This window comes from Anabrus simplex, chromosome 10, assembly GCF_040414725.1.
Source record: "Anabrus simplex isolate iqAnaSimp1 chromosome 10, ASM4041472v1, whole genome shotgun sequence".
In the NCBI taxonomy this organism is placed as follows: domain Eukaryota; kingdom Metazoa; phylum Arthropoda; class Insecta; order Orthoptera; family Tettigoniidae; genus Anabrus; species Anabrus simplex.
In genome coordinates this window covers 125,090,714-125,234,892 of record NC_090274.1, presented here as the reverse complement: position 1 = coordinate 125,234,892, position 144,179 = coordinate 125,090,714, and the positions used below count along the sequence as shown (strand labels likewise).

General features: G+C 40.1%; 1 protein-coding gene across 1 annotated transcript; it reads left to right on the top strand.

The window, feature by feature from the left end:
* Positions 1-45,167: 45,167 nt before the first annotated feature.
* LOC137502367 (zinc finger protein OZF-like) lies at positions 45,168-140,664 on the top strand. Its single transcript, XM_068229391.1, has 5 exons — positions 45,168-45,370; positions 67,817-67,906; positions 89,053-89,163; positions 115,773-115,831; positions 138,011-140,664. Exons 1-5 carry the CDS (start codon positions 45,365-45,367, stop codon positions 138,879-138,881), a joined length of 1,137 nt encoding a protein of 378 aa, XP_068085492.1. The 5' UTR covers positions 45,168-45,364; the 3' UTR covers positions 138,882-140,664.
* The last annotated feature ends 3,515 nt before the right edge of the window (positions 140,665-144,179 follow it).

The window sequence follows — 144,179 nt, the reverse complement described above, 5'->3', positions numbered from 1 at the left end:
AGCCAGAGGCCTCCCAGAGGTCTCCTCCACCACCCGCGGGAAATTTGAATTTGTAAACAAATCCACGTGCTTTTTGACAGCTGTCATCGACAACAACGCATCGCTAACCTCAGTACTGCCATCTTGACGGGCCTAAACCTCAGTAGTACCAACTTAACCTAACTAGCGCGAGGTAAACAAAGCCACGTGTTTTTTGACAGCCACGTGCTTTTTGACAGACAACAACGCATCGCTAACCTCACTGCTGCCATCTTGACGGGCCTAAACCTCAGTAGTACCAACTTAACCTAACTAGCGCGAGATAAACAAATCCACGTGCTTTTTGCAAGCTGTCATCCGCCATCTTTAAACCACAGAGCACTGTGCTGCCCTCTTTATCGTAGTAGATGTAAATTCGTCACCTGTCATCGGCAGTGCCGCTATCTTGGCGGGCCTAAACCTTAGTGCTACCAACTTAACCTCACTAGCGTGAGATAAACAAATCCACGTGCACCTGCCATCCGCCATCTTTAATCTATAGAGCACAGTGCTGCCCTCTTTAGCTACTTACCTTTGAAATGTGGTGGCGGATAATTTGAAAAATGCTTTTTGACAGCAGACATCTTGCATCGCAAACCTCAGTGCAGCCCTCTTTAGCTAGATACCTGTGGTGGCAGACAATTCCGCGTGACAGCAGTCATCTTTGAGCACAGTGCTGCCCTCTTTGTGGTGGCGGCAAATTCCACGTACTCTACAAACTCACGTGCTTTTTTCTGACAGCTGTCATCCGCCATCTTGCATCACAAACCTCAGTGCTGCACTCTTTAGATAGATACCTTTGAAATGTGGTGGCGGCAAATTCCACGTGCTCTTGTTTGGAAACAAACCTATGCGCAGTCATCCACCATCTTTAAACCACAGAACACCGTGCTGCCCTCTTGCGTCAGCATCATTAAACTACAGAGCACCGTACCGCACTCTTGCGGGCAATTTCGTCAGCTGTCATCCGCCATCTTTAATCCACAGAACACCGTGCTGCCCTCTTTAGCTAGATACCTTTGAAATGTGGTGGTAGACAATTCCACGTGACAGCAGCCATCTTTGAGCACAGTGCTGCCCTCTTTGTGGTGGCGGTAAATTCTACGTACTCTACAAACTCACGCGCTTTTTTCTGACAGCTATCATCCGCCATCTTGCATCACAAACCTCAGTGCTGCACTCTTTAGCTAGATACCTTTGAAATGTGGCGGCGGCAATTTGAAAAATTCTACATTCTCTTGTTTGGAAACAAACCTATGCGCTGTCATCCACCATCTTTAAAGCACAGAACACCGTGCTGCCCTCTTGCGTCAGCTGTCATCCGCCATCTTTAAACTACAGAGCACCGTGCCGCACTCTTGCGTCAGCTGTCATCCGCCATCATTAAACTACAGAGCACCGTACCGCACTCTTGCGGGCAATTCCGTCAGCGGTCATCCGCCATCTTTAATCAAGAGAGCGCAGGGCCGCACTCTATGTGGTAGTAACAAATTCCACATTCGCCATCTTTAATCTACAGAGCGCCGCGCTGCACTCTGTGGTGGCGGACAATTTGAAAAGCTGCCAAGAGAGCATCGTGCTGGTATCTTTATTCTTTGACATGTGGTGGCGGATAATTTGAAAAATGCTTTTTGACAGCAGCCATCTTGCATCGCAAACCACAGTGCTGCCTTCTTTAGCTAGATACCTGTGGTGGCATACAATTCCACGTGACAGCAGTCATCTTTGAGCACAGTGCTGCGCTCTTTGTGGTGGCGGCAAATTCCACGTACTCTACAAACTCACGTGCTTTTTTCTGACAGCTGTCATCCGCCATCTTGCATCACAAACCTCAGTGCTGCACTCTTTAGCTAGATACCTTTGAAATGTGGTGGCGGCAAATTCCACGTGCTCCTGTTTGGAAACAAACCTATGCGCAGTCATCCACCATCTTTAAACCAAAGAACACCGTGCTGCCCTCTTGCGTCAGCTGTCATCCGCCATCTTTAAACTACAGAGCACCGTGCCGCACTCTTGCGTCAGCTGTCATCCGCCCAGCAATTCTCTTTCTACATAATAATTTCGTGTGGCTATTTCTAGTCAAGTGCAGTCTCAAAATATTTCCTAGAGTTGTTGTATCAGGAAGGGTAACTGGCTAAATCCCGGTCTTTCAGCGTTAGGAAGGGCAACCGGTCGTAAAACAGATTCTTGCGATTGAAACTCTTACGTCAGGAGGGAGAGGGCACTCGGCTGTAAAACATATTTTTAATCCCAAGAGAATCGAACCCGAGGCTGCCGGGTGAGAGGCAAGCACACTAAACCAAACTGTAGGAGCCGGTAATTCTCTTTCTATATAATAATTCCGTGTGGCTATTTCTAGCCAAGTGCAGTCTAAAAAAATAAATCCTAGTCTTGTTGTATCAGGAAGGGTAACTGGCTAAATCCTGGTCTTTCAGCGTCAGGAAGGGCAACCGGCCATACCGTGAAACAATAGTGTATGATGTAAGAGGCTAGATACTGCTTTTTAAAATCTAAGAAGAGCATCTAGCTGTAAAACCCCGATTCTCGTGTTAGAAAGGGCAACTAGTTGTAAAACAGATTCTTAATCCCAGTTCTTTGACGTCAGGAAGGGCAACCGGTCGAAACAATAGTGTATGATGTAAGAAGCTAGATACTGCTATTTAAAATCCTAGAAGGGCATCCTGTTGTAAAACAGATTCTTGTGATTTAAAATCTCGCGTCAGGAAGGGCAACCGGCCGTAAAACAGATACTTGCGATTTAAAATCTCATGTTATGGAAGGGGGTACTCGGCTGTAAAACATATTTTTAATCCCGGTCCTGTTACGTTAGGAACTACATCTAGCTGTAAAACAGGAGCTCCAAACATTTACAGTGTTAAGCTTTAGTAGCATGCTATGGGTTACATTTTTTGTTCTACTGCATAGAACACTATCTTTGAAGTTGTATCGGCGCAGTCATTCAGAGCGAGGTGTGGAATGCATGTGTTGACTGAAATTGTACACGCATCTTCCGGCTGCACTAACCTTTAACGGGACACTGCGTGCTGATAAGCTACTTGTAACTCACGGAACGTCTTCTTAGCTGTGTGTAGCATTTAGCTGGTGTAAGTTCCTAACATAAAATATTATGATTGTACGGAGAGGTTAAAACACAGTACCAGCATATAGCCTACCCCTATCGAAAGAGCCTGCACGGCACCGGCATGTAGGCTTCTTCTGTTGAAGGAGCCTGTACAACGTTTAACACCCGCCATCAACAGCCCTTACTTAATACTGGCTTTTTTTTGCACACCCTCGAAACTGCCTAAGAATGTAATATACTACCGTAGGGAGAGGGTAAAACCCAGTGCCGGCACATAGCCTACTCCTACTGAAGAAGCCTGCACAAGGCTTAACGCCTCCATCCGACAGATGAATCACCCTCAACATCTTGTACTCACAATCAGTTTCGGGGAAGCCTGCACAAGGTTTAACGCCCCCCCCCGCATCAACAGCCCTTACTTAATGCTGGCTTTTTGCACACCCCGCCTCTTAGATCATACACCATAGTTTAACGACCGGTTACCCTTCCTGACTAGGATTTTAAATCGCAGTATACGCGATAAATTTGTTATAGCGGGTTTTATAACTAGATATCCCGGTACCGGCACATAGCCTACTCCTACCGAAGAAGCCTACACAAGGCTTATTGCCTCCATCCGACAGATGAATCACCATCAACGTCTTGTACTCACAATCATTTTCGAAGGAGTCTGCACAAGGTTTAACGCCCCCTATCAACAGCCCTTACTTAATGCTGGCTTTTTGCACACCCCGCCTCGTAGATCATACACCATAGTTTTACGACCGGTTACCCTTCCTGACTAGGATTTTAAATCGCAGTATACGCGATAAATTTGTTATAGCGGGTTTTATAACTAGATATCCCGGTACCGGCACATAGCCTACTCCTACCGAAGAAGCCTACACAAGGCTTATTGCCTCCATCCGACAGATGAATCACCATCAACGTCTTGTACTCACAATCATTTTCGAAGGAGTCTGCACAAGGTTTAACGCCCCCTATCAACAGCCCTTACTTAATGCTGGCTTTTTTGCACACCCCGCCTCCTAGATCATACACCATAGTTTTACGACCGGTTACCCTTCCTGACTAGGATTTTAAATCGCAGTATACGCGATAAATTTGTTATAGCGGGTTTTATAACTAGATGTCCCGGTACCAGCACATAGCCTACTCCTACCGAAGAAGCCTGCACAAGGCTTATCACCTCCATCCGACAAATGAATCACCCTCAACACTCTTGTACCCGCAATCATTCTCGCTACTTCGGAAGATAGCGGGTTCGAACTCCTACTGTTGGAAGCCGTAAAAAATAGCAAATGCTAGGCGAGGGGGCCTGCGCGATCGTCATAACGAGTAATTTTATGATCTAGCTAAATGTAGTTTTAGCTCAATACCTTTAAGTGTCTACAGGTAAGGAATACGGTAGATGTAGCTTAGTACCCTCCCGTGTAAGTCCAGAGGTCGAGAATCGCGCGCTAACTTGCCAAGGCTCGAGCCGCTGCAGAACTCTTAAATTCTGACACCTCGGCATCAACAGCAGGTTCGATTCCGGCTTAAATACGTCAGCCTGCAGAACTCGGCGTAAGACCCTCAGGAGAGCTCTTGTTGCATAAACATTTAGTTCCAACTGTACTGCAGTTGTCAGCGACTTTCACATCCGCTTGGTAACAAGCAGCATATTTACTCGCTGCAGTCTGCGTGAAGCGCTCACAGTTCTGTGTATGCGTTTATTACGTACACATCTCCCGTCTAAGTACTGTCTGCTGTGAATATTATTCTTCAGCCTTTATCTTAAGGTAAGTCAGAACTGTTAGTTACTGTTTGCAAAGCAACTTCTACGCTAGGTAATAGACATCTACATTCATATATGTTTTTTCTTTTTTTTAGGTACAACTAGAATATTATCGTTCGAGTTACAGGCTTGAAGGTACGCATTTTATTCATCCGAGTAACAGTCTGCAGCACGTGCATTTTTAAGGTATGTTTACGAACTTTGAGTTGTAAAGATAGCTAGGCTAGCTGATGTACCCTACACTACATTCATATATGTTTGTTCTTTTCTTTTTAGGTACGACCAGAATATTATCATTCGAGTTTCTGGCTTGAACGCAGGCATTTTATTCATCCGAGTAACAGTTTGCAGCGCGAAGATTTTAAGGTATGTCTGACCTCTATTCGTTGAAACTTGGTTTCTTCCGAACATCGTAACTTTAAGCTAATCATAAATAGTTATTCTCTTCAATCCTCATGCTATAGACGAGGTTAATCTTATAATTTCAAACACACACATAGCTATGTTTGACCTCAACAGGCTCAAACTTGGTTTCTTCTAAAACACCGTAACTTTAGTCTATTGATAAATAGTCGTTCTCTTCAATCCTCATGCTATAGACGAGGTTAATTTTATAATTTCAAACACACATAGCTATGTCTAACCTCAACAGGCTGAAACTTGGTTTCTTCCGAACATCTTAACTTTAAGCTAATCATAAATAGTTGTTCTCTTCAATCCTCATGCTATAGACGAGGTTAATTTTATAATTTCAAGCACACACACATAGCTATGTCTGACCTCAACAGGCTGAAACTTGGTTTCTTCTAAAACATCGTAACTTTAAGCTAATCATAAATAGTTGTTCTCTTCAATCCTCATGCTACAGACGAGGTTAATTTTATAATTTCAAACACACACATATTTATGTCTGTCCTCAACAGTCTGAAACTTGGTTTCTTCTAAAACATCGTAACTTTAGTCTATTGATAAATAGTCGTTCTCTTCAATCCTCATGCTATAGACGAGGTTAATTTTATAATTTCAAACACACACATAGCTATGTCTGTCCTCAACAGGCTGAAACTTGGTTTCTTCTAAAACATCGTAACTTTAGTCTATTGATAAATAGTCGTTCTCTTCAATCCTCATGCTATAGACGAGGTTAATTTTATAATTTCAAACACACACATAGCTATGTCTGTCCTCAACAGGCTGAAACTTGGTTTCTTCTAAAACATCGTAACTTTAGTCTATTGATAAATAGTCGTTCTCTTCAATACTCATGCTATAGACGAGGTTAATTTTATAACTTCAAACACACACATAGCTATGTCTGACCTCAACAGGCTGAAACTTGGTTTCTTCTAAAACATCGTAACTTTAGTCTATTGATAAATAGTTATTTTCTTAAATTGCATATCATAGAAGAGGTTAATCTTATAATTTTAAACTCACAGCAATGTCCGACCTCTATACGTTGAAACTTGGTTTCTTCCGAACATCTTAACTTTAAGCTAATCATAAATAGTTGTTCTCTCCAATCCTTATGCTATAGACGATGTTAATCTTATAATTTCAAACACACAGCAATGTTCGACCTCTATACGTTAAACTTGGTTTCCTCCGAACATCGTAACTTTAGTCTATTGATAAATAGTTATTTTCTTTAATCCGCATGCCATAGAAGAGGTTAATCGTATAATTTCAAACTCACAGCCATGTCCGACCTCTATACGTTGAAACTTGGTTTCTTCCGAACATCGTAACTTTCACCTAATCTCTATTGGTCGTTCTCTTTTTAGATGTTCCCCTGCTGTGAGGAATGCAATGTAACGTTTAAAAGACGAGATGCTCTTACACGACATTTAAAAATGAAACATGGAGAAGCGTCTACTACGTTCACCTGCGAGCAGTGTGAGACGACGTTTGCGAGGGTAGATGCCCTTACGCGGCATAAAAAGTAAAACACCCTAGCATAACATCCGCTTTATGTGTTGTTTGCGGGCTGTACTTCGCTAATGTAGAGCAATATCAGGCTCACTTAGCAGAGGTACATCAACTATCTACTTGCCCTCAGGTAGTAGTAGGGAAAAAGCGTGCAGCTACTGATGTAGCTGTGGAAAGTACTAGTAGTAAAAACCTAGGAAAAATGAACTTCAAACTATTTACTGCGAACACTGTAATACTGATGTAACATCTAACATCTTCACATTTTCAGGTACACATACGGAGTAATGCGCATAAAAATAATGCGTGTAGAAGTGGTAGCAACGCAAACATCGAGGAAATTAATACAGCATTTAAAAGTAGGATTTCTAGTTACAGAATTCGCACTAGTCAAAAGTTTCAGAGCACTTCAAACTTTTTAAATTGTGTTCAACCGGATGTACAACAGCTTCTTGCTAAATCTTTGTCCAATCATAATTTATTTAAAGTTAATTTTGAACTTTTCGCCTTGTACATTAAAAGCACGGATGAATCCGAAATAACGGACATTAAATCATTTAATACGAAGAATTTTGTCATAAGTGAGTCGACTAATTTTGGTGATCTACTTAGGGATGTCTCTAACGTTATTTCATTTAAGAGCGAGGAATTTCAGGAAAAGGAATCAGGGTGGGCTTTAGTTGAAATAATGTATCTAGAAGTTAACATCAATAAGTACAATCCTATGCGAGGATATTCGCACATCGAGCTGCCGACATGGATTCAGCGAAAAGAAGCTGTTGTAAACATCCAAAACAATGACGAAGCATGTTTTGCATGGGCGGTGATGTCGGCTTTAAATCCTGCTAAATCAGACGTAGCTAAGAGAACATCATCGTATCCACACTATTCAACGCAGCAAAATTTTGATAGTATAGAATTTCCTGTGCAGATAAAGGATATTAAGCGCTTTGAGGAACTAAATAACATTAGCATTAATGTGTATGGTGTAGAGAAAAAGTCTGTAGTAGGTCCTCTGTATTATACATGTCATAAGAAGAGTACTCATGTTAATTTACTCTATATTGAAAACAGTGAAAATAGCCACTTTTGCTGGATTAAAAATCTGAGTAGACTTGTTGGTAGTCAGTTGTCAAAACATGATGGTAAAAAGTGGTTATGTGGTGGATGCTTGCAGTATTTTAGAACTGAAGATCAGTTAACGAAGCATTCCAAGAATGACTGCAATCATGTACGTGCAGAGATACGTACTACGGGCAATAATGTTTTAAAATTTACAAATGTTAACAAGCAGATGTGGGTACCGTTCGTGATTTATGCAGACTTTGAAGCCATTCTCACGCCATGCAACACATGCTCACCTAATCCTGACAACTCTTTCACTAATACTACGCACATGCATGTCCCGTATAGCTTCGCATATTACATCAAGTGTAGTTATGATAGTACGCTTAACAAGTTAGAGCTGTATCGAGGACATGATGCTGCTAAAGTATTTTTAGAAAGACTTGAAAGTGATGCAGTTCGTCTTGGTCGTATTCTAAATAGTAATATTCCTATGAAGCCACTCACCGAAATTCAGTTAAATGATCATGAACGTGCTACAAAGTGTAGCATTTGTGATCGGGAATTTTCCGAAAATGACCCTAAAGTTTTTGATCATGATCATTTAACTGGTTTCTACAGATGTGCCGCTCATTATAGCTGTAATCTTAAGTATAGAGTTCCTAAATTTATCCCTGTAATTTTTCATAACTTATCTGGTTACGACTCTCATTTCATCATTTCACAATTTGGAGCTTCAGATGAAAAATTAGATATAATCCCTCAGAATAAAGAGCGGTACATTGCGTTTGCAAAGTCTGTAAGTAGATGCTGAGCATTCTATAAAACTGAGATTTCTTGACTCTTTTCGCTTTATGGCGAGTAGCCTCGATAAACTTTCTAGTCATTTACAGCCTGAACAATTTACGGAAATTCGACGCGTTTTGCCCGAAGAAGCGCAGTTTAATTTACTTCGGCGTAAGGGTGTTTTTTGTTATGAATATCTTGACTGCTTAGAACGCCTCGAAGAACGTGCCTTACCATCGAAACAATCCTTTTACAGCTCGCTGAATTCAGCGGATATTAGTGATGATGACTATTTACATGCACAACATATCTGGGAGCAGTTCCACATTCAAACGCTAGGTGAATACTCCGATTTATATTTAAAGACAGATGTACTTTTGTTAGCTGATGTTTTTGAAATTTTTCGTTGTGTTTGTAAGAAAACCTACGGCCTTGACCCATGTCAGTATTTTACTGCGCCTGGGTTAAGTTGGGACGCGATATTAAAATACACGCAGGTGAATTTGGAACTGCTAACCGATATTGATATGGTGCACTTTATAAAAGCATCTATTCGAGGCGGTCTAAGTCAGTGCAGCGGGCGGTATTCCAAGGCAAATAATAAGTACATGCCGAGTTTCGATTCTAGTCAGAAATCTCAGTATATCGTTTATCTCGATGCTAATAATCAGTATGGTTGTGCGATGAGTCAGCATCTACCGGTGAGTGGTTTCCGCTGGCTAACGCAGTGCGAAATTGATGCTTTACAGCTGCACGCCCTAGGCGATGAAGCTTATAAAGGCTATTTCATCGAAGTTGACTTACAGTATCCTAAAGAGTTACACACTTCTCATAATGACTTACCGTTCTGCCCTGAAAATATGAAGTCCCCGTACATCGCATCAACGACGAAAATGCTCATTGCTAATTTGTGTGATAAATCTAAGTATATCATTCATTACCGAAATTTAAAACAGTGTTTGCAGCATGGTTCGAAGTTATCCAAAATTCATCGCGTACTAGAATTTAATCAGTCACCGTGGCTAAAGCCATATATCGATCTGAACAATGATTTAAGAACGAATGCGGTTAACGAGTTTGAAAAAGATTTCTACAAGCTCATGAATAACAGTGTGTTTGGTAAGACTATGGAAAATGTTGACAAACGCGTTGATGTAAAATTGATTACAAACTGGGAGAATATTAAGAAAAGGTATGGTGCTAACTATTTAATAAGTAAACCAAATTTCCACAGGTGCACCATCATACATGAGAATTTAGTTATTATACAGATGAATCGTGATAAGGTTAAGTATGACAAACCTACCTACGTCGGCTTTGCAGTACTTGAATTGGCTAAAACACTCATGTATGAATTCCATTACGATTATATGATGAAGAAGTACGCGCATAATGCGCAATTGCTCTACACAGATACCGATTCGTTTATTTATCAAATCAAAACTGATGACTATTACAATGATATAAAGCCAGACTTGGGTAGGTTTGATACAAGTAACTATCCTGCAAATAATCAATATCATCTACCGCTAGTGAACAAAAAGGTTCTAGGTAAAATGAAAGATGAATGTGCTGGGAATATTATCGATTCATTTGTAGGTACTAAATCCAAGTCATATTGCATAAAACTCTTAAATGAATTACAAATAAAGAGATTGAAGGGGGTTAAAAAGGAATGTCGTTCAGAATCAGCTTTGAAAACTATAACAATTGCATTAAAAGTAATCCACCTGTTTTGCATAAGCAAATGTCTGTCATTAGAAGCAAGAAGCACCAGTTGTACACTCATTTAATTAGTAAGGTAGCCCTTAATAGCGATGATTGCAAACGGTTTGTCATTCCAAATTCTACCAACACTCTAGCCTGGGGGCATTGTAGTATTGATCAGTACTACTTTACATTAAGCAGATGTGTGTGTAAACATTACGCTAGAGATGTGTACTTACGTTACGCTGTCTTACATCACAATTCACTGCACATATTGTAGGGAGAGGTACGCTGAGAGCGTAGTACGGCAAGTTTAAACTTGTACATACAAGAATTGCGTCGAGAAGTACGCAAACATCATTAGGGTAAAATGATTCGAGATAAAACTTGTACATACAAGATGTAAATAAATAATGTAGAATTGGCATATTCTTTTATTTTAGGTTAGGTATTACCTTCCTCCCGCTCCTTATTTGCAAGATAGAGTTTTTGTTTATTACTCATAGAAGGAAAGCAAGAAAGAAGGTGATGAGCAGATTCGTAAGTATAGTATCGTCTAGTTCGGTAAGTATGTCGAGAACAGAATTTTTTACCTCAAAAGTGTTTGATTCTAGACTTGCAATGCAGTGTTCTACAATATCGAACTGTGAACAGCTGTATGTGTTCAAGTATAAACATGTAGGTACGCGATATGTGCAAGATTGCGTTGTATGTTCGATAAAGCTATGCCTTAGCAAAGTAAAGGAAGTTATAAGAGTTGCTATCTTACGCAAGCTGTTGAAAATTTTAGTCTTACTTTTTCTCTTAGAACAAAGGTATACACCTGATATGTTGTAAACACATCAACCGATGTTCTAATCATATGTTGTATCGAGTACCGTGTTCGATTATATTCTTAATCACTTCTCTTGTAATATCTTCTTAGAACAAAGGTATTCCTTGACATGTTCTTTTAAATTGTCTACCGCTACCACAAAGAGTGCACAACACGGTGCTCTGTTGATTGAAGATGGCTGCTGTCAAAAAGCATTTTTCAAATTATCCGCCACCACATGTCGAAGAATAAAGATGCTAACACGATGCTCTCTTGGCAGCTTTTCAAATTGTCCGCCACCACAGAGTGCAGCGCGGCGCTCTGTAGATTAAAGATGGCGAATGTGGAATTTGTCACCACCACATAGAGTGCGGCACTGCGCTCTCTTGATTAAAGATGGCGAATGACAGCTGACGAAATTACCCCGCAAGAGTGCGGTACGGTGCTCTGTAGTTTAATGATGGCGGATGACAGCTGACGCAAGAGTGCGGCACGGTGCTCTGTAGTTTAAAGATGGCGGATGACAGCTGACGCAAGAGGGCAGCACGGTGTTCTGTGGTTTAAAGATGGTGGATGACAGCGCATAGGTTTGTTTCCAAACAAGATCTCTTGATTAAAGATGGCGGATGACAGCTGACGGAATTGCCCGCAAGAGTGCGGTACGGTGCTCTGTAGTTTAATGATGGCGGATGACAGCTGACGCAAGAGTGCGGCACGGTGCTCTGTAGTTTAAAGATGGTGGATGACAGCTGACGCAAGAGGGCAGCACGGTGTTCTGTGGTTTAAAGATGGTGGATGACTGCGCATAGGTTTGTTTCCAAACAAGAGCACGTGGAATTTGCCGCCACCACATTTCAAAGGTATCTAGCTAAAGAGTGCAGCACTGAGGTTTGTGATGCAAGATGGCGGATGACAGCTGTCAGAAAAAAGCATGTGAATTTGTAGAGTACGTGGAATTTGCCGCCACCACAAAGAGGGCAGCACTGTGCTCAAAGATGACTGCTGTCACGTGGAATTGTCTGCCACCACACGTATCTAGCTAAAGAGGGCAGAACTGGGGTTTGCGATGCAAGATGGCTGCTGTCAAAAAGCATTTTTCAAATTATCCGCCACCACATTTCAAAGGTAAGTAGCTAAAGAGGGCAGCACTGTGCTCTATAGATTAAAGATGGCGGATGTCAGCTGCACGTGGATTTGTTTATCTCACGCTAGTGATGTTAAGTTGGTAGCACTAAGGTTTAGGCCCGCCAAGATAGCAGCACTGCCGATGACAGGTGACGAATTTACATCTACTACGATAAAGAGGGCAGCACAGTGCACTGTGGTTTAAAGATGGCGGATGACAGCTGTCAAAAAAGCACGTGGATTTGTTTATCTCGCGCTAGTTAGGTTAAGTTGGTACTACTGAGGTTTAGGCCCGTCAAGATGGCAGCAGTGAGGTTAGCGATGCGTTGTTGTCTGCCAAAAAGCACGTGGCTCTCAAAAAACACGTGGCTTTGTTTACCTCGCGCTAGTTAGGTTAAGATGGTACTACTAAGGTTTAGGCCCGTCAAGATGGCAGTACTGAGGTTAGTGATGCGTTGTTGTCGATGACAGCTGTCAAAAATCACGTGGCTTTGTTTACAAATTCAAATTTCCCGCGGGTGGTGGAGGAGACCTCTGGGAGGCCTCTGGCTGTGGTGGTGGTGGAGGAGGCATCTGGGAGGCCTCTGGCTGTGGTGGTGGTGGAGGTGGCCTCTGGGAGCCGGTGGGGGTGGTGGCCGCCGAACTGTCCAATTATACTACTTAAATGTAGTCATGGATGTCGTCTACAGAACAACTGTCTGATGGTAGCGTTAGCACATACTCATCGTATCGCGTACTTTCAAGGAGGTATAGCACGATAGTATTTGCACGACCATGGGGTAGTATAAACAAGAAAATTCCCAATAGAAAGTCGTAGCAACACGTGGAAAATACTAGGGCCCACCAAGGTCAGTGGATAAAGAATAAATAAATTACTACCAAGTAAATAAGTTAATACTGACTAAAATAAAAACAACAGACTTAAGTTAAACAGGAACTTTAATAATAGGAAAGTGTGACACAAATCAAATAATAAGTCCTGCATATAAGATACAGGGAAGATTAAATTAAATTAGGAAGCCTAGGACATCAAGTTAGATTCAAATTCAAATTAAAAGAAACTGCTTTCACTATTCAAATCGTAGGATAGATCCGGAATATGTTTCAGAATGAATTAGGAAACGTAGTACTTAATAAAAGTTCCAACTCTAAGATCTTGGTTCGATTACACTATGGTAGTAGAGTAGAAAAATGATTTTCTATGACTACTTCAGAAGTCATTCAATATAAATCAGAAAAGCCAGTTACAGATCCCCAAAATGCACAAGAGCAGATCGGGGGCGCGTAATTAAAATAAAACATAGAGGAGAAATTAGTAATAAAAGCCACCAAGTAAAATAATTATTTAGATTTAAAATGTTAATACATTAGAACACGAAGAACCGCAGAAATACGAAGCACGAACTCAGACTCGCATACTACAACCAGAACAAAAACACAATCAACCGACGTCATATGTCCACCAGCAACAGTCGTATCAGACGTCAAATGTCAAAATATAATAATTACATTCACCTACCATGGGTTGTGAATGTAACAGGTCACATTACCAAGAAAATGGCTACCCTTACAAGATAATCAACCAAAGCTAGAACCAGTCATTTAAAAACAATTTTTCTACTCGTACATTCCCCCATTTTCTCACAATGCTTCGTATAGTAAGATATTAAAGATTTTCCAGACAGGATTAATGTATAATACCCCTTTTTAAATTAAGACGTACTCTCGAAGGTATAGTAGAAGTATGGAGACGAACTTGTCATAAAATCATTGAATACATTAATTTTCGTTTTAAAAGAACATCTCTAGAGTGATTAACAACCCAAAATCATTCTATGAATAATTACATTAAATCCCCACGAAATGTTTACAAACTATTCACAATAAAAATAACCAGAAATTCAGTCTCTTTGGTTAATCGAAAATTTCACTAACAGTGATAATTGAATTTTACTCAGTACAATTTAGGTGTAGACATACCCGACGACACAGAACAGTTCGCTGATAATTACTGTTATCACATCCATATACTTCCAGGATCAAGACGAAGAGTGTAGCTACGTACAGTTTCCCAAGTTGATAAATAAAATACATCAAAACTGACTGTGACTATCACCACACGGCGATAGATTTACCCCGGATCAAAAGGGTAGCTTTTTCTCCTTTTTTCTCTGCCAATACGTAATAATTTAAAGATCCAACAGCAAGAGCAAGATTTTTCTTCTTCTATCCTCCATTCAGGAAAAAAACAGATGACGATCGAAAATATTGTCGTTGCGTACAGAAACAATGCAGCACAAGTTGAGTTGGGTACATACTACAAGAGGGCAGCACAATACATGTCTTCAAGTTCACTGGAGGCTACCGCCTGCGGGAGGCACCAGTACTACTAGCATTTTGCAGGATGATAATGTGGCTTATTTTAAATACCCTTAAACTGTCCAATTTCCGTAGCTTTCAAACGCCACAATTCCAAAACTATGTGGCTGATGAACGAGTTCGATCGGTAGATTAAAGTAGACGGTTGTTTCAGGTCCTTCTCCGCGTACAGCGAACGTCCCGTCACCGTGAGTCATCACGTGTACACTGTTGCTCTTTGTCTAGTGTCTGGGTTTGACTAAGAACATAAGACATAATCTCCTGCACATGCGGGTATTGAATTTTTGCGCACAGTTTTTATTGTAAACAATGTCTGCACTGCTTCCGAAATAACGCATGAGCTCATATGGAGGAGGTAAGTCTCCATAGCTATCAAAATACCTTACTTTAGATTTATGTTTTACGTAGGCAACGTAATGAGATCCAGGTTCGCGGCTGTTATCTAAATTAATTACAGCACACTCAGGTTCACGTGGGCATGCTAGTAGTTGATCGCGCATATACACACCGCGAAAATAATGAATTCCTAGTTATTTAGCAAACGTAAAGCCTTCTTCGTGGGTTAGAGCCGGATGTGGCAGTGCATTTAGTAGACGTTTTTTGCAGATATAAAGATGCCAAACCCTTTTTTGTATGGCGCACGCTTTATGTGTACGCCCTTGCCTCGTAATGCAATTGCCTCCATCATCTTGTTATGACGTTCACTCTCTTTCAACTGTTGTTTCGCTTCTTCTACTGCCTTAACAGTTCTCACTACAGCACTAGCACCACCCGGCAATGACCCTAAAGCTGCCAGGCCAGCAAACAGCGCAGGAAGAAATCCTCCTCGTTTTGGTTCACGTTTACAAAACACTGCTCTGCACTTTGGAGGAATTCTCGCTTTTGCTGCACCAAGTGCCTTAGTAAGAGCTACACGCGGATTGTACTCGCCTCGGGTAGCTTTTCGTGCAGCCTTTACAACTTCCTTCCATCCAACTGTTTCAGTTTTCTCCTTCATAACGTTTTTGATATCGTTGTTTCACCATTCTATACACGACTTTATTCGCGAAGAGCGAATTATAAACTGTTACCTGTTATTTCGTTTGATATATATATATATATCATAATCACCTATTTTATTATCCAGTTACCATGAAAATTATAAAGCAACAAGACACACTACCTGTTAGTGACATAGTGCCACATCTCTTACCTAGTTCTGGTACAGGGCCGATGACCTTCGATGTTAGGCCCCCTTTAAACAACAAGCATCATCATCATCAGTTCTGGTACAAGTACAGAAAGACGTCATGGGACGTTGTTACCTTTTACTATTCGATGTACTATATCTGGCCGATCGGGATGTGGGAAGACAAATCTTTACTCACACCAAATACAGTAGAGACAATACGCGACACTCAGAGAGATATATAGGGACAGCTATTAGAGCTCTCTCTAGCGGATTGACCTGAGAACTACTGATTCTGTCATAAGAGCACGTGAATTTGTGTGAGTTTTGGTGCCATTTATGCGTTTTCAGGTGAGTTGACATAATTAAATAGTAGCGTGTGTCATTCCTTGATATCTACTCTCAACATGAGGGGAAAGGTATGCACTGTGTTTGGCTACAGTAACTATGAAGTAGAGAAGAATGCGCGGTCTTTCTTCCGTTTTCCTCGTGAAAAGAAAATTAAAGTACTATTGTGTTTGCATATATATTCTTCCAGTGACAAAGAGAATTTTGTAGTACTTCATAATCTTCTGACCTGCACGACTCATATTTTAACTGGCTTAAAATGTAATACGCATATTTTATTGTATAGTGCAGCAGTTAACCTTCAATACCGATGTGTTGTTGTAGGTGTGATCTGTGGGTTTGATTTAATTCAGGAAAATACATATGCATATGAGAGTGGCTGGTTGTGTTCCAAGTTACCCCATTTGGAATGGCGTGATGCCTTGTCAAGCACTGAAGGCAATATGAGTGATTTAAGAAATGTACATGTTTTGTTGAAACAATATGATGATGCAAATTTGCTTTGCCCTAATATAATGGCATTATGGCAAGTATTGCTTATAGGGAAAGTTTGAATATTTTTGAGGCTAAATGTATAGATTTTCTTTCTGTTAGTAGGCTTCAAGTCGAAAGGAAAATTGTCCAGCTCTTAAATATAAATTCACTGAATCATGTGTGTAAGAAATGTGCCGATATTTCTGTTTGACAAGTGTTTTTATATGATGATACAATGCTTTTAAATGAGAAATACGAAAAAACTATCCGTGAACGTTTAGGCAGGAATTCTAAAGCTAAAAATGTAATGTATAAATAAAAGATCAAGCCCTTTCACAGGAGTCCATTTCACATCTTGATTATATGTCTAATTTCAGTCTTTAAATAATAACCTGTTAAATAATTCTTCATTCATTTATCCAGAATTGCTTTAGCAACTTTCACGTTAATATCTTAGTAACACTTTCTTTCTAGACGTAATTATTTATCCATTTCCTTATATGCATTTCCATGGATATTTGAATTTAGCGCGAATTTCCAGGTCAAGCCACTAGGAGCGCCACTTGCGACTTGTCTCCCATTTTAACAAGGCTAAATTCGGAAATGTCGGGTGTTGTCTCTACTGTATTTACTCACACTCATTACCTCTTTAAATGGCATACGCTTCGAGAATATTTACTTTTTCGCTAAGTCACTCTATCAACAGCTATATACTATCGTACAAATTGTAATGCATGAGCTGTTGAAAGATGGATTGAAATATTTTCTGTTTAATGCACATGAGCAAGTACCATCACCGGAAGAAGTGCTTCCCTATTCTCGTATTATCTTTGACGATCAAAACAGCAAAACGTTACTCGTGCATACTTTAGTATGGGGCTACATAAATATGTAGATTGTATACATTTATGTGAAACCTATTCTCGTGTGGCTAAGCAGTTGATACGCGACAACGATAATATCATTTTGCTTTATCGTCAAGATGAACGCAACAGCGGCCTATTTATGATAATCATGTTAACATTGATATGACATGTCTGCTACATGCTGGTCATCACATCATTACGGCATTTTTGTTATTGATAAATAAAGTGATGTTCATTATGGACGATATCATGTGCATCAACACAGAAATTACAGTCACCACTTGATCGAAAACCACCATCATGTCAACAACCATCAAAGAGATTACATAACATATAATCCGTGCTCGAAACAATATTCGACGAAAATTTAAAGAGCTTAGACGTATGAAAGCAGACACTGATTTATTTTTGAAAACGCAACCAGGTACACGATTGAAATAAATTTTCATTCTACGTCATTGCCGCAGTCTACTACAAGTGTGCATTGTATGGGCTATATGTTGTTGTTGTTTGAGTCATCAGTCCATAGACTGGTTTGATGCAGTTCTCCATGCCACCCTATTCTGTTCTAACCTTTTCAGTAGTATAATACAGGGATTCGGCGGCCACCTCCACCTCAGGCTCCCAGAGGCCACCTCCACCTCCACCTCAGCCAGAGGCCTCCCAGATGCCTCCTCCACCTCCACCTCAGCCAGAGGCCTCCCAGAGGTCTCCTCCACCTCCCGCGGGAAATTTGAATTTGTAAACAAAGCCACGTGCTTTTTGACAGCTGTCATCGACAACAACGCATCGCTAACCTCAGTACTGCCATCTTGACGGGCCTAAACCTCAGTAGTGCCAACTTAACCTAACTAGCGCGTAGTAAACAAAGCCACGTGCTTTTTGACAGCTGTCATCGACAACAACGCATCGCTAACCTCAGTACTGCCATCTTGACGGGCCTAAACCCCAGTAGTGCCAACTTAACCTAACTAGCATGAGGTAAACAAAGCCACGTGTTTTTGACAGCCACGTGCTTTTTGACAGATTTGTAAACAAAGCCACGTGCTTTTTGACAGACAACAACGCATCGCTAACCTCAGTACTGCCATCTTGACGGGAATAAACCTCGGTGGTACCAACTTAACCTAACTAGCTCGAGATAAACAAAGCCACGTGCTTTTTGACAGCCACGTGCTTTTTGATAGCTGTCATCCGCCATCTTTAAACTACAGAGCGCTGTGCTGCCCTCTTTCGTCACCTGTCATCGGCAGTGCTGCCATCTTGGCGGGCCTAAACCTTAGTGCTACCAACTTAACCTCACTAGCTCGAGATAAACAAATCCACGTGCTTTTTGACAGCCACGTGCTTTTTTGACAGCTGTCATCCGCCATCTTTAATCCATAGAGCACAGTGCTGCCCTCTTTAGCTACTTACCTTTGAAATGTGGTGGCGGATAATTTGAAAAAATGCTTTTTTGACAGCAGCCATCTTTGAGCGCCGTGCTACACTCTTTAGCTAGTTACCTTTGAAATGTGGTGGCAGGCAATTCCACATGACAGCAGTCATCTTTAATCAAGAGAGCACCGTGCTGCCCTCTATGTGGTGGCGGCAAATTGAAAAATTCTACATGCTCTTGTTTGGAAACAAACTCACGCGCTTTTTTGACAGCCGTCATCCGCCATCTTTAATCAACAGAGCACAGTGCTGTACTCTTTAGCTAGATACCTTTGAAATGTGGTGGCGGCAATTTGAAAAATTCTATGTGCTCTTGTTGGGAAACAAAGCCACGTGCTTTTTTGACAGCTGTCATCCGCCATCTTTAATCAATAGAGCACTGTGCTGCTATCATGCGGGCAATTTCGTTAGCTGTCATACGCCATCTTTAATCCAGAGAGAACAGTGCTGCACTCTATGTGGTGGCGGTAAATTCCATGTGCTTTACAAACCTATGTGCTTTTCTGACAGCTGTCATCCGCCATCTTTAATCTAGAGAGAACAGTGCTGCACTCTATGTGGTGGCGGCAAATTCCACGTGCTTTACAAACCTATGCGCTTTTCTGTCATCCACCATCTTTAATCTAGAGAGAACAGTGCTGCACTCTATGCTGTGGCGGCAAATTCTACGTGCTTTACAAACCTATGCGCTTTTCTGTCATCCACCATCTTTAATCTAGAGAGAACAGTGCTGCACTCTATGCGGTGGCGGCAAATTCCACGTGCTTTACAAACCTATGCGCTTTTCTGTCATCCACCATCTTTAATCTAGAGAGAACAGTGCTGCACTCTATGTGGTGGCGGCAAATTCTACGTGCTCTTATTTGGAAACAAATTCTACTCGCTCTTCAGCTGTCATCCACCATCTTTAATCAAGGGAGCACCGTGCTGCCCTCTTTGTGGTGGCGGATAATTTGAAAAAATTCTTTTCGACAAGCAGCCATCTTTAATCCAGAGAGAACAGTGCTGCCCTCTTTAGCTACTTACCTTTGAGGCGGTTAATTTGAAAAATTCTTTTCGACAAGCTGCCATCTTTAATCCAGAGAGAACAGTGCTGCCCTCTTTAGCTACTTACCTTTGAGGCGGTTAATTTGAAAAATTCTAGCTGCCATCTTTAATGAAAAGGGCATCGTGGTGCTATCTTGCGGGTAATATTTTACGTCACAGCTGTCATCCACCATCTTGCATTGCTAACCTTAGTGCTGCCCTCTTTAGCTACTTACCTTTGACAAGCTGTCAGCCGCCATATTGCATCGCAAACCTCAGTGCTGCACTCTATGTGGTGGCGGATAACTTGAAAAAATCTTTTTTGACAAGCAGCCATCTTTAATCAACAGAGCACCGTGCTGACATCTTTAGCTACCGCCATCTTACATCGCTTACCTCGCTGCTGCACTCTATGTGGTGGCGGTAAATTCGAACAAGTTTAATCACGCATCGGGAAAGCTAGAGTAAGCACGTGCTGCAGTGATGACGTTGTCATGCATGTTTAAACCCGTTCGTTGACTAAAAGCTTTAGTCTTCGGGAAACAGTGATAGAGTGTGGAGTGCAAACATGACGAAAACATTAATAGTTGATGTGCAAGGCTTTAAAGTAAACGGAAACAAGTTTGTGTTTAAAGAGGTGGCTGTGTTAGATTGCTGTGTGTTGTGGGCACCAAAACTTGTTAGTTTAGTATTTAGTCCACCGTTCCCTTACTGTTTGCAAACAGATGAAGATAAAAAGCAGACTCAGTGGATTGAAAACAATTTAGGTTTGAAGTGGGAAGAAAAAGGAATACCTTATCGTTTTCTACCTTGAATGATGAATGCACATTTGTCAAGAGCAGATCTTGTTCTTTTAAAGGGTTGTGAAAAGAAAGAATGGTTGCGTGATTTTCTACCATCATCATGTGAAGTTATCGACATGCATGAATTGGGGTGCCCATCATATAAACTCTTCCGAAAGAGCATAGTAGAGAAACAACTAAACAGTCTTTACAACATGTATGCATGCTCTTTGATTGGTTGTGTCGCAGTGCATGCCGGGAAGTGAACAACATATGTAAACTGCAGTGTCGAAATAACCTTAGTGTAAAAGAAACATTTGTAGAGTAAAGACATCATGTCATTTCTAACAGATACTAAGTGTAACGCAGTTGAAAAGGCGATCGTAAAGTTTTATGCATGCAAAAAGAAACTAAACACTTTTACTGAAGAAGAGTTAAATGCATTACCAAAGGCATTTTTGGTCAATGTAGCTGCGAATGCTGTAAAGAAGATTTGGGATAAGGTGCCTCGTGAGTGGACTCAAGATCCTGTTTTGTCAGAGCTTCAAACGTGTAGTTTACATCATGAACACGTGAGTTTAGCTAGAAGACCTTCTGTCAGACAGTGCCGCACATGTCAACTAATTAAACTGTATCACGGACCTAAAACTAACGAGTTGTCTTCGCTTATAAACACTTATCATGGCTGTGGAGAGAGTAAACAAGGAAAAGGTGAAGAAACGTGCTGGGAGAAAGATGAGGAAGCATGTTGGGCGTGGACTCATCAATAGAGTGATTGATCTTCTTTTCTTCGTGCTTCATCTCCCCTGCGGCCCTAGAACACGTTCGCCTGACATGTAGTTACATGCTGCCTGCATAGAGTGTAGCTGTTAAAATCTGCTTCGTAAAGTTATGCTGTGTGTGTGTGTGTGTGTTATTACCTAGTGCTTTAGCTGCTCAGAAGAATATAGCAGCACTTGTCGTTCTTGGTGCAATAAAACGAAAAACTGAGTGACAAAGACCGTAAAATAAACAAAGGATAAAAATGTATGTATATAGTCTAAAATAAATATGAATTGTCAAAACATATTACAGGTGTTGTTTAATCCTACAGCATGTCCTAGTGACTTAGAAGAAAGGAAACGTAGAGGATTAAAAGAAAACACACATAAGATTTAAAGTACATCCTCTTTATTAATCCATGAATTAAAGCTGTTATTAAAACCAAGCCATTTAACATACAGTTTATTACCACGACGTCGAATAACACGTTCAACTAAATAGTGATCAGGATATTTTGTTTTCTGCAGTTCTTCGATGTAGAATCCTCCTTCAATAGGCTGTCCTCTGAGATCGCGAAGTAAATACGTAACTGGATTAGTAAGCTTAACACTTCTGATTTGAAAAATTTCAGTGCTCCAGTTAGGTGTGTATCCTTTTGCAAAGATAGACTTGTGTTTGCTGATGCGAACGAAATCACCTTCTTTAAAGCGATAGCGACGTGGATCAGCTGTTTTGATTACAAGATGAATAGCATCTAGACGAGGTGTATTCTTTGTAACAAGACGTGGCTTTGTTCCGATAGTGCGATGAGGTGTATCGTTGTAGGTAGATAAAAGTCTAGGTAGCAGATCAATCCAACGATATGAACCTTGCGCTGTAAATTCTCGCCACATCATTGTTTTGAGTGTACGATTAAAGCGTTCTACAACACTTGCCTTGAGATTGCTGAACGTAGAGTAGTGTTGAATGCCAAGTAACTTGAGGTAAGAAGAAAAATCCTTGTTGTAAAACTCTTTACCTTGATCAGTTTGAAGAAGCCTTGGACAGCGTTTCGATTCTTCAACAATATGTTTAAATGCTTCTTTAACTTGAGCTGCTGTTTTAGAACGCACGGGTTGTGCAAAAGCAAACTTTGAGTACACATCGATAACAGTAAGTAGATACTTATAGCCCTTATTACTAGAAGCATATGGAATCATTTCTACTAAGTCTGCTTGCCAGAGATCATCTTTTCCTCGTGTAATAACGCGTCTGCGACAGTAGGTGCGACGTGCTGGTTTATGTAACTCATGTGCGATGTTTACCTTTACAGGTGAGATCTTCTCTTGACGAGCCATTACAAAATAATACCGGCATAACGTAGTTCTCTTTCTATTTCTAGAATTTCTGATCCGTGACCAGTGTGACCAGCCTCTTGCGATGCTCTTAAAAGTTGTAATCGTTCAACGAGTAAGTTTGGGTCATTCCAGTATCTTACATCCACATACGGCAACAAAGGCTTGTAGATAACTTCTAGACTACGTGCAGTCGGAAACAGCTTAGAAATAAACTCACGATACTTGTAACTCTTATTCGCATTTACAGGTTCTGTTCTCTTGTAATTACGTCGTGTTGCATCAGTAGCAAAAAGTATTGCTTTATACTTTTTAAGATCATCTTGTAAAATTATATCCTTGTCAGGTATTCGTGAGAAAAGAAGTTCTAAGAGTCCTTTCGTAGGTTTATAGGTAACACCTTTTACAATGAGTTTGTTGCTATTAATCTTAACATTTGAATTTCCTATCCGGAAACAGTCATCTTCGTAGCGAATACCATAGGTAGTGTCAGTTTGTCCTGTAAAAAGTTTTTCTATATAAGGTGCAAAGAGAGATCCATAGGTATCTTGAATAAAAGTTCTAAACTGATTGCGATACTCTGGTGTAATCATCACCTCAGACAAAGATGGTAGATTTTGCGTCGATGTAGTAGGTGTTTCTGCAATAACATCTGTAGTTAAAAACTCAACACGCTTAGATGGTGATGCATCATTAAGTTCTTCTTCTTCTTCTTCCTTATCTTCCTCTTCTTGATCTACATCCTGCTTCTTCTCTTCCGTATCTTCTTCATGCTTTTCTTCTTCATGCTTCTCTTTATGATATGATGTTTGCATAGAAGCAAAACTTGAAGTAGACTGCGGTAATGAAGTAGAATTAAAAATTTCTTTGAGTGGTGTACTTAGTTGTGTTTTTAAAAATAAATCCGTGTCTGCTTGAATACGTTTAAGCTCTTTAAATTTCCGTCGAATATTGTTTCGAGCTTGGATGATATGTTTTGTGATCTCCTTGCTAGATGTTAACATGATGGTGGTTTTTAATCAAGTAGTTACTGTAATTCTGTGTTAATGCATATAAAATGATCGAAACCCATGCGATATCGTCCATGCTGTACATCACTTTCTTTATCAATAACTAAAAAGCTGTAACGGTGTAATGCCCAACATTTAGCACACATACGTTTAAAGTCATCGAATGTCATATCAGTGTTAACATGATCGTTATACACATGTCGCATGTTGCGCTCATCTTGACGAAAAAGCACAATAACATTTGCGTTGTCGCGTATCAACTGCTTGGGCACACGAGAATAGGTTTGGCACAAATAGATGCAATCAACATATTTATGTCGACCCATACTAAAGAATGCACGAATAACGTTTTGCTGTTCTGTTGCGACATCATCAAAGATCATTAGAGAATTAGGAAGCACATCGTCTGGTGATGGTACTTGCTCATGTGAATTAAATTTAAAATATCTTATTCCATCTTTAACTAGATCGTGCATTACAGTTTGTAGAATAGTATATAGCGGCTGATAGAGTGACTTTGCGAAAACGTAAATATTCTCGAAGCGTACACCATTTACAGAAGTAATAAGTGTGAGTAAAAGATTTGTTTTACCGCATCCCGACGGACCTGATATAATACATCGAACAGTAAAAGGAAACAACGTTCCATGACGTTTTCTTGTAGTTGTACTAGAACTAGGTAAGAGATGTGGTACAATGTCGGTAACAGGTAGCGTGTCTTGCTGCTTTATAATCTTCATGATAACTGAATCATAAAGTACGTAATAGTAATATATATATATTAAACGAAACAAGAGGCAACGGTTAGTTTATGATTTGCTCTTGACTAGTAAAGTCGTGTCCAGCATGGTGAAACAACGATATCCAAACGACATGAAGAAGAAGAAGAAGAAAGTAAAAACTGTTGGATGGAAAGATGTTATAAAGGCTGCGCAAAAAGCTATTCGAGGGGAATACAATCCTCGTGTAGCTATTACTAAGGCGTTACGCGCAGCAAGAGCGAGAATTTCTCCAAAGTGCAGAGCAATATTTAGTAAACGTGCGCGAATTATTCCTGTACCAAAACGAGGAGGATTTCTTCCTGCGCTGTTTGCTGGCTTAGCAGCTTTAGGGTCATTGCTAGGTGGTGCTAGTGCTGTAGCGAGAACTGTCAAAGCTGTAGAAGAAGCGAAACAACAGTTGAAAGAGAGTGAACGTCATAACAAGACGATGGAGGCAATTGCGTTACGAGGCAAAGGTGTGAACATGAAGCTAGCGCCATACAAGAAAGGGCTTGGTATCTACATTTCTCCAAAAAACGTCTACTGAATGCACTGCCATATCGAGCTCTAACGCATGATGAAGTTTTTACGTTTGCTAAACAACTAGGAATTCATTATTTTTCGAGGAGTGTATATGCGCGATCAACTACCAGCACGTCCACGTGAACGTGAAAGTGCCGTAATTAACTTGGACGACAGTCGTGGACCTGGAACTCATTACGTTGCTTATGTAAAACGTAAATCTAAAGTATGGTATTTTGATAGCTATGGAGATTTACCTCCTCCTTTTGAGCTCATACGTTATTTCGGAAGCAGTGCAGACATTGTTTACAATAAAAACCGTGTGCAAAACTTTAATACACGCATGTGCGGACGATTATGTCTTATGTTCTTATATCAAACCCAGACAGTAGAGAAAGTGTATTAGTGTCTACGTGATGACGAACAGTGAAAGAACGTTTGCTGTACGTGGAGAAGGACCTGAAACAACCATCTATTTTAATCCGCCAATCGAACTTGGTTATCAGCCGCATAGTCTTGGACTAGTATCGTTTGAAAGCTACAATAAAATCTATAATGTGCGTGATGGTTTAAACAAGTTCTATTACGATGAGTATGTGCTAACACTACCCTCAGGTAGTTATACAGTAGATGATATTCATGACTATATTGAAAGTACGTTAATTGATCAGTTTGGGGAAGATAGTTTTAGTAATCATAATTACAAGTTCTCAATCACTATAAGCAACATTACGCATAAATGTGTTATTGAATCATCATTTAAGATTGACTTCAAATCACAACCTGATTCGATTGGACCACTGCTTGGATTTTCATCGAGGGAACTCCTACCGAACGTACGTTACGAGTCTGATCAACCTATAAAACTCTTCGATGATTATAATGTGAACATTACTTGTAATATTATTACAGACTTGAATAGTAATCTACAACCTTCGCACGTCCTGCACGACTTTATTGTTACAGAGGAACGTGGATATACTATTTGTGAGAAACCAGCAGTAGTTCTTTATCATCCTGTGTCTGTAAAACACATTAGCAACATTACTCTTAGACTTGTAAATAAACATAATCAGCTTATTCATTTAGATCAGCACGCGTACGTAGCTTACAAACTACATCTTAAACCAGTATGAAAACCATCTATAAAACACGGTGTACATTCCGAAGACATACTACATGTGTGCAGAGACTCATCGAGTTAACAGATACCCATAAGCAGATACTCCAAGATTTAGGATATACACTACTACAACAGAATGGAAGAAATGCTAGACATTACGAATACAGCAGAAAGTCGTGAAGGTGTAGTACGAAGTGAGCTTCATTCCTATCAACCTTTTACGTTTGGATTAAATAACAATGATGAAATTCATTTTATTATTAATCAACAAGATGTTTACACCTTACCGCACGAAAGCTACCTCTATATTGAAGGACGATTAGAAAAGTCTGATGGAAGTGGACCAAGCACTTCACAACTAAACAACCATGCTCTAGCTTTTCTCTTTTCTGAAGCGCGATATGAAGTAAATAATGTTGAAATAGATCGAACGAAGAATGTTGGTATTACAAGCGCAATGAATCTCTACCCTTCTTTCTGTGATGAAGAAAGTAATCTTTTGCGGATGGCTGGATGGTGTCCAAAATCTACTAACAACTGGATGATTAATGAGGATGGAACTTTTACGGGTATGTTATCACTGAAACATATTTTTGGATTCGCAGAAGACTTTACACGTATTATAATCAACGTAAAACAAGAGCTTATTCTAATCCGTGATCGAAGTGATTACAATTCTCTTAAAGCAGTAGAAACACCTGTAGAATCGAAAATAACACTGCATCGTATACTGTGGCGGATCCCACATGTAACCTTATCTGATCGTGAAAAACTTCGATTGCTCAAGATTGTAGAAAATGATACACCATTACCTATACGTTTTAGAAGTTGGGAGCTGCATGAATATCCTGTGTTACCACCTACAAACAAGCATAGCTGGGCTGTTAAAACATCACGTTTTACTGAGAAGCCCTTGTACATTATTTTTGGATTTCAAACTAATCGTAAATTCAATCACGAAAAAGATAGCTCACTGTTTGATCACTGCAAATTAAGACACGTTAGACTATATCTCAATGGAATTACGTATCCCTACGAAAACATCGACATTAACTTTGAGAAAAATAAGTTTGGGATGCTCTATGACATGTTTTGTAAATTTCAATCATCGTATTATCAGAAAGAAGATCGTCCGCTATTTACACCTCAAGAATTTAAAAATAAAGCACCGATTGTAGTTATAGACTGCTCTTATCATGAAGAATCTATAAAAGAATCTCCAGTTGATATTCGTTTAGAATTTGAAACATCTGAAAACATTCCTGCTAACACAGCAGCCTATTGTCTTATTATTCATATGAGTGATGTTACTTACCATCCGCTAACGAATATTGTTACGAGACTACAAATAAGAATAGATCTTTATCATTTTCATTAGTGTGTGCTTCGACATCGTACGCTATGGAACAAAACTGTAAATGTGCATGCTGTTTGCATGCTCATACGCAACATCTTATTTATGTTTCACGAGTGAGTGAGGCTATTAAGATGTTCTATAAACGTAGATCGTCGATGCCGAAACATCTTATTCAATACTTACCACCAGGATTTTTATATACGTACGCTGCCTGTTACGTACATAATTTTTGGGACATCCTTCCTCTACACAGTAAGATGTCAATCGAAGTAGCTTTATGCAGAACTTGTGAACGACATTACAAGCATCGAGGAGAAAATGGTGATGATGATTGGGATGGACCAAATCCGAGGATTGAACACTGTACACAGTGTATGAATGAACTTTCTCTAGTACTTCATGATGATGATGATGATTCCGAAAAGGAATAACAGCAAGGTAAGAAGTATATGATCTGCTCTGTAAAGCATAACATACTTAGTATAATATATTTCTAAATGCTTTGTTTAATTTGAATGTTGCAGGAGGCATTTCAGAAGCATACGTTGTTAAGAAGCACACCAACCTTGTCAGCAGCAAAAAACGAACACTGTTATAGTAGATTTGTAAATAAATATTTGATCGCATTCAAAAATGTTGTACTTATTGCATTGCTTTACTCCGACTTACTCTTAAGAAAAACGATCAGGTCTAAACATGCACAATGACGTCATCACAACAGCACGTGCTTACTCTAGCTTTCCCGATGCATGTTTAAACTTGTTCGAATTTACCGCTACCACATTCCTTTACATCGACTTACTCTTAAGAAAACGGACAAGTCTAAGCATGCATGATGATGTCATCACAACAGCACGTGCTTACTCTAGCTTGCCCGATGCGTGATTAAACTTGTTCGAATTAACCGCCACCACATAGAGTACAGCAGCGAGGTAAGCGATGTAAGATGGCAGTAGCTAAAGATGGCAGCACTGTTCTCTCTGGATTAAAGATGGCTGCCTGTCAAAAAGATTTTTTCAAATTATCTGCCACCACATAGAGTGCAGCACTGAGGTTTGCGATGCAAGATGGCGGGTGACAGCTTGTCAAATAGATTTTTTGTTTCAAAGGTAAGTAGCTAAAGAGGGCAGCACTAAGGTTAGCAATGTAAGATGGTGGATGACAGCTGTGACGTAAAATATTACCCGCAAGATAGCACCACGATGCCCTTTTCATTAAAGATGGCAGCTTGTTAAATAGAATTTTTCAAATTAACCGCCTCAAAGGTAAGTAGCTAAAGAGGGCAGCACTGTTCTCTCTGGATTAAAGATGGCAGCTTGTTAAATAGAATTTTTCAAATTAACCGCCTCAAAGGTAAGTAGCTAAAGAGGGCAGCACTGTTCTCTCTGGATTAAAGATGGCTGCTTGTCGAAAAGAATTTTTTCAAATTATCCGCCACCACAAAGAGGGCAGCACGGTGCTCTCTTGATTAAAGATGGTGGATGACAGCTGAAGAGCGAGTAGAATTTGTTTCCAAATAAGAGCACGTAGAATTTGCCGCCACCACATAGAGTGCAGCACTGTTCTCTCTAGATTAAAGATGGCGGATGACAGAAAAGCGCATAGGTTTGTAAAGCACGTAGAATTTGCCGCTACTACATAGAGTGCAGCACTGTTCTCTCTGGATTAAAGATGGCGGATGACAGCTGTCAGAAAAGCACATGGGTTTGTAAAGCACGTGGAATTTACCGCCACCACATAGAGTGCAGCACTGTTCTCTCTGGATTAAAGATGGCGGATGACAGCTGTCAGAAAAGCACATAGGTTTGTAAAGCACATGGAATTTACCGCCACCACATAGAGTGCAGCACTGTTCTCTCTGGATTAAAGATGGCGGATGACAGCTAACGAAATTGCCCGCATGATAGCAGCACAGTGCTCTATTGATTAAAGATGGCGGATGACAGCTGTCAAAAAAGCACGTGGCTTTGTTTCCCAACAAGAGCACATAGAATTTTTCAAATTGCCGCCACCACATTTCAAAGGTATCTAGCTAAAGAGTACAGCACTGTGCTCTGTTGATTAAAGATGGTGGATGGTAGCTGTCAAAAAAGCACGTGAGTTTGTTTCCAAACAAGAGCACGTGGAATTTTTCAATTTGCCGCCACCACATAGAGGGCAGCACGGTGCTCTCTTGATTAAAGATGACTGCTGTCATGTGGAATTGCCTGCCACCACATTTCAAAGGTAACTAGCTAAAGTGTGTAGCACGGCGCTCAAAGATGGCTGCTGTCAAAAAAGCATTTTTTCAAATTATCCGCCACCACATTTCAAAGGTAAGTAGCTAAAGAGGGCAGCACTGTGCTCTATGGATTAAAGATGGCGGATGACAGCTGTCAAAAAAGCACGTGGCTGTCAAAAAGCACGTGGATTTGTTTATCTCGGGCTAGTGAGGTTAAGTTGGTAGCACTAAGGTTTAGGCCCGCCAAGATGGCAGCACTGCCGATGACAGGTGACGAAAGAGGGCAGCACAGCGCTCTGTAGTTTAAAGATGGCGGATGACAGCTGTCAAAAAGCACGTGGCTGTCAAAAAGCACGTGGCTTTGTTTATCTCGAGCTAGTTAGGTTAAGTTGGTACCACCGAGGTTTATTCCCGTCAAGATGGCAGTACTGAGGTTAGCGATGCGTTGTTGTCTGTCAAAAAGCACGTGGCTTTGTTTACAAATCTGTCAAAAAGCACGTGGCTGTCAAAAACACGTGGCTTTGTTTACCTCATGCTAGTTAGGTTAAGTTGGCACTACTGGGGTTTAGGCCCGTCAAGATGGTAGTACTGAGGTTTGCGATGCGTTGTTGTCGATGACAGCTGTCAAAAAGCACGTGGCTTTGTTTACAAATCTGTCAAAGAGCACGTGGTTGTCAAAAAGCACGTGGCTTTGTTTACCTCGCGCTAGTTAGGTTAAGTTGGCACTACTGAGGTTTAGGCCCGTCAAGATGGCAGTACTGAGGTTAGCGATGCGTTGTTGTCTGTCAAAAAGCACGTGGCTTTGTTTACAAATTCAAATTTCCCGCGGGAGGTGGAGGAGACCTCTGGGAGGCCTCTGGCTGAGGTGGAGGTGGAGGAGGCATCTGGGAGGCCTCTGGCTGAGGTGGAGGTGGAGGTGGCCTCTGGGAACCTGAGGTGGAGGTGGCGGCCGAACCATCCAATTATACTACTCTTTTCATTTCTGCACAACTACTGCATCCTACATCTGCTCTAATCTGCTTGTCATATTCATACTTTGGTCTACCCCTACCGTTCTTACCAACTGCACTTCCTTCAAAAACCAAATGAATAAGTCCTGGGTGTCTTAAGATGTGTCCTATCATTCTATCTCTTCTCGTCAAATTTAGCCAAATCGATCTCCTCTCGCCAATTCGATTCAGTATCTCTTCATTTGTGATTCGATCTGTCTATCTCACCTTCAGCATTCTTCTGTAACACCACATTTCAAGAGCTTCTATTCTCTTTCTTTCTGAGCTAGTTATCGACCATGTTTCACTTCCTTTCATTCAGCAGAACCCCCAACTACCCATCCATCAAGATATTGCGCACACTGAACATCAACGACTGAAATCAAGGAAACCACCCTGGCGTACAGCAATGGATCTTGAACGAAACTCTTTTCATCTTAACAGTTCATGGAAAGCCCAGCGGGATCAGTCTTCAGTAGTGAACAAACATCTAGTTGAGAATCCTTCCAAACGAGTACAAGGATTTGATCTTCCAATACGACAGTGGAGAATCATCAATCGAATAAGAACTGGACAATGTAGATGTGGTTATCTGTTGTGCAAATGGGGTTGGACTAACTCTGCAGTTTGTGATTGTGTTGTCTCTTCTCAGTCAATTCATCACATTGTTGCTGAATGCCCAATTCGAGCTTTCAAAGGAACGCTAATGGACATTCACCGCACATCGGATGAAGCAGTTGACTGGGTCAAAATGCTAGACCTAGAGTTATAGTATTGTATGGACGTGTGACTACGCACATTTATCCTGAACTATATGCATGTGTGTACATAGATTCATCATACGATAAGTAAATAAACTTTCATACAATGCCACGCTCCACACGATGGTCTTCAAAAACATCCTTCTAATTCCTATATCAATGTTTGAAGTGAGCAAATTTCTTTTCTTAAGAAAGCTCTTCCTTGCTTTTGCTAATCTGCATTTTATGACCTCCTTACTTCTGACATCGTTAGTTATTTTATTACCCAAGTAACAATATTCATCTGCTTCCTTTAAGACTTCATTTCCTAATTTAATATTTCCTGCATCACTTGCTTTCGCTCGACTGCACCCCATTACTTTTGTTTTGAACTTATATATTTTCATCTTATATTTCTTACCCAAGACTTCGTCCATACCATTCAGCAGTTTCTCGAGATGTTCTTCAGTCTCAGATAAAATAACAATATCATCGCCAAATCTCAAGGTTTCGATTTCCTCTCCTTGTATTATGATTCCCTTTCCAAATTCCTCTTTGATATCCTTACTGCCTGTTCTATGTAAACATTTAAAAGGAGGGGAACAAATTGCAGCCTTGCCTCAGTCCTTTCTGGATTGCTGCTTCTTTTTCAAAGCCCTCGATTCTTATCACTGCAGACTGATTTTTAATAAAAATAATAATAATTGATTTACGTCCCACTAACTACCCTTTTACGGTTTTCGGAGACGCTGAGGTGCCGGAATTTTGTCCCGCAGGAGTTCTTTTACGTGCCAGTAAATCTATCCACACGAGGTTGACGTATTTGAGCACTTTCAAATACCACCGGACAGAGCCAGGATCGAACCTGCCAAGTTGTGTTCAAGAAGGCCAGCGCCTGAACCGTCTGAGCCACTCAGCCCGGCGGGACTAATTTTTATACAGATTGTAGATAATTCTTTGTTCTCGGTATCTGAACCCAATCACCTTCGGAATCTTAAATAGCTTGGTCCAATCAACATTATCGAATGTCTTTTCTAGATCTACGAATGCCATGTACGTGGGCTTGTTCTTCTTGATTCGATCCTCTAAGATCAGACGTAAAGTCAGGATGCTTCATGTGTTCCTACATTTCCTCTGAAGCCAAATTGATCTTCTCCCAACTCAGCTTCAACTTGTTTTTCCATTCTTCTGTAAATAATACGTGTTAAAATTTTGCAGGCATGTGATACTAAACTAATGGTGCGGTAATTTTCACACCTGTCAGCACCGGCTTTCTTAGGAATAGGCATAACAACATTCTGCCGAAAATCGGATGGGACTTCTCCTGTCTCATACATCTTGCACACTAAATGAAATAACCTTGCCATGCTGGTTTCTTCTAAGACAGATGGAATGTCATCAATTCCAGGTGCCTTGTTCCTGTTTAGGTCGCTCACAGCTCTGTCAAACTCTGACCTCAAAATTGGGTCTCCCATTTCATCAGCATCAACAGCCTCTTCTTGTTCCAGAACCAAATTATCTACATCTGTTCTTGTAATGTATGGTGTACCGGGCGGTACACCTCTACTCTGTTTATTTAAAAGTTGCGCCAGTTGAAACTTCTCTTCTGGAGGAAGGTTGAACTTTATCTATCCTATTAATTCTCTACTTTCTCAGAAGATGTCACCACGTGGAAAATTTTGAGTTTTTGAACTGTGTCACTTTTGATGTGTTTTTGTTTCGCTTGAAGTAAGAAGTGTGAACTTTCTCTTCTAGAGGACACTACTGAAGAATTACAATAGTGCAACCTAGTGCGAAATCAAAGAACTATTTTGTTGGAGAAATTTTTATTTCAAAAGTTTGTTTCTTGTTAAATTTCTTTCTGTTATTGTTTAAGTTGGCTGTATACCCCTCTTTTTCCCCTTAGTTTGGATCTAGCCAATCCCGAATTTCTTTAATTAATTTTCCACCAATAATGTGTTCCTTTTCCTCTATGTAGGGGTTTCTTTTCCCGAACCAATAAAGATTTTGTGGGAGGGTGTTTTATTTCCCCTAACGCCTAGAATCTTCCGCGAGAGGATATAAACTGCTGATTTTGGGGTCTCCGGGCCACTTCTGTTCCATCTTTCAGTGTATTAAGTACATAGCAGGAGGCGGGAAGCGCCTCTTTCCTCGGCAGCGATCTACTACCAGGTAATGGCCTATTAAGATCTTCTTTTCTTGCTAGGTCGGCAGTTTAACTCTCGCGGCGGGTTCGAAGCGTTTTCCATCATGTAACCTTTTCCTAAAATGTAACTACTCTTTTCTTCTTTTTCTTGTAAAGTTACATATTGGGATAGAGAGTGCTAACCCTCTCGAACTCCCACTCACATTTGTTTTGAGGTGAACTTATTTTCTCAAACTTTTCTTCGTTTATGTAATGTAAAGTGTTCTTCTCTAAGTCACCTCTGTAGTATGGGATTAGCCCTTGCGTTAGTGGCCTAGAGCCAGATTAGGTTTTAAAAGCAAAGTGTATTAGGAGTGCAAGTTCGCCTCCTCTCAAGTTGTATTTTAGAGGTCATGTATTAATCTTTTCTCACCTAATAGACCTCCGTAGGTTGGGTATTTTACCCCTGTGTATATGTCCTTTGAGGACAACTTGAAAGTTGAGTTTGGTGTGGCCTGGGAGAGGCTTAACTTTAAGAGCGAGTGGCTCTTTTCTAAAACTGAGAGTTGTATGCCTCGAGGAGGCTTTGCTGTGTAATTTGGAGCAAGGGCTCCAGAGGTTTGAGTGGGGTCTTCTGCCCCTTTTGTTGAAATTGGTATATCGTAAAATTGAGCTAGTTGCTCAAGAATTGTGTTTTCAGGGCTCGAAGCCCAAATTCTTTAATCCCTGTAATTGTACATTTCAAGTTGTATTTCGGCTACTAAGTACCTGTTCTATTTGTTGTTACCTAATTTTGAAAAGAAAATATAACCTTGTTAAATTTTAAAATTTAATTTCTCTTTAGTAGCTTGAGACCTATTCACCACCCAGCACCTTCTTTCATGCTTAACTACCACGGATATCTCCGTAACAAGTGGTAGCAGAGCGTGGTTGAATGGGTCTCAATTTAGCCCCTTTTGATGGCTAAACATTGCTTTGATTCGAACTCTAACAATTTTCTCAGTTGCTGGAATTTTTTGAGTTTTTCAAAATTGTTCTGTCATCATGCCCGGCCCTCGCGATGTTCTCCTCCTTAACTACTTGCGCAAAGAGGAGTTGATATATGAGTTAACTATCAGAAACGTTCAATCTGGAGGCACGGTTGCAATAGACACTAACAAGCTTAGAGAGTCCCTTGATTTGCCCATTTCCATCCCCAATTTGGGAGAGAAAGAAATTGATGACTCTCTTTCCACGATTGTCGAGAATATTACTGGGCTAGCATCGGTAGTCAGCTTTTTTGATGAAAACGATCCGTCTCCTAATCAAATTAAGCGTGTGCAAGGCAGGCTGTATCACTTTGCAAATAGAGTTAATGATCTGTTGTCTCTAAAGGTGAATGACGTTCAGAGGAAGGACGCTAATACGCTCCTTGAAACTATTTCTGAATTGTCTAATAAGGTCACTCAATTGCTAACCGGCGAAGTTCCTCCCAAAACTGATCAACCCGCCACAGTGAACGTAGGTAGTGATGAAGAGCCTCCTCAGGGAGAAGTCAATAGGATAACCGTTGCTGCTCAAACTATCTCTGCCCCATCGAACAACGAATCTGAACGCCGTGCGTCATTGGGTAACATCCGCTCGGAATTAACTTCTTTGCCCTTGAAACCTTTAACGACTATGACACCTGGGTTCAGCAGCTTGCCTCATCCATTGGCAATGTTGCTTAGAGGTATCTCTAAGTTTTCCGTCAACACCACCAGTGACGTAATTTCATTTTTAAGATTTCTAGTGGAATTTCAGGATCATGCTCTTGTTTTTTCTCTTTCGCCATGTCAAATTTTGCAAATTATCTATCCGTACGCTATTGGTATTCTCTCTGATAAAATCGTAAGAGCCATTGCCGAGCAACTATTGAGGATTTCCATGCCCATTTGCTAGCTAACTTCATCCCGGCTAGGGCCAGGTCCTCCCTTATTCAGAAATACTATTATCGGGTACAGCGCTTGGATGAAAACCTGGCAGACTTCATCCAAGACATTAAGTTTTATACTAGGGTGTTTGCCCTTCATTTTCCTGAAGATCAGATTGTACAGGCTATTGTAGAGGGAATTTCACCTCCCTATAGGTCATATTTGTGTTTCGCGGCGTGTCCGCAAACCTTCTCTGAACTTGAAGCATTGGCCGTCTCAGCGGAAGGAGTTAGGTATGCCGATTCCTTGCGTGTGGCGAAAGAACCCCCGCCTTCCTTTAGTAGCACTCGGCCTCCACCTCGCCGACCAGTCAATCCCCGTAAATGTTATGCTTGTGGGTCGCCTGACCATCTGCGGAATAAGTGTCCTCTGATCAAGTCAAGTGGGACAAGGAATGGAGCAGGGTCATCACAAGGCTGTTTTAAGTGTGGGGCCTTCTCACATATCGCCAAGAATTGCCCAAACTCAAATAGCACCCCCTCCTGCTCAACTTCTGGTGCAAATTCCACCTATGCCAATAATAAAAAGTGACTAGTGGCATCGGCTGAGTCGACTAATCCATCTTCCCGAGACTTAGCCCCTAGTAAACAGGTTGTAAATGCAGAGAACGACCAGCCTTCAAATTCATCTTTTGAATGCCCTAAAGAGTGTCTTAGGATTGCGGCGGATACCCCCGCACCTGTTCCTTTTCTTAAGATTGAGTTAAATAACGAGCCTATAACAGCTCTCTTAGATTCAGGCAGTGTTTGTTCCATTATTTCGGCTGATTGGTATTCTAAATTGAAATCTGTTTGTAAACTCCCTGACTATGACTCATCTCCTGTTAAATATGTTTCGGCTAATTCATCTCCATTAGAAATTCTAGGTTCCTTACTGGTCAAAATTCGTGTTTTTAAGTTTACATGGAAAGTTAAATTGTTTGTGGCCAAGCAATTGTCTTGCCCCATTATATTGGGAGCTGACTTTATTTCTCACACTGGTCTTGTGCTCGATCTCCAGAGTAGGTTGTGCACATTCAAATTTGCGTCCAATTGTAGAATTCCCTTGTTAAAGTGTAATTCTGTATCATGTTCATCTATTTCGCCTACCCAGGATGAGATGTTGTTAGACCTTAGACATCTACCTGAGGAGCAGGCTGATAGTATTCGCAAACTGTGTCAGTCGTTTCCCGAGGTGTTCTCTGATACTCTTGGTGTTACTGACCTTATTGAATACAAAATTGAGGTTACGGATTCAATTCCTGTCCGTTTTCCACCGTATAGACTATCTCCACCTAAAATGAAGGCTCTGAAAGAAATCATCGATCAGATGTTGAAGGATGGTATTATTAGGCCCTCTAAGTCAGCGTATTCTTCGCCTATTTTTCTAGTCCCGAAACCCCAAGGAGGCTTCAGGCCTGTCATTGATTACAGGGCTCTCAATCGGAAGGTGGTGTTGCAATCTGTGCCCCTTCCCGACCTTCATTCTTGCTTTTCATGGTTTCGTAAGGCCAAGTTCTTCACCATCTTGGACTTGAATCAGGCCTATAATCAAATTCCCCTTGCCGAAGAGTCTAAACATCTTACAGCGTTTGCCACGGACTGGAATTTATATGAATACAACCGCGTGCCTTTCGGGCTCCCCACGGGGGCAGCTGTGCTCACTAGGCTACTAGATAGGGTCTTTTCCGACATCAAATTTGAGTACTTATATCACTACTTGGATGATGTCGTCGTATTTTCCGAAACCTTTGAAGAACATCTAGATCATTTGCGAGAAGTTCTCAATCGCCTTCGTAAGGCTGGGTTAACTGTTAAGTTGTCCAAGGTTGCCTTTGCTAAGCCCTCTATGTCATTCCTAGGGCATATTGTGTCACCTGATGGTGTAGCAGTCGATCATTCTAGAACACAGGCCATCCGTGATTTTAAACCTCCTAAGGACATCAAAGGTATCGCTAGATTCATTGGTATGGTGAATTTCTTCAGGAAGTTTATTCCTAACTTCGCTAATAGAGCGGCGCCCTTAAACCTTCTTCGTAGGAAAGGCATCAAATTCGAGTGGGGACCTTCTCAACAAGCCGCTTTCGAAGATCTTAAATTAGCTCTCTGTAATGCCCCTGTACTTGCTATGCCTGATTTCTCGAAGAAATTCATCGTCCAAACGGACGCGTCGTCGTCAGCTGTAGCTGCAGTCCTTCTTCAAGAGACTGAACTAGGGAGGCGTCCCATCGCCTATGCATCTAGGACTCTATCGGTTCAAGAAGCCAAGTATTCCATCTATGAGCTCGAAGGGTTGGCAGTCTTATTCGCCTTAGAAAAGTTCCGTCTCTATCTGGAACATGTCAAATTCGACCTGGAGACAGATAATCAAGCCTTAAGCTGGGTCTTAGGTAGGCCGCGTCGTACTGGTCGTATAGCCCGTTGGGCCATCCGTATTTCTGCCTTCCAATTTGATGTACGACATATCAGAGGTACCGAAAATGTTGTTGCTGATGGACTCAGCCGTATGTTTCATAACGACGTCGAGACCCACGAACCGGTCGATAGTTCATCACCTTCCGAGTCCATACTATCTGGTGTTAATGCCATCTTAACAGGTGCTCCCATGCTTTTTAGGGATATTGAGAAATACCAACGTGAAGATCCGACGCTGGCTCCTATAATGGAAACCCTTTCTTCTGGGGAACATGTTGTCCCTTATGTTCTGAGGAATGGTGTTCTATGTTGCCCTTCGAGGCATGATAAGTTGATGAAAGTTGTTGTTCCAGCGGTTCTTGTACCTATGATCTTCAAATACTATCATGAGACCCCATTGGGGGGGCATCTTGGAATCTTTAAAACTCGTGAAAAGATTCGTGAAATGTTCATATGGAAAGGTATGGACGGTGAAATTCGAGAACTTGTAAAAGCTTGTAAATCTTGTTTGATCAGTAAACCCACCATGTCCACTAAAGTAGGCCTTTTGTCTTCTCATCAAGCGTCGCGCCCCATGGAACGCCTGTATATCGATTATGTGGGACCCTTCCCCCAGTCAAAGGGTAATGCCAACAAGTTCATCTTTGTGTGTGTAGATGGTTTTACAAGATTTTCCTGGTTATTTCCGACTAAGCTGGCTACCGCTCAGTCCACCATTACTTGCCTAAATTCTATTTTTGCTTCTTTTGGTCCGTGTCAATATATTGTATCTGATAATGCTAAGGCTTTTACATCAAATTTATTTCGTAAATTCTGTTTTGACTTGTCCATCTCTCATGTAACTACATCTGCTTATTATCCTCAACCATCTCTGGCTGAACGGGTTAACCGTAATCTCAGGTCCGCACTCATTGCCTATCATCATGAAGATCCTTCCAGGTGGGACACGTCCCTGCATTGGATAGCTTTTGCTTTGAATTCGGCGGTTCATGAATCTCACAAGTTTACTCCAGCTTCTTTAATGTTTAAGTTTGTTCCCAACTCGCCGCTCTCTAACCTCTGGTCTTTGAATGACATTCTACCCGAGACAATAGATCCGGACAACATTAAAGATCTTTGGAAGAAGGCTAAAGCCAATCTTAAAGTGTCTCATGAAAAGGTTAGGGAAAGGTATGATCGTGGACGGAGACCCACCACTTTGAAGGTAGGCGACCAGGTTATGGTCAAAAATTTTGTTCCCGCGGGCAAGCTTGCCCCCAGATTTCATGGGCCTTGTATCATTCTCGATTTTCTTACGCCGGTTACCTTATTGCTAAGTAATCCAGCCACCGAGAGGATATTTAGGGTTCACCTGTCCCAGGTGAAACCGGTGTAATTTCTGTGTTAACTTGCTTCATATTATTTTGAAAGGATATGGAGCTTATATATTTTTTTGAGTTTCACTTTTAAGGCATTCTGCCCCTTCTATAGGATTTTGTTTCTTATGTAAGCATGTTTGTGAAACCTGCCCCGACCCATTAAACTGCCATCCTGTTCTTGCCACGGCCATTACCACGCTCCCGTCTCCTGCTCCACCTTACACTGTGGCTTCATAATAGTAAATGCCATGGATATCTACACGCCGCTGGCCCCTCAACCTCTCCACAAGCCTTTACCCTCAAAGAAAATGATTGTCCAACACAATTCTGCCGCCTAGCTTTAATGTTTCAGCGCCCCCGCAGCCGCGCAGCGCCGTGCAGCGACTGGGGAGGGGGATGGGCCCCCTCCTCTCCAGCGAGGACGACATGTGCACGGCGAGCCGGAGCTCTCCTCCCGGCCAAGGCTGATGTGCGGCGCACGACCTGCTACATGCCCGCAGCCTGTATCTGTTCACCGCGGGCGCGGCGTACTTCAACACCTCTGCTCCCCTCATAGTGCGGGCGAGCGGTATCTCAGGGTACTTAAGGGGTCCGAGCGGCCTCCGTTGGACGCAAGCTGCAACGGCCGGTCTGGCCATCCGACTCAATCTACATCAACTTCATGGACAGTCACCATAAGCAATAATTACATTTGGGAATTTAACAACAATATTTGGTGGACATTGCAAAACTTTTCTTCACCTTTTAAGCATTAAAGGTTTATCTTCAGAAATTCAACTTCTACAAACATAAAAACTTTACTGCACCGGCAACAACAAAATTTTGAAATTGCAACCAACCAAATTACTAAAATCTTATAAATGCTTCCGCAATTAATCTTAACATCAACATCAAAACTTGGACCTTATTTTGGAAACAAAACTTATGTTCTTCTGTGTTACCCCTTGGAGGAACTTTTGGGGGGGGAGGTCTGTACCGGGCGGTACACCTCTACTCTGTTTATTTAAAAGTTGCGCCAGTTGAAACTTCTCTTCTGGAGGAAGGTTGAACTTTATCTATCCTATTAATTCTCTACTTTCTCAGAAGATGTCACCACGTGGAAAATTTTGAGTTTTTGAACTGTGTCACTTTTGATGTGTTTTTGTTTCGCTTGAAGTAAGAAGTGTGAACTTTCTCTTCTAGAGGACACTACTGAAGAATTACAATAGTGCAACCTAGTGCGAAATCAAAGAACTATTTTGTTGGAGAAATTTTTATTTCAAAAGTTTGTTTCTTGTTAAATTTCTTTCTGTTATTGTTTAAGTTGGCTGTATACCCCTCTTTTTCCCCTTAGTTTGGATCTAGCCAATCCCGAATTTCTTTAATTAATTTTCCACCAATAATGTGTTCCTTTTCCTCTATGTAGGGGTTTCTTTTCCCGAACCAATAAAGATTTTGTGGGAGGGTGTTTTATTTCCCCTAACGCCTAGAATCTTCCGCGAGAGGATATAAACTGCTGATTTTGGGGTCTCCGGGCCACTTCTGTTCCATCTTTCAGTGTATTAAGTACATAGCAGGAGGCGGGAAGCGCCTCTTTCCTCGGCAGCGATCTACTACCAGGTAATGGCCTATTAAGATCTTCTTTTCTTGCTAGGTCGGCAGTTTAACTCTCGCGGCGGGTTCGAAGCGTTTTCCATCATGTAACCTTTTCCTAAAATGTAACTACTCTTTTCTTCTTTTTCTTGTAAAGTTACATATTGGGATAGAGAGTGCTAACCCTCTCGAACTCCCACTCACATTTGTTTTGAGGTGAACTTATTTTCTCAAACTTTTCTTCGTTTATGTAATGTAAAGTGTTCTTCTCTAAGTCACCTCTGTAGTATGGGATTAGCCCTTGCGTTAGTGGCCTAGAGCCAGATTAGGTTTTAAAAGCAAAGTGTATTAGGAGTGCAAGTTCGCCTCCTCTCAAGTTGTATTTTAGAGGTCATGTATTAATCTTTTCTCACCTAATAGACCTCCGTAGGTTGGGTATTTTACCCCTGTGTATATGTCCTTTGAGGACAACTTGAAAGTTGAGTTTGGTGTGGCCTGGGAGAGGCTTAACTTTAAGAGCGAGTGGCTCTTTTCTAAAACTGAGAGTTGTATGCCTCGAGGAGGCTTTGCTGTGTAATTTGGAGCAAGGGCTCCAGAGGTTTGAGTGGGGTCTTCTGCCCCTTTTGTTGAAATTGGTATATCGTAAAGTTGAGCTAGTTGCTCAAGAATTGTGTTTTCAGGGCTCGAAGCCCAAATTCTTTAATCCCTGTAATTGTACATTTCAAGTTGTATTTCGGCTACTAAGTACCTGTTCTATTTGTTGTTACCTAATTTTGAAAAGAAAATATAACCTTGTTAAATTTTAAAATTTAATTTCTCTTTAGTAGCTTGAGACCTATTCACCACCCAGCACCTTCTTTCATGCTTAACTACCACGGATATCTCCGTAACATATGGAATTGTACATTTCTGTTCCACAAAAGATTGAAAGTCTCTTGTATATTACCAGTGAATTGTTACAAGGTTTACAAGTGACGACATATCAATAAACATACTACGTCATTACATGAATCAGCTGTTCATCTTTGTATTCCGTTCATTAAATTAGGTTATGTGTGTCCCATTTATCGTAATATCGTATTTTAAAGTAAGTTATGCGGCAAACATTCAAAGAACTCTAATATTTCTGTGAATTTCGTAATGCTACAATGTTATTTTTCAGTTTGTTTCTTTGATGATAGGAAATTACTCCGTTATTATCACCCATTCTGTTCTTCCGCGATCCTCGCATGCTCGCTTGTGTTCCGCGATAGTCAGTCATATTAGGCAGCAGAAGCCGCTAGTAACGATATTCGGCGCCAAACTTAATTGTTACGAAATTGCAAACTCTGCAAGAAGTGTGAAAATGGTGTCAAGAGAAACAAAGTTATTCCTTTTGAAGGAAATAGAAAGAAGAAAAGTTATTCTTTTCGGCGCATTCAGCGAGAGTCTGAAAAAACAAGACAAAATAAATGGCTGAATGGAAATATTTGACTTGGGAAAAGCTCATGGAGCTTTTGAAGGGAAAAGTTGGATGTACGTAAGAGATATATTCTGGCCTAATTTCAAGAAGGTGACACTAGTTAATACGTTTTTATTTAAATTCTTCAATTAGGTTTATTTTAATTTAGTTTAATCACAATTTTAATTAAGGTAATTATATTAACATATACTACATAACAGTTCTTTTTTGTAGGCAAAAATTGATAATCAAAGGCATACTGGCACAGGTGGTGGAAAACATGCCAAATTGACTGATATTGACATTGGACATTCTTGGAAAAAATTCACCGTCCGTTGACAGCCTCAGTGTCCCAGAATCTTACGATGAATCACCCTCAACAGTTGTTGTAGATATCTCCACCCCAACATTTTGCTGCAGTGAACAGAGGCAACCAAGGAAAAAAGTTAGTAAGAGTCATGAAGAAAGCATGGCAGAAAAGAAAAGGAGGAAGATTGATTTGCAAATAGATTTCTTCACCCTAAAAAACAGAAAATTAGCTAGCAATGGAATAGCAATTTTGTGTTCAGCCATCTGACATTGTGAAAAAATATTATCCCGAATTATCTGTGGACAGTGTTGTAGTTTTAAAAGAAGGTTGTGAAGTAGTGATTGATTAAAATAGCAATACTAAGTAATAGGTTAAAAGTTAGGTCGTAATGTCTTAGATTAGTTTTTGCATTTCTTTAACAATATCATAATATAACTTGAAGTGAATTGTTTCAATATAGTATTTAGTACTTAATAGTTTTTAATACATTGGATATACAGATGAATTATCACTCACTTTCACCGAAGAGTGTTAATTAGCTGATCTCTTCTGTAAGCTACAGAAGCTACGGCAAGTTCTTCACCTTCATCTTCTGGCTTAGGTAAGTCATCCACAATGTTGTTTTCCTGCGGGTCTATTGCATTGATTTGTAACTCTCCATGAGTAATGTTACATAGTGTTACGCAGCATTTGAAAATGTTAGCTGCAAAAACGGGATGTACTCGCAAATGGTTAAGACAGGGAAATTTCTCTTTGAGAATACCAATAGCATTTTCAATTAATCTTCTTGTACTCTTATGGGCCCTGTTAAACCTCTGCACTCTGAGTTCATCTAAATCGACCAGTTTAGGTGTAATAAGCCAATCCTTCAAAGGATAAGCAGAATCGCCAAGCAATACTGACTGCGGAAAGGGTCTCCAACCTTGCTCCATCATTCGGAAGAGATTGCTGTTTCGAAGGACACGAGCATCATGGACGCTACCTGGCCAATTTGCGCTGGCATAATAGAACTTCATATCTGTCCCACATACAAGCATACAGTTAATAGAATGCTTTCCATACCGATCAACATACTGCTCTTCATGAACATAGGATGCATCAATGTTTACCAAAGTTCTATCTACACAGCCCACAACTTGAGGCATTTGAGCTATATTGTAGAAGTCTTGCACGATTTGCTCAGTATTTTCAGGCCACCGAACAATTTGAGGAAATTTTATATAATTTACTGCAGCTACCACTGAATGTATTGACCTACAGACTGAAAATTTTGCCATCCCATGCATATCTGCAATACCATGGTACTGACCACCATTTCCTAGCCAATGTAGTGTTGTTAGTAACTGTTGTTTAGCAGAGTGATATTTATTTCTGTTTGTACGATGTTCTAACCTTTGCCTAATATCCATCAAAAGTTCTTCTACTTGTATTGTGCTTAACCTAAAACGCTCATTGTATTCAAATACAGTCTTAAACTGGAAGTTTATTCTTTCTCTATACAGTCATTAGTTTTCATTTTCATCACCATCACTATCACTACTGCCTGACCACATATTTATCAAATTATATGTAAAATAAGTATATTTAAATAGCACTAGTAGGTTTATTTATTATTGTCCCAATTCACTAGTAAGTTACACGTACAAGTACTTTTGTGGAACATAGGTAGGTACCTATAAAAATTCACTGGTACGGTAATTTGTAAGTATGGAGTAGTAAAGTACAATTGTAGAAAATTCTTTTGTGGAACAGAAACTCTGGTATTTGTACAAGTTACTAGAGAATTTACTTGTAATGTACAAGACCATACTTTTGTGGAATAAGCCCCTGGGCTTGGCAATGCCAATGGAGTCAATCAGCACGTTCCATAGGCCACTACAATTATCAGCATCAACCATCCATCCCCCTCACAGCCTTGGTTTTATAAGGGAACATATTTACGACGACATATCACAAACACTATTCGCCTATGGTTTAATCATGCTCTTACCCTTCAATGTAAATATAATTTTCGACTTGCTACTTTGCCTCATTGCGTGTATGGTGATTCTGACGGCGACTCTAATCAGTAACCAAGTTTTTTTTTTCCAATGTCCTGTCTATTTACACCCTCGCCGTAAATTTCTCCCTACTCTCATACGGATGAAAATTCACTTTCCTACTAGTATTCCTTGTTTGTTATCTGACCTCTCCCCTGCCAAGTTACAGGTTCTTAATCAATTCCTCGAAGACGCTCAATTGACATTGTGAATTTTGTGACTGGGTTATGGCTTTTCAGGAGCTCCCAAGAAATTCCTAAGAAGAAGAAGAAGAAGAAGAAGAAGACATTGTGAATTTCATTCTCGCTCCTTCTTCCATTCGAACTGTGTGTAGCTGTGTACGATCCCTTCTCTACGAGGCTTATGTATCTTAGCAATACTGCGCATTACATAATATTTTTTATGTATTTTACGTGTGAATCCTCTTTATCCCATGTGTGACTTTATGGTATCATATAGTTTTTCGTGTGTTTTTGTATAAGTGTAGTGACTGGGTAAAAATACGAGAGCCCATAAGCATCAAGAAAGAAGAAAGATTTGTAACATCGTGCTGAAACAATGTTTTGTACCTAATGGAGGTAAGTTGAAATAAGTAGACAGTATGATAAAGGAGCCTAATTAGTACTTAATTTTTTGACACCTACAACGAGTATTGATGCTCACATGCGGTTAAAGCCAGTGTTGAATGTTCGATTTAATTTTAAAACTACATGCTAGTTCTTGTCACCGATTCAGAATAATAATTCGGTTTGAAAGCATTATTATTAGAGATTGCTACTTCGTCAGCACAAAATATAACTCCAGTTCTGTATAATTGTAGGGTTATGCCAAAAAAATGTTTATTAAGCCCACTGTTCTGAATGAAACGAAAGTTTTCATCTCGAACAGGCCGTCGTGCAATTAAGAACTCTTGGCAACTAACAAGTCAGGTTCTACAGTATATCGTCGGCTTACTTATGAAACCTAATAAGTCATTTTTAGCAAAATTTTCAGGAGACTGATTTTTTTTTATACATTTCACGGAAATAGTTCGATCGTTGACTTAAGTGGTTTAAAAAAGTGAAATTCTAACCTTTCGTGGACACACAAGTATATTATAGCTTTCCTGGACATACGGAGTTCTGCTGCCGCCTTCCCCACACTTGTGGGGTCCCAGTGTTTTATGGCCGGATGCCCTTCCTGACGTCAACACTCTTGTGTGTTTCGGTGGTGTGTTGTTTGAATGTCAAGAGGACAGTGTTGGGACAGACACAAACACCTAAAAAAAAAAAAGGAAAAAAAATGAAATGAAATGGCGTATGGCTTTTAGTGCCGGGAGTGTCCGAGGACATGTTCGGCTCGCCAGGTGCAGATCTTCTGATTTGACTCCGGTAGGCGACCTGCGGGTCATGATGATGAAATGATGATGAAGACAACACATACACCCAGCCCCCGTGCCAGATAAATTAACCAATGTTGGTTAAAATTCCCGACCCTGCCGGGAATCGAACCCGGGACCCCTGTGAACAAAGGCCAGCACACTAACCATTTGGCCATGGAGCCGGACACAAACTCTTACTCCCCAGGCTAGAAGAATTAATCAGAAGCGATTAAGATCCCCAACCCGGCCGGGTATTGAACCCGCGACCTTCTGAACTTAAGGGCAGTGTGCTGACCATTCAGTCAAGGAGTCAGACTTTCATGATATGGTTATGTTATTATATTACCTTCAATGTGGAGCAGCATATCAAAATGACATGTGTAAATACTCATTAAGTCAAGTTAGAAGAAATAGCTTAAATTCTTCAAACCTTCCACTTCCAGTAATTGCACATAGTACCAGCGATATGTTCATGTTTCTCTTGAGCACATCGTATAAGCAGATTTGATCACTACATGACTGTTCTCAACATAAAATCACTTTCAGATTTAATCATGATGTAGGTTTTCATAAAAAGTATTGTGATTTTGAGATCGAGATGTTTGTGCTTTATTTTTAAGGGTACACAGTAAAGATTTTTCTCTGTTTCCACTGAGTAACTTTCACTTTGCTTTTGTTGTATTTGAGGAAGTTCTTCCCAGGCACCTGGAACAAAAATAGTAAAACTTTACAATGGAGAAAATCTGAAAGACACGTAAAATAAAAATATTTCACCACGAATGATACGCATCTTTGAAATCGGTCTAGATCCTTCCTTTCAAATCTGGGTGGTAGCAGATGTAGCAGAGGTCAGTAACCGTAGGGCCCCCTTTTTTGTGACCTGGTTGATTGGAGGAGGCAGTCTTCATGGAACCGTAGTCCTTACAAGAGGAATTTGTCAAATACGTAATGTTGTAAGGTTTGGGTTTCAGTGTTGCGGACTTATATGCTGACAGATACTTCACTGGCACTTCTTTATGCTTCAGTTTTCTTTCTTTTGTAGAGTGAATTGAATCGCATTCTATTTGTGTATGTCACTTAGCAAGAAACTTCTGAGTGATGTTGATGTTCTTTTCTTCACAGACATGCATTTGCCAGTGTAGGCTTACTGTTTGTGTTTTGTAGCAACAACCATTGTGTAAAATAAGCAACATTTTTAAGTATTAGGCCTATCGCACTCTATGATCATGAAGTTATTTGCACTTAATCCTCCTTCACCTTAATGCCATAAATAGCAGTCTTGAGATCGTACACAGTTAAGTAATTGATGGCGGATGCCTGTACATATAGTAAAACAGACTGCAAATCTACGGGGAACACAGGCTCAGTATTGTCTTTATCGAAGGCCTTTTACTCTCTGGCTGATTAATTTTTGAGCCTGTGTGTTGTATAGTCATCTTCTGACACATTTCCTGCTTTGCAGCTAAAGCACGTACCACATGTCTTTATTGGAGCAAAAGAGACCTAGATTCATTTTATGAAAAACCTCATGAAATGTCTTTATAAGTGTTGTAATGGAAGTGAAAGTTTCAGTAAAGGTATACACATTCACTAGGGATATTCCACCATCGCTAGTGATGGTGTACTTTAACTTCCATGAACCGGCCGTGTGGTTAGGGGCGCGCAGCTGTTAGCTCACAACCGGGAGATAGTGGGTTCGAATCCCACTGTCGGCAGCCCTGAAGATGGTTTTCCGTGGTTTCCCATTTTCACACCAGGCAAATGCTGGGGCTGTACCTACCTTAGGCTAATTAAGGCCACGGCCGCTTCTTTCCCATTCCTAGGCTGTTCCTGTCTCATCGTCGCCATAAGACCTATATGTGTCGGTGCAACGTAAAGCAAATAGAAAAAGAAATAGCTTCCATGAACCATGTTATGAGCTGCAATTTGAAAAGATAGTCATAGCTATATAAAATAGCATGAAACGTATGAGATATGAACAGAAAAATATAATTTGCTGCTCTGAAAATTGCATTTAAGTTTATGAAAGAGCAAAAATCAGAATTGAACATTAATTTATTACAGCAAGGGCTTGCACCATGGCACTTAGATTTGAACAACACATTTTTCTTCTTGCAAAAGCATCTCAGAGTCTGACATTTGTGCTGGCAGTTGCATTTGAAGAATCTTAGGCTGCTTCTCTTCAACTCTAGAAGATGATCATGTAACATACCAACCTCTTTCAGAGACGAGAAGGGGCATCAAAGATTGCACGAGTAGATTGCAGAAGCATGCGGAAGGGAAAAGTACATTACAAATTTTTCATACTAATATTAGAAGCATAAGGAAAAATAAGAACATTTTAGACGTTGTTTTGAAAGCATATGATCATAGGTTTGATGTCGTAATTTTAACAGAAAGTTGGTCACTGAGTAATGTAAATATAAGTAACCATGCCTTGTATAAATCTTATTACAATGAGGGTTCAGTTAACAAATGTGATGGTGTTGTATTAATGGTAAAAAATGGTTTGGAGCACGAAATGGAAATTATTGAGTACGATGACTTTAAATTTCTCAGAGTAGTAATTAACTATGACAACAAGAAAGTAGCTATTACAGGAGTATATCGGTCACATGAATATCACAAACAGCGGTTTCTCAGTGCGTTAGATCATTATATCCAAGATAGATGCCATGTTGAAACCGAACTGATAATAGGGGACACAAATATAGACCTTTTAAATGAACACGACTGTGACGAATATCTTAACATGGTACAAGAAAGAAATTTTCAGTCCTTAATAAACATTCCTACCAGAGTATCTGGTACAAGTAAATCCTGTATTGATCATGCTTTTATTAAAAGTAGGTTGAGAAATGACGACATTCTGTCTATCATCTCTCAAAGTAAAATTTCAGATCATTATCCTATAATAGTAAGTCTCAACATTCAAAATGCCTCGGTCCCTAATAATATACCAAATTTTCGACGTAACTGTTTTAAAATAGATCATTTTGAGCTTAAAAATCATTTAAGTAAAATAAATTGGGGAGACATCTTAAACAGCAGTGATTTAGATATCAAACTTGATAAATTCGTGAATACAATTAAAAGCTGCATGAGCCTGTCCACTGTTAAATTGAAATCAAAGGAAGTCAAAAGAACAGAATGGATTTCTTATGGTTTGGTAAAATCTATTCACACAAGAGGCCGACTTTATCAACAATATTTAAAAAAATAAGGATAACTTCGAAATTAAAGAACAGTACAGGAAATATAGGAACAAACTAAATGATCTAATTATGAAAACGAAAACTGAGTACTATAGGAATCTGATCAATCGCAATTCAAATAACCGGGGTAGGGTCTGGGGCATAGTCAATGAAATAACACAAAGGTCAGTTAGAAAAGAAGAGATCAAGGAAATCAGATATAAAGGTGAAATCTGGAAAGATGACATAAATATTTCTAATAAATTTAACAATTATTTCATTAACGAAACCACTGAGAAAGCAAAGCATCACAGACAGATTTCCGACTCCACATTAAATATCGCTCGCAACCCTCATACTTGCTTCCTTGCACCGGTAACAGAATACGATCTGAAGAGATGTTTGAGTGAAGTACATGAAAACAAAGCTGTAGGAATAGACAATATTTCGGCTCGAATTATTAAAGAAAATATAGAGTCATTAAAGGAACCGTTGCTGAATATTATCAATGATTCCTTCACCTTAGGTTACTTTCCAAAACAGCTTAAAACAACAATAGTAAAACCTCTTCACAAGTCTGGAAATATTTGTGACATTAGAAATTACAGACCCATTTCGATAACTACAACAATATCAAAAATATTCGAGAAATGCTTAAAGAGCAATATTTACCAATTTTTAAAAAAACACCAAATACTTTCACCCAGACAGTTTGGATTCATTAAAAATCTCGGAACGACTGATGCTATATCCGCCTTAACAAAGAGAATATACGAAAAACTTAATTCTTCTGTCCCACAAGGCACAGTATTAGGTCCTTTATTGTTTATTATATTTATTAATGATCTAGAGAAAACAATAGCAAATGCTGAACATACGCACGTCGTAACATATGCAGATGATACAGTCATTTATGTTGAGGGTGATAGCTGGAATCTCGTCAGATAGAGAGCAACTCGAGCACTGCTTAAAGTTCAAGCATGGTTAGATAATAATGAATTATTTCTAAACATTAAAAAGACAAAATTTATGAATTTTTCTGTAACAGATACACGAAACGATTTTAATGAATTAATTGTACACATCATCAACTGTAAATTTAATTGTAACTGCTACAAAATTTATAAAGTAAATAATGTTAAGTATTTGGGATTATTAATTGATTCGAACATGAAATGGAAAAGTCACATTACCGATTTAAGAAAGAAAATCAGAAGAACTGTTTATATATTTCATAATTTAAAATACATATCCAGTATAAAATTGTTAAGAGAGGTTTATTACGCTTTAGTTCAGTCTATTCTTAGCTATGGAATTTTGGCATGGGGAGGAGCCTACAAAAATGTAATCAATAAAATACAGGTTGTTCAAAACCTTATATTACGAATAATGTACCAGAAAGGAAGATTATACCCAAGTAGTCAATTATATGCTGAAGCAAATATATTTAATGTAAAACAGCTCTATGCCCTTGAAATATACAAATATATTAACAAAAACAAAAATATAATTGAGAACATTAAACATGAATATTCAACATGCAGTAAGATGAACCACCGTTGTATGTTATATAAACCCAAACTTAGCATAACAAAGCGCAATTTCTTGTACTTCATTCCAAAATTCTTTAATGTCCTTCCCGGTTCTTTACAAACTACTTTATTAGGTCAGAAAATGAGTCTGAAGTGTCTTAAATCCTTTGTCAAGGATAATAAAACTGTTATGGAAGAAATAACTAAATGAGAATATCACGTCACCATATCCAATTTCTATTCAATGCTCCACCATGTGCTGTTGATCATATCCGTCATTCACTCATACCCATACTCGTATTTCAGGCATCATTTAAAATATATTTCTCACTATGTAATTAATATTCTAAATTACCACACACAAGGTTTCACCTTACGTGGTATTTTACTGATATCTACTCGACTCTGTTGAGGTTGGTATGATTTTGTATAATAATAATAATAATAATAATAATAATAATTTATTTAATGTGTGCAAGAGATAGTTAGAAGTTCAATTTATTTTAAGTATTAATATGTTGATAATAATACTAGTACTTCTGTAATATATGTGGTTTAGTTATAAGATTAATATTTCTCAAGTAATAATGTTAGTAGAAGAGTTATGTATATATAAAACAGAGTCCTGTAAATATGTAAACGACATGATGAATGAATAAATACTACTACTACTACTACTACTAAGACATTGCAACTGTTCTCAAGCCAACAGTTTTCTCTGCCGGATCTTCCTCCTCTGAGATTATTCTAAGAGGGCAACAACTGAACTAGGGCCTCAAACAAAAATTTGTATCAGTCGTAGTCACAGTGGCATATCATATCTTCCCTATTTATAACCTTGCATGAAGCACACCACCTTTCATCCCGATTCAGTAGAAGCCATCAGCTGTTGTCTCGAGGACGACACCCAGATCGATCTTGCAACTCCTCTTCCTCGATTGAAGTCGGGAACTGGAACTCTCACTGTACATTCCTTTTCCATTGGTGGCAAACAACGATCTGAGAACTGCTGCAATTTTTGCGCTTGTACGCTCAAGTTCTGTGTTTTTTTAATAGCACGAGTTAACACATCATTATTGTCTGGAGCACAATCTTTCTCTCTGTTCCTGTTGGTAAGTTATCCTCTTGCACTGGAGATTTGCTATGATCATTATCCTGCAATCTTTCAGTCCCTTTCTCACTGCTAACACTCACTTGATTAATTATATTTTCAAGGTCGTGCACAGAGTGAACATTCGCCAATGCTTCAGGAGGTAAACTTGATAAAGACAAACCATGTTTAGGAGGGCATCCTAACATCACTTTGTACGATACCTTTTAATTCTAAAATGTTCAGTGCTGTTCTTTATTAACTGGACAAACTTTAATGCACGGCTCCACTCCATGGTGTTGTGCTCCTGCATCCGTATAGTTAGCATATTTTCTGTGTCTTGATTTGCTCGCTCTATGCTGCCTTGGCTCTGGCTGTGTCTAGGTTTACCATGCACAATCTTAAAATTGGGCCATAGAACAGTTAAGCTGCTCATTATTTTGTTAACGAACTCTCAACCATCGTCTTACTGCAACACTGAGAGAGCGCCAAATAATGTAAAAATGTCAATAATGTTATCGCATACCTCTGCAGCTGTTTAGGACTTAGTGAGATGGTCCTAATAAACCATTACGAATTTACAGTCTTACTCTTAACATGAAGCCTACTAACAGAAAGATAACCTATAAAATCCCGGTTTTAATCTGAGAAGAGGGATAAAAGAAAAAAAAGTATGAAAATGTTGTCGATAGTGATGCTTTGAGGAATATTTACGTACAATTAGAGTAAAACTGTAACATACCCTTGGCTGTATAGTCGAGGATTTTTAAAGTCGCTGGCCTGGAAATGATCTGAACAGATCTTATAATTTTTATATAAGCGTAACGTCCCTTCTTTCTTGTACACCTTATCCAAATCACTTCTGTGACATTTCAAAACCCACAGATCACACCTACAACAACACATGGGTATTGAAGGTTAACTGCTGAACTATACAATAAAATATGCGTATTACATTTTAAGCCAGTTAAAATATGAGTCGAGCAGGTCAGAAGATTATGAAGTACTATAAAAATCTGTCACTTGAAGAATATATATGCAAACACAATATTACTTACATTTTCTTGTCACGAGGGAACCTGAAGAATGACCGCGCATTCTTCTCTACTTCATAGTTACTGCAGCCAAACACAGCACATACCTTTCCCCTCTTGTTGAGAGGAGATATCAAGGAATGACACACGCTACTATTTAATTATGTCAACTCACTGAAAACACATAAATAACACCAAAAACTTCTTACAAAAATACACGTGCTATTATGACAGAATCAGTAGTTTTCAGGTCTACTCGCTAAAGAGAGCTCCAATAGCTGTCCGTTGATATCTCGCTCATTTGCAAGTGATAAAAATAATTGTTAATCCGTATTGAAGATACTGAATGTAGGATGCTAAATGGTTTATTTTGTCACCTATTCAATACATACAAATTTTTATATTTAGGAATTTATTATTAATTCCACTTCAGACATGTTTCGCCCTTCATTGAGGGGATCATCAGTCATTTGTTGGTTTTTACTGTAGCCTGGTTAGCTTTGGCGTTGCAAGTGATAAAAATCATTGTTAATCCGTATTAAAGATACTGAATGTAGGATGCTAAATGGTTTATTTTGTCACCTATTCAATACATATAAATTTTTACATTTAGGAATTTATTATTAATTCCACTTGAGACATGTTTCGCCCTTCATTGAGGGGATCATCAGTCATTTGTTGGTTTTTACTGTAGCCTGGTTAGCTTTGGCGTTGCAAGTGATAAAAATCATTGTTAATCCGTATTAAAGATACTGAATGTAGGATGCTAAATGGTTTATTTTGTCACCTATTCAATACATATAAATTTTTACATTTAGGAATTTATTATTAATTCCACTTCAGACATGTTTCGCCCTTCATTGAGGGTATCATCAGTCATTTGTTGGTTTTTACTGTAGCCTGGTTGGCTTTGGCGTTGCAAGTGATAAAAATTTATATGTATTGAATAGGTGACAAAAGAAACCATGTAGCATCCTACATTCAGTATCTTTAATACGGATTATCAATGATTTTTATCACTTGCAACGCCAAAACTAACCAGGCTACAGTAAAAACCAACAAATGACTGATGATGCCCTCAATGAAGGGCGAAACATGTCTCAAGTGGAATTAATAATAAATTCCTAAATGTAAAAATTTATATGTATTGAATAGGTGACAAAAGAAACCATGTAGCATCCTACATTCAGTATCTTTAATACGGATTATCAATGATTTTTATCACTTGCAACGCCAAAACTAACCAGGCTACAGTAAAAACCAACAAATGACTGATGATGCCCTCAATGAAGGGCGAAACATGTCTCAAGTGGAATTAATAATAAATTCCTAAATGTAAAAATTTATATGTATTGAATAGGTGACAAAAGAAACCATTTAGCATCCTACATTCAGTATCTTCAATATGGATTAACAATGATTTTTATCACTTGCAACGCCAAAACTAACCAGGCTACAGTAAAAACCAACAAATGACTGATGATGCCCTCAATGAAGGGCGAAACGTGTCTCAAGTGGAATTAATAATAAATTCCTAAATGTAAAAATTTATGTGTATTGAATAGGTTACAAAATAAACCATTTAGCATCCTACATCTCGCTCAGTGTCGCGTATTGTCTCTACTGTATTTGCCTTTAGTACAACTTTATTTGCCATTCGCATATCGACACACAATCTAACGCTGTCACCTTTTGGAATTGGTACAAGAGGGAAAACCCATCTTGAAGGTCCTTCAACCTTTTCAGTTATGTCATTTTGCTTCAGTTCAAGGATACGTTGTGCTACTTTTTGTTTCAATGCCAATGGTACCGTCCGCAGAGGTTGAATAACTGGTGGGACTTTAGGGTCGATTGGTAATTTAAGCTGAAAATTCTTTATTTTGCCCACCTTCAATGTCTCAGAAACCACCATATGGTTAACCTGCTCAGAAATGTGTAATATTCCTAGTTTTGTAGCCAAGGAACGTCCCAAAATAGGTGGTACTCTACCTTTAATAACTACAACAGTTGTACTCGTTTTTGTACTGGAATGCGTTATATCCGCCTCGAACTTTTCTAAAATATCCAACAAATCACTTCTACCATAAGTGAAAAGTCTTTTTGAACTATGTAGTAATTTTACTTTATCGGTTACCTGCTTCCTTTTAAATTCCTTCCAAGTTTCTTGGTCAGTAACATCGCAAGTAGATCCTGAGTCAATAATAAAAATGAAGGGCACCCCTGATAATAGACAAGTGGTCTTTCCCGTTGTCTCCAGTTTTTGTTCGTCATTTGTAAGAAAGGTGTAGTTTAAATCACTACTACATCCAGGGCCGACTTCATATTAGACGTTGCTCACGTAAGAAACTTCGTCATCAACAGTTGACTCCCCAGATTCTAACGTATGTCCTTTTTGTTCTACAACACTTCCTATAGTGCCCCATTAAATTACAAGCCTGGCAAACTTTGTTTCTTGCAGGGCACTGAGGGTCACTAGCTAAGTGATTTGTTTCCCCGCAGCGATAACATTTCCTTTCTCCTCTATTGTGATAACTATTATAACTAGTTTTCGGCGGAACACCCGCGTTTTTGCCACTATTGGAAATACTGTAGTTCTTTGTGAAGTCACATATTTCTTTCTATTCGACAAACTATACACCTCTTGCTCAGAACCGTCTTCCTTACTAAAATGTGACGTCGGCATGTTTAACATTTCTTGAGCCCGTCCAATGTCAACCGAATCGTCTACTGTGACAGAGGATGTTTCCAATATTCTCTTTCTAACTTCAGCTGATTTGCAACCCTCTACGAACTGGTCACAAATAAACATGTCTTCTAATTCTTTTTTTTATTGTGGTATCTTTAAAATCACATTTGACACCTTGTTGACGCAACCTAGATATAAAGGCGTCAGATGTTTCACTAACATCCTGTTTCGTAGACTTCATAATATGCCGCTCAAATAGCGGATTGCTTTTCGGTAAAAAATGTTTATCTAACAATTCTAAAGTATATTCTTGCACAGCTTTACCTGTAGGAATAGTGTTGTGTTCAGGGACAGAATAAAATGTCTTGCAAGCCTTCTCCACCCGAATGTAGGTAAATTGCCTGTTTTATAGCAGAATCTGTTATTCCTTTTGCAGCAATATACAATTCGACTGAACGTTTCCATTTTTTCCATCTAGAATCAAGGCTGGTGACATCTCCATTTACATTGAAAATTGGTATAGTACTGTTTATTTCCATTTTAACATCTTCTGAAGGTTTAGTGTACGGATTTAATCAACCGATTTTACCGACTGCGCCAATGTCCTGAATAAATAGCGAATTAAACTAAATCTCTTTATTGAAAGTCGCCATTACATCCAAAGCATGAGCATAAACAACAATTCTCTTCTCCCTGCTCTTACAACACATACATTGATCTCCTTCATATCGATATTACAGTACACACGTTATTATATTTCTTGAATATGTGAAAACAGAGAATAATGAGGGCATATCCTGGAATGAAAGATTATGGGGATAAACTAATCCCCCATTCGGACCCTCGGGTGGGGAGTACTTCAGGGGGAAGTCATCAAAAGAGGTCAGCGTCTTCATTTCCAGATCGGGACATGGAACGTAAGAACACTCCGGAAAACTGGAAAATCTGAAGAGAGAAATGGACAAGTGTGAAGTGAACATAAATGAGTTTAAGTGAAGAGGGGTGGGCAGATAGTGGTGAAATAGTGTCAGGTCACACCTCTCCACCCAACAGGAGATAAGAGACGTGAAAACACCGGATGCCTTCTTAAGGAAACTTTTTACCAATAGGTCAACAGAAATACTTCACATAGTGCATACAAGTTCTTCAGTAATCAGCGAACTTATGGAAAATTCACAAGACTTATAGTGAACTATATTTTAGTCCATCAGTGTTTTTAACATTAAGATTTTTAATAATAAGTCATAGTTTAACTAACAGTCGCCTTCAATGCATCCCCCCCCCCCCCCCCCAACATCCATTCACACATGCACTACTAACACTTGTTTCTAAGGTTTTAAGAAAATTGTGAGACTGTTCTTAGCTAATTTTACTTTCGCCAAATGTTAGCAGCTGATGATGAATGCAATGCATTCGAAACATGTTCTGAACTTTTAATCTAATGTCTATTGAAATAGCCTAAAGCTAAATAAAAGTGAAAGTATCGATCAGGTGGATTCTTGTTCCTTCAATTAATTGGATAGTGTCAGGTAATTACACAATGTTTTATTTTGGTGGAAAAGTTTTGATCATGGAGTAGCAATAGTGATGGAAAATCAATTAGTGCAAAATGTGACTGAAGTGGTGTGCCAGAATGATCATTTAGTATTTGTGAAAATAAGCGCAGAACCAGTGTGTTCAAGTGTACATACCAACATCAGACCATGACGACGAAGAAGTAGAGAAAATGTACGATGAAGTAGGAGACATCATTCACTCTGAAGGCAGAGGAATTGTAAACACTACAATCATAGGAAACTGGGCAAGGTAGAGAAGCAAACAGCGTGGGGCAATTTGGATTAGGAATAGTAAAGGACAGAGGAGAGATGCTAGAGGAATTCCATCAGCATAACAACTTGGTGGTGACGAACACTTGGTTCAAGGAAAGGAAGAGTAAATTATACACATAGAAGAGCTCAGGAGATATTAATATATATCAGAGAGACTACATACTCATCAAACAGAGGTTTAGCAGCAGTGTGAAACACACCAAGACTGTGCCACCTGTTGCTGATGTTGACTTGGTTCACAACCTTTTGGTTGCAGACGTTAGTGCAAGGTTGAATAGGATCCAACAGCATGGGAGATGAAAGCAGAGATGGGACCTGGAAAAACCAATAGAGAATAGTGAGGTCCTAAGGGAATCTTTAGAGCAACACTTTAGTGAAGTGAGAGATGGAAATGTAAGTGCAGGTACGGAAGTGCAGTGGCAAACTGTTAAACTGGATTTGTTTGAATACTTTAAAAGTAAAGTTGGAAAGGAAGCAAAGAGAGCGAGGAAACCCTAGATCATGAATGAGAACCTGGAGAAGATGGAGGAAAGGAGGAAGTGTAAATATGTGAATGAAGAATACAGAAGACTTAACAATGCACTCAGAAGAGAAAGTGAAGGAAAAGTTCATAAAGAAATGTGCGACAAAATAGGGGAGCTACAAATAAGAGGAAGGTACGACCTTCTGTACCAGAAAACAAAAAGTATGAGAGGGGGTGAAAACAAAGGAATCAGGACCTTTGGAATAGAAGACTCTAGAGGACAAATGGTTACGGGACAAGTGGAGGTGCTGAAGATATGGGAAGAATACGTAAAGGAACTATACGATACGGAACATCGTTCGCAAGACATCAAAGCAGAGACTGAGGAGGAGATTGACAAAGACAAGAAAGGGCCCAGCATATTGACAAAGGAAGTAGAAAAGGCGATTACGAATATGAAGAGGAGGGAAGCTACAGGAGACAATGACATACTGCTGGATTTGCCGAAAGAAATTGGAAAAGTAGGTTTGAAAGCAATGATGCAACTCAACAAAATACACAAAACTGGAGTATGGCCCAAGGACTTTTTGGATGTTGCTTGCAAAGAAACAGCAAGACAAGAAATTTATCGGTTAAAGATCAATTAGTCTGATGTCATGCAATAACACTCAACATATGACTCAAACACAAAATTGAAGAGGTAATGGGAAATTTAGGAAAGGAAAAGGAACCAGGGACGCCATAGGAATGGTGAGGATAATGTCAGAGAAAGTTCTGACTTTTAATGAAGAAATTCGCACCAGCTTTATAGTCTCGCAGAAGGTCTTCGACAGAGTCAACTGGACGAAACTGGTGAACATCCTTAAGGAGATAGGAGTCAACTGGACAGACAGGAGGCTAATTCTCAACATGTACATGGGACAAGTAAAAGTGCAACTAAACTATGGAGAAACAAACAGCGTGGAAATAGGAAGAGGAGTCAGACAAGGGTGTAGTCTATTGCTGAGTTTGTTTAACTTGTATGGAGAATGGCTGGCGAGAGAAGTTTTGAAAGGATACAGAAACAACAGGATAGGAGGATGCCTCATTAGCACCATCAAGTATGCAGATGACCTGGTAGAGCTTGTCAAAAATCAGAGGCATCTGCAACACATGATGAACCAGTTGGTGGAAACTGGAAGGAAATGTGGCATGGAAATCAACATTAAGAAATCAAAAGTGATGAGGATATCAGAACAGGAGAAACCTTTGAGGATAACTGTTGATAATCAGGAACTGGAGAATGTAAAGCAGTTGAAGTACATGGGAGGATTGCTGACAAAGGATGCTCACTGTACAAATAAATTTGAGCAAGAATCGCCATGGGCAAAGTCACATTCAGCAAGAGGAGGATTCTGTTGACCAGTAAGTTGAGTTTGGAATTAGGAAGAAACTGGTGAAGTACTATATCTGGAGCATTGCACTGTATGGAGCAGAGATCTGGACCATGAGAAAGAGGGAAAAAAAATACCTAGAAAGTTTTGAAATGTGGTGTTAGAGGAGAAGATCAAGTGGACAGATCGGGTGACAAACGACGATGTACTGAGAAGAGTAAGAGAGAGGAAAGCTATTCTGTGTACAATTTTTCTGAAGAAGGCCAACTGGATTGGACACACACCTACACATGAGGGGCGCATACACAACATCATCGAAGGGAAGATCAAAGGATCCACATAGAAAGAATTCTGTAGCCTCTCAGCAATTACCAAATCTCCAGTCAGATCTTTACTCAAGTGATGCAATATTGTTGCTCCTAATAGAAATGGGCTGCACGTACTCCCAAACACTATTCTGCAATTTTGCAACATGATGACCTCACCTTTGGAATAATCTTTCCGCCGGAGAAATCGTAGAAAATCCCTGTCATTTTCATAGAGGCTTATCTGCAGGAACACCTTTTTAATATCAGCTGTGACAACTATGGCATGCTTTCAAAACTGTAACAGAAGTTAAGGAATTGCATCGATTGGATTTGGTCTCTTCTGTAAGCATTTATTCAGTGAATTGCCATGTCTGTCTTTTGCTGAGGTATCAAACACAGACCTAATTTTAGTAGTTAAGCTTGATTCCTTAATTACTGCACTGTGTGGTAAATTGTGGTGTAACATTTCGTTTTTCTCCTTTAAAGTCTCAGCAATTTTATATTCTATCCACTTCTGAAGCACATCATCATCATTATCATCTTTAAGCTTGCCCAAGTGTATCAATCTTCTCGTGACTGCTTCTAACCTCTTCTCAGTAAACTTCCTGTTATCCAACAAACACAAATTCCTTATTGGATCAATTTATCGCGCCCCTAAGTCATCGCCAGAAATGAATGATGAACTAATCCTCTCTTTCAAGTGTGTGCAACATGTACAACAAAATTACGATGCCATTTATATTGTCGGGGATTTCAACCTAGAAATTACTTGGTCCAGAAATGCTGCACCTGTTCCAAATAACCCCCTTGCCAATAAATTCCTTTCCGCTTTCTATGATTTATTTCTTCATCAATTAATGTTCAAAGACACGCGTATTATGCAAACAACGCTCTCAACCCTTGATCTTTTCCTAAGTAACATACCACAGTCCATCCAATCTCTTAATACTATTCCTGGATTCTCTGACCATCAGGCAATTCTTGCAACACTGACCCATATAAAACCATCCCCCAAACTCCATTCCAGAACAGCTAATAATTTATCCCGAACAAACTGGAACGATCTATCCACTTTACTATCCAACCGCCTCCCCATTCTCACCTCAGATTTTACCGGCAGTACTGACAAACAAGATATGGCAAGACTGGAAAAAAAAATTTCTTTCAATGTGAAGAAGAAACCACACCAGTAGTAAATATAACCAGCAGACGGAAATCCCCATGGATTACCAAGGAGATAGTGTGAGAAATTCAAAGAAGGGACCGTCTGTACCAGCAATGGAAAATAAATCCAACCGATTGTGAGTAGGAGAAATACAGGTTGGCTAGGAACAAGGCTAAACAATCTATCAGAGATTCCTACGATTCTTACATCCACAGCCTCAACACCAACTCCAAGGAGCTCTGGGCTTTTCTCAGAAGTAAAGGTTGTAACAGAGCTCCATCTGTATTTAAACATAACGGTACGGCAGTCTCCACACCACAAGAAATTGCAGACACCTTCAACAGGAAATTTAAAAGTAACTTCTCCATCCCTACTGAGGAAGAGAACATGCTATATTCAAGGACAACGTCTATCCCTCTCTTCCCTCTAACCAACCTGTATTTCTCAACTAATGAAGTAAAGGAGAGCCTTCTGAAAACAAGACCTCATGCCGCAACCGGGCCGGACCGAGTGCCAGCAAGAATTCTCAAGAAGTGTGCAGTCGCCTTGGCACCCTCTCTTTGCGCTCTCTTCAACTATTCCATTAATACCAGGTCTGTACCTGCGGAGTGGAAAGAAGCCAACATAGTGCTGGTTTTCAAAGATGGAGATAAGGAAAACGTAGATTATTACCGCCCAGTTTCTATAACATCAGCGATCTGTAAATGTATGGAACGTCTAGTTGCTAAATGCATGCTGGATTTTCTCAAGGAGAGAAACCTGTTGAACTCAAACCAGCACAGCTTCATTCTGGGAAAATCCTGCACAACACTTTTAACAAAAGTCATTGATGACTGGCAGTTCTCTTTGGAGCAGACTGATGTCTCACAAATAGACTGTGCGACTCTGGACTGGGGCAAAGCTTTTGACCAGGTGTCACATCAAAGACTTCTGTTAAAACTTAGCAACTACGGCATTCAGGGTAAACTGCTGTCATGGTTGAGGTCATTTTTGGTGGGTCGAACGCAATGTGTTGTGTACGGAGGAGCCGAATCAGACCAAACCACAATTACGTCTGGAGTAATTCAGGGCAGTATGATAGAGCCCCTCCTGTACACGATTTATGCTCTCGACTTACCAGATTGTGTCAATTCGACCATGGCGCACTATGCCGATGACACAGTCATTTACAGAGCCATGAAAAACAGTGATGATATTGTACAATTCGAATCGGATCTGGATAGTATAGCTCTGTGGTGTGAGGTAAATAAAATGTATATAAATATTAAGAAGTGTAAATATATAAGACTAAGCAGAGCTAAACAACCACTCCAGAACCAACCTACTCTATGTGGAATCCAACTGCCGACTTCTAGCTCCATCAGACTGCTCGGTATTCACATTACGGACAATCTGAAATGGAATAAACACGTGGAGGAAGTGAGGTGTAAGGCATACAGAGCGCTAGGTTTCATTCGTACATGTCTATCGGGAGGAAGAAGTAAAGCCCTATGAATGGCTTATATTTCCCTAGTGCGGCCCATACTATTATATGGCCTTCCTTCCTGGCATCCAACGACAACGGAAAATATGAAGAAACTAGAAGGTATCCAGCGACGAGCAGAACGTTTAATTAACAAACACATCCCCTTAAACACAGTCAGGTCATTGCCACCAGTGAACTCGTTATGTACACAAATAGATGTAGCCTTCCTTAGGAAATCCCTGACAGACAACACAACTCTCCCCTTTCTACCGCCTGCAGCTTAATCATCGCTCTGTTAAAAGAGGCCAAGGAGTTACTCTTGTCCCTCCCTTTGCTAGAACAACCTCATATTTAAATGGGTTTTACGCAAGGGCTGCTCGTACCTGGAACCTTCTACCATCTGAGGTAAAGCTGCTTCCTCTTCCTCACTTCCTCCACAAAGTAAAGAAAATGTATATGTAAATAGAAACCCATATGTGATGTATATAACTTGTATAAAGTAGAATTGCAAGAAGGATGGGTGCAAGCACAGGTGTAGGTGGGCGAATGTGTATGCGTGCGAGTGGTTGTGACTGAGTGTGTATACAGGGGTATGAGTGAGAGTCTTCTTACTCTAATATTTTCAGGAAAAATCAATTATTATTCTAAGGGTACAGTGTTCGTAGTGTAAATATGTAAATTTAAAATTATCTACATAAGTTTATATGTAAATATTCAGTGTAGTTAATGTACAGATGTGGAGATGGAGGCACTTCCGTATATGTGGGGCTTGCCCTTTCTCCATCTACCACCCCTAAATTGTACATGTACAATTTAAGGAAAATAATAATAATAATAATAATAATTTCATATGTCTTCTTACAGTTTCATTGAAGTGCTTTAGACTTTCTCTTCCATCTCTTTCTTTCACTGAGAATCTGTACGGTCCTTTACGTCAATGGCTTCTAACTTCCACAAGTCTGATATATCCAGTGGAAAGGAAAGACTAATGGAAAGATGTAGGCATACAATCAATCAATCACTACTGATCTGCATTTAGGGCAGTCACCCAGGTGGCATATTCCCTATCTCTTGATTTCCTAGTAGCCTTTTCTTAAATGATTGCAAAGAAATTGGAAATTTATTGAACATCTGCCTTGGTAAGTTATTCCAATCCCTAACCTTCCTTCCTATAGACAAATATTTGCCCCGATTTTTCCTCTTGAATTCCACCTTTATCTTCATATTGTGATCTTTCCTACTTTTAAAGACACCACTCAAACTTATCCATCTACTGATGTCATTCCATGCCATCTCTCCACTGACAGCTCGGAACATACCACTTATTACAAGTTATTATTCTCATAATTGATCCGCATTGAAAGTGACTTTATATCAAGAATATTTCAGGAATATTTATTGAACCACCTATTCAATACATTCCACAATGTGGAATCTCGCCGGCAAGTCTTACTTGCATAAGTTCATACTCCAGCCTAACAAAATTCCAGATTCCTCAGGTTTGTATAACTTGAGTGCATGATAACCAGCCCCCGAGACTAAATTATCAAGATTTAACATTCATAACAAAGGCTAAGACATGCCCATGCCACAATTTTGCTTTACGTCTTGAAAACCATCGAAGACTATTAGCTGAGGTAGTGGATTCCTTAGAAGCAAAAGCAGTCATATATTAATACCAATAATTTGGTCATCAAAATCAGATAATTTCTCTAAAGGAGGTACTACATCTCTAAACAAGCATACATACATAAGTATTCATGCAAGCTTCACCTTGATCCTGCAAAATATAAATGTGTAAGTTTATATTCCAGCCTAACAAAACTCCAGGCTCCAGTCAGAAACTACTGAATGACATTGAATACTGTAACGTCACATGCGGCTGATAAGGCATGAGCGGCAGCATTCCTCCATAGTATTACCAGGATGGATGCCGCTGTAAGACTTGTTCAGTCAGATTCTAAGTTCCTTACCAGTGCTATTGCGCACGCACACCTTGCGGGTTATATAAGTTTAGCAAGCCACAGCTTGCTCATTCTGAGTGGAGCTATGGCACGGTACACTGGGAGGTCCAACAGTCCTTTTAAGAGCTGGTTTCTGTGTTCTATTTTCTAGAAATGTAGCCATCCATTCAGTCACTCTTTTGTCTTGTCCAATGGAATGTATTGGATAGGTGGCTCAATAAATATTCCTAGAATATTCTTGATATACATACCACTTAGTCGAGGAGCTTGTTTCCTTTCTCCCAGTCTTCCCAGCCCAAACTTTGCAACATATTTGTTATGCTACTCTTTTGTTGGAAATCACCCAGAACAAATCCAGCTGCTTTTCTTTGGATTTTTTCCAGTTCTTGAATAAAGTAATCTTAGTGAGGGTCCCATACACTGGAACCATACTCTAGCAGAGACTTGTATGCCCTCTCCTTTACATCCTTACTACAACCCCTAAATACACTCATTCCATGTGCAGAGATCTGTACCCTTTATTTACAATCATATTTATATGATTTCTGCAATGAAGATTTTCCTTATATTAACATCTACGCACTTACAATGATTCCCAAAAGGAACTTTCACCCCATCAACACAGTAATTAAAACTGAGAGGACTTTTCCTGTTTGTGAAACTCACAACCTGACTTTTAACCCCATTTATCATCATGCCATTGCCTGCTGTCCATCTCGCAACATTATCGAGGTCATTTTGCAGTTGCTCACAATCTTGTAACTTATTTATTACTCTATACAGATAACATCATTTGCAAAAAGCCTTATCTCTGATTCCACTTCTTTACTCATATCATATATATACCTAAAGAAAGTATGAAAGTCCAATAATACTGAGGAATTCCCCTTTTAATTATTACAGGGTAAGATTAATTTGCATACTCGAATTCTCTGAGTTCTGTTTTCTAGAAATATACTGTAGTCAACCATTCAGTCACTCTTTTGTCGAGTCCAGTTGCACTCATTTTTGCCAGTAGTCTCCCATGATCTTCCCTATCAAATTCCTTAGATAGTTCAGTCGCAATACAGTCCATTTGACCTCCTGAATCCAGCATATCTGCTATATCTTGATGGAATCCTACAAGTTGAGTTCAGTGGAATAACCTTTCCTAAACCCAAACTGCCTTCTATCGAACCAGTTATTAATTTTGCAAGGATGTCTAATATAATCGGAAAGAATGCTTTCCCAAAGCTTACATGCAATGCATGTCAAACAGACTGGCCTGTAATTTTTGGATTTTTGTCTGTCACCCTTTCCTTTGCACACAGGGGCTATATGGCAACTCTCCATCCATTTGGTATAACTCCTTCATGCAAACAGTAGGCCTAATCAAATAAGTACTTCAGATAAGATACTATATCCCAACCCATTGTCTTTAGTATATCCCCCCAAAACCTTGTTAATTCGAGCTGCCTTTCTAGTTTTCAACTTTTGTATCTTACTGTAAATGACATTGTTATCATACGTAAATTTTAATACTTCTTTAGTATTAGTCACCTCCTCTATATGGAGATTATCCTTGTAACCAACAAACTTTAGATACTGCAACTGAATACATCTGCCTTTTGAAGATCCTCACATACACACTCCCCTTGTCCATTAATGATTCCTGGAATGTTCTTGGAATCGGTTTCTGTCTTAAAGTACCTATACATACCCTTCTGTTTTTCACCAAAATTTGTATGACTGCCAGTTATGCTTGCCATCATGTTATCCTTAGCTGACTTCTTTGTTAGATTGAATTTCCTAATATGTTCCTTCGTATGGTCCTGAAGTTCACTCAGCCCGCACCAGAAATGAGTACAAGGTTAATTCCTTGGAGCAAAGGCGGCCAGGCATAGTACTAACCACTCTACCCCATCTAGTGCCAATGTTACGGATAGTGGAAGCCTTTACCTTCCACCCCTCCAAGGCCCTTCATGGCCTGTACAGAGATGACTTCGCTTTGCTTCACTTAAGATCCTCCATTGCGAGCAAAAGGACACCTTGCTCAACATTCTTGAGAGCATCCACTTCGATATTGATCAATTTTGAAACCCCTCTTATAATTTAAATTAGATCAACAGAAAAAGAACCTTTTACTCAAAATGTTCATTCCATTTGTTTGTCAACAATTCCATAATAATAACGAACCCCGCTTCCAGCTCTCTAACTCAACACCGCCTCTCCCTCTCCCCAACTGACCTAGTGTCTCCCTCCCTCACTTCTTTACTTCCCCTACCCTCGTAAACACAGCTTATCCAGTGACACACAAGACAAGTGAGTGGAAGCAGAACCTTTAAACTGAGAAAATGGCAGTTACCTTATAAGTAAGTCTAATTTTTTTTTGTTTATCTTTCATCCATTAGCCCAAGCTTCTCACATATACTCATTCATTTTCTTCCATTACAGATTTGGATTTTATTGATGGTTTCCACTAGTGAATCACACATGCAACACTTGGCATTTCTTTTGTCTCAAAATATGTTCTTAACTTCTGGACTTTTTGAGCAGGTGACTCAATGATGATAGAATGTTTCTCAAGTTTTATTTTTGCAATTTCATCCTCATTTTTATTGTGACATACTGTACTTTCAAACTAAGCGGTTCTCAGCCTTGCTACAACCTCATATTGTATTAACTTCATCATGTTGCACTTTTTTTTTATGCAGTATATTGTTCGATTAGAATTACTCCATCTACAGATGTATATGTATAGGAGGGTGCAATAAAGTGCAGTCCTTGGCTGATCGGTCAACAAAGTGACTAACACTTCAGAGGGATCTGATTTCAGTTCCTGGTGGGGGGGGGGGGTTACACAACACTACGAACCACTACTGAAATGTACTCCATGTACGGTTAGCAAGAGAAAGGACAGAGATTGCTTTCATGACTCTACCAAGATGATCAGAAGTAAGTGAGTAAAGTCCACGTAGTTCTATGTCTTGAAATGACAGGGGCCGGGCGAGTTGGCCGTGCGCGTAGAGGCACGCGGCTGTGAGCTTGCATCTGGGAGATAGTAGGTTTGAATCCCACTATTGGCAGCCCTGAAGATGGTTTTCCGTGGTTTCCCACCAGGCAAATGCTGGGGCTGTACCTTAATTAAGGCCACGGCCTCTTTCTTCCAACTCCTAGGCCTTGCCTATCCCATCGTTGCCATAAGACCTATCTGTGTCGGTGCGACGTAAAGCCCCTAGCAGAAAAAAAAAAAATAGAAGAAGAAGAAATGACAGGGGCCGTAGTCTGGAGCCCCACTGCATTTTCTGCAGTCTTTGGAGGATTGGAACTCTATGTTCTTCTCTCCTGACTGGGGTTAGTAGGAAACGGTTGTCTAATCCTAGTTCTCCCTTTTCTTCTGTAGATAGCTTCTGTCTTTGAAGGATTGGAAGTCTCTCTCTTCTCTTGACTGGGGTTAGTAGAAGAACGTTATCTAAATCTACTTGCCTGTAAAACATTAATCACCACCAGTGATGTGGACTAGGGGATATTATGTGATTGAAGATGTTTCCCATTTTCATGTGTATTGCTTGTACTTTGCAGGTCTGTTCGTCAAACAGTATGGAGGAACCCGTGATTGTCAAATGTGAGCCGGATTTACCTTCTGATACGGACGAAGATTCCTCCAACTTTGTAAGTGTACTTTCACAAAATATATATTCCTGTAGTAATAGAGATTGTGATGATGATGATGATTTTTGTTTTGAAGGGGCCTAACATCGAAGGCCATCGGCCCCAAATAGAGAGAGATTGTAAGAGCTTTGGAATTATGGGTAGATTATTATGTTAACAGTTAGCCTGCAGCTAGAATAGATGGTAGAATGAGTTCCTGAGTGGTTAGACAAGTCTCTTACCTCTGTTGTTCATAGTGTATATGAACCATTTATGGAGAGGGAGGTGGTGACTTATCATGCAGATTATTTCCAGTCTATTATTAAGGAGCTTGAAGAGAGGTTTCACTAGTGTTGTTTGTTAATAGGCCTTTTCAAAGACAAGAGTGATATTATTTGGAAAAAACCTAGGACGATTGCATGTCAGGTAGGGGATATGAAGCAGAAATTTGTGAAACATTTTAAGTACTTTGCATGTGTTGAGTCTAGATGTAACAAAGCTGGTACAGTGAGGACCTTCTGTGGACGGGGTATCCCCTGCCTGTCGTGAGAGGTGACTAAGAGGGGCGACCAAACCATTAAACTACTTGTGATTAGTACCATCATGTGGGGAACCCCATGAGTTGCCTTTACTGGCGAGTAGTACCACTGTGTTAGGTATACAATAGGTTTGTGATTAGCAGCAGCAAATAGTGGTTCACTGTGGGTTTACAGTACGTGTGATTAGTACCACTATATGCAGAATATCATGGGCTTACTTTACCTGAGATTAGTACCATTGTGTGAGAAACACCATGGGTCTGGGTGCTGCCTGTGATTAATACCACTATATGAGCGACGCTATGTGTCTGCATTGTCTGTGATCAGTACTCACTATGTGAGGAACCCACGAGAATACCTGCACCCATGATTAGTACACCTGTGTGGAGAAAACCATGGATTTGCATTGCCTATGAGTGGCGCTATTATGTGAGAAGCACCATAGGTGTGATTTACCTGTGCGACATACAATACCTGTGATTAGTACCATAATGCGTGGAATACCATGAGTCTACGCTACTTCTGATTAATACTACAACATCAGAAGCTGCAATTAACGACATTGTACCTGCACAGTGGGCTACTACCAGCAAATATATACACTGGATATCACAAGAGACCAGACTGATACTAAATAATAGAAGAGAGCTTGGCACCCGTGAAAATACATTGACTGAGCAAATGTCATGGGATAGCGGAGCACTGATGCGCAGATGTGTTGTCTGCGCACCACACACCCCCTGTGCCAGCGGCAGTTGTATAGGAGACCTTGTGAGCAGTGGCTGTGCATGTGACAAGTGTAACATGGAACGTCGTCATGAGCTGACATCGTTCAAACTGGGTACCAACGGATGTTAAGTGCTATTTCGGAAGTGGTGCGGGAATTCGGCTTCACACGATCAATCGTGTCCAGGGTGTATCGTGAATGGTTGAATGCTGGTGTCACTGTCCATAACAGACGAACGACCGGCCATCCAGCCACCCTCGATGACCGGTGACATCTTAGACGGATTGTCAATAGTGACAGACGGGCAACCATGCAACAAATCACGCCTCAATTCAACACAGGCCGTGCCAAACGTCTCCCAGTGGACAATCCGTAGGAACATCTGTTCTAAGGGGTATGGGGTATGGGAGTTGGCACTGCACACAAGTGCCACTGTTAACCCATCATCAGGCACAATGACGCGCATTTGTCGCCAGTCACCAGGGATGGACACTGCAACAATGGCATAACGTGTTATGGTCGGACGAATCACGATTTCAACTGCATCATGCCGATGGGAGGCACCATGTATGGCGCAGACCACATGAAGCGATGGATCCCGCCTGCCTTGAAGGTGTGGTCCAGGGCGCTGGTGTCTCTGTTATGGTCTGGGGTGCATTTTCCTGGTATGGAATGGGCCCCCTAGTTGTTCAGGAAGGGACTTTGAATGGTACGCGGTATGTTGAGCTTCTCGGAGACCATCTCCACCCATTTTTGGCCTTCTAGTGCCCAGACGATTCTGCGGTGTTTCAAGATGATAACGCGCTGCCACATCGCTCCCACGTCACCCGGGAATGGTTCCAGGAACATGCAGCAGAGGTTCAATGACTGCCATGCTGGGCTGAGTGGCTCAGGCGGTTGAGGCGCTGGCCTTCTGACCCCAACTTGGCAGGTTCGATCCTGGCTCAGTCCAGTGGTATTTGAAGGTGCTCAAATACGTCAGCCTCGTGTCGGTAGATTTACTGGCACATCAAAGAACTCCTGCGGGACAAAATTCCGGCACCTCGGCGTCTCCAAAAACCGTAAAAGCGTAGTTAGTGGGACGTAAAATAAATATTATTATTATTATTATTAATGACTGCCATGGCCACCCAGAAGCCCCGATATGAACCCTATCGAGCATATCTGGGATGTCCTGGAACGCAGGCTCCGTGCCATGGATTCTGCACCCTTGAACAGACCAGCATTGGCAGCCGCTCTGCAAACGATTTGGTGTCAGCTGTGTCCAGAGGACTACCAGGGACATGTCAACTCACTTCCACGGCGTCTCACTGCAGTTCGCAGGGCCAGAGGAGGCCCCACGCGCTATTAGGTGACTCTCCTATGACATTTGCTCATTCAGTGTACTTAAAAGTAATAAACTTCATTGTTAGGTTCCGTATTGAGTTGAGACTATGCTTAAAGTAAATACTAATTTTTTTTTAATATTCCACCTTCTCAATACTAAAAAATCATGTGATGTTTTTACAAAAACATTACAATGACATTAAAAGGGTACTAGTTTTGGTCCACTGTGGACCATCATCAGCCTAGCCAAATTACAACAGTAAAAGACATAGTGATAAAAATAGTATGGAGAAATGAGAGGATCTAAAAGGATGGGATGGTGGTGGAATGACAGATAAAAGTGAAAAAACCGTATTTGCAAATAATGATAAAAGTAACAGAAGTGTTCACAATGACAAGTAAAATCTTGTGAAGTCACGTAAAAACTCTTGATGAGACAGTCAGGTTGGCAGTTGCTCCTCTGTTGCACGATTGACATATATAACTACGTATATGCTTCTAGAAAGTTGTAGATGTGAGTTCCACTTTTGCGTAGAGGGAAGAATTGTCCAATGAGACTAGCACCAGATTAAAATTGACAAAGTTGAACCTGTTCTATGGTGGAATTAAAGGCTTTCTGTGTTGAACAGAAGTCTCAGTTCAATCGGGACCCCAATGAACCTTGCGCTGCGTGGAACAAACTTGCTGGATTGAATCCCTTTAATTCTACCATAGAACAGGTTCAACTTTGTCAATTTTAATATGGTGCTAGTCTCATTGAACAATTCTTCCCTCTACGCAAAAGTGGAACTCACATCTACAACTTTCTAGAAGCATATACGTAGTTATATATGTCAATCGTGCAACAGAGGAGCAACTGCCAACCTGACTATCTCATCAAGAGTTTTTACGTGACTTCACAAGATTTTACTTGTCATTGTGAACACTTCTGTTACTTTTATCATTATTTGCAAATACAGTTTTTTCACTTTTATCTGTCATTCCACCACCATCCCATCCTTTTAGATCCTCTCATTTCTCCATACTATTTTTATCACTATGTCTTTTACTGTTGTAATTTGGCTAGGCTGATGATGGTCCACAGTGGACCGAAACTAGTACCCTTTTAATGTCATTGTAATGTTTTTGTAAAAACATCACATGATCTTTTAGTATTGAGAAGGTGGAATATTTAAAAAAAATTTGTATTTACTTTAAGCATTCAGTGTACTTCACTAACCCACACACTCACAATACCTTTGTTAACATCCGTCCCCACACGAGGTTAATGCTCAGAAGAGATTGCAAAACACACGTAGACACAGTCACGGGAAATTTCACAGCAACCCCAAGTGCTACTGGAGTCTCATTAACACACGGAGAAGGGCGGAGCGGATTCCTGTCAGCGTGAACCACAACGATGCAACAGCAGACGGCACCGATTGCAATGAACTGTTCAACAGGTATTTCTTCTCCAACTTCTTCTCTCCATCACAAAAGCAACTGCTCCGTCATGCAGGTACAGTTTCAAACAGAACCCTATCAGGCATAATTACCACACCAAGTAAAGTTCATAAACTTCTTCAAACTCTTCGTACCAACAAAGCTACCAGTCCTGACACTATATGGCCTCCTTTCCTAAAAAATACTGCCAGCATCCTTTGCGTCCCTCTCTCTAAATTATTTAACAGATGTTTTGCCACAGGCTATTTTCTTATTACCTGGAAACAGGCAAACATTGTCCCACTTCTCAAATCATGCAACAAATTTAATGTTTCATCTTACCGACCAATTTCTGTTCTCCCCACACTATCCTTTATCTTTGAAAAAATTATACACCAGCATCTTCTCGCATTCACCTCACCCTATATCTCAACCAGTCAGCATGGTTTTCTACGAAGTGGCTCTTATCTAACAAACCTGGCCACCCTGCATATTTTTGCATCACATGACATTGCAGCGAAATCCCAGCTGGATATCTGCTACTTACACATTTCAAAAGATTGTGATTCTGTAGACCATACTGTGCTGCTCCATAAACTCTCTGAACGATTTAATATACATGGCATTCTTCTGACCCTTCTTGCTGGCTCCCTACATAACCGTTGGCAGAGAATAGTAATATCGAGCACTTCATTCTCATGGTTATCGGTCACCTCTGGTGTCCCACAAGGCCCCTTGCTGTTTTCCTTGTTTATGGATGATCTGCCGCCCAAACTCAACGAAACAATAAATACCCTACTCTTTTCTGATGACTGCAAGATATTGAGGGAGATCAGGAATCCAGCAGATGTAGCTCTTCTACAGTCCTCATGTAATGCCCTCCCAAACTGGTGCCATACTTGGAAAATTATCTGCAATCCACAAAAATGCAGCCACATGACCATAACACTACATAAATCTCCTCTAACGACATCACATTACCTACTCGACAAGGCCATCACTGTAGTTATGCAACAGCATGACTTAGGTGTAATATTTGATACAAAATTATAATTCAAGAACCACATAAAAACATATACAACCAAGGCTATTTAATTACTAGGCATTCTCTACCGCTTCACAGAAATTTCAGATCCCACTTGTGACGTACAGATAATCGAACTCAAGGACGACGAAACAACTGACGGCACAAGACCGCAAAACTGAGTTTCGATTGTCAGTACTACCACTAAAAGACAAGAGGCCATCCCAGCGTGAAATCATGCCAGCTACTTAGAGTAGGCCTTGATAAAAAAAAACCAGACACAGGACTGGGAAGCCATGGAATCTGGGCAGAACCCTAGGTCAAAAAGAACCTCAACAGAAGGAATGAGATAGAGCAAATCATGTGAAATACCATGAAATACTAAATCATATTAACCACATAAGAATTTAATAAATAATATTTTTTTTAAAAAAAGGAGGTTAACACCCATAAATAATTCATAATACTAAACAAACAACAAAATTTTACTAAATAAATTAAATAAAGAATGGGAAGAAATCGATTCATTCACTGGAACCAAATTAAATCACAAACCATTTATTTTAATTTTAAAATGTTTTGCACGTGAACTGCAGTTCCTTTTTTGGTAAGACAAAAACCTTTAAATCAATTTTCATATTATTATACTGGGTTGAGAGCTCTCAAATTAACTTTTTTAAAGAACAGGGTACCCCTTTTAGTAGACAAAATTTTCCTACTGGAATGTTGACGAGTTTTGAAAATAGCAACACCATTTAAAAGGTCACACAAGAAAAAATAATGAAGAAGATAAACCAAAAGGGAAGAAGACACATCCCAACCAATTCAATATACCTCAAGTGGTAGAAAGCAAAGTCAGCGACATGTCAAAATGACATATTCGCACCAAAAATAATTAATTTCACAAAACCACATCATACATTAAACCGAAGAAATATTGTAGCAATCACATTCCTTAAATCACATCGCCAATGTTACTTACTATGAGGTACTATAAACCACAGTCCTCATCAATCAGGTGTTGACCTGTACACCACACAAGCATGTGATCCACAACGCTTCCCGAGAGATAATCAATAATAATAATAATCATATGGCCTCAGCTACCGTGTGCAGACATTTCAATTTGACGCCATCTGGCTGTCTGCTCGTCAATTTCGATGTTCCGTTTTACTCTAGGCCCCCACTAGGTGGCAGATCGAGTAAACCGAAACTCTCTTGGGCGTCTATGGCTGAGATTTAATGAATTTTGTTGGGTAAACACCAAATGTGTCACCAGAGATCTTTTACATGCCGACATCGTACGACATGGAGTGTCGAATGGACTTTTTCCCGCCCTTCAAAAATCCGACTACCTCTGCCGGGTTTGAACCCGCTATCTTGGGATCCGGAGGCCAACACTCTACCGCCGATCCACAGAGGCAGCTAAGATAATCAATTCATAATGGTGATGCAATGCATATCACATTATATCATATCTTATCAATACCCATTATCTTGACATAACAATTCTAAGATGGAGCAACAACAACAATAGCTACAAGAAACAGAATAAATCTGTAATCTTAAAGCAAATAAAACTCCAAAAGGATAATAACACCTTCAATATATATGGAAAATAAATGAGTTAGCTGCCAAGAAAACCTATACAAAATAATAAAGCAAGAAAATTAAGTTAAGTAGAACACATCTGAGAATGACAAATTTAAATATTAACAATGATAATAATATGCTACTAGCCTTAGCAGAGCGTAGAATAGTCTTTAATATAATACTGAAAGAACACTTAATGACGGAGACCACAGGTTGTTCTGGTTTTAAGGCCGTCAATGTACATACCGGATATCACCTTGAAATTTAGAGGGGAATTTTGAACTGCTTCAAATATTATTTTGAGTGATGAATACCAAATTTGAGGCATTTTCATACAATACCACAGGAACTATCAACACATTGCCATCAGTGTAGTATAGCAGATATTTCAGTTGGATATGTATAAATTCGTGGAAACTTCTTGCGCTAACACAGTCATGGTAAGCTACCTTGTCCAAAGTATGAAGTTTAAAAAACTTACTGACGAAGAGGTCCGCAATAATCCTATTCGGCACATAATATAAAATAGTATTACCACACACTGTCAGTTTACAGAAAAAATTTATATTACACAGCAATAATCAGCCACTTTGAGAGTAAATTAAAACAAGCAGATGACTTATTATGGTAGGTTCTGATAAGTAAAAGGCTCTAAAGCCACTTCAGTCCCTTAACTAAGGTGGATGATAATCATTTCCCTTAGCCAAAATGGCTAGACAGAGTGTCTCTTCAAATAAAGCCTTCTTAGAGATGACTAGCTGCCGACCCTCTGTTCACAAATTAGGACCAGAAGTCAGCGCATTTCAACAGTTAACTCCCAGAGGAGTCAAGGAATAAAAGCCATAGAAATTACTCCATGTCATCCAATCAAGATATTAGATGTACCACAGTTAACAAATTGCAGCCAATTGCTGTCTAGCAGTTCATGGGGGCATTGTTAAATTAACATTTAAAATTTCACACATACTAACAGTCATAGATGGCAGTAGTTATACCAGTCCCCTTTAAATTATACCACCAAACACTGCTCTTCGTCACTCCTTCCTCATGATCATTCAACCTCTCTTGAATTACTACTCTCTGAGTTGGACAACAGCCTCCTCCTCCAATATTAAGGAGTTAGACAGTGCAGTATCCTTCTTTGCTTCAATTGTTAGGAACAGAAATACCAAGCTCAGAATTCTGCCTATGTAACAGGTATTAAGGGCAGTGAATGTGTCACTGCTGCACGTCAGGTGACAGGTAGCTGACCTTAGTTTCCTCCACAGGATCTTAAATTGGCATTACTCTGTGTCCCTTCCCACTCCACCAGAACCAAAGAACTTCTCCACATTTCCCACACTCTGCACTCAATACTTCAACTATCTTTCCTAATCTGCCTCCCAGCTCTCTTCAACCATATTATTGGGAGACAAGAGCTTGTAATAGCATCAAGTAAAAGTATATGTGAGAGGAGTCTAAACGGTCTCTTAAGGATAAGTTGATTGTGATGTGGTTATACCGCCATTTTGACCCACGATGACTTGGCTATGAACGTAGACATTCTCATGGTTTTCGATTTGGACAGTTATTAGTAGGCTGTGTACCTAATCTTGTTATCTTTTGTTAACTTTGTTATATTTTATCATGAAAGTTTACACTTGTTAATTAGTCTGTTAACAGTACAAGTTAAATTTGCTCATTGTAGCTGTATCTTGTGCTTCATGACTAAATAAATATCATGGTTCTACTTTCCTAGCAATAAGTACCATTGTGAGCGGCCGTTGACCTGGATTCTGGACCCATTATGAACAAGCATCATCGATTCAGGATTGTGCTTTGGAAGCAGCCCCTTGGTCAGTAATACTATTGTTTCAAGATAGTTTCTGGGAAGGTGGGGCATTGCGGGTCAGATCCACTGATTGTTTTAAGTTCACAATCTTTGTTCATCATTGTCTTTCTGAATTCTAGTCATTGGATTGATTTTGGAATTATTTTTCAGTATCGTGAGTTGGATCTGCTGATTACTTTAAATTCATATTCATCCATTCATTCTTAATTATCACGTTTTGAATTCTGGCCAGTGAATGAATTTTGAACTATTAGATTGTCATTACATTTGCACCATTAGGGGCCAATGACCTCAATGTTAGGCCCCTTTAAATAACAAGCATGTGGCGCAGTTATGAATTCTGGAAAAAACTAATTGGCTCTCGAATAAAATTATCCTTACATCTCTCTAAAATGTGGAAGTGAAAGCCATTCATAAACTGGATGTAACCGACATTAAAGCAGTGGAAATGATTACTGTTGCTTATAAGTAGGATTAATGGCAGAAGGGTGTGTGGTCTAAGTTAGGATACTGTCGATGTTCATATAAACTGGCATCTATTTCATGTTAATTGTGCAGATTGGAATTCCAGTTTTCTACTGGTGGTAAATTTCATAAAATACTCACCATTGAGCTAGCTGTTCATCATTGTGGAATTGTTTGTCCTTCAGGAATATTTTGACAGTCAGGACCCTCCTGCCACTCCTCTTGCACAATCTCTGCAATAATTAGGACACTTCCTCTTGATGATACACTGATGTAAGTTTGGACAAATTCAAAATTGCTGCATATTTGCTCCCTGCCTATGCAGATTAAAGATGCACGAGCATGACATTATATAATTACAGTAGAAGTATGTTATAGTGAGAATTCACTATAGCAAAAAATTTACTTGCTATAGCAGATTGTTGGTATATCCAATTTTTTGTAAAAGTTTGTTAAAATCTTCACACACATTAAGGGGAGTAGGCCTGCGCTATCTCGCCCATGTTAATTTTCCAGTATTCAGGTACCATTTTCTTAAAATTGAGCAAAGGTATTAACTTGAAACTCGTACCAGTTTTAGCTTGAACATTTCCTGATAAGAATAAGAAGCAGTTTTTGAAAATATTTGTCAGTTGCCAGGATATGTTTTTTTTTTCCCAAAGTCATATTTTTTTCCAAAAAAAGAAGTCACTTAAATTACCATATTTTGAAAAGTTTACATTTTATAAAAAATTTGCTTCTTATTTTTGTAGCTCTGTAATGTAAGAACAAGCTGTATCTCTAGCATTTATAGTGTAGAAGAAATCTGTACCAAGAATTAGAAAAATGTCAAACTGAGAAAAATGACTTCAGAGTTTTGAAACAAAAATCTTACTTTTATAACTGCCCTGCTCCATACTCTGTTCTCCTTGTCCTCTCAGCACCTCTTGCCTCTTCTTCCTTTTTGATCACTTCTCAGTTTCTTCCACCATTCTGTCTGCTTTATTTATGCGAATAGAATCCAGTTTCTCAAGCTATACTGTTGCGTTACAACCCGGATCTACTGAAAGTTCCTTCAAAACATAAATTCTTCCTGTGTTCCCTGAGTTGAATGTTAAAACTGCATCGAGTGCATCAAGTTTAAGTGCATCCAGGCCAATAAATACTGTTTTTGGTGTACGGATCCATGGTACGCTGTTGAAAGATTCATTGACATTCTGGGTCTTCTCATATAAACATTGTTTTGAGAAGGTCAGGATTCCCGCTGTAGGCTAGAAGCACCACGTTTTGTCTTTCAATTATCTCCAAATGCTATCAATAGTACGGATGAAACATTCTCCTTCAAGTATAGGGTGCTGTCAGAAAGATAGTCAAGATAGGTCAAGTATATTTCTGATAGACTCGCTTATAGTATAGAAGGGGGTGTGGCTACAAAATGTCACTCTTGAGAGTTGGTTGAAATTTAAGCATTCACTTTGAGTTTGTGGTTTCCTTCTTTCGGCATAATGTTAATAATATATCAAAGATTCAGAAACAACCAAAAACTTGATTTTGATTTTTTGGCCCAATTTTGGCTGGCTTACTCCCCTTAAAATCAGTATGCAACAGCAATCAGTTTGTTCAAACTTGCGTTTCCACATATTTTCATACTACAGTTTACTCGTTAGGTTTTCTTTAGTTCTGAGACAATCTGAATATGTATGTTCAATTTCATTCTCAGAAATTGAAGTAGTATCTCTCCACTTTCTTCTGTGGCAAAAGTTTTAGTTTTCTTGTTTGAACAGCATCACCTAGCCTATCATCATATATATATCAGTCACCAGTAGAGTAATGATAATCCTTTTGATATAAATTTACATGGGGATAGCCTTTATGGAATTTAACCAGATGCGAGACAATACAGTGAAACCTCGATGGTGTGTTACTCCTTAAGGTGATTTCCCGCTTAGCATGTCATAAATTCAAATCCTGATTCATACTGTACTAAGTCTGTGTAAATATATGTCACTTATTGTGTGAGAGATTTCACTATTACTGCTTCATATGATCACATTTTCCCTAACCCCAAAAATTTTCTTTGTCATCCCTTATGAAAGGAATGTGATTTCCAATTCAGATTAGAGCCCTTGTCACAAGATGCTCGTTGGAGAAAGTTGCGTGAAAACAAGAAATGGCCTTAAATTCCTGAACATCACAGCGGTATATTATATCTTACATCTGTTAGCTTTAGGAAAATTCAATTTCACTCTCTGGTTTTCGTTGATATTCCTGAGTAACCCAGTAAACCTCTTTATGCTTGTATTTCGCATTTCATTCAGAAGTTAGAAATTTGTACAGTGAAGGGTAGCGAGTATTTGTCGTGCGATAGCCTACATAATCATATGAGGTTGACTAGCGTGGTGCGTATTTGTCTTGTGGTATGGTTATGGATACTGAAAATATTGTTAAATTGCTCACTAATGAAGAAAAAATTAGTGGACAGACAACAGTGGTGCGCGTGTTGAAACTCACACCCTTGAGTTTCGTGTTGAGTCGATCAAAATGTTGTCGCATTGAAGATGAAGGTCAAAGTCATTCCCTCGCACATGGTGAACTACAAATAATTCGTAGCTGAAAAGTATGTCCAGAAAAAGATGTTTAATACACTGTTGTTATCTAATAATCCCCAGTGAAAAAGGTTTTTGTATTTGTATTCTCTTCTTTTTCATGCCTTTTAATCCTCTCATCTCACTTTTTTTTTTTGCTATTGACTTTACGTCGCACCGACACAGACAGGTTTTATGGCGATGATGGGACAGGAAAGGGCTAGGACTGGGGAGGAAGCGGCTGTGGCCTTAATTAAGGTACAGCCCCAGCATTTGCCTGGAGTGAAAATGGGAAACCACGGAAAACCATCTTCAGGGCTGCCGACAGTGGGGTTCGAACCCACTATCTCCTGAATACTGGCCACATTTAAGCGACTGCAGCTATCGAGCTCGGTCATCTCATCTTTAAGAATGGCAGATGGCCTATATCTTTCACTGTACCCATTCATACACAACATAAAACACACTCAAGTCAAGAAGGAAAAAACATATCTTGTGTTCACGTAACTGTTGTATAGTTTTTATTCATGTATTTAACACATTGTCCTCTGCAGATACATCCTAACAATCAATCATCCCCTGTGCACTGTGTCATATTCTTACTTAATTTTGGTACATAGCACTAAAATGAAGCCTTTATATCTAATGACTAGGGGCCTTTCTTTTTTTTTTTTTTTTGAAATAAAACTGTTGATTTCGGTGTTAAAACTGACACTATTTCAGTAGGTATTTCGTGAAATAAATTGTTATACTGATTGATGTTTCCTGCAAAATCTTCCTTTTAGTAGCGTATGGGGTAAATGTGACTAACTTTTTGATAAGGGGTTTTAAAGTAAACTCTTGTAATGTATCTTTGTTATTAAATCTTAGAAAAACCAAATATGCAAATTGTTATAGAAATAAATATATAAATCACTGACACTTCGAAATGAAGTTAGGTGATCTGCTCTGTGATATACATTTATACATAGCCTACATTTTTAGACATTGAATTACTTGGCTCCAAAGTACAAACTAAGCATGGTTTCAAGATTATCAGGATGCAGAGTTGTGCAACAGTCAGAAAGTGTCTTCGTGTAAGCAGAGAAGCTCCTCTCGCTGACCACATTAGACATCGGAAACCATAAAGCTTGCAATCACTTGGATGCAAAATCACTGTGGTCTTTTATAAAACCTCCTAAAACTTTGCTAACACTGTCTTCTTTCACTTCCTCAACGAGATGTGCTTTCATTGCATTTTGCAAAGTCATATAGCTCTGGTTGATATTCATGGATATACTCTTTTTCGACGGTCGGGGATCAGTAGGGCGGTTGGTTAAAGCACTGGCTTTCTGACCCCAATTTGGCAGGTTCGATCCAGGCTCAGTCCGGTGGTATTTGAAGGAGTTCAAATATGTCAGCCTCGTGTCACTAGTTTACTGGCACATAAAAGAACTCCTGTGGGACAACATTCCGGTATCTTGGCGTCTCCGGAAAACGTAAAAGTGTTTAGTGGGACATAAAAACAAGAACATTATTACTACTCAAACAGGAGATTTATTTACAATAGGCCTACCAATACTGTCATATTTTACAGTAAAGACAGTATTATTTATCTTTTCTTTTATATTCATTCTCTTCCTTATGCCAGGATTATCCTATTTTTCTAGAGGCATGTTGGCTTGCTCTCTATAATTTTTCAACCCACCTTTACGATCTGTAAAGTATCGCTGATTGTTATTTGCCATTTAGAATTATGTTCATTCGCTTAATTCTGATTCTCTGCAGTGTATATCGCACATTTCAAGTTTACGAATATTACCGGTACACTATTGATACATTAGAATATTTCTTGCAGCATCAAATACATAGAACCCCTCACTGTTGTATTCTTCGACCCTCGAAAAACCTGTTGCGACTTCAGTTTTCGGCATTTTTATACTTAAATGTTGGTCATTTGCCGATAAATGTTCGTATGTAACAAACTCTCATTGCGCACTGCTGTATCTACGACCGGTCTTGTATCTTGTTACGACCACAACGGTATGTACTAAGAAACACACACTTCAGTAAATGCATTCACTGAAGTTAGAAATATACAGCACAATTTATGTGAATAAAAACAAAACACTTCAAGAACAGTACTCACAAGCTCAATTATTGTGGAGCGTTTATAGCTTCCTCCGCTTAATGTTTTTATCCTCACTGTTGACATAACTCCTGTTTTAATCTGCTTTCTATAATTATTTAATGTTACATTGGAAGATGTAGGCAATGAACAATCTATCAGACCATTATTCACACTCACAATGACCACATTCAAACCAGAACTGTTGATTTTTCATTTCTTCCTAAAGTAGCTCTGAATAGAGAGAAGAGAAATTCTTTATTATTTTCACAATTCAGGTAGACTTCCTTGTAATCTTCACATACCAACTCTTTACCCAGATGCACACAACACAATCTGATGGCACATCACCGAAGTTCTTCAGAATAGGGGTCATCTGTTTTACTACTTTGCAGGAGTGTCACAGCTCATCCTTCTGGATATTGCTCTTATTGCATAACCAGAAATGTATATTACCCCTGGCATCTCAAAATATACACCAAAAAATTCACATGATAAAAGTGAGTCTAACTTGTTTATTACTTCATGTGCTTTCTATAATTATTTGAGATGACATTGGAAAATATAGACAATAAACAATCTATCAGATAATTATTCTTACACCCAAAATAACCATGTTCAAACCAGAACTGTTTATTTTACATTTCTTTCTAAAGCAGCTCTGGGTAGAGAGAAGAGAAATACTTTATGATCACTTGTCTTGATGGGATCAGCCGAATTACACATTTCCATACCACCACAACTGCAAGCCTAGAAAACCCCTAGTCCTAATTGTCATCTTGGCTGTGAGGTTAGGGGCGCGCGGCTGTGAGCTTGCATCCGGGAGATAGTGGGTTCGAATCCCACTGTCAGCAGCCCTGAAGATGATTTTCCATAGTTTCCCATTTTCACACCAGGAAAATGCTGGGGCTGTACCTTAATTAAGGCCACAGCCGCTTCCTTTCAACTCCTAGGCCTTTCCTATCCCATTGTCGCCATAAGACCTATCTGTGTCGGTGCGACGTAAAGCCACTAGCGAAAAAAATTGTCATCTCACTTACTGTGACTTAAAGTGTAGTAACATTGTAGTTACAACCACTAAGATATCTGTATTGACCAAACCTTTCTAAGTTATCACTTTGAAACTTCCCTAACAGTAAATAATTTGCTTTCACAGTTTCAAATGGAAATTTTTTAGTAACTCTTCTTCCTGTTAGTGTAAAGTGTGAATTGTTTCCTTAAAAATATAAGGTAGGATAAGGAATCTGTGCTTTCACTGCTTAGCTAATGAAACTCTACGAGCTTGTCGAGCATCTTTAATACATTTCATTGTATACGTTCAACACTAGCACTAACTGTGGCTCCTATATAATTTAATAAATATTCATTTTATTGTGACCACTTGGATGCTTCACTATCAGCTAAACATGTAATTTCTTTTACTGACACCTGATAACTAATAAACTGGGCGAGTTGGGCATGTGGTTAGGGGCACACAGCTGTGAGCTTGCATCCAGGAGATAGTGGGTTCAAACCCCACTGTCGGCAGCCCTGAAGATGGTTTTCTGAGGTTTCCAATTTTTACACCAGGCAAATGCTTGAGCTATACTTTAATTAAGGCCACAGCTGCTTTCTTGATATTTCCAGGCCTTTCCTATCCCATCGTCACCATAAGACGTATCTGTGTCGCTGCGACATAAAGCAAATAGCAAAAAAAGAAGATTAACTAATAACATATACAGAGACATAGACTTTCATATCCTGGTGAATTTTGGGTCAGTTTCTTACGTTTGGCAAATCATCTCTCTTCTTGTTTTTCCTAATTTTCATTTCCAGTCTTCTACCCTCAGGAACTTTTCTTTTAACACTTTTTGATGACAAAATACTTTGGCAAATTTGGGAAAATAATTGGACATCCATCAGGAAGAAGCTCATTAGGTTTAGGTGGTAATATAGTTACGTTGCCTTTACTGTAATAAATTGTATCCCCGCCCCCCTCCCCCCTTGAAAAACTTCTGTTGGTGGAATGTCTTGTGCACATGACTGAATCCTTCCCAGGTTCCCCAATTAACCCGTTTAAAGTGACAAATCCATTTTTGTTTTAATTCCTCGTCTGAAGGAAACCTAAACGAAGAATCAAAACACTTTTTATGCTATAGTCGCTATGATACAAATTCAGTCTGCGCCTTCACAAATAGCAATGTTATTGATTTATCGTCACAATAACTACTTTTAGGTTTTTTGGGAGATGCCAGTATTTTGTCCCATAGGAGTTCTTTAAAGTGCCTATAAATCTACCAGTACAAGGCTGACGAATTTGAGCACCTTCAAATATCACTGGCTTGGGCCAGGATTGAACTGCCATGCTGTACAGCCCTGCTGCGCCTTCACATACACTTATTTCTATAATAGGTTGTGAGTATACTTATTCAATAAATTTCCATGTTATATACACTGACTGACAGAGCAAATGCAACACCAAGAAGGAGTGGTCAGAACTTTATGCCAATTGCAGGGTAGACTGACGTCACTGAGGTATGCTCATGATGTGAAATGCGCCGCTGTGCTGTGCACGTAGCAAACGATAAATGGGACACGGCGTTGGCGAATGGCCCACTTCGTACCGTGATTTCTCAGCCGACAGTCATTGTAGAACGTGTTGTCGTGTGCCACAGGACACGTGTATAGCTAAGAATGCCATGCCGCCGTCAACGGAGGCATTTCCAGCAGACAGACGACTTTACGAGGGGTTTGGTGATCGTGTAACAACATGTTTACATGCTGCTCAAGGTTCAAATTGAAGTGGGAATTCATCTCTAATTACATCACGATCTTACATGATCAAAGTAACCTTTCCTGGAACCACCTAATATCTGAAGGAATAAATGTCATTCACATAGACAGCATACAACTGCAAAATTCACTTATCTCGAATGCACACAGACTGAATTATGTAACGAACAGCCGGAATTTTAAGAATTTTATATCACACCAATTGTATCATAATTTTATCGTATTTCATGTATCACCACATTAATAGTATGTTATTTTATAATGTGTTAAAATGTGTTTTAGATGTTTAGGAATATATATCTTGTTTTAATTTGTACTCAAGGCAGATGTTGGCACATAGATGCCGAAACTAGTACCATTTGACTATTTGACATGTGATTAAATCACAATAAAACGTCATTGTATTGAATAGGTGGACCTTGAAAGAATTTAATTTTACTGTAATCCCACTTCAATACGGAACCAATGAAATTCATAACTATAAGGGGTAAGACAGCCCAGTAACCGTTATGGGTGGGGGGGCGAGGGGGTCAGATATTACAAATTAACGAAAATAGTGTCGAATCCATACTTTTCGGTGTCGCTGAGATGAATAGTGACACTCCGGATTTTTTTAAAGTCCATGTTCAGCCTCCTCTGGGGTGGGGGGTGAGTGATATATAAAATTAAACGAAAATAGTGTCGAATACATAGTTTTCGGGGTGGCCGAGGTTGAATTGTACACTCCGAATTTTTAGTATTAGGAGACAAACCACGTGGGGGTAAGACAGCCCAGGAACCCTTTTGGATGGGAGGGCGAGGGGGTCAGATATACAAATTAATGAAAATAGTGTTGAATCCATACTTTTTGGGGTCGCTGAGATGAATAGTGACACTCCGGATTTTTTTAAAGTCCATGTCAGCCCCTTTGGGGTTGGGGCGAGTGGGGAGTGATGTATAAAATTAAACAAAAATAGTGTCGAATTCATAGTTTTCGGGGTCGCCAAGGTGATTCGTACACTCCGGATTTTTAGTATCACGATACAAACCACGAGGGGGTAAGTCAGCCCAGAAACCCTTAGGGGCAGGGGGGCGAGGGGGTGAGATATTAAAATCATTGAAAGTAGTGTCAAATTCATACTTTTCGGGCTCGCTGAAATAAATAGTGACACTCCGGAATTTTTTAATTTCCAAGTTCAGCCCCCTTCAGGGTGGGGGCGATGGGGGGTAATATATAAAAGTAATAGAAAATAGTGTCGGATCCATAGTTTTCGGGGTCACTGGGATGAATAGTGACACAACCAATTTTTAGTATCAGGAGACTAACCATGTGGGGGGAATACACCCAGGAACCCTTAGGGTCAGGCGGGGTGAGGAGGCTGAGATATAAAATTCATTGAAAGTAGTGTCGAATCCATACTTTTCGGGGTCGCGGAGATGAATAGTGACACTCTGGAATTTTTTAAAGTCTCAGATCAGCCCCGTTCGGGGGGGGGGGGGGGGGGGGTGATGGGAGATTGATATATAAAAATGATCTAAAATAATTTTGAATCCATAGTTGTCGGCGTTGCTGAGACGAATATTGAGAAACCGGATATTTTATAAGTCCAAATTCATCCCCCTTTGGGGTGGAGAGCGAGGGGGGGAATGATATATAAAATTAATCGAAAATAGTGTCAAATACATAGTTTTAGGAATCGCCGAGGTGAATTGTACACTTTGGATTTTTAGTATGAGGAGGCAAATCACTTGGGGGTAGGACACCCCAGGAACGCTTAAGGGCGGGGTTCTAGGGGATATACTGTAAAAATCATCGAAAGTAGTGTCGAATGCATACTTTCTGGGGTCGCTGAGATGAATAGCGGCACTCCGGAATTTATTAAAGTCCGAGTTCAGCCCCCTTCGTGGTGGGGGTGATACGAGAGTGATATATATACAAATAATCGAAAATAGTGTCGAATCCATAGTTGTCGGAGCCGCTGAGATGAATAGTGGGACTCCGGATATTTTATAAGTCCAAGTTCATCCCCCTTTGGGGAAATAGTGTCGAAGACATAGTATTCGGGGTCGCCGGGGAGAATTGTACACTTTGAATTTTTAGTATCAGGAGACAAACCACGTGGGTGTAGGACAACACAGGAACTCTTAGGGGCGGGGGACAAAGGGGCTGAGATATAAAAATAATTGAAAGTAGTGTCGAATCCATAATTTTCGGGGTCGCTGAGATGAACAATGATACTCCAGAATTTTTTTCAAGTTCTGTCCCCTTCGTGATGGGGGAAAATGGGAGAGTGGTATATAAAAATAATAAAAAATAGTGTCAACTCCATAGTTGTCGGGGTCGCTGGGATGAATAGTGAGACTCCGGATATTTTATAAGTCCAAGTTCATCCCTATTTGTGGTGGGGGTGAGGGGATTGAACTTAAAAATAATCGATAATAGTGCCGCTGAGATGAATACTAACACACCCGATTTTTTAAAAAATCAATGTTTTGCCCCATTTAGGGTAGGGGAGGGGGGAGTGAGATATAAAAATAATCAAATATACTGCCGAGTCCATAGTTTTCCGGGTCGTTGAGATGAATAGTAACATTCCGGATTTTTAAAGTCCAACTTCAGCCCCCTTCGGCATAGGGGGTGAGAAGGTTAGAAAATAAATTGTCAAAAATGACCGAGATAGGGGACGTGTGTATGTTCCAGTGTGACTTTCAAGTATGACTTACTACCTGGAAAACATACTTTGGGAGTAAGACGCCCCTAGAACCACTAGGGAAGTAGGTGAAATATAATCTGTATTAATGAATGGAAGTCAGTTTGGAGCGATCTGTATATACTGTACTACTAAATTAAGGCATTAAAATGAAAACAGACGTGATTTAATGAGACCATTCTAGGCATCTTAGAAACTTGGTACCAGACACGGGATCCCTAGAAAAATCTAAAATTCTCATAATTCTCTGAGGGGGACATGCTGGGAGTTTCAAATCTGCTTAAGAACACAGTCGGTGATATTTATCCAAAACGATAACTTATAGGTTTCATGGGCTTAAAAGTTTCCTGAAAGTCCTCATTTTTAACCCCCTCCTCCATATGAAGATGGCAGCACAATCTCCCAGACAAGTTAGAAAATTGAAATTTGGCAAAATTATAGCTTTTTGTACGTTAAATTTGGCTTTATTTCTGGATTTACCTAAATTTTCCACTTTGTACACGTGTAATTGATGGTTTGATTCACTTATAGGAAAGACGGGATCATCAACTTCTACACGAATATTGGCCCACCCAGTAGCCATATGTGAGCCAAATTCTATGTTTGAAGCTGTATGAAAAGTAATTCACTGTGTGAAAATCTTACACAAATTTTACCCTATTCAATGTTTCTGCTCAATCATACCTTTAAATAGATAAGATACGAGGAAATATGAGGCCAGAGGTGTCTTACCGTACAATCCGCTTTTCGATATCATGCACCGTTTAGCAGCAGATATTCTGTAAATGTAGGTGAACATGCATACACTTCTGTATGTCGATCTACATTTATTCATCGAAGTTGATTTGTAGCGATCTAGAAGAGGGTGTGTCTGACATTGTAATTAATACTTTACAAATCAATAGTGAATGTCAGCTGGAGGGTGTCTGCTGTTGTAATCAGTACTCCCCACATCGACTTTAACTGGCAGTAGGAATGGGGACCTCCTCCAACGCCTGTGTACAATTGTAATGTATAATTCCCTTCTCGATTTGACTAGCAGACAGCACGAGAGCGTGCATTTTTCAAAACTCTTTTAGCTGATTCTCTTTATCGTTAGGAATAGGTGCCCCCTTGCAAGGGTGCCACCGATTATAAAAAAAAATTACCCATTAAAATGTGACTGATGTTACGCATAGTGAATTGTGGTAGACAAGTGGACCTGTCATTATCATCACAACTCCTCAACTCGCACTTTACATTGGAAACAACGTCTGCATACCTTCCATACCGTTTCTCGGGTAACGTCAAGAGACATGCAGTTTAAAATTTTTTATTCACTTCATGTACAGTAATTTACTTCGATATCCGTATACAATGTAGAATACCGTAGGGAAGCATGGGTACATTTGCTAGTAATAAATAAATCCAGCTTGTAACTGTAGTTGGCTATGGTATTACCAATCAACTCCAGCATTGCCTTGCAGTTTGATTGTTGATGAGAGAGCTTGCTAGTGTAGATGTGGGAAAACTATAGCGAAGATGATCAGTTTCATTCAACATAATTGGTGGAGTACATAAATACAAATCAGGGATTTATAACGCTCATAATATTGGAAGCATTAGTGATTGTGTTCTCATAATAACCAAAAGATTGTGCACAGTTTTTTGTATGAATTTTCAAGGGACAGTAAGTTCTCGATATGGCGGACTTCTGCTGTTCCGCTACCATCACAGCTTATCGAAGTGTGTGCACATTGGATTGAACAAAGGGCCTGGGCATTGAATTAGAAGGATGAAATAGCTGAGTTGCAGTGTCACTAGTCTCCTGTCCGGGTTACCTTGGATTTTTGAATTTAAATTTGTCTTTGGTTGGGATGCTACATTAAGGTGGGGGGTTTGTACTGAGTAAAATTATAAGGTTACTTTCTATTTCCAGAATTATTTGAATATAGATCAGCCAGGCAGACTGTGTTTGTACGGGTGATCTGATTAATTTGTGAAATTTAAAGCCTGTCTCTATTTTTCTTGAGATCTGTAATAAATACAAAGAGTCGTACATATTTCTTGAGTTACTGTAAAAACATAACAAAATGCTGATATTTTTTTTTTTTCCTTTTCTTAATAGGAGGAAGATGCTGCCCCACCTTTTGACAACCAAGTAAATACTGAAGAAGATCAACATGCTACGGTTGCTGATTCGAGTTTGCAGAAGGTCAAAGAACCCTGCTCTGATCAGGTATCTGTTCTCTTATTGATACCTACATATCTTAAATGGGAGCTAGGCAATCGTGTAACATGATATGTTCAGCATCTGCTAATATGGCGCTTTCTTTGTTACATGCATTATTTGAATGGTGTATGCTGCAATATTTAGGCACACAGACACACTTCCCTACATAATCTAATTCCTTTCAACTATGATGTGCCACGTCAGAATGAGGACACAGATGCGTGCACAATAAAATTCTGAACCTGCACCTTGAAGTCATTGTATACAAAGAAAGTTAACAGGATACCAGGGTACATCAATAAAGGAAGAGTGTTTATGAGCCTACAGTAAATTTCTTACAAGGTTAATATTACATTGACCAATAGAGCTCTGTTGTCTTTTAATGGGAGGTCAAGGTTCCATATCAAGGCTTTTTAAGAAGAGATTCAGCTTATCATCCTCTCTTAGAGATGAGATTGTAGTGGAAGAAATTCTGCCAAATCTTAAATCACCATCTCAATCCAAATATTTGAGTATGATTTGCTATAGCCTTCGGTTAGTGAGTGTACCGAGTCATCTGGGGCTACCTTCGTTGGAAGGAGAATTTGTTGAATGAAAGTAAAATGCCTTCAGACCTCTTTCCATGAGCTGGGCTGAGTGGCTCAGGTGGTTGAGGCGCTGGCCTTCTGACCCCAATTTGGCAGGTTCGATCCTTGCCCAGTCCAGTAGTATTTGAAGATGCTCAAATATGTCAGCCTCGTGTCAGTAGATTTACTGGCACCTAAACGAACTCTTGCGCGATTAAATTCTGGCACTCGGCATCTCCAAAAACCGCATAAAGGCCAACATTATTATTATTATTATTATTATTATTATTATTATTATTATTATTATTATTATTATTATCATCTTTCCATGAAGTGAGTCTAACAGTTTACCAAAGAGTATGTTCAAAAACAGCGACAATGTTGTGATAATCCTCGGGAGCATCCCACTTTTAGCTGTGTCAGCATTCTACACATACTCGCATGCACAAGTCCCAGTTTACTGTATATTTACACTGCATTGTTGCACTATGAGCCACACCCCCATGGAAATTAGGAGTAACAAAATCAACATGGAAACTAGTACTGTCACTACCCGTGGGAGTTTTCTTACCTGTTCCCCTATTGGGCGGGTCCCAGGTGGCAGATAGGGGGCCCTCCAAACTTGGCTGGAGGGTCTGAGGGAAATAAAATACCTTCTTATGGACCATAAACAAGTATTGCCAAAAAGCGTCTTGAGGCATTGTGATTCTTACTAGCCCCAGTCAAGGCTTGGAAATGGAGGCCTCGCCCACATATGCTACAGTTTCCTCCACATGGGTGATACAGTGGTTCATGTGATATGGGGCTAGTGATTGAGGTGAATGCTCACTGTGGGATGCTGGAACCAACACATCACTTTGCTCTATATAGCCTGGACGAGCAGTGGGTTGGGAAAGGGGCGATCCCTGTGAACTCTGTCATGATAATGCCAAGTAGAGTCCAAGTGAGTAGGCCTATTGAAGGGAGAGCAAACCTGGCTAGGTTTGGGCCAGGGGTGGACCGCTGGACGGACGACTGAGAGGAGTGGTCTCTTCTACGGAGAGCCTGAGTTGCAGGAGGACAATGTCTGGCTGTATGCCTCTCCACGGATGGTGACGACGATGCTCAAGACCTTAGAAGGAGCAAAAAAACCTATGATTGATTGAACCCAAGATGAAAAAATGGAGACAAAAGTCCCAATTGGACAGGCTGTCACCGATTCAAACAAAAAATGGCAACAGAAGCTCCAGTAGAGCAGACTGCTACCACAAGCAAACCAGGAACATCTGTAGAGACAGAACTGAAGATTTCTGCATCGAAAATCAACAGATTTTATATCAACAGACCACCTCCCAACAGTGCATATTACAAGGAAAGGAAAAGATCGAAGGAAGGAAGCCAAAATAGTGGCTGGAACTTGGACGGAGAAGGCACGGAACAGGGATTGGCGAGAGGCTGTCCCTCCAACAACGCCCAAAAGACCAAGGTCGGGGGATAATAAACCATCAAGTTCGGCTACAAAACCGCTCGCCAAGAAACAGTAAGAAGAGATGGTCATGCCCTTCTTGGAAAGACTAACTTCAATCAAGGTAGCAGTAATACCTAAAACCTTTCCAGACGGGAAACTGAAGGAGGAAGACGTGAAGGAACTTTCATCTGCTCTGGTAGCGCAAATGAAAGTGCTGTCGGATGGATGCCTTCCAGGCTTCCTCAGGTCTCCAAGGCTGGAAAGTGGAGCAGTGGTAGTGATCTGTCCAAATCCAGAAACTAAAGGCTGGCTGGAACAGACAGTGGCCAGTAGCAACCCTTGGAAAGGGGAGAATTTGGAGGTGGCAGAAGCCAAGAAGGTGGCGAATACTACAAAGGTCATCACCAAGTTTCCTCCTCTATTTAACAAGATGAAGGTTGATGATGTGCTTGTCAGGATACATCAGCATGACACCAAACTTCTGACGAAAGAGTGGAGAGTGCTGAATGCAACAACTACTGATGACACAGGAAGGACAATTGTTTTGGCCCTTAATGAAGGAGATTTTGAAGAGCTCAAGAAGTCAGACCTTAAGGCCAAGATTGGACTTGGGCAGATCAAATTTCAAGTAATTAATGGAAAAACAAAACCAGCGTTGGCATGGATGGTACTGAAATTCTACAGGCCATCCTACAACATAAAAAAATCAGCTGTTGCCAATTTTGTCAGGAAGTTCAAGTCCGAGGCTATCGATGTGGCTCTTATTCAAAAGCCATGGGTAGTTAAGGGCAGAGTAGCGGGGCTGGCAGAATCTGGAGGTAAGCTAATGTAGAATACTACATCAAATGTGCCTAGAACATGCTTACTTATGAGCAGAAAACTGAAATGTCTTCTGTTGCAGGAGCATTGTTCAAAGGACTCAGTGGCAGCCAAGATAAAACTTGAAAATTAGGAAGGTCCCAGAGAAATAACCATAGGCTCTGCATACCTCCCCTATGACTCAACTAATCTGCCCCCATTAGAAGAAGTTGAGAACCTAATTTGCAACGCAAAGAGGAAAGGTGGACACCTAGTCCTTGGAGCAGATGCAAATTCACACTACACGGCATGGGGCAGCATGAACTGCAATGCAAGAGATGAGTCTTTACTATAGTTTATTATTGGAACTGAGTTGACGATACTAAACATAGGAAATAAGCCTACATTTATAAATAAAAATCGTAGGGAGGTAATAGACATTACACTAAGCACTACGCATATTGCAAACCTTATTAAAGACTGGAAGGCGCTGGAGGAACAATCATTGGCAGACCAGCAGCACATCCAATTTGCAATAGGTGCGAGACTATGTGGGATCGAGATGTACAGAGACCCAAAAAGAACTAACTGGGATAGATACAGAGAAGTTCTAGGGAAGGCTGTAAAAATAATTTCAACTAATGTGAGAGGACAGAAAGAATTGGATGAGGCAGTAGAATTATTAGAAGAGGCCATTATTGAATCATTCCATGGCAACTGTCCTTTCAAAGAAAAGAAAAACACCAAAAAGTTAAGGTGGTGGAACAACAAACTAGCCAAAATGAAAAAAGAGGTTAGGATATTGTATAGAATATCATCTAGAAATGGTATGTGGGACGTATATCATAGGAAACTCACCGAGTATAACCTAGTGATATGGGAAGCAAAAAGAAAATCTTGGAGACTGTTCTGTGAGAAAGTGGAATCGCACACTGAAACAGCAAGGCTCCAGAAGGTTCTGAAAGCAACCCATATAAATCAGGTGGGGACACTGGAGAAACCACATGGGTTGTTTACTCAGGTGGGGAAGGACACGCTGGAGATGCTAATGACATGTCACTTTCCTGAGGCTGAGGAGATGAAAGAAGAAGAAACGGTTGGAACAGAGACCGGAGCTCAAAGAGCAGACTGGAATTGAGTCAACAGAATAATAAAACACAACGATGTAAAATGGGCAAACGACACGTTTCACCCTATGAAGGCTCCGGGGCCAGATGAGATACTTCTGTTACCCCTACAGGAAGGACGCGAGATACTCGTCAGTGCCCTGACGGACATCTTCAGAGCTAGTCTAGCGTTAGGGTACGTGCTGAAATCATGGTCTGAAGCTAAAGCAGTATTCATACCTAAGCCTGGAAGGGGAAACTATGCCCAAGCCAAAGCATACAGACCATGATGTTTAACCTCCTTCATGCTGAAAGCAATGGAGAAAATTCTGGATAAATGTATCTGAAGAATGGTACAAGTAAACTCAACGTTACGTGAAAATCATTTTGCATTTTGATCTGGCAGATCCACTGAAGTAGCACTCCACCAGTTGGTTTGTAAACTAGAGGAAAGCCTAGAATATAAAGAAATTGCACTAGCAGCATTTCTAGATATAGAAGGAGCTTTCAACAATACAACCTATGACTCTATGATCAAAGCATTGGAAATTAGCAAGGTGAGTAAAACCATCGTCAAATAGATTAAATCCATGTTAGACGGAAGGAAGATAAAAGCAACCCTGTTTGAAGAAACGCTGACTGTTAGCGCCACCCGAGGCTGTGCTCAGGGAGGAGTTCTTTCGCCACTGCTGTGGAACCTCGTGGTGACCAAATCATAGCTATGCTCAATGAACTGAGTTTTTATACACAAGGATACGCAGATGACGTAGTGATTGTGGTACGAGGTAAGGTGATGAGTGTTATCTAGGACCTCAGGCAAATATCACTCAACTTTCTGGAGAATTGGTGCCGCGAAGAACATCAGTCAACCTGAACTCCTCTTGTCCCTTTTACAAGAAGGAGACAGTTAGAGGGAAAGAGATCACTGAAACTATGGAAGAACAGGCACTGCACCTAGGTTTAATATTGGATAAAAATCTAACCTGGAATCCCCATATAGAAAGGAACATAACCCGGGCCAAGAACTTGCTGTATGCATGTAAAACAGCTGTTGGGAAGACATGGGGCCTAAAACCATCAATGGTAATGTGGATATACACAATGATCATTAGACCATTGATGGCCTATGCTGCAATCATCTGGTGGCAGAAAGTAAGTCGAGGAGAAGCCGACAGTAGATTGGATAGCCTACAGAGGATGGCATGCATACCCATAACTGGGCCTATGAAACTACGCTGACAGAAGCCTTGAATACTTTACTAGACCTCCCATCACTATGCAAATTCATAAAAGGACAGGCTACAATGAGTTCATATAGGGGAAAGTCAGGAGGTATCGGACAGTTTAACTTTTCTGCCATAATTTGTTTATGGAATAGGAAAAAATTCATGTAATGCATTTTATAAGCATCTATATTCTTGTATCTACGTACTCACTAGAATATATTTAATCACAATTAAAAACACGGACAATATTAACAAATTAAGGAGGTCATTACACTTTCGTAGGTTTGAAAAATGGAGGGTGGTATCGGACGGTCAATGTTTTTTAACAAAAATTTATATTTTTCACATTAAAAATAAAACAAATTAACGTTTAGCCATTCTGCAAATATCACACTCATTAGCGTTGAAGATTCTTGATGGACTAAACAAATATTTAGTCACAAGGTCATTTAATTTATCCAAAATATGTCCACTTGCTCCTTGTTGAAGCCTACTGCTCGCTGCAAGCTGATAGACTCAGCCGTCCTCAAACGGAGGTCTTAATGCCTCTTCATAAAATCATAAAAAGGGTCTTTCCTGCCATCATTTTAGTTTTATTAAACCTATGTTCAGCTCTCAATTCCTCAGCAAATTGATACACAAGTTTTAAAAATTCTGTTTTGATGAGTGGCATGAGCTGACTGTTGGAGCCTTGATATGCATGTACAGGTCATTCTCTTCTTCATCTGAGAATGTTCTCTGAAAAGTCTCACTGTTCGCCGTACACACTTTTATTGGAATCTCTTTACCAGCTTCAAGAGCTTTGCTTCTATCATCTAACGTGATATTGTGGAACAGAGGAACATTGACTGGCCTCTCTAATACTCATTCTATTGTCCCTGACACTATTCACGACTAATATTATATTGCTTTCTTCCCATTATCCTCGTATCTTCCCCATGCTTACCTAAAACAAAGGATAGTACTATCAGTAACCCGGACGGAACTGCAACCTATCTGTCCGATACCGCACGCCAGTTTCGTGTCCGATACCGCCCGAATGACTCCCTTAAGAAACAACTGGAACTGAACGAGAACGTTCGAAAAGAAACTGATTCTAAACCCACGATATTACAGAGTAAGGAATACTGCTTCTGCTAATGTACTCAAAGTTCAATGCAACTTGTCCTTGTTGCTGCTACTTCTTGGTAAAAATAAATCCGTGCCGGCCGAAAATCACACAAAGGACAAAAATACACCACAACTCGTAAACGACCCTGCCTTTCGACTGAATAGGATGTACCCATCCTTCAAACATGCAGGCGGACCTGTGAGTACATACATACATATCTTTATTGCCCACCCTAGTGTACACCATCGGCTTACAGGCAATAAAGACAGACAGAGCGAAACAAAGGAAAACAAGCAATAATAACAACTACATATCTCTTAAAACTACTTAACTATATTTACTACCTCTACATATACTCAGTATCATCCCACACGTACGCGGATAGCCAGCACACATGCAGGACGATACCGCACTACTAACTACCCAAAGCCCAACCCCTGACTACCACCTAAAAAAAAAAAAAAATAAATAAAAAAAATAATTAGACTGGTCGCTGCGACAGCCCTGGCATGGAACACACGCCCACCAACCCGTCTACAGCAGCCACCAGCCTTGCCACGTGAGAACTGGTATCGTATCTCACCGACCCTCGCTGACAAACACTGTGTTCCTTTCCTTATGGCTGAAACCAGACCCAACAGGTGGCCTGCAACACACTTCCGCTATGTACGTCACACATACTCTTGCCCCTTGTCAGCACACTACCTTCCCTATCCTTTTCATTTCCGTGCGGACATGCTCAAGTCTATCTTCTTTGGAGTGGGGTCAAGTCCCCCACCCCTCCCTCTTCCCTTGATACGTCACCCTCACCTCTCACGCACTACTCCCGCTATTTACATCTCACCTTATAAAAACTTAAGACTTAAACATCAGCTAACAACCATTTAAAATCCCTCATCAACGCACCTAAAACAATTAACACTTTTTTTTTTTTAACACAGACAAACTTTTTTCATTCGAAGTCCATTAGTACACTCAGTCTTCTCCACCTACCGCACCACACTTCATATATCAAACCGACTCACCTTATTAAGCTTCAGACTTAAACATCAACTAACAATCATTTTATATCGCACTTAAAACAATTTGACTTTTTTTTTTTTTTAAACATTTCACTTACACACAAACAAACAGTTTCCATTCCAAATCCATTAGTTCACTCCGTCTTCTCAGTCTACAACACCTCAATTACATCAAACTGTTAGATCCCATTTCTTCCATCCTATTAAACTTAATACATAAACATCAAGAATCCCTCAATTTTTACACCCCTCATCAAGGCATCTACACCATTTAAATTCTTTTTAAAAGAATTTTTTTTTGACCTACTTTCATAATTTCCATACTGCCAACATTTTCTCCTTAACTACATTCCCACTTAATCTATCACAATTCTATCACATGTACCTTCTTTATACTCCCTCCTCACACAAATACACTTAAACCTACTCAACCTCCCTTTTTTCTCAACGCTTACCTAATTTTCTCAGGCTTTCCCTTTGCCCCAGGCGGATCACCTTTCCACAGGGCAAGGTGTTCTCCCCCTTTCCCCTAACACTACAGACCCCTCTTCTGATATCATGATTACCATGATACCCTTCCCGCATTTGCTCAGGGCGGATATCCATTCCTCTGAGCAGAATGCCTTCCCCCTTTCTCCCTCAGCACGAACCACATTATCTGCACAACCCCTGTTACTCCCTCAATTTCTTTATAAATATAGCTCTGGCCACATTTAAGAATTTCGCTATATTCGTTCCTTTCTCCCACTCCCTACATAACCAAGATGTTATCTTATAGCTTTCCCCTACCATATGCAGCTCCTTCTTACTTATTAGTTTGATCTTTATCTCCGCCAAAGGTCGGCATTGATTAAAAATATGCAGGTCCTCCCACTTCTCTCCACATAACACACATCTATCCCTATTCTCACTACCAACCCACCCCCTATTCCTCGGAAGACCCAATACCCACCAATACAAACCTCTCTTATCCCTTCTACCCTCAAACTCCGTTTTTGGGTTTATTACTTCCACCAATTTATTTAATACTGATAAAGAGACTCTCTCTCTACATTCCTCTATTAAGCTCTGTCTTTCAATATCTAGTAGTCTTCCCTTTATCCTTTCCCATACCCATTTATTCCTACCATCCCCCCAGACCTCTCCATATACCCCCAATCCAATCTTTTGTAACCATTTTTTGCACTTATTCACCCAGTAACCTTCATTCGTCATACCTTTCTGAAAATTAAACGTTTCTTGTGACCTGTGAGTAGCTAAACAGGTTCTGCCACATGCTGCTAACAAAGACATCTGTGAATTGTCCGATACCAGCCGCCGTCCGATACCTCCCGACCTTCCCCTAGATTGGCACAATCAGAGTGCTGGAATGCACAAAGACCCAATCTAGGACACTGTAAAATTAACAGAGTAATAACAGAGGAAGTTTTACACATGCCTTCTGATCATATGATACCAAAGTACAACTTTGAAAAACCATTTGAGACCCAGTTAATAAAAAAGAACACTGGGATATCAACAAATGGAATACTGAAAAAGAAGATAGTGTGGTGATGGCTCAAAGACTGTGGATGGCACAGGAGAAGGGATCAATGGGAAAAGACCTGAGAGATCAATCCAGTTGAGTCTGGGCAGACACACTGCACTCTTTCAAGCTGAAATGATAGCTATCACAACATGTCTTAAAAAAAAAAAAATCTGAAAATGAACTATAGGAATAAGAACATTTTCATTTTTATGGACAGCCAAGTGGCCGTTAAGGCACTAGAGGCAGTCCGGATATTATACAGAATTGTCTGGTATTGCTACTCACTTCTCCTGAAGCTCTCAAAGTACAACATTGTCAAAATAATATGGGTACCAGGGCATGCAGGTATAGAAGGAAATTAAAAGGCAGATAAACTGGCCAGGAAAGGGGCAGAAACACATTTAATAGGCCCAGAACCTGTATGTAGGATTTCCTATGGACAAACCTGACCCTACATAGGAAAATGGGTACAAAGGAAACAAATGGAAAACTGGAAAAATACTCCAGGATGCAGGCTTGCAAAGGACCAAACAAGAAGCATACTAAAGAACTGTTGAAACTCATATGAATAGTAACACAGTAAGGTTTCCACCTATTCAGTACTAATATGTATTTACAATGTTATAAATTACATGGAACTAGTTTCGACCCACCTAGGGGTCGTCATCAGCCATATTAAAGCATACATAAGTATTTTGTCGAATCCTAAAACATGTTATTTTTAACTGTAATAATCGTATGGATTTTATAATTTATAAAGTGAAGTTTGGTAATGAGATGAGAAATGTTAGTATGGTACAGGTGAGTAGTAAATAATAATATATATACAAACAAGTTTGGAACAAAGTACTAGTGAGGTGCTTAGAGTTGTAAAAATATAACCTCGTGGATGTCAGTAGTCCTCGTACTAAAGAAACAATGTAAAATAAAGATGGGACTGTTGACAGTACACTGCCATCTGAAGAAACACCTACATGGAATTGGAGTAATAAGAGACAACATATGTAGGAAATGCAGTGAAGTAGAAGGATCAGCTGAGTACATACTTTTCAAATGTGAGGCACTGAGTAGATTCAGACTCTCCGCTCTAGGACTACCAGGTAAAGAGAGAGGAAAAAATCCAAGAAGACCCAATAAGAACAACCTACAACTTTGTGAAGGGTGCAGGTATGGCAGCAAAGGATCTTAGAGGTCGACGCTAGTTAGGAACTAATATTTAGAGGCCCCATGAAAATAAAAAGAGAAGTACTATCACTAGCAACACTCGTGTATTATCAAGCAGATGATGAGTGTGCAGCGGAAACTAAACGATTTTATGATATTAGTTCTCTTTCCTGAATTAAATCATATTGAAGTTTGTATTTAACAATCATTATTTTATATTCTGTAATAACATTTACTAGCAGAGTGGCCTCCCAGTGGGTGCAGCAGCAACAGTGATCTTAGCAGAGATATACATTAACAACATTGATACTACTATAATTACCAACATCAGTGGAAATTTTTTTTTCAGTACCGTACATAATGTTGGTGAAATATTTCTGATCAAAGATCAACAGACCAGAACATTCCAGCACATTTGACTGCCTCAGTACATCACAATAGAAACAGAATGCAATCTCACTTTTAATTTTCTTGATTTAACATTTAAAAGGCTCAATGGCGTCCTCATTTATGATATTTATAACGAACCCACACAAAAGAGCAATGTCATCATACATCATATGTCTGGGAGCCCAGAAAAAAAAGCAACTTCCTATACTTTGGCCTATAGAGCACTCGATATCCCACTATCAAAAGGGAACTTTTATAACAAAAGCACTGGTAATAAAATTACCAGCCCTTTTTCTTAGCTAAAATCAATCCCTATTGTAAAATGTTTCTTTGATTGTTGGTAACTGTAAATAAATAACTTCATTGTTATGATACAAGATGTCAAAGTTTAGTTCACATTTATTTCATGGTCCTTCCAGCCTGGACAAATTTGCTTTGAACACCTACAGACCAACTTCCTATATGAAGTAATTAATATATTAATGATTTCCAGTAGGGATACTGCAGATAAAGAAATTGTAGTTCCAACTTCTACAACCTCATAAGACATCTACTTTTGGATAACAAAGTGCCTATGGGAACCAAGATGACTCTGTTGAAGTCATTCTCACATACAGTCTAGAAGCTTGTACACTGAAAGCGAGAGACCAGGCGAGTTGGCAAGATAATCAGATAAAAAACTTAACAGTAAAACTGAAGGTAGCATCTATAAGGTACCAAGTCCGACTCGTTGGCTGAACGGTCAGCGTACTGGCCTTCGGTTCAGAGAGTCCCGGGTTTGATTCCCGGTCGGGTCGGGTTTTTTAACCTTAATTGGTTAATTCCTATGGCACGGGCACTGGGTGTATGTGTTTTCTTCATCATCATTTCATCCTCATCACGACGCGCAGGTCACGTACGGGCGTCAAATAGAAAGACCTGCACCTGGCGAGCCGAACCCGTCCTGGGATATCCCGGCACTAAAAGCCATACGACATTTCATAAGGTACCAAAAAATAACACAGACCCGACATTCATACAACGCATCCACACATGCACACGCAGAGAGCAGATGCGCAAGGCAACATAAAATGTAGAATCAAGACACACAGCAATAAAAACCACAGTAGCATGAGAAAAGTGAGTCAAAGGCTCATGAGCTCAATCTGAGAGTCCAGATCAAATAATTAGGGTGGCTGCAATATAGGGCAAGGCTCACCTAGTCGTTACAATAATCAAACTACAAATACACTATGAACATATTCATATCGTCCCTGGCAGCAAACATGAATTGTACAGAACTAGTCTTTTAAATACACATCTCAGCATGAGCTCAAGTAAGATGTCGCAGTAGAAGAGAAAGAAACAGGTCTCAAATGAAAAATCTTCATAATCAAACAACAGCACACACACCTCTATCAAAATGGGTCAGTATAACCTTTTTTGTCCCTACGTAGGAACAAATATATGTATCAAGTAAATTTTAAAGTAAAGAGAAAATTAATCCACCACAATAGAAATAAAGAACAAAGAACATAACCGGGATCACAAGGAACTCTAGCCTAGCATAATTGTGGCAAGCCAAGGGAAGTAGTCAAAAAATTAAATACCCGGAATAAGAATCTACACATATTAACAGGTCCTGTACGTTGTCTCAAAGCAGAAAGCGACGTATGGAAAAGTATCAATCTTTTAAAATTACCATTTAAATTATACAAAACACAATTCATAGCACTGCCTCTCCATATTTTAAATCAAGGCTTCCATTCTCTTCTCATAAAGATCATACAAAGCAAAGTTAGGATAGAAAGAAATGCTTTGGAAATTCATAAAGGCATGAGGCACCATCTATCATAACCGGGAGGAAGTGGATCTCAAGTCAGAGAACAGTTGCCATATTCAAATAATCATTATTAGGGAATAGAATAACAAGACCATTTGAGGTATAAAATATTAAGACCACTAGGTGTGGCACAAATATTCCACGCCTCAGAATACTCACCTAGGGTTGGAATATGAGAAAAATTTCATCGGTACAACCGTATAGAATATCTTGAGAAGCACAAATGAAGTGCACTGCAAAGAAATAATGTTACACATATGTAAAGTCAGTAAATTATCACTTTCAAATAAAGTAACTAGTATAGTAAAAGAACAGCATCCTCACCAGTCTGGAATTGGAAAAAGCTTAAGAAACTGTGGAAATAGCTCACCTGCAATAAGGGAAATTTAATTGAAGAGTGAACTGGATTGACATCCAAGAGAGTTCATCTGACCTTGATCTGCTGAGTGAAAATATTAAGAAGTTTTGAAAACAATGGTTTCCGTTGTTCATTGAAGAGCTGCAATTCAAACACTACCACTGATATATCAGAAGGTGACAGTCGAGCCTCAAATTTACATAGCAGATTGCCGAAATATAACTTTGAAATTGTTAATGGTCAGAGCATGATGGAAAGTCGGCCTGTCACTAGAGGACATTATTCAAAACTGAAAAGTAACATGAGGTCAAAATATAATGTTCCATTACTAGAAGTATGAGGACTATCTCAACATACTTGAGCAAGATTACAAGTAGACACAAAAGCAAACTAACCTATGTTCTGATACGATCTTGTGCTTATCAAGGCTAACAAACTGCACCCTCTTCATTGGAGAAGAGGATTGATGGAAATGGTTTGCCAAGGTGGCTACTGCCAATCGCATCATGCATCCTATCAATGAATTGTGTACAACCAGAAACAAACTAGGAGTGATCATCCAACTATAACTTGCTTGAACATTATCATCGTATTTGCCTGATTTACTCTTGTGTGCATCTGTTTCATTTTGTTAGTGTTCTGCCTTTGTGTTCTGCCTGGTGTGAAAATGGGAAACCACGGAAAACCATTTTCAAGGCTGCTGACAGTGGGATTCAAACCCACTATCTCCCGGATGCAAGCTCACACCTTGCACCCCTGACCACACAGCTAACTCGCCCGGTCATTTTCTTTCTTACCCCTTCTGAATCTTCATGCTCAACTTGGACTTAAATGGCATCCAGAGTATTGTAATGAATCTCAGCAACCCTGTAAATTATGGATTTAACGCTAATATGAGTTGTTTTTGTTTTGTTTTGCATGTCATCCCCTCCCCTAGGGGTTCTAGGAATGTATTGCCCCACAGTACGGTATTTTTTTTTTCTTTTCAAGATGAGTCATGTGTACCAAGTTTGGTTGACAGCTATGCTGGCACATACACACATAATTATATCCATGATCGAGGACTGGTTTCACCTTTCCTCACCTTCATGCTGGCTCAATATGCACTTAAATGACATGCAGAGCCTCTCTTTTCATCTCAGCAACCCCGAAAGCTATGGATTCAACACTATTTTCAATTATATTTATAAGCCACCCCGTCCTCACCTCTACCTCTAAGGTAGCTTACCCCCACACAGTAAGTCATGTGTCTCCTTGGACTAGCCTATATTCATGCACATACCTGCTTCACACATCAGGCCTGTGTTTTACTGTACAATCCTTGAGCTGACGTTGCCATGATTATGGACGATCATTTCTTCATCCGATTCCTAGAGTCGAGGTTGTGTGGTGCCATTGTCTCCGTAACAGTTGGTTTTAGGGCTGTAGTTGGCTAAAAAACAGAGAGAATGGGAATATGGAAATTTGGACTGGGAAAGAGAAACAGCCGAGGTGAAAGGCTACTAGATTTTTGTGAACAGTATGATACGGTAATAACTAACACCGTGTTTGAAGTGCCTTTGAGAAGCCGATATACCTGGAAAAGTCCCAGAGACATGCAAAGATACCAAATTGATTTCGTATTAGGTAAAGCTAGGTACAGAAATCAAATCAAGCCACAGCTATCCTGACACTGAAGTGGACAGTGATCACATACTTGTGATGGCAAAGTGCAATTTCAGACTTAAAAGGATGATCAGAGGAAGAAAGTCAGATGGGATTTAAACAGGTTGCAAAATGAACAAATTAAACTGAAATATGTGGAGGATACAGATGCACTCCTGAAATATAATAATGATGAGATGGACTGAGAAATGATGAAACAGGAATCTCTGAGGTAGCACATAGAACTTTAGGGAATAGAAGGCTAGAGCCAAGAAAACCATGGATTACTGAAGAGATATTAGACCTCATTCGGAAACTAAACCAGTATATAAGAAGATAAACACAGCATTAAGCCAAGATCAGTACAGAAAAACAAAGAATCTCATTGTGACAAAACGTAGGGAGGCAAAAGAAGTATAGACAAAGGAAATTACGCAGACTATAGAGAATGATATAATAAGAGGAAGAACAGATAGAGCATATGGCATGATCAAATCACTCTAGTATAAACCCAAAACGAGAAGTTCAGGTATAAAGGATAAGAATGGGCAAGTACTTATCGATAGTGAAGATATCGCAGAACGCTGGAAGGAATATCTTGAAGACCTGTACTGGGATGAAGAAGTAATGGCAATTTCAGACTATCTTGAACCTGAACAGATGGTGGAAGAAGATAATATAATCCCAATAAACACATGGGAAGCATTTGACCTAGCACTAAAACAATTAAAGGACAAGGATGCAACCGGACCGAATGACGTACCAGCAGAACTTCTCAAGGGAATAGGAGAAAGAATGAAACAAAAACAGAATAATAATATTGCAAGATGCTATTACAATGGCAAAATTCCTGGAGACTTTATTAAAAGTAGGACAGTTACCTTACCAAAGATAGGAAATGCTGCTGACTGTTCCAACTATAGGACACTAACACTGCTATTGCACGCATCCAAAATACTGCTTAATGTAATTAAGAAGAGGATTAAAAAGAAAATTGAACAATATATATCACAATATCAGTTTGGTTTTACAACATGGAAGGGAACAAGAGAAGCTCTTCTAGCATTAAGAACTATTCTAGAAAGAAGACTGAGTGTTAACAGGAAAGCATGCATTGCATTTGTGGAAAGCCTTTGACAAAATAAACTGGAGACAACTCCTTAGAAACATGAAGAATATAGGACTGGACTGGAGGGACAGAAATCCTGTACAAAAATCAAAGCACAACAATAGAAGTCAATGGTAATGTTAAGACAGTATCCATTAGAAGCGGAGTGAGACAAGGTTGTGCGCTATCTCCATTTTTGTTCAACATGTTCATTGAGGAGGCCATATCAAAACTTAAGCAAAAAACCAAAGGAATTAAAATTAATGGACATGACATTCCATTAATTACAGATTCCGAGAGGGAAATAAGTAAAATGCTATGAGTTTTAACATCAGCACTACAAGAATCAAAATTGAAACTGAACACTCAAAAACAAAGGTATTGATTGTCAATAAATCAACTGAGGAAATACCAATAAACATTAAGGTAGGTGATGAAAATGTTCAAGTAACTCAATTGATACTTGGAAAGCATGATCACTTAGGAAAACTGGTGCAGCACAGAAATCAGGAGGAGGGTTGCTCTAGCTAAACAAGCCTTCAGTAACAAGAAACAGCTTCTGACAAACAGCAACATTAAGAGGCGGCCGGAGTCATTCTAGATTCACCTTTTATTTCAAAATATCGTCACTAGTCTCGTTGCTGTCGACAGCTAACTCCACTGATAGTTACATTGTGGGTGCATAGTTGTAAGTAAGAAAGGCCGAGCGAGCGATTCCCGTCTCACCCTCCAGCGTCACATAGTCTGTCACCAGGAAGTTGTGATACAGTACTTGCACGGAGCTGATGGTGTTGACAATTGTACGGAATGCGAAAGATTCCAGGAAATTATTGAGCGTGGGTTAGTGCTGAGCAAAACAGTTAAAATAAGGTACTTTTTCTCACAAAAATAAATGAAATTGCATATGGCTTTTAGTGCCGGGAGTGTCCAAAGACAAGTTCGGCTTGCCAGATGCAGGTCTTTTGTTTTGACTCCCGTAGGCGACCTGCGCATTGTGATGATGAAATGATGGTGGAAACGACACATACACCCAGCCCCCATGCCAGAGAAATTAACCAATTACGGTTAAAATTCCTGACCCTGCCGGGAATCGAACCCGGGACCCCTGTGACCAAAGGCCAGCATGCCGGACACTGTTTCCGATGTTGAAATGAAGTACTGCATCAACCCCGTCCCCGCCTCACGTCTTTCCCTGTACTGGCCAGTCAGTGGTACATAATATAATTCTATCCAATGAAAATACAAACTGATATAACAGAAGTTAATTCATTTACGCATTTTTTTGTCACACAGTGATACTATGGATATACGATAAAGATTGTAATGTGACGGAATTTTCCAACAACCCTGAGTATAAAAAAGCCTTACAAATTTATAACAGTTTTTTCCCCTTGGAAATAAACGGTTCTGAAATATATAAACAATGTATAAAACATCCCACTGTATATTGTCTTAAAATTTGAATTCGATCAAATAACTTGTTTTCCAAGACGCAGAGGTGCCGGAATGTTGTCCCGCAAGAGTTCTTTAACGTGTCGACCTTCCAATACCACCGCACTGTGCCAGGATCGAACCTGCCAAGGGGCAGAAGGCCTGGGTTCCAACCTTCGAGCCATTGTGAGAGTCTCTGTCTTTACAAAAGACGGATTTGAAGTCGTATGTTTTTGTACAAGTTTTAAATAATAAATGTTACAGCATCTAAATATCCATTAGTTCTGTATTTCATGACTTGAGTGGAGTGTAATTAGAGTAACTACTAAGCTCAAAAATATACCACTTCATTCTCGCTCTCGGTGACGTCAGGCGCTTTAGCCAATAGCAACGCTGCTCACCGGAATGACCTATCTAACCTGTGAGTTCTTCTAGTTACGTTGGAAAACCCCATTTCCAAGAACTACAAGGATTGTAAACGACGGTTTTGTATATCTACCCGTTATGAAACTCTGAAACGGTGCTGATAAAGAACACAACAGATAAGGGGCACTGCAACTTTCCTCTGTAGGTGGGGGTAGTAGAATAATACCCACAGGATCCCCTGCCTGTCGTAAGAGGCGACTAAAGCGGGCCTCATGGGCTCTGAACTTGGGAGTCTGGGTTGGCGACCACGGAGCCCTTAGCTGAGTCCTAGCTTTATTTCCACTTACTTATGCTGGGCTCCTTACAGCCCCAGTTTTTGCCTGGTGTGAAAGTGGGAAACCATCTTCAGAGCTGCCGACAGTGGGATTCAAACCCACTATCTCCCCGATGCAAGCTCACAGCCGCGCACCTCTAACCGCATGGCCAACTCTCCCAGTGTTAAAATTTTTTAATAAAGTTTAATGTCTTAGTACAAATCAAGCATTTTGCCATTCCATTGCACTCGGTAAAAGGATACGGCATAATAAAACACGACAAAATATAACGTGCTATTGGAAGGTCATACCACAACTAGCGAGTAACAAAGTATTGTCAGCGTGTCCACTGCCACTCGTTATGAAGCAAGGGTGAGGAAGCGACTGATAGCAGCTGAAGATCTCGCTCACCACATCCCTGCATGGGTAAGAGCTAATCTGTCATCATCCCTCTTCAAGGACAAGGCTTTGTGACGCTGCGCCATCTGACGGAAACTGGCTAAACTACCAGCACTAGAATTCGGCCGACACTCGTAAGTCAATAAGCAGCGCTTTATTAAAATCACAATTAAATATATAAAGAAACCCTAATTTTAAAGTATGTTAAAGTAGCCCCTTAGAGAAAAAATAAACTTCCCTACGGTATAGTTTGCTTCTAATTTGAACACCATCTTGACTTAAAACAAGTTTAGGAAAACCGCGGTTCAGAGCTCAATTTTATATATGGAGATTTGTTATTTTAACTACCATTTTATAACTGTATTTACATTTCTTTTTGAAATGCTTTTACACAAATGAAGAGTGTATCACAGACTACCGTGCGCTATAAAAACAAAATAATTTTACCTTGTTCCGTTTCCTTATAGAAACTCTTACAAACTTTTGAACCATGTTACAACAACTACTGAGCTGGTGGCCGGCCGTTCCAGCTCCGGCCGCCTCTTAACATTTAAATTAGGAAAGAATTTGCCAAAATGTGTGTGTGGAGTGTTTTGTTGTATGGTTACAAAACATGGGTCTTAGCAAAATAGGATATAAAACGCCTGAAAGGAATGGAAATGTGGATATGGGGGAGGATGCTGAAAATTAGTTGGACAGAGAAAAAGTCAAACAATAGGGTCCTTAAGGACTACTATGCTGGAAGGAAAATTTCTGAGTAAGAAGGGAAGAGGAAGGCCGAGGAAGAAGTATCTGGATTCCGTGATGGACAGGCTGAATTTGAAACATTATGTTGACCTGAAATGCTCAGCAGAGGAGATACAAATGTGGTTGCAGCGACAAGGCCTTGCCTTTAGGGTATGAATGAATGAACGTTGTGAGGCATAAAATGAGCTTTGTCTTGTCCTTTGGTGACAGACTTGATATTTCACCTGCATTAGCCTATGTTTAAGTTCCAAAGGGCCTAAATCTAGGAAATAGAGAGAGCTGTTAAAATTTCTTCTAAATAAGGTTATTCACAGGGTCCCAAAAGGTAAGTATACAAAATTTGGTTCAGATTGGTGGAATGGTATGGACAGACAGACATTCTGTTTTATGTGTGTATATATATATATATATATATACTAGACTAGCTGATGTATCCGTGCTTCGCTACGGAATTCTACATTGTATAGAGAATTGTAGGTTAGGTAGTGAACACGTGAGCAAGACTGTATTAAATTGCATAGCTCTTAACATTACCCTAGAAACGCAACGGAGAAATCACCAAACGTCTTTTCTCATATGAAGATTGCATTAGGGATTTTTCATTGTAATGGCAGGCCCGCTTGCCTACCATCAGTCACAACCAGGTTGGGGAATTTCATTATAATGGCAGACACTCGCTCTCCACCTGCCGTTTTACATCCTCACTGGGCGAGTTGGCCGTGCGGTCAGGTGTGCGTGTCTGTGAGCTCGCATCCGAGAGAGAGTTGGTTCGAACCCCACTGTCAGCAACCCTGAAGATGGTTTTCTGTGGTTTTGCATTTTCACACCAAGAAAATGCTGGGGCTGTACCTTCATCAAGGCCATGGCCGCTTCCTTCCCATTCCTAGGCCTATCCTGTCCCATCATCGCCATAAGACCTATCTATGTCAGTGCGATGTAAAGCAGAATAGCAAAAAAGTGTTTACATCCTCGGAAAGACTGTCCGAGTGCTTTTCCCAACTGAAATGAACATAGTTCATTACAATGACGCCACTAGTAATAGCACGAATAAAAGCAATGATTTCACATGAAATACTCATTCAAATGAAAAATCACACATTTTCTCGCTGTTAACGAACAGTACTATGCTGCTGATCTAACAGTCCGAAGTTCCAGAGCTGGAATGACCAGGCCACAGACAGTCGTGATCCGTGAAACACTCTTAATCTTTTTTCGGGGACGGGGGGTCGAATAGTGGAGAGTCCCAGGGCAAAAACTACGTTCTTTTACTAATCTGTTTCCTAGGAGTACCCGATGAGTCAGAAGATCTCAATTCACTACTCTGGCGGCAGAAAAATCTATTTGACTTGGGGGCAAATTTTTCCTCCAAGCCACAGGAGGAACCCTCTCTTCACTGCTAATTTTGAATAAAATGAATATAGAATTTAATAAAAGTGAAAAGGAAGAAGCTCTTTTTAAGAATCAGCTCTTTCAGGGTTGAATTTTGAGTTATTTAGTGAATTATGGTGCTATAATTTGGAATATGCCTAAATTGTAATTCTAGACCAGGTACTACTACTACTACTACTACTACTACTACTACTACTACAAAGTGAGCCTCTGCCTTAAGTGTGCACACTGCTCATTCAAAACAGCTCGCCAGAGTGGGGATCAAATAGCTGGAATACTATGATGAACCAGTGAGTTACGTAACAGCAGTACGGATCAGAAAATGGATGAACTGGAGGAATGACATGCTAAAGAAGAAAGTTTTCTAACTCCCCAGCTATTTCCCGCCATTATTCAGTCAGGCTATTATACTTGGTACGCAGCAGTAATCCCATTTATCGGAATTGAGCGGCAGCATAAGAGACAAGGAACATCACAACAAACAATGGTCAATGTAATGTTATTGTTAATCAATGTTATGGGCTTTCATTATTGTAGACCTTCACATTTAGTTTTCTTCCAACTCTGAAATACCACTTTATCATAGTCGGTGTGGTAAAACTGAATAAAACATAAATGGTCGGAAATTGTATTCTCTATAACTGTTGTTATGTAGTACTTTTTAATAGGACCAATAACATCGGTATTTGAAAATTGAATTTTAGGTGCCTTCCCCTGAACTAGAATTTCATCCAGGGGGAATACAATTGTTTATAACTTAGACTGTAGTTTCTTACTCCCCGACTCTATATACCGATTTTCATTAAAATCTGTAAACCCATTTCCTCGTGGCTCGGCATTGATATGGACTTGGCAAAAAAAATAAAAATTCATGGATATCTGTGTAATGAAAGCCGGCACAGTAACAACGTATGATATAAATGATCGGAAATTTAATTCTATATAACTTAAGTTACGTAGTATTTATCAATAGGGCCACTAATAATATAAGTATTTGAGAATTAAATTTTAGGCCTTCCCCTAAAGTACCATTTCACTCAGCGTGTGTAAAATGATTTATAGCCTAGATTGTAGTGGCTCAACCCCCCGACTTCACATATCGATTTTCATTAAATTCTCTTCATCCGTTTCCTCGTGATGCGTGTACATACATACATACATACATACATACAGACAGACAGAAATTACAGAAAAGTAAAACGTGCATTTCCTTGTTATTATGGACATGACCGATACAGAAATAGCATTCTTTTCAAATTCTGAGCAATGTACAGACAAAACTCTTTATATTATATATAAAGATAGGCCAAGAATTTCTATCATGGCTGATAACACTAGCCTCCAAAAAACAACTTTGTTTGTGCAGTAAAAAGGAAAATAGGTGGGTTTTACGACTTTCTTAACGCATAATTCAAAAAAAAAAAAAAATAGTTTGGCGTATCACGTCTGGTTTAGTGGCAATTTTACAAAATGCTATTTTGTTCTCACGTAAAATTGTTGATACTTAGTATTGATTAAATTTGTTATATTAATGTAAATTTCAGCTTGCAAAACGTAATCATATTTTGCATGCATTATATAAACATAAATTCTGCTTTGTAAGCAAGTAGATGGTTTGTATTAAATTTTTAATGTATATTGAAATTCGTGAAACTGAAGCATAAAACGCCTATTTAGTTTCGGCTGTACAGTTCCTTTTAAATTAATATAACCGTACCTTGAATAAAAATGACATGGTTAAACATACATAGTTTTGTTACTTACATTATGTGCAGGTTATATTCACAACTCCGTCTTTTTCCGTTTCCCTTGGAATTTCCGAGTTTTTGAAGTTCTTGAATGATCTCTGGAAGGGTTGTCTCGTGCAATCGACCAACAGTAATCGGCCATCATATTCACATCCCAACGTCCCTGATGGCGTCGTGATGCATCTTTGTGATCCTGGCAAAACCTTTCGCCTTGTTCTTCACTGACAGCTCCTAAATTTGGAGGGAAATAATCCAGATGCGAAGCTAAGAAATGAAGCTTAAGGCTCAAATTACAACCGAGTTCCTTAAACTTTACCAACATTTTCCTTACAATTTATTTGTATTGAGGGTCCTTAATGTTGCCAAGGAATTTAACCACTACATCTTTGAATGCGTTCCATGTCTCTCTCTCAATTTTGGTCATCGTGTCTGTGAAATTTTTATCCTTCATCAGTTTATGAATGTGTGGTGCATCAAATACGCCTTCTTTGATTTTTGCATCTGATAATGAGGGAAATTTAGTGGATAAATGTTGGAAGCATAGGCTACTTTTATCTAATGCCTTGACAAACTGTTTCATCAATCCTGCCGGGCTGAGTGGCTCAGACGGTTAAGGCGCTGGCCTTCTAACCCCAACTTGGCAGGTTCGATCCTGGCTCAGTCCGGTGGTATTTGAGGGTGCTCAAATACGACAGCTCCGTGTCGGTAGATTTACTGGCACATAAAAGAACTCCTGTGGGACAAAATTCCGGCACCTTGGCGTCTCCGAAGACCTTAAAAAGTAGTTAGTGGGATGTAAAACAAATAACATTATTATTATTATCATCAATCCTAATTTGATGTGCAAGGGTCGAAGTAGAATTTTTTCACGGTCAATAAGACTTGCATTCAAAACATTTTTGGATCCTGGTTGTAGTTTCCTTTCTGGCCAATTCACTGTATTACAATGTTTATCCCGTGCCCTGCTATCCCATTGGCATAGGAAACTGGGACATTTTGTATAGTCTTTTTGTTGTCCCAGCAACAATCCAATGATCTTCAAATCACCGCAAATTTGCCACCCATGCTCGTGATATTTAATTTTTTCAAGCACCAACTTTAAGGTCTCGTATGTTTCAGACATTTTTGTGGAGTGTGCAAGGAAACTGCTCTATCAGTCCATCGTAAACATTGCTTTTAAAGCGTCTGTTTATTCAAGTGGTCTAAGATGAAAGACAAACGCTCAACTGTCCTATCTTCAATCCTACATACCTCGCGATCTATTGCGTATCTGGGGGAGTTTGTTATTAATTTACCAGGAAACCACCAATTAAAATATGAACATTTAGACAGCAATAAACCTACAACAAAATGCAAACAATAACAAATCAAACCACATAATTGTATTCTAAAAAAATTGCACGAGAACATCTCTCAACATTACATCTTACGAATTCACACAGATACTAAAACACCGAATTGCATCAAAACTAGACGTGATATGAAGAATATAGCATCATATTCGGAATCAGGGCAGCGATTTCCATAAGAATTACATATTTTCTATTTTATCACAAAATCATGTTGGCTAGTGTAATAAGTTCAAAATCCAAACAGGGTTTAACAGATTAACATTCCTGTCAACTAAATGTCTGTGGGCATAAATTATTCTGCTCATTTATGCAATAATCTTGAGTTTGTCTATTGGTTCGAGACACGTGGACATTAACCCAATCGCTTCAGGTTTAATGGCCTCGCGCATTCACTTAGAAATCAGATTTAAATCATCCGAAGCCATCCAGTCAGAACTACTGTGCACTGCCGTAAATGGAACAGCAACCAGAATTTTCAAACCCAGTTTTCTGTGAAGTATTCATAATAATTGTACTCAACAACAGTGATGCTAAAACGAAAATTTTATGTGGTAGATCTCGAAATATTCGGGTAAATGTAGAAGCACTTTATACTACTCATTGTCTCTCGAAAAATGGGGTCTCACTCTTTGCTCCATTATAAATGGTTGGGAGGCATATGAACCTGGGACCTCAAAATGCTGAGGGTAAATTACCGGTAGCCTAATTAGTGTCAAACCATTTTTCACAGGTTTTTTTCCATGTGGGTCCAACAATTGTTCCATAGTGTTAAGTATTTGTGTACTGCCCAATGTGAGGAACGGCAGGTCGTAACCTCCAACAACACAGACTACTCTGATGAAGAATTATGTATATATTTGTCTCTCAGTTCTCCTGATACCCCTGGAGAGCCTGTAAAGTGAAGAATAATTTTTTGGTTATATCTATTGCTAGCCCAAACCCAGTCACTGTTTTGGTTTCGCCCCCGGGGCTTTATGTACTGTCACTTGTATCAGATGAAATATCACTGTCACTTCATATCTCTTCTTCAATGTTATCATAATCGCCATCCCTGTCCTCCGAATCTAAAATACTTTCAGTTAACCCAGCAATAGCATTGCTGTGACTTGCTTATACTACACCCGGAGTTGTGGCTAGGAGAACGATTGACGCTTGATGAAATGTTTTGTGCTTTCGTAGGCTACAATTAGGCAATAAATAACAATGCAAGTTCTTAGAAGGAGAACTGAAAACGAGCGACATTCCTGTTCTATTCATAGAATGCGAAAGGGAAACCCTTGCAGGAGTGATCAAAATATACGCTAGTACATACGTGAATGTCTCGTCAAGGCCTGGACAATGCTTGGCGTGAACGTCAAATGGGTTAATTCCATGTGGTGTAAATCAGCTACCAACTACAGAATGCATGTTACTTTTTGATTTAGTTGGTTCTTCAGAATAAGCAAGAACAAAAATTGGTAAAACAATATATGGTAAATATAGTGCTTGATCAGTGAGGTCTGCAGTATTACCAAGTTGAGTGCCACGTACGTGAAAGTGGTCAAGTTTTTGAACTTCATGCCCCATATTGGGTTGTACGTTCATTCGAAGTCTAGTACTGTGCGAACCCATTTGAGTACGTGTTTCGAAGCTGTATAAACCCCCTTCCTGCTTTCTGTTGCCCATGTTTTTAAGTAAGTGCATAGTCTACCTTTCTTTCATCAAATCCTGTTTTGGTGTGACCCCATATGGGTACGTCAGGAGTGCTTTGTTGGGTGACAAAGTCATTGCCTATCTCGCACACGGATTGTTTATGTGGCCAGATTATTAGACTAAAGCTTGGAAAATAACATATTTAATTTTCCTAGGTGTCCTCACAAATGAAAATTAAACATGCATGTGCTTCAATACTTTGTATGCTACCCTTTGTTTGAAATAAGCATTTTTGCCCTTTTGGGCATACTTTCAATGAGTGTTTCACAACTGTTTTTGATTCACAACTAAGTATTTTTTATTTTCCACCTTGTCGATACACTAAGTTGCTTAAGGCAACTTATTGGTTAAAAGTGGTACATGTTTCGTATATTATAAACATTTTCAGCCACATAACACTGTTTAGATGAAAAATTCATATATGACAAAGTATCAATGCTTTAGAAGAAGTGTTCTTAAAATTAACATAAGAGGATTGACAATTAATCTGTGCAAGTGCAGTACGGATCATGAAGCACATACAGAAGGTAGTTGCTGAGTCATACAGGTTATTAGGATTTGTGATGAGGAATGTCAAATCCTTTAAACTCTTAAAAACCTCTATACACTTCTACAGCTCTCTCGTCTGGCCCAAAGTCTCTATACACTTCTACAGCTCTCTCGTCTGGCCCAAAGTAGAATACGCAAGCATTATATGAAATCCAGCAAACAAAATATATATTGCACAGATCGAAAAATCCAAAAGAAATATTTAAAATACTTACATTTCACAAAAACCAGTAATTATCCACACATAGCATACAACGAACTTCTCCTAAATTTTGAAATAGAAAGTTTGGAACTGGGGAGACAAAAGGATGACATGAAGTTTGTGTACAAAACTGTAAACTCTGTTATTGACAACCCTGACTTTTTGTCTCTCTTGAGCTTCCACGTGCCCCGCTTTAATGCGAGGACAAATGTAGTAACTCATAATAATAAAAGAAGTCAGAACAACTGCTCACAAAAATTCCTCATTCTACAGGCTATGCAATGTCTACAACAGTGCAGTTCAGAAAAATAATTCTTTAGACTTCGTGAAAACTCTGAAATGCTGATTTGAACCAAAAAATGTATTATAAACATTCTACATTAAGCCCTATCCCAAAATGTAATTATAAGTGTTGGAACTAGAATAAAACAATAGTTTAGATATGAAATTAAGATTTTTTATTTTCCTCTTTCATGTAAAGATTAAATTAAATTAGATTAGATGTAAAATACTGTTCCTTTCTTATTGTAAATATAATATTAGAATAGTTTACGTATTAGGTCATTAGACTAGTTTAGATATGAAATTATGTTTTTATCTAATTGTTTATTGTAAGGATTAGATATGTAATATTATTTATTTCTCAACGTAAATATAATATTAGAATAGTTTAGATATTAGGATATTAGACTGATTGAAACATTTTAAAAAAGCACGTGTATACATTTGCCACTGTAATTGGGATTAGAAATCCTGTAGTGCGCAGTAAATAAATAAATAAATAAATAAATAATCTGTAAAATTATAACTCTCAACACAGCCTATTTAACTATAAAAACTATTTAAAACTTGTAACATTCAGTCTTATGTCTGAAATCTGCCACTGCTTGCTGTACTCATATGAGTTGTCATCATGGAAGTTCAACCATCTTCTGTTGCCGGAGTATAGCACAAGAGAGTTCTCAATGTCTACCTGTGCTCATTCCTTTTGTTATGATCTTCTTGTGAGGTCCTGCTTCATTTGATCAGGTATCTTGATGTTGGTAGCCTCCAAGTCCTTTTTCATCCAAACCATCCCCGTGTGATCTATAACCTGAGAGTTGCAATTGAATAAATGAATTGTTTACTTTCCTTAGGATGAAGAGGAAGCAGCTCATGACGAAAAGGGTGACAACAGTGGAGGTTCATCTCATGAGTAAGTGTTCAACATACTTAAGTGTAGTCAATATGGGGAAAGAAATACAGGCAGCTTAAAAGTATAAACAAAAGGTCTGCTCAAAATTTACCTGAACTGTGAAAGTAGGTCCTTGGAGGTTTGTACTTGCAGTCCAGCTAGCTTTGTCTTCATTAAATGCAACACTCCCAATGCCTTTTTTTGCTCATGAAAGCAGTTGTAGGGATTGTGTACATTTCATTTCTGCCAGTCCATGAGACATCAGAGATGATCTGTGTTTACATGGATAAATCCTGTCAGGCGCATCCACATCGTGGTGGTGGGCAACGGTACTGTAGTCGAAGCTATGGTAATGGCGTAGTGGCCAAGTTCTGGTGGGGACCCAGTCCCATGGGCTCAGTGCACTGGGATACCTTAATGGCAGTGACGGAGTAAACTGCCTTGTGGGAAGAGGAGGGATCCTCAAAGGCTGATGCATTAGGCTTAGCAGGTCAGCAGAAGAGTGTTGTTATGTATTGCTTTCAGTCTGAGAATAAGCCTCGGATGGAAGAAGGCCAAACTCCATGTACTCCTGGAACAAATGACAACTCTCCTGTGTTTGAAGATAATCCAAATACGGGAAGTAATATCAATGAAAGACAAAGTACTTACACTGGACTAAACTACAAACACAAACTGAGAGTAGGAGCTCTAAGCATGATAACTCTGTTAGGCAAGAGTGAACTGTGAAAGTAGGTCCTTGGAGGTTTGTACCTGCAGTCCAGCTAGATCTGTCTTCATTTAATAATGGAAAGAAGGAAGAGTCATATTACTGGGATTGAGTGAGACGAAATGGAAGGAGACGAATTCAAAATTATTAAGAGGAGATTACAAACTGTACTGGCACGGTAATAGAATAGTCCAAGTGTATATCCCTCAGCAAGAATGCAGTGCAGATGAGAAAACAGAATTCCTGGATGAATTGGAAGATCAAATTACAAGATATTAGAATCATTCTGTATTGACGGTTTTCACTTTACAATGGCGAAAAATGAGAGTATCCTCCTATTCAATACATCATATATTCCGTCATTAGACAGAGCAAACAAATTCAAACATGTTTCGGCTCGCTTGAAGATGGCTCAAGCGAGCCGAAACATGTTTGAATTCCTCGCTTGAAGATGGCTCAAGCGAGCCGAAACATGTTTGAATTTGTTTGCTCCGTCTAATGACAGAATATATGATGTATTGAATAGGAGGATACTCTCATTTTTCGCCATTGTAAAGTGGAAGATCAAATACGAGAAGACAGTGTTATGATAATTGGGGATCTGAATGCCTAAGTTAGGGCCAATAGATGTGGATACGAGTTGGTGATGGGCTGTTTTGGACATGGAACAAGAAATGTAGAGGACGAACATATTCTAAATTTGTGTGTAAGAAACAATATTTTTATTAAAAATACATTCTTCAGAAGAGGGGAATAGTCATAAGATTACCAAATATGGCGTCCGACTCCTTGGCTGAATGGTCAGCATACTGGCCTTTGGTACAGAGGGTCCCGGGTTCGATTCCCAGCCGGGTCGGGGATTTTAACCTTCATTGGTTAATTCCAGTGGCTCGGGGGCTGGATGTTTGTGCTGTCCCCAACATCCCTGCAACTCACACACCACACACAACACTATCTTCCACCACATTAACACGCAGTTACCTACACATGGCAGATGCCACCCACCCTCATCGGAGTGCAAGGGCTGCACTCGGCTAGAAATAGCCACACGAAATTATTACCAGATATGGCGGGGATGGGCAATGAAAGGCAGTTATTGACTATGTGATAACTGACAAATTAATTGGAGAAAAAGGTATACTGGAACACCCTCTAAGAATTACAGTAAATGACGTTAGGCTAGACAACACCATAGGGTAGTGTGCACACAATGATAAAGAGAAAAATGAACAAACTGTACAGAACATCAGGCGTCAACGTACACACCAAACGTGGAAGCAAGAACGTGCACTGAAAACCTGACCCATATTTTAAAAAAAAAAGAAAAGAAAAGGCAAGGATCCCAAGGAAATGCTGAGTCATTCACCAAAAGAACACCAAATTTTCAAAAAAATTAAAACTATAGTTAGGTAAATAATATTTACAATAAAATAAACTTGAAAAATCAGTAATCTTTGATAAAATAATAAAGGGAAACTTGAAAAGAACAGAAGAATTAATAGTATAATTAAAATTTAATAAATAATTTAAATTTAAATAAGTATAGTATTCCTTAAAATGATACCATTTCATCAAGTTTAAAAAAGGTCCTGGTGCACCAGACGACCCAAACATCACATGTTATAAGAATATATCCCTAAAATAAAATTTTAAAATTTAATTAAAAATGAAAAATGGGTCGGATAGCTTAAAAGGAGAGCTTTGGACAGAACCCATTGAGAGGATCATTTCCTGCAATACCCACATTAACGTTGGTCCCACAACTCATCACGTAAAATTAAAATATACATACACAGACCAAAATGTATAACACAAGTCAACACTGAATTAAAATATTAACACAAATAAATTACAATTTAAACCATGAAAGGCATCACAGACAAGGTAATCAACAAATACCAACCAGATATTAATAAGTAAGCGAACGAGGTCATACAAGAAACTCAACTGAGTCAAACACACAACCTCGCCTCAAGACGAAAAACAATATATTGTTAAATTCACAATGCCACACATGACTTGACGCAATCCCAGGCAAAACAATAATGAACAAATCAGTTAGGTAACTGTCAAGCCACAATGAGATAGCAACAACAATCGGAAGAAGAGATAAGGACCAGAACATCAGATCACTCACAGTAGGGCTGTCCAAACCCAAACCCATTTATTACAAACTTCAACCTTAGAATATTACATTTTAAAAAATAAATTAGGGATAGACCCACTTAACAAGAACTATAAGTTAAATATAAAATGATCAAACTTGAATTAAAGTATTTTAGAAATAATTCCCAAAAATGAATTTACTTTTATGAAACCTACCATACAAACAAAAATAATAAGATATTAGGTAAGAAAAAGAAAAAAAAGGGTTACAAATACTGTTTCCTCAGTGCATCGGACAATACACGGTAATCACGAAGTCGAACCAAACTAAACTAGAGTCAGCAAAAATCAGAACCATAAGACGAAAGAAAACTAGCACCACACCGGTAAAAGATTATGACGTGCGGCATACGCAAATATAGATGAGCAAGGTAAAATAAATCAACATAATCACAGTAACGTATAGCGTGTGATGCATAAGGGGATCAATTAAATATAATTAAATATAATGGCACAGTGGTACTCGCCGGGCTGAGTGACTCAGACGGTTGAGGTGCTAGCCTTCTGACCCCAACTTGGCAGGTTCGATCCTGGCTCAGTCCGGTGATATTTGAAGGTGCTCAAATATGTCAGCCTCCTGTCGACATGTAAAAGAACTCCTGCGGGACAAAATTATGGCACCTTGGCCTCTCCGAAGACCGTAAAAGTAGTTAGTGGGACGTAAAGCAAGTAGCATTATTACAGTGAATTAAGACTGAATAACGAACTGGGTGACAGACTCAAGTCGAACAGAAGTAAGGATCACAGGGCACAGAGATCAGCCCAGATAAAAATAACACACACTGTACGAATACACTGACACCCAGAAAGATCAAACAATTACCCCACAGTCACCACACCAGAAGCAGTAAACCAAAGGAAATGAAATAAATACAAGTAAAAGGCAAGGCAACTTACCTCAAAGGAGTAAATGGGTGGAAAGCGCCTTTATAGTGGATCATTGCAATCATGATTATCTTTCTTAAAATTAATAAAATAAATTTTAGATATTATTACACAACCATTATCATGAAAGGATAAGGCCTAGATTTTTAGAAATAGTTCAGTGTAATAACAGCATATGAGTATTACACCACTCCTTCAGAGAGTCAATAAATAAATCAGTTAATCACGGGATGATTTAAAAATAATACCCCAAGGAAGATGGGACAGGTAGTTTATCAATTAAATAAATTCACAAGCATAAATGGAGAGAAACAAAACCAATTCCTTTACTATGGTGTTAACACAGAACAGGGGTACATAAGTTATCAGGGACAGAAAATCAAGCAAATACCCACCAATACAATAATTCATATGAAAACTCACCATAAAAGGGACACAACTGGGTCAATTCCAAATCAATTATTAAGGCAGAGAACTTAAAATCAATAGAATAAAAATCAGAGGGCAACGTTAGATAAAATTCCCCACCAAGGTAACTAGAAGAAATGCTCACAACCGTAAGTGGAACAAGGTAGACCAAGGTCAAGTCATGGAGAAATCACTTCTCAATCCAAAACTTTTCTAATTAAATAGCAGGAGCATAACAAATGGATGACACCACAAATCCAATGAAGTGGTGAAATAAGGTGAGATCAGTAAATATCACCATTAATTAACTCTTTAAGAGCAACTCAAGTCAAGCAGAAGTAACTGCTTAATTCAATAATTTACGAATTAAATCGCAGGAGAATAAGTCATGAATGACACCACAAATCCAACGAAGTGGTGAAATATGGTGAGATCAGTAAATATCACTGTTGGAAATTGATAGACACTACTCGAGAACCTTCTTTGGACTGCGTTATATGTTATATCTTTATTTAATATCATTGTGTCACAAGTGTGGTATCTTAGGTTCTTAGATTTTTTAACAATAATAATAGAAAAGGAACGAGTTACTAGTTATGTTTCCTTGACTGCTCTCCCAATATTACGACATAAATTGGTGCCGAAACCCGGGAAGAACTACACTCCAGCACGAATGGGCAATGTACGTCGTGGACTAGAGACAAAGTAATAATTGGTTTGCTATACGTTCCGTAAAGAGACTACGGGAAAATTGTTGCCGTGAAAATAAAACCTATCACTCCAAGCCATCAACGTACGTTAACATTTCTCAGATGAGTATTTTTGAACCTGTTCATATCTGAGATACTTAAGGAACTTCCAAATACCGCATAAGGTATAGTAAGATAAAAAAGGGGGCATAGATAGTATTTGTAGTGTAAGTGCATAAATAGTTTATTGGTTAAGCTGGAAGGGTAGCCATATTATTTATTTACGTCACTTGGAGGAGACTTCACGCACGACTGAGTGACCAGTGCTGCCATCTCCTGGCTTTCCTTGAACTACGTCACAATACTTCAGAGTATGATTAATAATAGATCAAGTAACGAAATATTTCCCATGCTATTACGACGTCCCTATCAAATACACTATTTTACCATAGCAAATTCACGTCTAGAGGTCCAGCATGGAAGGCGGTAACGCGAACACACGACTACACCAATTGAAAAGAAGACGTGCTAGGTGAAGGTCACACGTCTCGTAGAGAAAGCACCAGAGTGTACTAAGTCTACCCCTTCTGAGGATTACGAGTACTGTAAGGATAGGTTACAAGAGACTTTGGATAAATTAAGGGCCCTGGACGATGAGGTTCACGACCTCCTGGATGACACCGCGTATGCTGATGACATAAGTACATGTGAGGAATACGTAGAGAACGCCAAGCGCGCTATCATTCGCATTTCACGTGGGATGGAGAAAAGACTTGAAAGCGCGATGTCGAATCTTAGATTCACGAACACACAGACGGTACCAACACTTGCCTCAGCAGTTCCCTCAACCACGTTAAGACTCCCCCCCCCCAATAAAACTAGAACCCTTCTCAGGTAATGTAAAAACATGGGCACGTTTCTGGGAACAGTTTGAGCTGTCAATCGATAAGGACACGATCACACTCAAGTCAAAGCAATTCCCAACATTCACCCAATCTCGATTCAATCCAACTCAATAGTAATCTCCCCAAAACAAATTTGGTACAATAAATGTCACCAAGATGAGAAGCAAAATAAATATCAGACAATCAAAACATGTGACAAATCACCCTATAAAGATGGTTTCACTTTTCTCAATACATAATTAACGACAGTCGGAGGTTAATAAGTTACCACCACAGGGTGGATTATGATAAAATGTTAACCTAGAGAATGGATTGGCATATTTCAGTTATTGGCCAAAGTTAAATAATAGAATTTAAGAAAACGGTCTTAAATGTCCCTTTTAAGATAATATACTGGGTTATCACACACTTTAGGTAGAATAAAGTACATCATAATGAAAGCAGACGTTGAAAAAAAAATCAGCGGATACAGAATTACAGTTTAAACCAAACAAGTTTTCAACTGCCGATTTGCCTCGCCCAGGCCGTCCAGTGTCCATGGACAAAGATGTATGGATAATGGTGATCAGTCAGTGTTTTCATGAGGACAGCGCTGGACTCTAGCGAAATTGCAAGAACATACAGCAATACCAGCGGCAACAATACGGTGCATTTTGCACAAGGACCTACAGATGCATAAACTTTGTGCAAAGTGGGTGCCACGTCACTTAACTGAGGTACAGAAGTCGACTCGTTACGAAACATGTCGCATCAATCTGGAGATGTTTCAGCAAGAAGGACAAGCCATGTTGAATCGCATTATTGAAGTCGATGAAACATGGGCACGTGCTTATGAACCTGAACTGAAGAGACAGTCAAGTGAACGGCATCGTCAGGGCTCACCACGGAGACAGAATCAGTCGCCCAATAAGGTTATGGTAATCCTAGCATACGATGTTCAAGGTGTTCTTGTGTGTCATCCAGTGCGTGAGGGGAACACTGTCAATGCAGTTTATTACAGTTCCTTTTTGTTGTACCAATTACGCCGTGCAGTGCGAGCGAAACGTCCAGATCTTTTGGACAACGCCATAATCCTACACGATAACGCGACAGCTCACACAACATCCATCGTTCAGCGCCGCTTACAACGGTGGGGATGGGAGGTTCTTCCACACCCGCCTTATTCGCCTGATCTGAGCCCATGTGACTATGATCTAATCCCCAAAGTCAAGAAGCCATTACGTGGTCAACGGTTTGCTAACAAAGAGGACATCGTAACAGCATTTCGGAGAGAGGTGTCACACGTTAGCGACACACATGCAGCGAATGGTAGTCGGCGCCTGCCCCACCACTGGCAACGATCAGTGGAAACCTTGGGTGATTATTTCGAGGGTCTATAACCAGTGGAGATGTGTCCTTTGTACATAGTGTTGTGTATTTGCTGTCTACACCTTAATAAGGCAATGTTTACCAATGTTGCCATTGATGCTTTCACGGCCCGTACTTACAGACATGATACTGTATAGGCCATGTGGAGAAATTCTTTACGTTTCGCAGTGAAATGTGCGCTGCGTCATCAGAAGAAAATCTCGATTGTCCACGAAAATTAATACCTGGTTGCCAGCCATTAAGGATTTACGTACACCTGTCAATGTCGTATGTTATGTACACATGTTATGTGACCCTCTTAGACTGATTCTGGTGGTTCGGTCAGCTTCTGCTTCGAACGCTAGCGCTGTGCCACGTCCGGGGAGCCATCTGGTGACGAATGAACGCACCATTTCCACTTCTATTTTAGCGTCTAAATTTCAGAATGTCATTGTTTAAGAAGCCTTTCTCCTGGACAGTCGAGATTTTCTTCTGATGACGAAGAGCACAGTTCTCTGTGAAACGTAAAGAATTTCACGTTATTTGCTTGACGCCCAAAAGCCCATAGAGTATAATGTTTACCAATGGCCTGTGTTCTATCACTTTCCTACGAGAATCTCCTGCAGTCAGAATTTGTCTTCAGGCACTATGCATAAGTACATGCCCTGTATTTCCAAATGCATATCTTAGATTTTCCGGGTTCTCTCCTGTTCGCGAGAAAAAGTAGGTGCCATGACTTATGACTCGACCCTCATATATAACATGTAGCATAATTATTATACTTCATGTTAGAAAGTTTTGCAGTGTTCACTTCCTGCAGCCGACCATAGTGCACCGCAGTGGAGCAGGAATCATGCGCTAAGGGTAATGGAATTCAAAAGGTTAAGAAAAACATCCACATTGTTCTATTGTTGAAGCTTCTTGGAATTTCTCCTATGAATTATGAATACACTTTAAAAAATCTAAAAATCTCTGTTTGTCTTTATAGGCAAGGTATCTCACTGTTTTTTTTTAAATCTTGCTAAATGAAAAAAGTATGGCACATTCATGTCTGAAAATCAACACAAACCTGTCTATGATTACATCGTTGATGAATTACCAAATGATGTGCTACACTTGGTCAGTCAAGTTTGCATTGAAAAATCTATTGTTGACACTAATGACACCTGGTTGTTAGATTGAAGTTGAGGCCTTATGTCTCAATAGAAACCGAGTGAAATCAAGGTGTTTGATCCTGCAATATTGACAGGCGCTCCTTCTCGCCCGTAATGACCTTCTAACTGGTGCATTTTGTGTCTACTGACTAGAACAATAGTTTTTTCAACATAAACTTGACTAATACCAATATAAATGGTCCGTTATTGGACATTATAAATTTTCCAGCTAACTCATTCTTGTTTCCAGCGTTTTGCCCCCATGTGCTAGGCTGGGCTCATCAGTTGGTACCTAGCACACCTACCAAGACGCTGGATAGTGCATACCATGGAGGCCACTGCGTAGGCTAATTGTAGCTACGGGCAGTGCCAATGCACTAAGAGAGACTTTGTCTCATTATCAAAAATTGATGCCTGCTTGGCCATCAGATGATACAGATGTTGATTCCCATAGGGAATCTGAAATATTTGTTCCGAATGAGTAAATTTATAATACCAATATAAATGGTCCGTTATTGGACATTATAAATTTTCCAGCTAACTCATTCTTGATAGTTGTTGATAGCGTGCTCTTCTCTGTCGAGATCTAACGACTGTCGCCGCACGTGTTGGCCGAGAGTCATCTACGGTACAACGTGTATGGCAGCAGTGGTCAAATAAAGGTACCCACACTCGTAAGACCTGGCACAGGCCCAGCGCGACGGACAACTGTGAGAGAGGATCGCCGCATCATTCGAATGGCCCGGATGGAACCCCATGCAACAGCAGCGCTAATTCGAGCAGCTGTGGCACCACACGTTACACAACAAACAGTTGGTAATCGCCTGCGTGCAGTTGGCTTACGAGCCCGTGTCCCTGCGAAAGGTGTTCCATTGACCCCACAACAGCGACGTGTAAGGCTGGCCTGGTGTCGAGAAAGGTCGACCTGAGTCGACGAATGGCATAGGGTCGTCTTTAGTGATTCGCACTTCTGTCTTGCCCGCAGTGATCGCCGGAATCATGTGCGCCGACGTACCGGGGAGAGGGCCCGCCCAGATCTTATTGTCGAGAGGCGCACAGAGCCAACACCAAGCATTATGGTCTGGGGAGCTATTGGCTTTAATGTGAAATCACAATTAGTGCTTGTTGAGGGCACTATGACTGCTCGACCGTACGTTGATAGGGTACTCAATCGAGTGGTTTTCTCTATGATGGCGAACATTGCTAATGGGATGTTTCAGCGGGACAATGCCCGGGTTCACACTGCACGCATCTCCAGAGAAGCTCTCCACAACATCACAGCCTTAGAATGGCCTACCTGATCCCCGGACCTCAGTCCTATAGAGCATGTGTGGGACATGATGGGTCGACAACTGGCCAACCGTCCTCAGCCACCCACAACTCTGGAACAACTGACCCATGCAGTGCAGCAAGCATGGGCCACAATTCCTCAGGAAGCGATCCAGGGCCTTATTGACTTCATGCCTCGACGAATTCATCAATGTATTGCAGCTCGTGGTGGGCACATCCTGTATTGATTGTTGTCCAAACTTGCGGTCAGAGGGACCTGAAAGTGTAATCATCGAAGCACAACCGAACACTCGTCCTGCATGTTCAATTGCAGCAATGTAGCACCACTCCTTCTGGATGTTTCAATTTCCATTTTCTTCAGTGTATCAAAGAACATCGTCGCGCTCATAAACGTTATCGTAGGCCGCCCACTGTGGCCAACTTGGTAACATTTAAACAACTCCGCGCTAAGGCGCGAGTTCTCATTCGCCATAGTAAGAAAGCTTCGTGGTAGATATGTGTGTCATCTATGACGCCACATACTCCATCATCTCAAGTGTGGACTAAACTTCGACGTATTTCGGGTGTGTCGTCACTGAACCACTCTCGATTACTAACCGTCTAGCTAGCCATTTCGCGGATGTGTCTGGCTCCGGGAATTACCATCGTGAGTTCCTCGTTCTGAAGCGTGAGGCAGAACATCACCTCAGTGTTGCGTGTTGCCACTCTAAGCTTCAGAGGACTATAATGTTCCCTTTACGGAGTGAGAACTCCGCAGCGCCTGGGCGCTTTGCAAGGGCACGTCCCCCGGGCCAGACAATGTCCATAAGCAGATGTTGAAACACCTTAGTGAGGATAGTCTATTGTATCTCCTCCGAGTTTTCAACCGAATCTGGATAAAGGGTGAGATTCCGTCTCAATGGCGAGAGGGCGTGATCATTCCTGTCTCAAGCCTGACAAAAATCCCAAGTATGCAGGAAGCTATAGACCTATTTGTGTCACGACTGCTTATGTAAGCTATTTGAGAGGATGGTAAATCTCCGACTTGTGTGGTGTCTGGAGAAACGCGGACTTTTTTCCGAGTACCAATATGGTTTTCGAGCGAGTTGGTACGCCTGGAGAGTGCTATCTAGGATGCATTCCTCCGCAAACAGCATTTGGTAGCTGTTTTCTTTGACTTAGAAAAGGCCTATGGCACCACATGGCGATGTGGTATCCTTTCAGTCCTGCATCAGTGGAGATTTCGAGGTAACTTGCCGGTATTTATTGCGAATTTTTTGTCCCGTCTATTCCGTGTCCGAGTTGGGAGGGCATATTCGCTTTACCACGTTCAAGAAAATGGAGTCCCACAGGGATCGGTCCTTAGTGTCACTCTGCGATTGCCGTAAACGGTATTTGTCGCTGCTGCTGGTTCAGCAGTAATGCCGTCGCTATATGTGGATGACTTTGCTCTCCACTATAACTCGCATAATATGGCAGTCGCAGAGCGACAATTACAAGAAGGTATTAGGAGAGTGGAACAGTGGGCCTTAGATCATGGCTTTGGGTTTTCCACCGCAAGGTCCTCTGTTGTCCACTTTTGTCGGCTCCGTACTCTTCCCTCAAAACATGAGCTTTATGTAGGAAATGTCGTTCTTCCCGTTGTTGACACTTACCGATCTCTTGGGCTCCTTTTCGATAGCAATTTATCGTGGGAGCCATACGTGCGGCAATTAAAAGTGCAATGCACTAAGAAGCTGAAAATCTTGAAGTTTATTAGCAGCACTAATTGGGGTGCTGACCGCATGGTGCTCCTATATGGGCATATATTTTTATCGCGGCTCGACTACAGCAGTGCAGCATATGGCTCAGCAAGGCCAAGCATCCTTGCGAAGGTGAAGAGCATCCACCACAGCGGGGTTAAGTTGGCGACATTGCTAGCCTGCTCTCTGAGTAAGGTCTGCCGCGTATACACCTAAGGCGCCAGCAAATGCTTCTATCATATGCTGCAAATTTGGGACAGATGCCCTTTCACCCAAGCTATCCTTGTAGTGTGTACACAGCGGAGCTCTATGCTATCTGTGAAGCTCTGCGGTACGCACTGTCCGATGAGCGCCGACACTTTCTTCTGTGTACTGACTCCTTGAGTTCGCTGCAGTCTGTTGATACCTGTTTCCTTCGGCACCCTCTGGTGCAGCGGATCCAGGACCTGCCCGGCCGGGTGTTCGGATGCCGGCACCAGAATCACGTTTCTGTGGCTCCCAAGTCACATAAGGCTGCCAAGGAGGCAGGAACACTGCCCCCGTTGCCTTACAAGATTCCAGCAAGTGATATTCGCTCTCAGCTGAGACATCTGGTTATGTCCCATTGGGAGATGGAGTGGCAGGCCAGTCTTCTTCCAGACAAGCTGAGAGCTATAAAAGGTACAACGAAGGTATGGAGGACTTCACTTCGGGCTTTTCGGAGGGAAGCAGTGGTATTATGTCGTCTTCGAATTAGCGACGGTATCCTGACGCACTCCCATCTATTGAAAGGAGAACCCCCTGCGGTGTGTACTTGCGGCGATCGTCTTACCGTGGTACACTTCTTTACCGAGTGCATTGTCCTGGTCGGTCTGCGCCGTAGCCTAAAACTCCCGAGTACCATCTCCCTCATCCTGCGCGATGACGAGCAGTCTGCAGACCTCGTCATCCGTTTGAGGGAGTGTGGTCTTTTTATCGCGTTTAATAATGTACTTTGTCTTAGTTTGTGTGAACTGCACTTGTATCCCCTTGACTCTCTTTTAGTTCATGTTTGCAGATTTTAATGTGTTATCTTAATTTCTGTCATGAATTATATATGTATATTTACTGACCGTCATAATTTTTCGGACATGCAGAGTTCCTTTCTTATTAATCTTTTTATGTTAAATATAAACATATATAGTTTAATTCTGCTTACTCCAGGAGGAGTACAGGTGCCAAAAATAAATATGAAATTCATTTAATTATTCACAAAAAATTGTGAAACTTATGAATGTAATTACAATAATAGAAAATTGCATGTTCATAAATAATCGGACAAAAATGCAAGTACAACAAAAATATGAAGGATGGAGTCCATGTAGAAATATTAATACTTCGTGATTCTTCCCTTCCTTCGAAGCACTTCAGTCAGGCATCACGGCATGTTTTTCATGAGTTTTCTTGTGGTGGAATGGGACCATTTTTCCCACTCCAACTGCCGTCGTCTCTTCACATCAGCCTTGGAATTCATGGGAATCTTCCGGATGTTGTTATCCAGTATATCCCATAAATTCTCTATGGGAATAATGTCAAGACTTTGTGGGGGACAATTCATAACTTTACAACAACCATAACCGTACATTATAGGCCGTATGTTTCGGGTCGTTTTCCTGATAAAATATAAAACAGTCCGCAACTCCAATATTTTCTGCACTCTTCTTCGGGTTGTTGTATTAAAATCTGATGATAATGGCGTTGGTCCGTGTTTCCGTCTGTAAAACCAACCTACCTACTCTTTGGAGCCGACATACAGCCCCAAACTTTCATGTCCCCCTCCATGTTTTACCGTTGCCTTCATATTTCTTTCTTCAAACTCTTTATTGGACTGTCTCCAAAGGATGATCTGCCCATCTGAGCCAGAAACGTTGAATTTCGATTCACCGCAGTAAATTAGTCTTCCATCAGTTCTTGTCAGTAGTAGGGCAAAGCCGGTTGACCCCTAGTAGTGTACCTAGGCCTGTTCAAACTCCGCGGTCATTGACCCTTAGTATGGTAGTAGGGCAATGACGATGTGCGGATTTTGCATAAGAGAGCGAGTCTAACCTCACAGTCGCCACCTTGTGGGGCGTAACCTTACTTTAGCGGCTAGTTACCCTTCCCGACGCCTAAGAGAGCGAGCCTAACGTCACATCCGCCATCGTGAAGGGAGCTATCTTTAGTTTTATGGCAAGATGCCCTTCCCGATGTCAATTGCACAAGATGGCACATGGAGGAGACTAACTACACAGGACCGTAGTTTTACAGCAAGATGCCCTTCCCGACGCCAATTGCACAAGATGACAGTTATGCACAGCTCATTATAAGACGGCCTGTGGGCGCTTGCGCAAGATGGCGGCTGATCTTATGAGACGGCCTAGGGACGCCTGCGCAAGAAGGTGGCTATCCAATTGCATTAAGATCGCGGCTATACACAATTCCTTAAAAGACGGCCTAGGGGCGCTTGCGCAAGATGGCGGCTGCTCATATGAGACTGCGTAGGGACGTTTGCGCAAGATGTCGGCTATCGACAGCTCCTTATGAGACGGCCTAAGGACACATGTGCAAGATGGCCGCTATCTAGTTGCAGAAGATGGCGGCTATACACAGCTCCTTATGAGACGGCCTAGAGGTGCTTGCGCCAGATGGTGGCTATACACGGCTTCTTATGGAGAAAGATGCCCGCCATAGGCGATTGCGCAAGATGGCGGCTATACATAAGCTCTTATAGAAAAGATCCCGGTCATGGACGATTGCGCAAGATGGCAGCTATACATAGGCTTTTAAACAACAGAACATCGCTAACCTCACTGCGGCCATCTTGACGGGGCTAAACCTCACTGTTGCTACCTCATGCATGTGGTGGCGGGCAATTTAAAATCCACGAAATCTTAACTCGGTACAATATTCCTCTGTAAGCCACGACATGCAGTCGACGCATACTGCTGTGTCATTAGTAATTTAACGCTTATTTCCGGTTGCGAGCCAGCCAACTCGCTGCGTGCAAATATTTGCTTTGAAAGCACTGTGTGTTAAATGCAGATCCGTTCCTTTCCCTTTCAGTATGTAAGTATCGTTAATCTCAGGTGGGTGTGTGCGTTTTTACTGTGCAGTGTTAATAATTTACATGTCAACGCCTTCGAAAACCGGATGCATCTTGTGTAGTTTTACGATGCAGAGTAATAGTAGGCAGTGATTATTTTTTTAACAGATTATTCACATGCTAGTGCATGCAGCTATCAGCTTGGAGCGGGCAGGTTCGAACCGCACTCTGAAGATGCGTTTCCATAGTTTCTCATTTTTGCACCAGGCAAATAATAGAAGTTGTATCTTAGCTGTAATCAACTTTAGACTGTAAGGTTGGCGGTGTGTTAGCCTCCGGATCGTAAGATAGTCGGTTCAAACTGTAATGTAATCGTGGTAGTTACGATTATTGTTTTAAGAGAAGTGCAACATTTAATTCTGTATTTCCTAGATCGATATTAACATAGTGTGTTCTAAACATCTGTTGTAAGTGTCGATACCGTCCTATTATGTGGCTGGGGGTTCGATTCCTAGTAGCATATAGCTTGTGCACGCTAATCACATAAATAGTAGTAGTAGTAGTAGTAGAAGTGATTATTGTTTTATAAAGTATTACATCTATCCTCTGTTTCTATCGTTCCGCTGACTTGGAGTTGCCCTTCTGTTAATGATTACAACATTATCGTTGCACAATGAAGTAATTACATGTTCGATTCCCACTATTACAAGAAGATAGTAAGTATAGGCTGTTGTGATGTTTTTAAATTCTAATATGAATATCGACAGAAGATATAGTTGCAGAAAATCGTATTGTCTTGCGTTATCTTATCTTCATAGTAGTAGTGATTATTGATTTAAGAAGAAGTACATCAATTCCTCTCCCCCTGATATCTAAGTTCGAATCCTATATTTTTTTCTTTCTCTATGGTGTTTACGATAAGAGGAACAGGGTTTGAATCCATGTTTATTTCTATTGTAACAAAATCAGAGTTCGAAATCTATGCATATTTTTTCTGTTACATGTGTTCGAATCCCACAAAAATCCATCTCCTTAGGCCGAAGATTTTTCATAGTATCCCCTGCTAAGTAGTAAAATCATTTTATCTGCAGTGATGAAGAAGTACGCCGGATGGAGATATACAACATGTTTTGTAATTCTGTGTGCGCGCGCTGTTTGCATAGAAGTGCGTTTGTATCAACAGAGAGATTAATCTTATAATACAGATTTCACATCTCATAATGTTTCGTGTTATAAGTTTTTCCTGTTCTTAACACTAATTGTAAACACGTTTCGTCTTGTTCTATAATCAATTCTAGTGTGTGCCAATTGTAACTTGTCTTGTCGAATAGAAACATACAGCACAGTAGCGTTAAGTTTTTCCTCTTCTCTGCACTACATATCATGTTTTCTATTGTTCTACAATCAATTCTAGTGTGTGATAATTGTAACGGGATTGAACTTGTCTTGTCGAATAGACACATACAGCACAGTAACTATTGTGTATGTGTTACAAGTTATTTCTGTTCAGTAGTCAACATGCTTCCTCTTGCCCTCTTACGTCCCGTCGGAGGAAGAGGAACGTAGCTGACCTGTGAGGCAGAGGAGAAGGAACACGGCTATATTCAGTCAGAGGAGGAGGAGGAGGAGGAGGAAGAGGCTATAAGAGCCTATGTATAGACAAGAGGAGGGTTTTTTGCCCTTTTGCTATACGGATGAGGAGGAGGGCGGCTGTGGCTTAAATGTAACCAATGTATTTTTATAGCACTAGGCGTTCTGTTTAATTTCACTTTTCGAATGAGCTACATGCTTATAACCCATGTCAACAGATTCATATAGTATATTTCCGAACCGAAATTTCGAGTTACATGTTTATCCGATAATTTGTTCGACTGACAGGGGTTAAATGTAACCAGTGTATTTCTTATAGCACCAGGCGTTCTGTTTAATTTCGCTCCTACACACGCTACAAGCTTATAACCTATGGCAACAGACTGAAATAATATGTTATCGAACCGATATTTCATGTTACATGTTTATGAGATAATTTGTTCAACTGCTAGGGGCTTAAATATAAGCAATGTATTTCTTAAAGCACTAGGCGTGCTGCTTAGTTTCACTTTTAACATTTGGTGCAGTAGCCTCTAAGCTAGCTTTCTTCATAAGAGCCTGTGTATAGTCACCGTCTTGTGCAGTAGGCCCCCTCAGCAAGCTTTTTCCATATGAGCCTGTGTATATCCTCCATCTTATGAAGTAGGCCCGTGGACTATCCCATAAGAGCCTATGTATAGCCGCCATCTTGCGCAGTAGCCTCTAAGCTAGCTTTCTCCATACAGGCTTGTATATAACCGCCATCTTATGCAAGCACCCACGCCGTTATCTTTCTCCATAAGAGCCCATGTATAGCTGCCATCTTGTGCATTCGCCCATGGCCGGCATCTTTTTTATAAGAGCCTATGTATAGTTGCCATCTTGTGCATTCGCCCATGGCCGGCATCTTTTTTATAAGAGCCTATGTATAGCTGTCATCTTGTGTACTCGCCCATGGCCGGCATATTTCTCCATAAGAGCCCATGTATAGCTGTCATCTTGTGCAATCGCCCATGGCCGGCATCTTTCCCCATAAGAGCCTATGTATAGCTGTCATCTTGTGCATTCGCGCATGGCCGGCATCTTTTTTATAAGAGCCTATGTATAGCTGTCATCTTGTGCAATCGCCCATGGCCGGCATCTTTTATAAGAGCCTATGTATAGCTGTCATCTTGTGCAATCGCCCATGGCCGGCATCTTTTATAAGAGCCTATGTATAGCTGCCATCTTGTGCAATCGCCCATGGCCGGCATCTTTTTTATAAGAGCCTATGTATAGCTGCCATCTTGTGCAATCGCCCATGGCCGGCATCTTTTTTATAAGAGCCTATGTATAGCTGCCATTTTGTGCAATCGCCCATGGCCGGCATCTTTTTTATAAGAGCCTATGTATAGCTGTCATCTTGTGCAATCGCCCATGGCCGGCATATTTCTCCATAAGAGCCCATGTATAGCTGTCATCTTGTGCAATCGCCCATGGCAGGCATCTTTTTTTATAAGAGCCTATGTATAGTTGTCATCTTGTGCATTCGCGCATGGCCGGCATCTTTTTTATAAGAGCCTATGTATAGCTGCCATCTTGTGCAATCGCCCATGGCCGGCATCTTTTTTATAAGAGCCTATGTATAGCTGCCAACTTGTGCAATCGCCCATGGCCGGCATCTTTTTTATAAGAGCCTATGTATAGCTGTCATCTCGTGCAATCGCCCATGGCCGGCATATTTCTCCATAAGAGCCCATGTATAGCTGTCATCTTGTGCAATCGCCCATGGCCGGCATATTTCTCCATAAGAGCCCATGTATAGCTGTCATCTTGTGCAATCGCCCATGGCCGGCATATTTCTCCATAAGAGCCCATTTATAGCTGTCATCTTGTGCAATCGCCCATGGCCGGCATATTTCTCCATAAGAGCCCATGTATAGCTGTCATCTTGTGCAATCGCCCATGGCCGGCATATTTCTCCATAAGAGCCCATGTATAGCTGTCATCTTGTGCATTCGCGCATGGCCGGCATCTTTTTTATAAGAGCCTATGTATAGCTGTCATCTTTTGCATTCGCGCATGGCCGGCATCTTTTTTATAAGAGCCTATGTATAGCTGTCATCTTGTGCAATCGCCCATGGCCGGCATCTTTTTTATAAGAGCCTATGTATAGCTGTCATCTTGTGCATTCGCGCATGGCCGGCATCTTTTTTATAAGAGCCTATGTATAGCTGCCATCTTGTGCAATCGCCCATGGCCGGCATCTTTTTTATAAAAGCCTATGTATAGCTGTCATCTTGTGCAATCGCCCATGGCCGGCATATTTCTCCATAAGAGCCTATGTATAGCTGCCATCTTGTGCAATCGCCCATGGCCGGCATCTTTTTTATAAGAGCCTATGTATAGCTGTCATCTTGTGCAATCGCCCATGGCCGGCATATTTCTCCATAAGAGCCTATGTATAGCTGCCATCTTGTGCATTCGCGCATGGCCGGCATCTTTCCCCATAAGGGCCTATCTATAGCCGCCATCTTTCGCAGTCGCCTTTCTCCATAAGAAGCCGCGTATAGCCGCCATCATAGGCAAACGTCTCTAGGCCGTCTCATAGGGAGCTGTGTATAGGCGCCATCTTGTGCAAGCGTCCCTAGGACGTCTCACATGAGCAGCCGCCATCTTACGCAAGCGCCCATTGTCAGGATATTTATCCATAAGAGCTGTGTATAGCCGCCATCTTGCGCAAGCGCCCCTAGGTCGTCCCATAAAGAATTGTATATGGTCGCCATCTTGCGCAATTGGACAGCCGCCATCTTGCGCTGGCGTCCCTAGACCGTCTCATAAGAGCAGCCGCCATATTAAGCAAGCGCCCCTAGGCCGTCTCATAAGGAGCTGTGTATAGCCGCCATCTTGTGCAATTGGCGTCGGGAAGTGCATCTTGCCATAAAACTAAGGATAGCCCCTTCAACTTGGCGGATGTGAGGTTAGGCTCGCTCTCTTAGGCGTCGGGAAGGGCAACTAGCCGTTAAAGTAAGGTTACGCCCCACAAAATGGCGACTGTGAGGTTAGGCTCGCCCTCTTATGAAAAATACACAAATCGTCATTGCCCTACTACTATACTAGGGGTGAGTAACCTCGAGTGAATGACCGCGGAGTCCGACAGGCCTAGGTACACTACTAGGGGTCAGTGTCCTCGCGTGCTGACGCTGCAGAAAAATAGTACATCTACTTGAGGAACACCCTGTGGGTTTGAACCGGCTTTGCCCTACTACTCATGTCTTTGCTTAGATGCTCCTTAGCAAACCGTCGTCGCTTGATCCTACTTATTTTGTTGATATAGAGATTCCTTCTTGCATTTCGCTCGTGTAATCACCTCTATAATTATAACATCCTCCGAATTGTACTTGCACAGTCTTCTTACCAAGCTCGCTCTCAGCTGCAGCAGCAATAGTGGTTGTAAGAAGACGTGGATATCTCTTCACATATCTTACTACTGCCCTCCTTCTCTGTCTTAGAAAGGACCCTCGGGCGACCTGTCTGTGGCAAATTTGCAATTCTGTCTTGAAATTTGTATCGGCAGATAATATCGTTAAGAGTAATTTTCTTCATGTTCAGCAAATCTGCGATTTGCCGACATGCTTTCCCTATTTCATGATGGATTATTACTAATTGTCTTTGATCAGATGTACTGTTCTTTCCTCCGCGTCCCATTTCACTCATGAATCGTTGCGTCTGTTTGTGCACGAGGAAGGCACTGACTGGGACCTGTCTGCGCAGCGCATAATAAGTGCAAAGCATGCGTTAAGTAGTAAAACATCTCCCGTCCGGAAAATATTGACGTGAACTATTTCGTATCTCAAATAAGTTAAACGTATTATTACTTTGTGAACTCATCTACAAATGGCAGTACCTTCGGAGAGCAGTAAATTCAGAGTTTAGATTTTTCGAATGTATTACCTGTTCTTTCTTTAATGACAGGGTTATTAAATGTATAGGTTATTCTGTCCGAAAAATTCGGGTCACTGTGTTTCTAGGCAATGCCTTATTCCATTATCACATCTGTTTTCTATACTTTTATTAGAACATAAGGCATTGCAAATTAGATATACTGATTGTTCTAATCTCATATTCATTTTTCATCACCATTTATTTTAAACCCTAGTCAGCGGATATATTTTCATGTTTCATTATCTTCTCATGTCGTCCATTTCGTACCATTAGGGGCCGATGACCTTAGATGTTGGGCCCCTTTAAACAACAAGCATCATCATCATCATCATCATCAATTCCCCCTTACAATGATAATTTCCGATAATACCTTCTCAAGGGATTTGTTATTCGCATATAAGGAGTTCTTGGGGTGACAGTATGTAAAAGCCAAACACCTTTACTCTGCCTTTTTTCTTTTCCCATTTTAAACCTAAGCCAAACCATATCTTCCAGCTCATTTTCGATCTCCTCTACTAGTTCACTAATCTCTTCCCCCGGTGTTCTCAATCTCAAACCCCTCCCATGTTATCTCTTTTTCTATTTCCAGCTACGTCTCTGATTGCCACAATATCAAACTACTTCCTACTACTTCTTTTGCTTTCGTATTACCTAATTTACAATCGTTCAATATTTACAAAACCTATCGTACAATCTAGTTATAGCTTTCCCACCCGCCGTCTCCATTTCCTCTCTTATTTCTGCTTCTCATTACTATGGCCCCCTCCCCTTCTGCCACTTTTCTTGATATTTTGGGCGTACTTTACTATCTGTCTTCCGTACCTTTATTTTTTACCATACAGTTCTCTTAAACTCACGTTTCCCTTTAATCATAGCTTCTCTTCCTTTCATTTCGTCCATAAAACATTCACCTGTGTTATGCACTTGTCCACTGCACTCCACCCTTGGTGTTTGTTGCGAGTCTCCCTCCTCCACCACCTCCCGGGCTCTTACTTCTGTTCCGACACTGCACTGTTCACTGTATTTTACCTCGTCTCGTCCATCCGTTCGGTCTGCAGCCTGCTCTCCATCCTGTCATGTCACCATGACTTGTTCCTTCTTTTCTCCTCCATTGCCTGCAGTTTACTAACTGGCCACACTCGAACCCGTCTCCCATTGGAAACCACCAGCTGTTGGCCGCTTATGTGTGCCCGCAGCCCTTGATGTCTTGCTCTCACTGTTTCTTTAAAATTTTCAAGTTTTCACTGCCTTCTCTTTCCATGTCCCTAATGGCCCAAATTGTTCTCTTTTGTAGATTTCCCGCATTTCTTGACATTATAATAACCTTTATTGGTCTGTGACCTCTAGCTTTACCTACACTTTCGGCTTCGTGTCGGTCAAGTTGACTGAAATTCATTTTCACTTTGCTCCGAATCACTTCCACCACCTTGTAGATTAAGTCGTCTTTGCTTTATTTTTTATCTTCCTTCACACCATATATAAATATGCGTTTCTTGCGCACCTGACTGCTGGCTTCTGCTTCTTTAGTTTCGAAACCTCTTCTTCCAGATTTTTTTACGTTCTGTCTTAGCATCGCCATTTCCTTCGCATTACTTTTCACCTTTGTAATTGATCCTTTCGTTTTTTCTTGTATACACTTCTTCAAGTCTCCGTATTCCTTGACGTGTTCTTGCATCATCATTTTCTACTCTTTTCTGATCTCTTTAAACTGTTCAGATAACCGAATTCTTGGACTATTTCCTCCACCGGCTCCGTAATCTTCTCGGCGTCTTTCCAGCTGAGGCTGCCAGTAAACTTATTGCCGTGGTATAATTCCAACCTGCCCCACCCTGACACCTGTAGCACAGTTATAATCACAGCCACCAAAACCGCTCCTCCCATCTTTCCCATATCTTCCGTCCGCTCCGTTCGTTTGGTTATATTTTTCTTCGTTCTCCACTGCCATCTCCCAATCGCAGCCGTATATTGCTCGACTCCCACAATACTGCTCGTCACTCTCCACTTAGCACGTGTGCACCCATTGCTTGCTTAGGCTAGGCTGTGATCCATCTCTATCTAGACAGATTTTCCCACTTGAATTTATACTTCACTGTTCTATTGTAGAGTTCTGCCCAGCCCAAGATACCTCCAGTGCAACTCAATCTGGATCTAGCCAGAGAATTGTTATAGTTGGTCGTAAATCCTGTTTACAGTTCAAGATTAATCATTAAATGAAAGCAAACTGTAATGAAATATTTTGAATTACCTCGCATTGATGTGGCATATTGTTTGAATAGAATGAACTCTGACTGCACAGGATGGTTTTCCTAACCCTGATGTACTAAACAGCCTGTGCAGATCTCTACATTTTATAGTGTTAAAATGCTAATAAGATCTGTATTTACATATTTCAGAGTGAAGAGGGCTGCAACCTTGAAGAAGGCAAGAGTTCATTCATGTGATAGTTGCCTTAAGACATTCAAACGAAGGGGCGGTCTCCTGCGTCATTTGCTCAGTCACTCAGAAGAGAGACCGTACCAATGTACTATTTGCAGTGCTACATTTGGCACACCTTATAATCTGAAAACCCACATGTTAACTCACTCGTCCAAAAGGCCTCATATGTGTCCGGTATGTGGAGTTACTTTTAGGCGGTCGTCTCATCTGAAAGGACACCAGCTCGTGCATACTAACACCAGGCCATTCTCCTGCGCAGTTTGTGGAAAAAATTTTAGAAGGCCATCTGACCTCAAGCAACACCAGAATACACACATGGATAGCAAGTCCTTCTCTTGTTCAGTTTGTGGAAATGACTTTAAAACCGCTCAAAATCTGAAAAGACACGAGAAGAAACACATAGATAATCGAGCTTTCTCGTGTTGTATTTGTGGATGTACTTTTAGAAGGCCGTCCTACCTAAGAATACACGAGATGTCACACACACAAACTGGACCTTTACTTTGTTCTATTTGTGGAGAGGGTTTCGAGAGCACAGCCGATTTGAAAGGTCATGTAGCAATTCATATTGGCGAGAAACTATACCGGTGCAACGTCTGTGACAGAGCGTTTTCTGAAGCGTTCAGCCTCAGGGAGCATAAATCCGAACATATCGGACTGAATTCACACAAATGTCCTACTTGTGGCAAAGAATTTTCCAAGTTGTCCAATTTAGCTAGGCACACATACGTCCATACCGATAGCATGTCGTTTTCTTGTATTACATGTGGTATGGGTTTTACAAATAAGCATTGTCTTCAAAGACATTCTTTAACCCACATGACCTAGAGAAAATTTCCGAACAAAGTGTTCCAAGTGATATTCAAGATAAATGAATATTGAAAGCAAGTGTTTTAGTTTATATCAGACAAATGTCTTGTGTGTAATACTTACCAGATGATCTTCCAGCATCATGTCATTTAGGTACTACTCTTCCAGATGGTGCTCCAGCAGTGCTCTCAACAGAAACATGACAGCTCAAAAATAGGGTTACTGCCCTAACAGTTTAAATAACATAATTGTTCTCATATTTACTCTTGCAAAATTGTTGAACATTTTCTTTGGGTGCTTGTTTAACATATAGCTGTTTCTGTCTACTTTGAACACATTTTGTTGGATATCTTGGATCGTCATTCTGTGAATTTCTAACGTGCTGATGTAATATTAATATATTGCATAAATCTGGCAAATAATTTTATACTTGGGTTACTGTCTCACCTTCATCAGGCATCGTACATGATCAATGTAAGACCTGCTAATTGTTGGTCATTTTCTTTGACACCCATTGAAAAAGTTGAGGAACGTAATTTAAACGTTCTACCCCAGTTTAATCTGGAGTAATTTTGTCATAAAAATACCCTGGTGTACTTCTGGTTTTCAGCCTAAATAATTTTCTTGTATGGAATATACAATTTTTCTTTGATGTTAGTGGTTAGTGTTACTAAGGGGTGAGCTTTTAGAATCATTACCTATTTAACCCTCTCATGCATCATGTCCACTGCAGTGGACGGCTACTATTGGCTGATATTAGAGCTCACTAGCACTTTATCCGTATCCCCTATTGCATGAGGTCCACTCTGGTGAACGGGTTCTATTCAGTGCTGCGTTCTTATGGCGGTAAAAGCAACTATTGGAGCACAGGCGCCTCTCTTGTACAAGTGTGTGACCAAAATGTTGGGGAGGAACTTGCTACGTACATGGTACCACAATAACGAAAAAATCCTGCTGCAGAAGAAGCAAAGATAGGGTAAAAAATTATAATATCTTTTATCATAGTATATATGGTGTTGTGAGACATTTCCTTTGTCCAGAAACTTCCTCCCTGTATGTGTACTGCGCTATATGTTCATGTCCATCGTGGTGGACATTATGCATGAATGGTCACAACCATCTGCATGGCTGTATCCACTGTGGTGTATGTGATGCATGCGCAGTACTGGGGCTTATTCTGATTTCTGTAGTTAGTATGGTATATCCGTGTATTTTTAATTTATGTTTAAAACTGTACCTATAGTTATACTGTAATAATGACCTAACAATAGAAATATGAGCATATTTGCTCACTGATTTGTAAAATCATCTTTTAGTTACTTTCAACCATCATATGTTTATTACATTATTATTATTATTATTATTACCAGTATTATTATTATTATTATTATTATTACTATCTTTTTCCAATACGGGTGATAATTGAAAAAATTCTGGATGACTCTGACTGTACAATTGCTGATGATGATGACGACGCAAATGAAGACTGGGAAGCAACATCTGTGATCCCCCACAATGTCGTTATTCCCAAGTCCAGAAGAAGTTGAGGAGGAGAACGAACAGCAATTTGATCCCCCTGCTACAGATACATCCCAAAGACAGGCATCTGCTTCTGTGAGACAAAAAATAAGCCCAGTTCCACATGGACAAGGTCAGACAATAAGTTTTGTGGTTCTCTTCCTCCATTTTTGGGAGAACTAAGTGTAATGTGTCATTTTGTCCAGACTGTTTTGCCATTTTCCACACAATAAAATGAGACTGAATGAAATGATATGCATAGGATGAATCTATTAATGGATGAAGTCCATGTTTCCATGGTGTTTGGTGTAAATTACTGAAACAATGCTATGGGTGATCCATTGGACCCCAGATATTAAAAAACACTGTATTTAACTTTTTTATCCTCATCCCATTAATTTATGCATGCGAGGGTTAAATAAATCAAGGTTTTATGATATACGTGACTAGTGCTTTGCACAATATTTTATTTTCTCTCGAATTTTAATAATTGGGGATGCACAAAACTATAACCAACAGGTATGTTTTAATCTTCTACCTCACTTTGTTCATTATTCTTTCATTGCTACATGAAGTATCAAAATTGGAAGGCTATTACTCTCCAACTTCAAAGTAGCAAATTGTGGGATGTTCGTATGTAATGATGAGCAACAAATTGAAACAGAAAATCTGAAATGTTATGTACTTCGTTACCTTACCCATTGTCTTCTGCTTTGGTAAATTCCCACAGGCAGTCATCACAGTTATCTTCTAGCTATTTTACAATAGGCCAATACAAAATAGAGACGTTCAAATGTGGCGCCTAATAACCGCATGTATAGTCAATACAGTAGTTCAGATTATTATTTTAGATGAATTAGAGAATTTAGCAAGCAATTCATGTTTTCTACATATGAAAATGCTTAAGAGTAATTTCTACCAGCATTTTTTGTGTGCAGAAGTTTGCCTTTAAAAGATTTGGTTTTCATAAGACAACTACCATGCAAACTGCCTATGCCGTCAGGGGCATTTAGTTGTGAGCTTTTATCCGGGAGATAACAGGTTCGAACCCCTGTGTCAGAAGCCCTAATGATTGTTTTCTGTGGTTTCCCATTTTTACACAAAACAATAAAACTTATGTAACTATTATGTAATTTTGGTTGTGGGAATAAATGATGTAAGGATCTTTTTTCTACTTTTGTCCAGTTTCACCATGTTGTAGTATTAAGGTAAGGATTTACTGCCGTTTCTCTTTCATGGTTTATGGATAATTGAATTCTGCAACTGCAAGATTTTACTTTAATCTTAACAAACTTTGTTGTAACCACCTAATGATTTTGAAATATGAACCAAATGTGAAAAACTCATTGGCTTTCTTTTTCTTCTAATTAAAATATTACTTGGTTGTTCAAATAAACTGCATGGTATATACTGTTCCATTTTACTAATTGGATTGCAGCACTATTCACCCGGAACTACAATGCTCCCTAATTACATAATTTCTCATTTTCATTAAAACTTGTTTCTGTTTTGAACAGGCTTCTTTCTGATTTTGTTTCAACTCATTTCATTTCAAATGGGACGTTCAGGAAAATATCAGTATTAATCGGTATAAGAGCTAAGTAATTGAAAATTATCATACATTTCCTACTTCAAACGCCTGTATATTCACCACATTATTCAAAATTACTTTGAAGTAAATTAATGCACTGAAATAAAATGCATTCAACTAACGAACACTATGAATATGTCCCTACACAACCTTCTGCTTTATCTGTGAAAGGATATATATCGGGTGGTTCACCAGTCCGTTATTTTTTTCGGAGGCAGGTAACCCAGCTAATGCATGTATTATAGTCATCTGAAAAACATTAGTACCTGCTCCTTTACGGCCTTGGTACAACTATACCGTTGATATAATGCTCGCGAATATGGTAGAAATTATCAATGGCAGTGTTATTTCTACTATTAAAACTATAATGAATCCGGTAGGGGTTGTTAGGAACTTGCTTTGGACCCCACGGATAGGGCCGGTCGTGTCATCATTGGGAGGGTGGCCTTTTTCTCACCAGGGATGATGACATGCCGGAGAGCAGTAGTAGTTCGGTAGTTTATTTCTAATTTTTTGTTATTTTTTATTTTTTAATCCAGTGGGGTTGATGGACGTGACATGTACGGACTGAGGATGACTGCTGTGGTGATCCTCCCTAGGTAGTTTCACGTTTCCGGAGTATCTGATGGACCTTATGGCATGCCCAATGAGTCTCGTGTTTTTCCCTTTTCTCGTAAGTTGTTTACATTGTGAACATGTATTTGGGCTGAAAGCCTGTTATGTTTAACAATGAAATGGCGTATGGCTTTTAGTGCCGGGAGTGTCCGTGGACACGTTCGGCTCGCCAGGTGCAGGTGTTTTGATTCGACGCCCGTAGGCAACCTGCGCGTCATGATGAAGATGAAGTGATGAGAAGACGACACATACACCCAGCCCCCGTGCCGGAGAAATTAACCAATGATGGTTAAAATTCCCAACCCTGTCGGGAATCGAACCCGGGGCCCCTGTAACCAAAGGCCAGCACGCTAACCATTTAACCATGGAGCCGGATGATGTTTAACAATAATAAATACATCTGATGTTCCGGGAATACTAATACATTAGTGCAATGTATATCACTCTATATTTATATTCTGACATACATGGACACAAATAAATAAGCACTCTAGCACGGGATGGACATCCTTATCTAACGTAGAAGTAACACTGAGTCTACTGTATGAGTCCATACTCATATGCAAACTTATACCAAACAGAACTAGTTATCAGGAAAATGCATTTATCGAGTTGATAAACCCATTATTAAAACAACAAAGGACAAATAATAACAAGCAAACACACATATACATAGCACACATGAAAAGAACACCTGTGGACAAGACATACATATACAAACATATGCATCAAAGAGATGTAGGGGATCATACCCGACGTTAGCAGTCCATGAAAGCTTGTGTCCTAATACAGACACGAATGGTCCATCACTCTCTCTCTCTCTCTCTCTCTCTCTTCGTACTTCTGTCGATCAGCTGTTGTGGAATCAAAACAAATCTGACAGGCAAGGTAGAGCATAATGGGATCTCATAAATTTCACTTTCTCTCGACACGAGGGGAACACAGTGGTCCGCTGTCAGACAGGCGCATTCAATGGCTGGGGAGCTTACACAAAGGGCCTGGCCTTAGCCACACAACTCCTCTTTAATGAGGAAACAAATATTCATTCACATTTCTCTGCTCAGCCGTCGCTTTCTTATGCAACTCATCAGATGGCCAATTATCGCATATGCAGACATGGCTCCCAGCATTAACATGGCATATCTTGCCTAGTCACACATATTTGGCCCCCAGAACTTTCCCTCTGGCATTCCAAGCATTTCACTTTGCATATCTTTGGTTTAATCCCTTGCTTGTTCCAGGACTTGCCTTCTTGCTAATATAAATGACCTTCTTATGTCCCAACGATGGACAAATAGTCACAGCACATCTTGTAGTAGCTGAAAATAATACATTCCACATGCACAGAAAGAAACCTGACTAAAATTTTACAGTTAACTGTTGTAATTTAAACCAACGCAGTGGGCGTATAGCCTGCTTGAATTTTAAGGAACTCCACCCGATAATCTCTATGAAAATGACATAAAATATAGCTGAATGCACTAATCAAGCAAAATAAACTAACTACGACACTCCTAACAATTTCCCTCTATCCCATCTATCTACAATATATGAACACATCGCCTGGGCTATTACATGCACACCAGCCACGG

Bases quoted from the DNA above. Each gene is read 5' to 3' on its own strand.
- LOC137502367 (XM_068229391.1), top strand. The intron at 67,907-89,052 runs GTAAGTGTACTT...TTTTCTTAATAG, and splicing joins ACGAAGATTCCTCCAACTTT to GAGGAAGATGCTGCCCCACC. The intron at 115,832-138,010 runs GTAAGTGTTCAA...TACATATTTCAG, and splicing joins AGTGGAGGTTCATCTCATGA to AGTGAAGAGGGCTGCAACCT.